The following is a 144,179-nucleotide window of genomic DNA, read 5'->3' on the forward strand; positions in this document are numbered from 1 at the left end:
TTCCCTTCATACAAATGACTTAGATTGCCTATAATATGGACCAAGTGTGAAAACACGGCAGGAGAAGAAACGAGAAAGAGAAGAGAAGGAGAGACGGGCAGGCATGCACCAGTCTACTAGACTGCTACTCGGGAACAATTTAGGTTCAACCGATCTCCCTTTTTCTCTCTTTCCTCTTCTTTTAAAGAAAACTTATCCGATCCTTTCACAATGATAGAGGTGAAATATAAATCATACTTCCATTAAACCTGCTTAGAATGTAGCGGTAAACTGGACACTAATCCTGATCATCCGATTCATGTGAGTCAAGACAAGAGAACAGGTTCTGATCTTAAGATTACCTTAAGCCCTTTGACCTTACTAATAGCCGATTAAACAACTAAAGGTGAGGGTTTTTTTTTTCCTTTAAACTTACTTTGAATTAAGTTGATGTGATTTATTCCACCTTTTATATGCCTTGTTATTATGCTATTATGATTCTTTTCTTGAAATTGATTTATTTACCACCAATGATTATTTATCTTTTAGGAATGTTGGTTAAGGTCTGAGTTAATTATGCGTATCTTTATTTATATAGGGCAATGGATACAAGCCTTGCCCTTACCTTTACCAATTTGTTGAGTTAGCCCTTACTACTCTTTTCTTTATTGAGTTGGCCATTGCCACTCTCCTTTTTGTTGAGTTACCTATTGCCACTCTCCTCTTCTTGAGTGAGCCATTGCTACCCTCCTCCTTATTTTGTTAGCCTTGTGCTATCTACTTTTAAGGTTTGGGCATGTGCCTTGGATTTTCAAAACCCCCATGATTCAGATTTCGTTATCTTTATTACAAGTGATGTGTTAAAAGGTATTATAACTAGTGAATCAAATATTTATCATGAACGTAATGCGCGACGGGTAGCGGCACTCTTGGTCGGCACGTAATTTTGGGGGTTGGTTGGCATGATGCACAATCGATGTAAGTAAATCGCCATGTGTGTTACATCACTTCTCGGGATCAGATGTCGCAAATAGTCACTCTATGAACACATCGTGTTATGTAAATTCTCCAATCGTTGTTGTGTCACCTTGAGATGTTTACATAAATCCATGTTAACGTTGGATATGGCGATGAATATCCGTAGTGTGAGAATGCGGGTCGAGTCAGATATTATGAATTATTTTTCACATTGTAAGAGTGATCACTACGTATGATGAGCCACACATACTTTGCTAGGCATACATCTCATGTAGGTTGTTTACGCATGCTGATACCCCTCGTAGTAATGGAGTATGTGACGTATCAGAACCACTACATTACTTTTCTTTTATGAATCTCTTGAATTATTATTAATCTTAAATGATAACCATCACTATGAGTATGACATTGACCCTCTCCAACCGTATAGATGATGTAGGTGATGTACAGATTGAAGACCTGAAGGACCATCTCTCTATGAAATATTATATTAAAAAAATAAGAAGAGTTTTATGAATTAATTTTATACTTCCACTGCGAACTTGAAAAATGTAATAAGCTCCCAATGAGAGCACATTTGATTATTTACTAAATTCTTTTACTCTAATGAAATAATCAATACAGTCAATTTTATTCTCGTGAATGTTATCTTCATGAATGTATCTGGATGTGATCTAAATGGAAAAAAAATGAGGTGCGATTTTTAAAGCATTCAATATATACATTATTAACACCCGATTTTTCTTGGGCACGAGTATAAATCTAGTCATGAAAATTCAGGATATTACAGTTAGAGCAAAAGAAAAGGAAGCAGTCATGGTGGATTACAGAGATTTTGAATGATAAAGAAGACTTTGAAAGGAGAAGCGCGAAGAGTAAGAATCATAGAAAGGAAAAATGAATTCAAAATCATGTATATATCGATCAAGGATGTGCGCATTAATGAGATGATAATCATGAATCCTCGTACGACACGATTTTATGCCATGTCACAATGATGGTCATAAAAAAAGGAACAAAACCATTGTTCGGTTTTTGGCTTGGTCCGGTGGAATCAATGAAGAATTGACACGTGGAAAGACGGCCGATTGCATGTATTGTGTTGGACAAAGCACCACCATTGCTTTCACCTTTTGCCGAAAGGCAAAGTAACATGAGGGGCAATGTTGTATCTTATTTATGATCGTTCCTGAAATGGGCAATTAGAAAAGAACACATGTCATCGCACGATAAATTTATAACGTGCAAAAAATCTTTAAAAATATTTGGAGTGCTTTGTATGTAAGTACAAATGGCATTGATCTGACGATACATGTCATCTGATGACAGGGCATGGTCGAGAAGTTCAAAAGATGAAAAGTGGTGAAGCCAAAAGAGATGTTGAAGGGGCACCTATCAAGAGGAGAAGGAAGGATCTAGATAACCGATGTGGCAACAATTCATCTACCATAACCTTTGAGTAAAGGAAGAAACTCCTGAGAGATAGAAAGAAGTTCAACAAAGGAAGTCGTCTTATACCAAACCAATCAAATAAATTATCTTTCCTTATCATATCTTAACTCTATCCTAGGAGTAGCAGTAATCCTTTGTCATAATCCAGTAGCAATCGTCTTTAGCTGTAATCCAAGTCTGTGCTTTTGCGTTGGACTATTCCCAATATCAATATAATCACTTCTTCTTTCAAAAAGGCATCTTATTGTTACTCCCTGATTGACCATAAGTATTTCATTTTTGTTTGACTATTTCCATTTATAAAATTCATTTTGCATTAAAGGCAACATGCAACCCATTTTAAGAAAAGTACCCCATCCTCCCATAATCGCTTGATTATCCTATAATTATATTGCGAGTGGTAGAATCTCATATCTCGACTACGTGCATATCTACCTGTCTTAGCGCTTAGGTTCAAGTTGTTGGGTTTGAATTGAAAAGATTTTTGATACACCCACACATGCTACACGTGACAAAAAACAATCCAAGTGCTAACATCCACCACATCATGAAAGTTCAAATCAAGTGAGGCACTTCAATCTTCATCAGACATTGATAAGATACGTAGATATCCAAGTCCTGTGGCTATTTAGGTGCAAGTTGCGTCTGTCACAAGCATAGGGTAAGCAGTTTAACAATAGCATATCTTCCAAATTTGTCCACCAACCTTAAAATATATGATAAAAATAAGGAAGGTTCGTTTTAAGTTAGTACAGAGAGGAGCACGTACAACATTTCATGCACACATATTATAGACCATAAATGTATGCGACCCATGCTCTAGGTACAGATTGCCTTGGAAAACCTTTTGCAGGAACTTTCCATGACCACCTTGATGCTTTTGTAAGAAATTCACACCGTCCATGAGAGGTAAATAGAGTTGTACACGAGTCGAACCGAGTCGAGCTTGGCACAACTCGACTCGGCTCGACCACTAGTTGACCCCAGTTTGAACTCAGCTCGGCTAGGTCCTCGAGCTTGACTGGCCAGCTCGGCTTAGTTCGGTCAGTAGCTCCGGCCAGTTCCAGCCAAGATCGAGCATGTGTGGCATTTTCTCAAACACATGAAGTGCACCTTCAATTTCTCACGGTATGTAAAACAACAACAACAATTTACAGGTATTTCATTAAACACTTAGTAGGCAACATCAAAATCAAGATACAAGGGTATTTGTTTCATATCCATACCTTCCTCGCCACCAGCCGACACTTCGTTGAGTCATTTCATCAAACACTCGGTGAGCAACATCAATATCAAAATAACCGAGTCACCGAACTAGTTTGATCCGAGTTCGATTAGAGTTGGGGTTCGATCCGAGTCGAGTCAAGCTCGGGCAAGCTTGAACTCGGCTTGGAATTTTTTTCAAGCTCAAAAAAACAACTTGACTTGGCTCGAACTCAGTTTTGAACATGGTTGAATTGAGCTTTTACAAGTTGAGTCAAGCGAGCTAAATGAGCTAACTCGGTTCATGTACAGCTCTAGAGGTAATAGTGAGGATTGAACCCCTACAGTTGAAATTCAACATTCGTGGGCCACATAAATTTTGAAAATGAGCTAATGTTTTTGTGTTTACCTTTCATCCCGTGGGAATGGCCTTATGAACAGTATGGATGGCGTACAACATGACGGTGGACCTTAAGAAAGTTTCAATGGTATGCATTTACCTACCCACTTTTTCCTTGTTGTGTGGCCCAGTTAGAGTTTTCAATCTTCCTAATTTTTTGGCCTCACATATGCTACATGTCCTGCCACTAATTTTATTTTATTTTATTTTATTTATTTATTTATTTATTAATTTTATTGACTATCACGTTAGTATACACACACTCTACCATTAGCCACACCCCACTTAGGACCCTTGAGTACTCAAATTTTAAGTGACCTACGTGTATTAATGTGTGAATGTCCTGTGAGTGGGGCATGAGCCACCAACTATCCCACACTCTCTACATGTGCTCCCGTCCATTTAACATATATATATATATATATATATATATATATATATATATATATATATATATATATATATATATATATATATATATCGAGAGAGAGAGAGAGAGAGAGAGAGAGAGAGAGAGAGAGAGAGTGTTGAATAGCTTATCTAAGACACCATATGCTAGATAGACATTTGTACCTGTATACAAGCGACCAAGTCCATGATCAAGAGAGACGAAGATGGTGGGTCCAACAGCACACCCTGCCAGAAGGTGGTACCGTATCAAATGTGCCTCCATGAGCCCTGTTGAGCGCACTCATGTGACTTGTCATTTCAAACATCATACCGTGGTACATGCGTGCCACAACCAAGCTACTCAACAGTTTCGATCCACATTGGGCACGCCTTGGCACAAAATCACCTTTGTCTGCTCATCAGATTAGCCAATCTGCATTTAAAAAATAAAAATAAAAAATAAAAAATGGAAGGATCAGCTCTGTTATTATTATTATTATTATTATTATCATCTAAGACCTCTCTCAGCGGTGTGACCTGCCTGATGAGCGGCTTGGATTTTGCAGACATTTACCATGTCACATTATGTGGTGAGTGGTGAGTACCATAAAAAAGAGCAGTCGAGTGGCAACGAGACGTATAAGCTTCGAGTGCCCAACTTGGCACCGAAGTGGTTTGACGTGGAAGGAACCATACCACGTTCCAGATATCTCTACTTAGTGGATGTGAGAGAGAGAGAGAGAGAGAGAGAGAGAGAGAGAGAGAGAGAGAGTCAGAGTCACAGCCATGTGTGCAAGGCATGTAGACTTCATCTTGGATTGAGATGTTAGCATGGATACAGACCAACAGCCCCTCATCCCTTCCCAACAGGATAATATCATTATGACACTTTGAGATATTTTTGAGATCGTAGCCTTACACACATTCGCCAACTGTCACATACATGGCCCACAGCCATACCTACAAGCCAAAGGTCCCCAATACACCCTTCTATTAAAACCCAATCATGCCCATACTACCTGAAAAAAAAAAAATCCAAAAAAAAAAAAGGGAGAGAGAGAGAGAGAGGGAGAGAGTTGTAGTTTTTCTTATTAGTGACCATGCATGACAAGGATACTTAATTTCTCTAGCTAGTGTTAGACATGGAAGTAGAAGATGATGTCTTCTTTGCAGACCTTAGCAAGCGAATTTCACTTCTAATAATGGACGATGAAGATGACAAGGAGTTGACGGCCTCACATTATCCCTCAATGACTCTTCAGGTACACCATCTTTCTTTTGTTTTCTTTTCTTTTCTTTTCTTCTTTTCCTTTGCTTACGAGCATTGATTAATTTGTGGCTGTGTCTTCAGGCATTTTCTCACGTGTGCCATAGTCCCATCGCTACACCTTCCATGCTTGCATGTGAACAAACCTGTCGGAGAGAAAGCAAGGGCACTGGAGTTTTCATTCCTAGATCAACATTTCCAAGAAGAAAGATCAGATCAGGGAGATCTGCACCGTTCAACACCACCTGTCAACAGCCTCAGAAATCAAGAGAAGTGTCCCATGCAACTAACAATCCTGATATCTCTCGTAACTATTGTAACTCTAGGGTGTTAAGGAGACATGATTAGGCGTTAATCAGTAATTAGTTTCTCTAATTAAAAGGTCTCTCTGGGGACAAGGTTTTCTTTCTATGATACTCCATTGGGTGATTGGTGGTGTTGGTTAAGAAGTTTGGAATTTTATAATTATTAATTATGCTGTGATGGATGAAGAATTTAGCGGTGAAAATGGAGGAAGTGGATTGTGTCCTGCGTCTGCCTCGACGGGCCCACTGTGATGTTTGGGTTTTATCCACACTGTTCATCTATTTTTTAAGATTATTTTAGTGAATGAACTCAAAAAATAAGGTAGATCCAACGCTCAAGTGGACCACATCATGGAAAGCAACAGTGATAATAACGCCACCGTTGAAACCTTTTTAGGGCCCACCGTGATGTTTATTGGCAATCCAACCTATTCATAAGGTCACAAAAACCTGCATGAAGGGAAAACAAAAATTTCAGTTTGATCTAAAACTTTTGTGGCTCTCAAGAAGTTTTTAACGGTAGGCGTTCGATCCCCACTATATGGTCCACTTGAGACTTGAATCTGCCTTATTTTGGGCTCATACTTTAAAATAATCTGAAAAAAAATAAAAATAAAAATGAATAGTGCGGATAAAAGTCATATATCACGATGAGACCCAGAGCCCTTGCCTGGTCCTATTTCGTCCATCCAGGGTAGCACGCAACCAGCTTCCGACAATAGTCAGGGTCGTCTGCGGGTCAACTAGCCAATACGGCTGGTTAAATAGGTGGTGAGTTGGGCTCAGATTAGGAAACGTGATTTGGTTATATAAATGGGTCAAACTTGATTTGAACCTTACCCACTGGGCTCACCCATATAGTTATTAATAAATGGGGTTTTGACCATACTATCCTTGAAGTTTGGACAAATTATCTATAAAGGTACCAAGAGTAGCCTTCTAACAACATCTGGATATGCCCCTGTTATTGGTTCAGAAGTAGTAGTACGATCACAGTCCTGGAGTAACTGAGAAGTTACCTTCTTTTTAAAATCCCAAGAAAGTGACATATTGGCTGTTACTCCTACCACCAGCCAACCGCGGCTGCTTGGTGGTTTGTGGGCCCCACCACAATGTGTGTGTTTCATCCATGCCGCCCATCCTTCTTGCTATGTCATTTTAGGGCTAGGGCTCAAATATCAGTTCGATCCAATGCTCTTGTGGCCCACATAATAAAAAATAATGGTGACTGTTGAAACTTTTTAGGCTCACTATGATATTTGATAGAAGTGTACACTGCCCATGTCAGGACTTTTTGGGTCCACAGCGAGCTAGCTAACAAGGTGGATGGATCGGATCATCCCATTTTGGGCCTTAAGCTATGGTACCAATGGTTTGGTAGAAGAGGAACTGAACACATGGATACCACAATCCATGCAACATGACAATCACGACCCATATAACATTGTGGGTCGTGGTTGATATAGGTCGCGGTTATCATGTTATATGGGTCGTAATTGTCATATTATATGGGTCGTGGCTATCATGTTATATGTGTCCAGGTTCTCATGTGATGTGTACAATTTGGAGTTGTAACGTAATAAGAGTCGATGTTGTGATGTTATAAGGATCATGGGTCACATTGTGATTTGTAGGGCCCACCATAACATTTATTTTCCATCCAATCTGTTTATAAGGTCAGAAATACCTGTATGAAGAGGAAAAATAAATTTCGTGTTGATCCGAAACTTCTGTGACCCCCAAAAGGGTTTCAATGGTAGACGTTAGATCCCCCACTGCTTTTTGCAGTGTGGTCCACTTTATCTTTAGATCTGTCTTATTTTTAGTCTCAAGCCTTAAGACGAGATCGCCAAATGGATGGACGATTTGGATATAACATATCCCTCATGATGGGACCCACAGAACTTGTTGACGTCAGTACAACAGCTATATAGCTTGTGTCTCGAATGGACGCGAAAGCGAATTGGTGGTGTACCACACGGTAGCTATATAACTGCTGTAGGTACATGTCGTGTGAGGAAACGGATTGGCTACTCCCCCTGACACTAGCTAATGGCTGGTGGTCGGTGCTATGTGGGCCCCACCATGATGTATTTTTCATCCATGCCATCCATCTATTTTTACAGATCATTTTACGGTATGAGTCCAAAAATGAGGTATATCCAAATCTCAAGTGGACCACATTACAGAAAACAGTGTTGAATGAGGGTCGACCATTAAAAATGTTCACACCCCAAGTATAGGGTTGTGATGTAGTAATAATCTCGATAAGACTGAGGTCGAATCCACAGGGACTGAACCTTATACGTAATTTGAAAGTAACCAGAACTAGAACTAGAAGAAGATGAAATCTAAATCAAGTGAATATGAGGGAATAATAGTGAAATATTACTCTAAAACTTGTAGAATTCAAAAGTGGGAAACTAGGGATTCAGAGGATCTACTTGTAAAGATCAAGAGATCTACTCTTGATTCATGAACTCAACTAGACTTCGAGTCCCATCATCATCAGTTGGAAGATATATCATTAAAACTCAAAATCTGAACTTCCTTTGATCTAGTTTTCAAGAGATGAGAGGTATGAGAATTAGAGTTGATTCCATCACAAAACCATGCCCATGAGACAAAGTAAACCACAGAATTAAACCAATCCACAACCAATCTAAAAGATGTATGAATATTAGGAAGGATTCCATCATCCAACTATGTCCAAAGGGTAATGGTGAACCACAGGGCTTCCTGACTTCATAATCAAAATAATAAAAAGGAAATACTCAAAGCCATCGCAGATCTATTGTAATTTCGGTCACAACAAACTATTAAAAACTAGAGTCATTCCTTATAATCAAACTAGAATCAACATCGGTTCAATCTAAATATGAATCAAAGTCGTAGAGTCATTCCCATCACGCCACAAGCTTCACGTCTTAGACCTAGCTAAGAGATTTAGCCTGACATGATTAAGCTAGATCTCTCAAAATTCATAAGAAAACAGTTTAAAAAAATAGAAAAAACTTCTGAACTCTCTCTCTCTCTCTTCCCAGACGTCCCAAGATTGGATTATTTCCTTCTCTCTCCCTTTCTTCTCCTTTTATAGCTAGCAAGGAGTGGCTAGGTCGGTCAGAGTCGGCCAAACCGATCTAGTTTATGCAGCAACAACAGTGAAAAAAAACCTGCGGAAGTTCTTTACGCATATAGGCTGCGCACGCATCTCACCTCAGAGTTTCCTAGTTCATCTTCCTTCCTTTCCTTTATAATTTAAAAAAAAAAAAAAAAAAGACAACGTCCCCTAGGACATTTTTGGATGATCTAAAAGATGGATGGTCTGGATCAACCATCCGATCAACGATGCTGGAAACCCTGTGATCTTGCATTTCGAATAAATTCAAGGCCTCTTTAGCATGAAATACTGGCTTTTCTCGAATCCTGGGTGTGTAAATTCTTCGATCTCGGTCCCCTGGGGTCCGTCCCTTGCCTTGGTGATTTTAGAGCGTTAAATCCATGCTTTTAGTACCCATTTTTAATCCGGGCTCCTAAATTCACCTTGTAACACAAACACGATTAAAATAGGTCGTTAAATAGTATCATGTTCGTAAACTCAGGTAATAACTGGGATCTAATATGCAATATTTGACCCTCAACAAAAAACATTCTGAGGGCCGTAAAAGCTTTGGATCAAGCTGATCTTTACTTCTTCTCTTCGTCTAAGCCTATATGACCTAGTCAACAGATTGGATGTCCACTAAACAGTATAGTGGGCCTTAGGAGGATTTTAATGGTGGTTATCCAATCACTATTGTTTTCATGTGGTGTGGTTCACCTGAGATTTATATCCCTCTCATTTTTTATATCAAGCCATAAAATGATACGTAAAAATGGATGAATGGAATGGATGAAACACATACATCATGGTGGGGTCCATGGAGCACCGACCACCAGCCACAGAGCTAGTGGCAGGGGGAGTAGTCAATCCATTTCCGCCATGCGAAGACGAGAACTGACGCTTCTCGAGCTCTGAGTTGTACGAATAGTTACATGGGCCCCACAGTGATGTATTTATTATATCTACACCGTTCATCTATTTTTAGTGATCATTTTAGAGCATTATCTAAAAAATGAATCATATCTAAAGATCATATGGACCACACCACAAATAGCAGCGGAGATAATGATTTTCCGTAGGGCCCACCATAACGTTTATTTTCCATCCAATCTATTCATAAGGTCACAAAGACCTAAATTAAGAGGGAAAACAAATTTCATATTGATCCAAAACTTCTGTGACCCCAAAAAGGGTTTCAATGGTAGATGTTCAATTCCCCACTACTTTTTACAGTGTGGTCCACTTGATAGTTAAATCTGTCTTATTTTTCGTCTCAAGCCTTAAGACGAGCTAGACAAATGGATGGACGGTTTGAATATAACACATACCTCATGATCAGACCCATAGAACTTGCTGACGTAAATACAGCAGCTATATAGTTGGTGTGAGGTACACTACCCAATCCGCTTCCGATGGACGCGAATGGACATAGATTAGATACAGATTGAGTAGCGAGTCGGCTACTGAAGTGACGTCACCAAGTTCTGTGGGCCCCACTATGATGAATGCATTGTATCTACATCGTCCATCCATTTTGAGATATCATTTTAGGTAATGAGCCAAAGAATGAGGCAAATAATGAGGCAGATAAAAAACTGTGGTGGTCTTCACCATAGAAAACAATGGGGAGAGTGATTCCCACAGTTGAAACTATCCTAAGGCCTACCATAATGTTTATTTGAAATCCAACCTATTCAAAAGTTAAAAAAGACATGAAATAAGGGAAAACACAAATATCAGCTTGATCTAAAACTTTTGTGGCCTTTAGAAGTTTTTAATGGTGGGCGTCACTGTCCCCACTGTTTTACATGCTGGGGGTCCACTGGAGCTTTGGATTTAACTCATTCTTTGAATGTTGCCTTAAAATGATCTCTCCAAATGGATGGAAGGTGTGGATATAAAACATACATCATGGTGGGGCCCACAAAACTTGGTGATGTCTCGCTACTCAACCTATCAGTAGCTAATCCGCGCCCGACGTGGATTGCGTCCTACCCCCACCCATCTCTAACTCCAAACGGGTAGTTCTGTGGGCTAGCCCACCGTGATGCATCTATTTATCTAAGCCGTACATCCTTTTTTCTTAGAACATTTTAAGGCACGAGTATAAAAATGAGGTAGATCCAACGCTCAAGTGGACCACACCAAATAATCAGCTCATGGCTAGTAGTTGTTATGTTATATGGGTCGTGGTTGTCATGTTATATGGGTCGTAGTTATCATGGGTCGTGGTTGTCATGTTATATGGTTCGTGGCTGTCATAGTCATGGTTGTCATGTTAAATGGGTCATGGTTGTAACGTGGTAAGGGTCGTAGTTATCATGGGTCATGGTTGTCATGTTATATGGGTTGTGGTTGTCATGGGTCATAGTTATCATGCTATATGGGTCGTGGTTCTCATGTGATATAGGTCGCAGTTGTTAGATGTTCACTTCCTTTACTAGCAAATGAAAGGATAGCCATTAGTACCATAGTCTAAGGCCCATAATGGAGTGATCTGATCCATCCACCTTGTCAACCAACTCGCCATGGGCCCAAAAAGTCCTTACTTGGGCAATGTCTACTTCTAACAAACATCACAGTGAGCCTGAAAAGTTTTAAGAGTGGGTGCCACTGTCACCATTATTTTCTATTATGTGGCCCTCACGAGCTCTAGAGGATAGTCATTTGGGTACTAGCCCTAAAATGAAATGACAAAAAGGATGGGCGACATAAATTATTCACATACATCAATATAGGCCCCACTAGTTGAACCTTGCCAAGGCCTATAAAATGAAGATTATAACCCATACCGCATTATAACCACGACCCTTACCGCATTACAACCATGACCCGGGGTACGGGTCGTGGTTGTAATGCGGTAAGAGTCGTAGTTGTCATGGGTCGTAGTTCTCATGTTATATGGGTCGTGGTTCTCATATAACATGGGAACCACGACCCATATAATATGATAACTACAACCCATGACAACTACGACCCATGATAATCACGACCCATATAACATGACAACCACGACCCGGGTATGTGTCGTGGATGCCATGTTATATGGGTTGCGGTTTTCATGAGGTAAGGGTCGTGGTTGTCATGCTATACGGGTTGTAGTCTTCATTTTATAGGCCTTGGCAAGGACCAACTAGTGGGGCCTACATCGATGTATGTGAATAATACATGCTGCCCATCCTTTTTGTCGTGTCATTTTAGGGCTATGACCCAAATATCAGCCTGATCCAAAGCTCGTATGCGCTCAAATATCAATAGTGGGTGTCATTGTCACCATTATTTTCTATTATGTGGCCCACACGAGCTCCAAATCAGGCTGATATTTGGAACCTAGACCTAAAATAACACGGCAAAAAGGATGGGCGGCATAGATTATTCACATACATCAATGTAGGCCCCACTAGTTGGTCCTTACCAAGGCCTATAAAATGAAGACTATGACCCATATAGCATGACAACCACGACCCTTTCCTCATGAAAACCATGACCCATACCTGGGTCATGGTTGTAATGTGGTAAGGGTCGTGTTATGATGTAGTAAGGGTCGTAGCTATCACGGGTCGTGGTTCTCATGTTATATGGGTCGTGGTTCTCATGGGTCGTAGTTGTCATGGGTCATAGTTATCATGTTATATGGGTCGCGGTTGTTATATGTTCACTTCCTTTACTACTAAATGAAAGGATAGCCATTGGTACAATAACCTAATGCCAACAATGGGGAGATCTGTTCCCTCCACCTTGTCGGCCAGCTCACTGTGGGCCCAAAAAGTCCTGACTTGGGCAGTGTCCACTTCTAACAAACATCACAGTGAGCTTGGAAAGTTTCAACAGTGGGTTCCATTATCACCATTATTTTCTATTATGTGACCCACACGAGCTCTGGATTAGGCTGATATTTAGGCCCTAGCCCTAAAATGACACGATAAAAAGGATAAGCGGCATGGATTATACACATACATCAATGGGGGCCCTACGAGTTTGGTCCTTGCCCACGTGCAAAAAAGAGTTCCATACACATCAATTTCTTGGCATTAAATACGATGTAATTTCTTATTCCCTAGAAAACCGTACAACTACTGAAATAAAGACAAGGGCATTTTGGTCTAAGTAATTTTCGGAAGCTTGTCAGAAGGCCACTCTTGGGATATATGGAACGTCGTAGCTTTCTAGGTAATATTTGTCCAAACTTCGAGGTCAGTATGGTCAAAATCCCTTAATAAATCCGACCCAACCCAACACTTTAAACAAATTAATAAATAATAAGTGGATAGATGGACATCATGGGACGCGGATTTCCTGGAAAGTCTTTTCGAGGAAGTTCCTGCACTGGGATACTACGTGGGCCCACCATGATTTTTGTGAGAAATTCACCCTATGCATCCGTTTGCTGAGCTCATTTTAGGACATGCCACCGAAAATGTGGTGGATCCAAAACTCAAGTGGGTCATATGAGAGGGAAAATTGGACAAAGATCTTTCTACAGTTGAAACCCTCATGAGCCCTACCATGATGTTTATATGCCATCCAAACTGTTTATAAGGTCATTACTGGGATAAAGTGAAAACACAAAAAACTCAGCCTAATATGAAACTTTTGTGACCATAAAAATGTTTCAACGGTGGTCACTAAATCCTGATTGTTTTGTCTTGTGTGACCCACTTGATTTTTGAATCCAACTCATTTTCGATCGCATCTCCTAAAATGAGCTGGTAGAACGGATGAACCGGGTGGATTTCTCACAAATATCATGATAGCCCTACATAGCATCTGAGCACAGGAACTTCTTTGGCAGGAAATCCGTGACATCCCATATAATGTATGTTTGTATGCGTCCACTAATTAGACCTGGCATATTCCATTTTTAAACCCAAGTGTGGTCATCCTGAGTTGAGTTGAGTTAGTTCAGTCTAGTTCCACTCAATTACGATTAAATGGGCCAAGTCTGGCTCGGGGCTTGATAAAATCAAGTGGTTTGGGCCGAGCACAGAGTAATGGATGTGTGTTGGTTTTGGGTTGGAATTCTTGGCTTGTTTAGGAAATGGGTCGGGGTCGGGCTAACATCAACCTAACCCATTGCCACCCCTGATGAAGATTAGTTTCAATTTAAGGTTTAAAGACTCGGCCACTCACACTAACTCACCTAGTCCTGACTCGAGTTGTGACTCATCCAAATGGAGGGTGGAGCCGAATCACCCTTCATTTTTTGTTATAGCTCATGACACCCAACTGGATCCGGCCGACTAATCTCGGACAAGTCGCATCTGACTCCAAGAACAGGAATCATCTTGGACAAGTCACATCCGATTCCAAGGACAGGAATGGATAGTCCAATCGACTTAGACAATGACCATCCAATAAAACGGGCCAGTCCCTTTAAGGGCTTGCTTATGAGAACAATGTGCTCCAGCTGGACGGGTTCTCCAGCCAGGGCTCCAATTTCACACACTTATACTATGTGGCCTGTACCTGCTTCTAGATCAGCTAGGCTAGGCTGGATGTAGTTATGTGGCTAGTATAACATCGCTACTAGTGGGCAATCTGTTGGCCGTGATGGGATTTCCTCACAGGCTCAACCGGTCGTGAGCCTCACTCAACCGGTCGAGGGTGGTGCTCAACCGATCGTGAGCCTCACTCAACCGGTCGAGGGTGGTGCTCAACCGGTCGAGCCTTAGCTCGACTCAAAGTCCAACAACTTTGGGTTTATTTTTCTCGTGGTGCTCGACCAGTCGAGGGAGGTGCTCGACCGGTCAAGGACATTGCTCAACTAGTCGAGGTTACGCATATTTGAGTCTGATCTTATGCGGGATACAGAATTTTGAGGCGGCTTTCGCAAGGATGCGAAAGAGAGTTGCCTAAACTATAAATAGGGGTGCCTAGGGCTTTTCTAGGCAATGCAAGAGGGTTTCTTAAATCTTTGTAAGGGGTTGCTAAAGGGTTTAGGGCTATCTAATGTGAGAGAGAGAGAGAGGAAGCTTGTGGAAGGGAATCAACGTCTCAATGCTTCTACGTCCTCGTTATCTGTGAGATCTCTCTGTTTTCTTTTTCATTCTCTTATTGTTTATCCACTCCTGCGTGAGTGAAGAAGGTTTGATTCAAGCGATGTGTGCTTGTGATCGGTTGTAACGTTCTACTTCATAGTGGATTGTTGCTCTGGACTAGGTCCCGTGGCTTTTACCTCTTTAAGGGTTTTCAACGTAAAATCTCTTGTGTCGTGTGGTTTATACTTTGATAGTTTTCATTGCTTTATTATCCCTTGGGAGGCTAGATCCTAAGGTTTTGTGCAAGGCCCCCAACAAAGTGGTATCAGAGCTACGTTCATTGAACAGAGTGGGATTGGTTCTGAATTATGGAAAGTGGCTCATCAAGGATGATTAGTCTTAATGGTTCTAACTGGACCATATGGAAGGCTAAGACGAAGGACTTGCTTTATTGCAAGGACATGTATTCTCCAATTTCTGGATATCAGCAAAATCCAATGATATGTCTGATGATGATTGGAAGAAGTTGGACCGGAAGGCGGTGGGGTTTATTAGACAATGGTTGGATGATTCCATGTTCCACCATGTGTCTATGGAGACCTCAACCTCTAGCCTATGGCTGAAACTGCAAAGGCTTTATGAGAGGAAGACAGCCAGCAATAAAATTTTCCTAATACGACTTCTTATGAATCTCAAGTTTAAAGACGGTAGTTCTGTGGCTGAGCACATGAATGAGGTCAGCAATATAGTGAACCATCTCTCTGCTATGAAGATGGTCCTGGATGATGAATTACAAGCTCTGCTATTGCTTAGCTCATTGCCTGATAGTTGGGAGACATTAGTGGTGTCTCTAAGTAACTCCGCGCCAAACAGAAAGATATCCATGGAATAGGTAACTAGCTGTCTCTTCAATTAGGAGACAAGGAGGAAGTCTCAGGGATCTACTCAGCAAGAGAATGGGGGAGAGGAAAGAACAGAAAGAGCGGGAAGGCCCGAGATAAATCAAGAGGCAAGTCGAGTACTAGGAAGGATGTTGAATGCTGAAATTGTAGCAAGAAGGGTCACTATAAGCATGAATGTCGTATGAATAAGAACGATAAGAAAGGAAAAAGAAAGGAGAAGGAAGATGAATCAGATTCCACTGCGGTTGCTTCAGATGGCGACGTTGTAGTTATTCTTTTAACGGATCATGATGTTTGTCTCACGGCTATGAGTCAGGACACCAACTGGATGATGACTCGGGAGCCTCGTTTCATGCGACTCCACGTAGAGATTTCTTCACAAGCTATAAGTCAAGTGACTATGGGACAGTGAAGTTAGGAAATTCTGGCATATCGAAAATCGTAGGGGTTAGTGATATTTGTGTGAAGACCAATGTAGATTGCCCATTGGTTCTCAGGGATGTGAGGCATATCCCAGACCTTCACCTCAACTTGATGTCGATGGGAAGGTTGGATGATGATGGCTATGAAAGCCGATTTATTGGTGGGCGCTGGAAGCTCAACAAGGGTTCGTTGATCACAGCCAGAGGAAATAAGTGTTGCACCCTTTACAAGGCAAGTGTCAATGTGTCAAGGGTGGATTGAATGCAACGGAAGATTCTTCTATTTACATGTGGCACAGGCGTCTAGGCCATATGAGTGAGAAAGGGCTTTAGGTACTAGCGAGGAAGCGGATCCTTCCAGACGTGACAGGTATACCTCTCAAAACCTGTCTTGATTGTTTATCAGGAAAACAACATATAGTTTCATTTATTAAATCTACTTCTCATGTTAATAAAGTGCATGTATTAGATTTCCTTTATTTTTATGTTTGTGGTCGTATGAGGACAAAAACCTTGGATGGGGCATTGTATTTTGTCACTTTTATAGATGATGCATCTAGGAGGGTTTGGGTTTATGCTTTAAAATACAAGGATGAGGTCTTTGATGTGTTTAAATTGTTTCATGCTATGGTCGAGAGAGAGATAGGTAGATTATTGAAGTGCATTTGCACTAACAATGGTGGTGAATACATCGGTGACTTCCACGAGTATTGTAAGTCCCTGGGTATACGGCATGAACAGACGGTTCCCAAGAGCCCCCAGCATAATGGTGTAGCTGAGTGAATGAATCGCATTATTGTTAAGAGAATCAGATGCATGTTATCCCATGTGAAGTTACCTAAGACGTTCTAGAGAGAAGCAATGCACATGGCAGTGTATTTGATAAACAGGTCTCCATCAACCTCATTGAATGGAGAAGTACCTGAGAAGGTGTGGACTGGACAGGATCCATCGTACAGTCATCTCAGGGTGTTTGGATGTAGGGCATCCGTTCACGTTCCAAAGGATGAGAGGTCTAAGCTCAATATGAAGATCAGACAGTGTGTGTTCTTGGGGTACAATGATGAAAAGTTTGGTTATAGATTTGGGATCCAACTGAGAAGAAGCTCGTCAAGAACAGAGATGTGATTTTCTTTGAAGATCAGTTATAGAAGACATTGGTAAACTAAAGAAGAATCAGCCTAATTCAGGTAAGCTTAAGGACATGGATTCAGTTATTCCTCCCATGGTGCCTGATGACGGGGGAGTACAACAAGGTGCAGAGGACGAGTAAGTTCCTATAGAAGATGGATCGGGGGAGTAGGTGAGGAGGTCATCTAGGGATAGACAGTTGTCCAAGAGATACTCACCGCATGAGTATATTATGCTCACTGATGGGGGAGAGCCAAAAGATTATTCTGAGGCCCTAGCTGACGAGCATAAGGGGGAGTGGTTGAAAGCTATGCAAGAGGAGATGGAATCCTTGCATAAGAACCACATGTATGATATGGTGAAACTGTCTAAGGGCAAGAAAGCTCTGAGCAACAAGTGAGTATTCAGAAAAAAGATTGAGCAAAAGAATTCACAGACGAGGTTCAAGGCCAGACTTGTAGTGAAAGGGTTTGGTCAGAGGAAAGGTATAAACTTCGAGGAGATATTCTCACCAGTGGTGAAGATGACATCCATACAGGTGCTGCTTAGGTTGGTGGCTAGCATGGATTTGGAGATAGAGTAGTTAGATATTAAAACTGTCTTTCTCCATGGTGACCTGGAAGAAGAGATCTATATGCATCAACCAGAGGGATTCGAAGTCAAGGGCAATGAGCATATGGTGTGTAGGATGAGGAAGAGCTTGTATGAGCTGAAACAAGCTGTAAAGTAATGGTACAAGAAGTTTGACTCGTTCATGTTACAGCATGGGTATGACAGAACAGAGTCGGACTACTGTGTGTTTACGCGCAAGTTCTCAAATGGTGATTTCTTAGTTCTGCTGTTATACGTTGATGACATGCTCATCATGGGAAAAGATATCAAGAAGATTAATAGGCTGAAACAAGAGTTGGGAAAGTCGTTCACGATGAAAGACTTGGGCCCAGCTAAGCAGATCCTAGGAATGGAGATAACCCGTGACAGAAGTAGTAGGAAGCTTTGGCTGTTACAAGAGCAGTATATTGTTTAATATGAGTGCAGCAAAGTCGGTCAATACTCCACTGGATGGTCACTTCAGATTGAGCAACAAGCAGTGTCCCAAGATGAAGGCAGAGGTAGATGAGATGTAGAAGATACCCTATGCATCAGTAGTAGGAAGTTTGATGTATGTTATAGTGTGTACACGCCCAGACATAGCATATGCGGTTGGTATTGTCAGCTAGTATCTTGTCAATCCTGGCAAAGAGTATTGGGCAGCGGTGAAGTAGATACTGCGGTATCTAAGAGGCTCATCCAAGTTGAGCCTGTGCTATGGTGACGGTAAACCTGTGTTAGAGGGCTACACAGATGCAGATATAGCAGGTGACATAAACTCCAAGAAGTCTACATCGGGGTTCATATTTATGTTTGCAGAGGGAGTGGTCTCTTGGCAGAGCAAGTTATAGAAGGTCGTAGCATTGTCAACAACAGAGGCCGAGTACATTGCGGTCACAGAGGCATGTAAAGAGATACTTTGGATAAAAAGGTTCCTACAGGAACTTAGCGTGAAGCAAGAGCAGCACGTGGTCTATTGCGATAGTCAAAGTGCTATTCACTTAAGCAAGAATCTAAGTCAGCATTCCAAGTTGAAGCACATAGAGATTCGACATCACTGGATCAGGGATACTTTGAAATAGAAGGTGTTATAGCTTGAGAAGGTCTACATGGACGATAATGGGTCAAGACCAAAGCTTTGCTCAAGGGCAAGTTTGAGGTTTGTAGAAACCTGGCTGGTTTGAAGAAGGTGAATCCTTCCTGGGTAGGAAAGGGAGAGTTTTGATGAGATTTCCTCCCAAGCTCGACCAGTCATGAGCCTCACTCGACCGGTCGAGGGTGGTACTCAACCAGTCGAGCCCTGCCTCAACTCAAAGTCCAGCGACTTTGGGTTTATTTTTCCCATGGTGCTCGACCAGTCTAGGGAGGTGCTCGACTGGTCGAGTGGGCCGCTCGACCAGTTGAGGACACTACTCGACCAGTCGAGGTTATGCATATTTGAGTCCGATTTTGTGCGAGATAAGGAATTTTGAGGTGGCTTTCGTAAGGGTGTGAAAAGAGAGTTGCCTAAATTATAAATAGGGATGCCTAGGGCTTTTCTAGGCAATGCAAGAGTGTTTCCTAAAGCTTTACAAGAGTTGTTAAAGGGTTTAGGGCTATCAAAGGTGAGAGAGAGAGAGAGAGAAAAGAGAGAGAGGAAGCTTGTGGAAGGGAGTCAACGTCTCAGTACTTCTATGTCCTCGTTATCAGTGAGATCTATCTGTTTTCTTTTTTACTCTCTTATTGTTTATCCACTCCTGCGTGAGTGAAGAAGGTTTAATTCAAGCGGTGTGTGCTTGTGATCGGTTGTAATGTTCTACTTTATAATAGATTGTTGCTCTGTATTAGGTCCCGTGGTTTTTACCTCTTTAAGGGTTTTCCGCGTAAAATCTCGTGTTGTGTGGTTTATACTTTGATAGTTTTCATTGCTTTATTATCCCATAATTTTAGTGTTTTAGGTGGCTAGATCCTAAGGTTTTGTGCAAGGCCCCCAACAGACCACACCTTGATGTATGTGTTTTGTACATGCCATAATTTTGGGTAGAGCCTCTGGACTCTGTTCATGCCACGGTCATATTTCCTCATGAGAACCAATCACAGCAAGTTATGTGTAATCTGTATAGATTTGCTTGGTGTTTTAATTTTGAAGATATGTAGAGACACATGAAGAGGATTTCTTAGTAACACAGCTAGAGCATATTAAGTGATACCACATCATTGTTTAAGAGACCGATAAAAGAGTAATTGTGAAGGAGCGGTTACTAAAACACGTGGCAAGGAAGTTTTCAGAAAATCATGTAGTGATGAACGATTATAGCAATAGTCAGAACGTGGGAAGAATCCAGGGGCATGTTTAGCATAAGGGATTTGAGTGTATTAGATGGTATTATATAGTATGAAATTTGAAAAAAGCAATCATTATATGGTAGTGGATTGTCTACTAATACCATTGGTGTTTCAAATTCTACCCCATGTTTGGATTATAAGAAGGTTATGGGTGGTCAGCAATACGTCGGATGCACATCGTTTGGAAGGATGTTGACTACAGCGAGGAATTATCTTTCTTTCCAAGACTGCCAGCAAGTTGTGGGCCCTACTATGATGTATGCATTATAACAACACCGTCCATCCACTTTACGGGAGCATTTTAGGGCTTGTGCCAAAAAATGAGGTAAATCCAAATCTCAAGAGAACCACACCACAAAAAGCAGTGGAGATTGAACACCTACCATTGAAAACTTCTTGGTGGCCATAAAAGTTTTGGATTCAGCTGATATTTGTGATTTCCCTTCATCCAGGTCTGTGTGAACTTATGAACAGGTTGGATAGCAAATAAACATCATGGTGGGCCCTAGGAAGGCTTCAACAATGGGCATTATTGTCCCCACTTCTTTCTGTGGTGTGGTCCACTTGAGTTTTATATTTGCCTCATTTTTGTATCCATGCCTTAAAATAATCTTAAAAAATGGATGGATAGTGTGGATCTAGCACATATCATTGTCGGGCCCACAAAATCTAGTGACGTGAGTGAGGTCGGTGGTGTGCACCCACACTGGATTTAGGCGGATATGAAGAGAAACTGTTGAAATTCCTTTTAATACAAGTACATTTTCCAATGACAAAAATTAAAGTGGTGGAGAAAGAAAACACAACCTGACTTTAAAATGTGGTATTTGAAAAACAATACCACTTAATACCATCTAATCCCCCACGCTAAACAGGCCCTAGATGGCCATATTAAAACTATAAATAGAAGAAGAATGCAAGAGGAAGATTTTGCCTCATACCAACCTAATCAAAACCAAATATTATTCTTTCAATTACCAATCAATTACATTTCTTAGTGTAATCATTTACTTCTTGTCAAGTTATATTTCTTAGTGTAATCCTTTACTTTCAGCTTATTGTTTACATTCCGTAGTGCAATACGTAGCGTTAATCAAGTAGCCGAAAACCTTAGCTGTAATTTGAGTCTATGCTCACACGTTGGATTCGGTTCCTCACTCAGAAAGGTATTTTTGCGACTATTCTTTATGACCGAATGTAAGAATTCCTTCCTCATTTTCACTTATTTGTGCTGAAATGTCCTTTCGTGGGGAACGCAAAGGTGTAACCCATCATCAGAGGACGAACCCTACCATTTGAATATTGCCTTATCTTGTTTACATATTGAGCGAGTTGCTAAATAGGCATATGATCTCATCAGATCTCGGTCGTACACCACGTGTTTGCCTATCTTAGCACTTTGGGTCATAGTTGTTCGGTTTGAATTGAGCTGCAATTTCAATTTTGGTACGCCCACATTCCAACTACTAAAGATCGACAACCAATAGTTTTTGACATGCCCGGTGGGACCATATTTCTAATTTATCATGTAATATTGCCAATTATGAATACAAATACTCAAATTGTTGGGATCGATCCCTTTACGCCAACTGCACTACCTCCAGTCAAGGGCATGCTAGTTCAAGCATCCCCCAAAGCGTTGAATCTGGACAATAATCCAACGATCAATACCGAGGACCAGGAAGTAGCATTGACCTCTTGGACTATTCCTCCAAAGAAGATAATGATCGTACTTTGAGATGTACAACTGAGTATTCAGCATATACAAGAATATGGAAGAGCTCAAGTTGAGAAATTTTGTATTCAAATTGAAAATATTAACAAATTCATAGGCAGCCAAATTGAGGCATGCATCAATTAATGGCTATGATGGCCAAGCAAACGTCGTCTGCGATGCAATATAATACTAAAGGAAGTTCTATCGGCATGCAGCTCAGCTGTCATCTATGCAGTCCCTGCAAAGAAATCCACCACCGGTCCCAGTTCAAGAGATGTTAAATGTTCCACCTCCTATGGAACTTAGACGACTAGAACGAGAGGCTAGAAATTTCATACCTGAAAATCAGAATTAAGGGTTACCAGGAGGATTTGATCCTCGTAATTTTTAGGAATCCTTTATTCCAAGAATAATTGAACCGATTTAACCCCGACCCACCGCCGGCCTTCGAACCTCAACGAGTGGATCAAGACCAAATGATGCAAATTGTCCAAGAGATTGCAGGTCAAGTACTCGGCCGCAATATTATCCCATTGTATCACAAACTATATCTCAAATGGATAGATCGACAACATCCATTACCAAGAAACTATCGACCAGACTTTGCCTTGTTTTCAGGCGATCCCGACCAGTCGACTATCTAACATGTCGGTCGAGTTACTATGCAATGCAGAGAGTTAGCGAATGACAACTATCATAAGTTGCAATTGTTTGGTCATTCGCTAATGTCAGTGGCCTTCACATGGTATTCGAACCTATTTCCAAATTCAGTGCACACTTGGCAAGAGATTGAGAAGAAATTACATGCTCAGTACTTCTCTAAGAATATGGAAATAACTATGGTCAATCTCACCCGCTTTTGGCAATTGTTGGTAAAGACTTGTGAGAGTGATATTATTCGATTCAAGAGGGTGAAGAATCGATGTAAGATCATCATGATCAAAGTCGAATTTGTGGAACTAGCAGAAGATGTGCTCGAATATAAATTTCATTGAAAGTTCATAGGGATGGAGTTCATAGATCTATATGACTTGAGCAAAAAGGTATTTAGGTATGAGGAACTCCTGCAAGAGGGTTCTAGACAAAAGAACTCAGCATTGGGGACGTATTACCATGACCCAAATTAGGAAATTACAATTGCCAAGGTGATAGCTAAGAAACCACTCGTATGCTTGACATCAATCAAAGCAAAATCGACCGCACAAAAAGCTCAAAAGGTTACACTTTTGACATCACAAGAGTTAATGAAATATTTGAAATTTTGTTCGCTGGAAAGTCTATTAAGATTCCTATGAATCATAAGATACCTTTGGTTGATGAATTACAAAAGATTGAATATTTCAAGTGGCGCGGAACTCGGTCTAATTCGACTAATAAATGTATTGTATTCAGGAACATTGTCCAAGATAACATCGATCGTGGGCTGCTGAAGTTCTGGAAAAAAGGTGAGGAAGCTATGTTGATCGATACAGATCCATTCCCACGCAACATTGAAGTCAATATAGTCACAACAAATCTAAGAAAGCCTAATTGGCCATGGCCGAAAGTCGATCTTGGTTTGACCAACCAAGAAAACATGCCACAACGACCAGTGTGAGGGCGACGTTGGTCTTCCCATTAGAATGCCACTTGATTGAACACAATTTGGCAAGACAGGCAAGGTTCACAATTGTGCGACCGATGTGCCAGAAGGACTATTCTTGGATGGGGTGATCCTCTTAAATTAAGGCTGCATGGCCAATGCACAACTCCTATGCAACACGGGAGGGACAATCAGTATTAACCACAAACGAACGACCCCTAGCTTCCACCAACAAGTTCGGATACCTAGCCAGAGGATGGTCAAGCACCCAACAACACGAGGAGTATGAAAGCAGGTTATGCATTGAAAATTTTCGACAGCACCAGAGGCATTGACTCGAACTCAGAAATGTCGATGGCAGAGGCGACAAACGGCTATGAGAAGATAATTGGAAGAAGTTGCAGATTTATCTAAGCCTGATGTAGTCCAATCGCGGCCATTTTGGAAAATTCCCATATCCAAAGAACCAGTGGTTTTAAACACAGTAGAGGCAGTCTTGTCACTTGTGTTACGTGACGAGGATTCCAATGTTTTTGGACGGTCTGATCAATTGGGCAGTCTAAAAGAAGAAGATGGTTGAGCTAATTTATTAGATTATCTTAGTGACGAATGCTTCCCTGGGGATGAATAGTTCGTAAGTGAATTAGCAATGACGGCTAAGGCATTGTAAATCGTTTCACTAGCAAGCATCTCAGCCAGCCTTGCGGCCGACCAAAGCATTATGCCAAATGAAGGCCTTAATATGAATGTGGATTAAGAAACACTAGGGGGGAAATGTCTTATGTTTGGAACATTGCCACCCATCGTATTTCATTGCAACATGGTTTTCACAATGCCTTCCAACTTCCAAACTAGACCATCCTAGCCAAATGGAATGATAGGCGATGTGGAAGAATAGACCCCCATTGATAATACAACATGCTTCTTTTCCGTTTGAAGAAAATGTCAGCAATAAACTCGAGATGGATGAAGTATCCCATGTTAACACTGTCATAGTTAAGTCGGGGGCTACATCTGACAGAGTGGTCATAAACTGCCGTCAAGAAAGGCTGCCAATAGCCATTATATATATATATATATATATATATATATATATATATATATATATATATATATATAGGGAAAAGGTACTATGCGCTCGACCTCACGATAAGCTCCCGTGAGGTCAAGCTGTGTGGGCTCCACCGTGATGCATGTTGACCATCAACACCGTGCATTTGATGGGTCTCCTCTAAATTATGGGATATCCCAAAAATCAGCTGTATATGGAACTCAGGTGGACCATACCATCTAAAATCATGTGAAAACATCGTTAAAACATATAAAAGCACTTGGTGGGGCCCACCTGAGTTTTTAATGCTGCTGAAACTTGGTCTGAACCCTCATCTAAGTGGGACACACATAATGGATGGGCTGGATTTGCAAACCACATCTCAGTGAGCCCAAAAAACTGATTATGAATGTTTTAATGGTGCACGGCCCTCCGCACTTCTGTATGTGGTGTGGCCTGTGTGGCCCACACAAGTCACGGATTGACTTGATTTTTGAGACCTAGGCCCACGATGGAATGGTGCATCTGACTGATGGGGTAGATGTTCAAAACGCATCACGGTGGGGCTCACACAGCTCGACCTCATGGGACGGACTCGTGAGGTCGAGCGCATAGTACCTTTTCCCATATATATATATATATATATATATATCTTCTCATCTTGAAAGATATCTAGTCACCAGAATCTTGGTCGATAATGGGGCTGTCGTCAACCTTTTACCTCTAAGAATGATGTTAAAATTAAGAAAGACCACGACCGATTTGATCCCTTCAGAGGTAACTTTCAGCAATTTTACATTTCATGTTACGAATACTCATGGCATCTTACCGGTCGATCTGAATGTCGGGACCAAAACAATATTGGCGCCACTTTTCATAGTCAATACTTCGTCAACCTATAATGCTTCCTTGGGTAGAGACCGAATTTATTCGTTTGCATGTATCTTATAGTCCCTACATTAGTTCGTAATCTTCTTGAATTGTGATAAAGTTGAACTGGTCTTAGCCTATAATAAATCCTCTTAACCACTTCGAACACAAATGAAGCTCATTATTGGAAATCTATGTTACAGCCTATGATAGCATTCTCTACAATCGAGGCAAAATATATGGTTGTGACAGAGATGTAAAGGAGACATTATGGTTGAAAGGTCTTATAGGAGAACTTGGGTTAAAGTATGAGGCGATTTGGTTACATTGCAATGGTTAGAGTGTTATCCATCTAGTGATGAATCAGGTGTATCAACGAGAACCAAGCACATCGACATGAGGTTCCACATGATACGGGAACTGATTACTTCAGGAGAGATTCTATTTTAAAATATTCACACAGGCAAAAATGTCATAGACATATTGATGGAGCCAGTGACCACAGAGAAGTTCAAGCATTGCTTGGGCTTAATCAATCTCTCCAACCATTGATGAGATTAAGTACCCTTATATAGGGGTGCGAATGGAGCTGCGTTCCAGGTGAAAAATGTAGGGAGTGGTTTACACTCAAGGTGAAGGTTGCAAGGGAGATCTTTAAGGTGACTTGGCAGAATGCAAGTTAAGGTGGAGATTATTATGTAGGATGCCTTAGATTATGTCAATCTAAGAGTGCAGAGAAGGCCATTATCGGTTTGACCGGTATTCCACCAATTAAACCGAATTATTGGGTGAATAGCAATTTGCACGCTGTGAAGATTTGCACATTTTCAGTTCGACCAAAGAGTGTGAGTTGATTTGTTTCGGTCCGACCAAAAGTCACATTCGGTTTAAATGATGAGTTATGCAGATTAGCTCAAATCATGGTGTTTAAGTCTGTTTTCAATTAGGACTTGGTTAAATACAAGTATTTTCTCTCTAAGGGCAAGGGTTTTGCGAGGTGAGAAGGTTATAGACACTTGTAAAGGCTTGGAAAGGAATTTTTCTCAAGGGAAGATCGGGTTTCGTCTATAATCAAAGAAGGTAAGTGGTGTATACTCTAAGGCTTTTAATTATAGTTGACTTTTGTCATTTTATGCCATGGTTTTTGTCCCACAAGGATTTTTCATGTTAAATATCTTGTGTTTTGTATGATTGCACTTATTGTTTATTCAAATGTTTTATCTTTGTTGAACGTGCTTCCACAAAGTGTATAGATTAACAGTAGTATTATATTCGAATTTCTAATACCTTGGGTTGATTAGGATTTGTTGTGGCTCAGGATTACATCATAGTAGTGTGAGATAAGAGCTGGAACTCCAACAATATTTTTATAGGTTTGGTGAGGTAGTAGTCGTGCGTAAGACTTCGTAGCTTCCACAAATGATCTTCCGATTAGATAGCGACCTTATTGTGTTATGTTTTATTAGGATCCAGAGTATTTTCAGAATTACGCTACCACAGGTGAAGTTCTCTCTGTCTTCAAATGGCTTCCTAATCTCATAGTCCAGTTTTATAGCTTTTGAGGATGTTATGTAGCCCTCAAAATATTATTCTCTTAAAGGAAGAGTCGTGTTGTAAAATTTCAAGTTAATTAAGAGTTCAGCAATAGCACGTCTCTAGCAAGATTTTCCTCCACACGTGAGTCGAATGTACCTTACATCTACTGGTCACATGACATGAGGTAGATGATCACCTTCGGAGTTTTGATTGAGTGTACATTTTTTAAGTGTTTGGCCTTCCTAACATAATATATGTCCTCTGCAGATGGACATATGTGGTCTTACAGTCATTTCTCCTGCTGCAAGTAGGTTTCTTTTTTAGCTTTACATGAATGTGTCGAGACATGGTTGCATCTCACTGGTTGATTTGGGTCGTGCCACGATATAAACAGAATTAATGAGAGAGTAATATGTAAAATTTCTTCAAAAAATTAGAAAAGTAGTGATCATGGGCTCTCTCTCTCTCTCTCTCTCTCTCTCTCTCTCTCTCTCTCTCTCTCTCTGAGTTCCAATTAAAGCTAGACACAAGTCAAACTGAGTCGAGCTTGGCACAGCTCGGCTTGGTTCGGCTAACAACCTACCCCAGCTCGAGTTCGTCTTGGCTCAATTCTCGAACCTAACTGGCCAACTCCACTCAGTTCGGTCAGAAGCTCAGGCCAGTTCGAGCTCGAGCTTTCAAGCCGAGTTCGAGCAGCCATTGACAATCTAAAATCATAGGGATGGTAGGGTGGTCATTGACAGCGGCCGGGCTGGTAACCCTGCTATGTGTGACTGAGAGAGCGAGAGAGAGTCTCAGGCCCAAGGGGTGCTCGCCTACTCTAGGGATGGCCAGCCGGACAGTAAGGCTCGACTGCTCAAGACTCGGGACGGAGAGAGAGAACGGGGCTTGAATTGGAATAGGGCAAAAAAGAGGAAGGGAGCTCGGGTTATATATAATTATAAAAATTAAAAAATATATAATTAACTTATAAACCGAGCCTAGTCGAGCTAAACCAAATCAAGTTGATTTCGAGTCAAGCTCGAGTTAACTAGAGTTCAATTTGAAAAATTTTCGAACTCAAAAAAATAGGTTGAACTCCGTCCCAAACTTTGCTTTTGATTTGAGCCAAGTCAAGATGCCCGAGCCGAGTCTAGCGAGTTAACCGATCTCGGTTCGTGTCCTGCTCAAAGACCAATTTCTTCCGGATCTTTCTTATCCCTTCGTACCCACAGCGCCACTTCACCCACCAAAACCTACTTCAACACATGTTCCAGGTTCTATGGGCCCCACCAGTTGTGTATGCCAGATCCACTCCATCCATCAGGTTCCATTCTCGACTTTTAGTTCCTGGGAATAAAAGTTAGCCAGATCCACCATTCAGGTGCACTACACCAAGGGGAGCAATGGGAATAGGATGCCTACCATAGGTTTCTATGCGGAAGTCACCATTTTTTTTTATTTTTTTATTTTTTTTTTAAGTCTTTCATCGAACCCGTACATTAGGTGTTATTCACCAGGGTGATTGAAGATAATAAAATCAGCCGACCCAAAACTCAGGCAGGCAACACTGGGTTAACGTAAAGGTTTCAGGAGCAATTCTACTTTTTCTCATTGCCATAGTCCAATGGAGTTTTTTTATTTGTCAGGTTGATTTTTTTTTGTCTGTATGGTTCAAATAAGGTTTGGCACTTGATGTACTGAGTGATTTTATACATACGTTGCAACCATCCATTGCACATTTATTTCGGTTCAAACCGTATAAATTAGAGGTATACGGCAGGTTTGAGCGACCCAGCGGAATCCCTCCTACATAAAGAAGAAAAATAAATAAAAACTTAGGCAGAGCCAGTCCCTTCATGAATAGCTCCAATTTCACACACTTGTACTACAGTGGCATGTACCTACTTCTAAATCGGCTAAGCTAGGCTGAACGCAGATACGTGGCCAGTATAGACGTTGTTACATCCATTTTGTCAGATTATTTTAGGATAGAACTGTATACACCTCACCCAAAATAAAAATAAATTACTTTTTGGCTTTAACCAAGTTTCAATAAATCATCTTCAAGATTATTGAGCAATCATATGAATCACGGAATGCATTTCAAGCAATCTTGAGAATAATTAATAGACCGGATTGATAGATCAGGGACCTGATCAATCCAATCTTAACCAAATCACATTGACCTTTAGAGACCCAAAAATACACCGCAATGATAAAGTCACCTCCAACCATCTAAAAGGCCTTGAAAATTCGGATGGATGGGACAAAAATGGTCTTTGACATGACCTAGGAATGATTGACAGGTCAGATTAGCGGGCCCATAGCTAGATTAAATTAGACATCAGCTGATCGTCCAGGTTATTTGGAAACTTTGGTTTTGCAAGGCTCTGCTTAAATTACATTTGTTAGACTCCAAGGTACTAAAAATCTATGCAAATCAAGTCGAGGGTTCCGGCACTTCCTCAAAACAATCACCTGACCTGATCAAACGACGCCCAAGTTTGGTTAAAGACATACCTAAAGTATCAGTTGAGAAAAGTAGCACCTGCCACCGTTCAGAATGATTGCCTAAGCCAAAATGGGTTGTGCGCATAAAGCATAGCTATAGGTCCAGGTAGTGGTCGAAGGTATTTTTAAACTACACAACAATAAGCCAGCCGAGAGGTGGAGGGGGGGAACGGTAGAGGTAGAGAGATCAGTAGAGACAGAGAGGTAGAGAGATCAGTTGGACATGAGCCTGTGTGCATCCCCAAGGGATGTTGATTGTGTGAGCAAGGCAGTTGTACATGAAGGATTTGCCCAAGTCTCTAGGAAATCCGAAAAAGCACCTGTACATGCGGTTCCCCTACCCAACCCAAAAGAAAAGGAGGCAGGATATTCTAAGAATAATAAGCTATTAAAGTCAAATAGTATAGTCAAAATCAGGGACATCGGACCATCCCTTTCGTAAAAAAGGGTGTTTAATTTCTCATTTTTTTTCTCACACCTCAAGTTAACTTGTTCTCTACTCTGCACATCCCAAGAACACCTGCAATACTCACACACATGCTGCTATTTTATTTTTGCACTCCTCTCCTCTCTGTTTTTATTTTTCTGAGGAGTTGGGGATTCTTAGGATCCGACAACGAGGTCGTGGATATTTAGATGAACTAAGCTAGCTTGCTACAACAATGCATTTGACGAAAACGAAAACTAAACTAAAACTATGCTAAATGCTCCGAGCTTGCTTCATGATAGTGTTGGACAAAAGTGTATGGATTTTGAGATAATCTAATTAAGATTGGTGTCCATGAGAGACAAAAGATTGGGATATGCAGTATTGAGCTGAAAAGGTTGTGTCATCGTGTTGATGTGAGGCTCTGAGTTCTTCTTTCTATGCTGTTTTTAGAAGTTTGTTGAGGCAGTTGTGTAAGACTATAACTTTCACAAGTGGTCTTCCGATTAGGTACCTTATTGTGTTGTGTTTTACTAGGATCCAGAGTTCTTTAAACATTACGCTACCATAGGTGAAGTTCTTTCTATCTTCGAATGGCTTGCTACTCTCATGGTCCAGTTTCATAGCTTTTGGAATGTTCCATACGCGCTATAGGAGTTGTTCTCTTAAACAAAGAGTCATGCATTATAACTTTGGATTAATTAAGAGTTCAGCAACAGCAAGTCTCCCGTAAGATTTTACTCCAAGTTACAAGTTGAATGTACATTACATCGGCTAGTCACATGTCATGAGGTAGACGATCACCTTCAGAGTTTTGATCGCATGTTCGTTTTTAAGTGTTAGGCCTTTGTAGCAAAATATGTGTCCTCTGCATATAGGCATATGCAATCTCACGGTCATTTCTCCTACAGTGAGTAGGCTTCTTTCTTAGTTTTGTATGAGTGTGCCAGAGGTGGTAGCATCTCGTTGGTTGATTTGGTGGATCGTGTTGTGATATAAAGAATTTATTGTCATGATGTAACCAGAATTAATGAAATAGTAATCTGTAAAAAAATAATAATAATAATAAAATTTTAAAATTTTAAAAAGTTCAAAGATAGTGATCATTGGTGCTCTCTCTCTCTCTCTCTACACCCGTTCCAATAAAAGATGAATTTATTTCAGATCTTTCTTATCCTATGTACCCACAATGCCACGACACACCAAAATCCACTTCAACACCTGTTACAGGTTCTGCGGGGCCCACCAGTTGTATATGCCAGATCCATTCCATCCATTAGGCTCCATCCTTGACTCTAGGTCCTGGGGATAAAAGTCAGCCAGATCCACCAATCAGATGCACAACACCAAGGGGAGCAATGGGGATAGGATGCCAACCATAGGTTTCTTTGTGGAGTCACCATGTTTTTCTTTTTAATCTTTCATCAAATCTGTACACCAGGTGATAGTCACCAGGGTGAGTGAAGATTATAAAATCATCTTGATCCACAACTCAGGCAAGCCGCAGTGTGTTAATGTAGAGGTTTCGGGAGCAATATATATTACATTGTTATCATTGCTTTAGGCTGAGTTTTTGTGTACGGCTCAAATAAGGTTTGGCACTTTATGTACGGATTAATTTATAAAAGTTCTCTAGTTCATTAATTAGCGTGAAGTAAAAGTCTTAAAGTCAAGTGAGTCGGACAAAAGACCCAAGACTGAAGACTCAAATGGTTTGAAACTTAAGATTCAATATAAGGTAAGAAAGCCTCATGAAATTGCCAAACCCTATACCAAAACCCTTCTAACAGAGCCCATATTTGACCAAAAACATTTAGGAAAAATATTTGTTAAGTATGCTAAACAATTAAGAAGTTGGATGTCTGAGTTAAAAATTAGATTATGAAAACAAACATGTTCGATAGTATCGAAAAATGACCCAAATTGTCCAGCAACTTCAAGTCATAAAATTAAATTTTTTCGATGGCATCGAAGGTCTTATTTGAAAATCTTGTGTTGGGGATCGATGGCATCGAAGCTCACTTCAATGGCATCGAAGACCCTTTGATGACATTAAACCCGTCAGTTTTCTGCTCATTTTTTTATCGTTGGGAATTTGTTCTATATATCATATGGGTTGTTTCTTGACAATTGGGTGATTTATTGAAAAAGCTCTGAGAGACTTAATATAAAGAGTAAATACCTATCTTCTCAAGCCATCTTTCCTCATGCAGTTCATCATTCAATCCTTGTCTTAAAGACAATCATTGGCATATTCAAAGATTGGATTGAACAATGAACCTCGGCATTCATTGATGCTCTAACAATCTTCTTTATTGACAAATCTATATGCTATGAAGCATTGAATGCTTAGTAATGAGGAACATTACTAGTTCTTAAAGACTAATCATCACCTAGTTAGGATTCACCCAAATCCCTTACCTATCAACCTCAACATCAACTACGGAGCATCATCACTTGGTTGTGGTTCAAGGGAATTGAAGATCTTTTGTCATTCATAAAGATCTTCATCATATGCTTAATGGGGCTCACTCACTTATAGGTAAGTAGAGTCCATTTATGTCTAAAAACATTTCCTTATGTCGGATTGAGTTTCAGAGTTTGTATTCTAAAATTCGACAAGTCCTTGCGTAGGCATCTGACAGGAGAGTACGTGTTGTTGTTCTTGTATAGGACTTCTTAAGTTCTTGCATAGAACTTACTAAGACCTTGTGTAAGCCATCGACAGATGAAAAACAGTAACCTTGTATAGGTTGTAAAAGTTTATGGTAAACCTCATCTAAAACCATTTGAATCGTGAAATATGGCACACTTTAGGAGAGAGTGGGTCAACCAAGAGTTGAGTAAGCACATATCCGAACCACTATACATTGTTGTGTATTATAGGAATGTATTAATTCGTTATTTGTGTTGTTTGGTTGAACTCTATACTATATCTATTTTTGACATCAAACATGTTTATCAAAATGTATGAATAATGTATATCACTGTTTTTACCATGTTTGTACACTTCTTCACATTTAGATTTCTTTACTTATTGTTTAGAAATAAGTGCATGTAATTAGTTTAATTAAAATGTAAAAAGTAGAATGATTAGATATATTTTCAAGCTTCGCTTATCTCAGTAAAGTCACAATTTCAATTTGTATATATATTGCAAACCATCCATTTCACACTTTTATTTAAGCTCAAACTGTATAAATCAGGTCCGGACTTAGATAGGACATCCCCAAAAAATGACTCGTTTGGACCATCCTAACCTCTTATTAATGGAGATCTGTTTGTCATTCACACCCTGGACTTTTCTTTTTTCTTTTTATCCTTCCCTTTCAAAGCCAACAATCAGACGGTAAGGATCATCTTTCAGGACCATCACGATCTATCTAAGTTGATCCCATGATTTCAATGGTTTCGATTGATAAGATGTACAGAAAATGCATGACTGTGTATGAATGGCCATACTCCTCCACGGTATCAATATGTTAGTCTGAAAAGACTGAAGCAATCACATGCATCATGGACGCCACTTGCTTATTTCGTGTCTAAAAATCCCGGACGGCGTGACAAATACGGCCATGGCGTGGTTATCATGGGATATGGCCCGTTTACGTCCAAAACCAACCTCTATATGCGGCCATAGCGTGCTTCGCAAGGGATATGGCCCGTTGTCATTCACACCCTGGACTTATCTTTTTTCTTTTTATCCTTCCCTTTCAAAGCCAGCAATCAGACGGTAAGGATCATCTTTCAGGACCATCACGATCTATCTAAAGTTGATCCCATGATTTCAATGGTTTCAAAAAAAAAAAAAAAAGGGATATGGCCCGTTTACGTCCAAAACCAACTTCTAAATCACCAAAATACCACCTAAAAGCTCTTTTCACGTTTAGGAAAACATAGATGCTCTGTTAGAGTACCACTACCCATACTCATGCACACAGCTACTGCACAGGAGGTGTACACGTAGCTCAATCCAAACCATCCATTTACATGGAGGAACTTGCTGAAACCAGAATTATTGGACGTTCCTATCCTGCTACGAATAAACATTCAGTTGTCAATTTTGGACCGTTTGAACACTCATTTGAGGTAAATGCATGACACGTGTACGGTGAGTGTAAGCTTGCATGTGGGGTCACCGTTTCATCCACCGCAGCACAAGTAGGTATGGTACGTGGTTTATCATATGCAAACCATTGTGAGAAATATGGTAGATCTTCAAAATCTTACTATTACTTTCTCGGGGGTAATTGATCAAAAGATATTGTCGTGAGATTTTCAAACTCTAGGCAGTTTTTTATTTTATTTTATTATTTTTTTGGGAAAGTATCACAATTTTAATAAAAATAAAAATAAAAATTTTAAAAATAAAATAATTCATTTTAGGGTTTTTTTTTTTTTTTCCAAATTCCCATATTAAAAAATATGAAAATTGCAAATACCGTATGAGAAAATAGGGTTTGCAAATCATATTTGCTAATTTGCCATTATTACAAATATCCACGTTCATTTAGTCTTTATGACACTTTCATTAAGCAGCCGTTAGAAAATGATGAAACATGCCACAATTTTTCTACATAGGATTAAAGATACTTTAATTTTCCTCCATATGAAATATACCATAAAATCATTTTGAATGATTTTTATTATTATTATTATTATTGAAGTTGAAAAGAGAAAAAATTAGAGTAAGAATAATTTTTCATTTTTTTTCAAAATATGCACAAAAAGTTAATAATAGCTTGTCAAAAAATGAATAGAAAGTGGGTGTAAAAATCTTAAACTAACAATATGATTATATGCAAACGTATTATTTTCATATAGATATTTGCAAATACTCCATCATTAACTATTTATGAAAAGCCCTTTATTATATACTTACCCATTTAGAAAATTTTAGATTATTTATTAATTTACAATAAATAATTTATTATTTGTGAGATATTTTTAGTAATTATCTTCTCCATAGCAATCAGTCTTCTCTATTTTGAGCCTTGCTAAGTGCACATGCATGTGCAAAATGCTAATGTGCACGCCGCACATAAGCGAACACACCCACCCCCCCCCCCCCCCCCCCAAATAATAATAATTTTAATAAAATAAAATGGTCCACTTAACATGCAGGTCCAATGTCAAAGACAGGTGGATGGGTTATAAATTTTCAGCCAAGTTTTTCAAAGCTGTAGATTTGTTTTTCAAATTGTGGCCCACCTGATCAGTGTGGATATTTTCTATGATAACGTCATGAGAAAATTGTAATAATCTGAAAATCTCAAGAGAAACGCCCAAGCTAAGGAAAAAGATTAGTCACTGTGGAACCTGTTTGGATACTCTAAAGTCAAATAAATAATCTGGTTAAGTGGAAAACTCGATTCGTATTTTAATGAAAACACCCCCAAATTCTGTTTAATTTTTTAATCTCCAAACATAACCTTTTTTTAGCCAATTCCAAGTCTCCCTTTTACTCTCTTGATCACCATTGAAGCAAAAGAGATACCAACAAGATTTTTCTGGTATGTAAACACCCATCCCACCCATTGATTGTACATGTGGCCCGGCATCAACCAGCAGCCATATGTCCACTAAAATTTTTATTTTTATTTTATTTTTATTTTTTATTTTTTATTTTTAAACCATAACTATAGAACCATCTATCCGCAGGACATGTCGTAGGGTGATGGATGGAGTTATTAATCAAGCCCACCCACATACGGGCACGAGCATAGTGATGGCTTGTGTTTTAAAACAAAACCCATGAGATTCATCACTGTTCCTACAGTTAATCATGTTGCTAATCGGACTATTAACTATTTTTGTTTTCCACCATCGTCTTAATAGACACCAATCATATGTATATGATTGTCTGATATGTGTGATTTTTGAGACATAAACCAACTATGATAGGGCCTAGCATATGGGGGGACCTGATTTGCATGTTAACCTGCCACATTTACTAGAGAGAGAGAGAGAGAGAGAGAGAGAGAGAGAGAGAGACGTCCCTACTATTCCGGTGATCATCTCATCTCGCTTGCATATAAGGCAATGCTTGCAAGAGAAAAACATCTCTGCCTTCTAATCCCTCCCAACCCATTTTCATTCTAATCTTCTCAATTTCCTCCCTCTGGTTGTTGTTGCCCCCACACAACCCTGCTTTCTCTTTCCTCCCAACCCATTTCATTCCATCTTCTCGTTCTCTCTTTTTCATTGATGTTGCCCACAAGCAACTTCAACTTCCTTTTAATAAAAGCATTGTTGTCCTACTCTCTTTCTCCACCTTTATAAATACATCAAATCCCTCAGCACAGCTCCCATTGATAAACACATTTCCCTTCTCCTCTTTCATCCCATAGGAGCCATGGGGAAGTTTATGTTTCTTGCTCTTTCACTTGTTTTTCTCTTCACAATCACTGACAGCTTCCATCTCGATGACAAAGACGTCTCTTCAGAAGAAAGCTTGTGGGATTTGTATGAGAGCTGGAGTAGCCATCATAGCATTTCTCGGGACCATGACGAGCACCCCAAGCGCTTCAACGTCTTCAAAGAACATGCAAAGTTCATACATTCCTTCAACAAGAAGGACGCTCCATATAAGCTGAAGCTGAACAAGTTTGCAGACATGACTAATCAAGAGTTCAGAAGCACTTACGCAAGCTCTAGAGTCAACCACCATAGGATCCGTCGAGGGAGCCCTTGTGGGACTGGGAGTTTCATGTATGAGAAGGTGACTAGCCTCCCACCTTCTGTCGATTGGAGAGAGAAGGGTGCTGTAACGAAAGTCAAGAACCAAGGCCAGTGTGGTAAGAGATAAAATAACCATCTCTGTCTTACTGATAATGAGGAATGATATTGTAAACACAACGTACCAAAGCTTTTATATTAGTGTCCCACTAGATCTTGATCATGCAATTTTTACATGTAGGGGTACGTTGTTGGCCACCCAATGGGGTGGTCACACCACAAATGATAATCTGTTGGCACTCCCCACATATAGATCGTGTGATCAAGATTGATCATTTGAAACAAACCAATAGAGAACTGATCAGGTACAGCCAGAAGTATGCTGACTTGTCATCCAACCAGGTCTTTTCTGCCAACATCTCAGCTCGGTAGGACATTATCCATACCATGCAAACAGTAGGCTCCAACATGAAGATCATAGGGTGGTCATCATAAGGTGGGCCACACAATTAGAATCAACGGACAACTGAAAGTGCTACTCGACATAGAGATTAGGCCCACCTAATGTGCAGATGGGGCCTGATTTTTGTGCTAGGTGATCTTCAAAGTGGGGCCTACCATTTGCATGGCATGGACTTCCTACACAGTTGGCATTGGCAGAAAATACTAAGGCTGTCAATGGGTCGGGCCTGCTATTGGCTTTGGCCCAAATTTTGAACTGTTCGGACCAGTGCTATTCAAATTTTGATTTTGCCTGGCCCAATACCAACCCATCCATTGACAGCCCTAGATAAGACCACAGTTCAAAAACCCAAAAACTCTGTCCATCTGGGTCAGGCTGACTCAAAGACTCGATCGAGTTCATCTGATTCAATTTTAATATTTAGTTATTAAATTAAAATTATTTACACACACACACACACACAAAAAGTTGAATGAGCAATATAAGTATTAGAAAAGCAGGTAACTAAACAACAAGAAGGCACGTAGCCTGCTGGTTAGTGGGTTTGGCTTTGTTGGCAGGGATCTCAGGTTCGAGACTCCAAATCATCATTATTTTTCGACAGAAACCAACTAGTCTTTTCAAGTCAGTGCCAAGTGAGCTTCATTACTGAGTTATACAAAGACTCGGTTCGAAATCTTGCCAAGTTGAGTTGACCAGGCTGAGTTTCGAATCAATTCAGTGAGTTTACAACTATTGAAAAGACCAGTTTCGAAGACAAATTAGCTTACTTCCCGGCTGTAGCCAATCACATCTCCTAGGCATGATAGACCTCCAATCATATTCACACATTCATTCTCTTGAGTATTGTTGTTACAGGGAGTTGTTGGGCGTTTTCAACCGTCGTTGCAGTTGAGGGCATAAATCAAATTAAAACAAAGGAGCTAGTGTCATTATCAGAGCAAGAGCTAATTGACTGTGATAACACTGATAATCAAGGATGTAATGGAGGCTTAATGGACTATGCGTTTGAGTATATCAAGAAAAATGGAGGGATAACAACGGAACAAAACTATCCTTACGTGGCAGAAGATGGAACATGCAATTCAAATAAGGTGGGAACAGAATTATCGAGGAAGGTTCACGTCCACCTTCATTAAGGGTAAGTTACTGTTCAGCTGGGGTGCATACGACATTCAAACAGTTCAAAAAGGAGAGAAGATGACTTGTGCAAAATACAAGTCGGGCAACAAAAACAATGAAGAGCTGGCTGCACTGGTCCACATACACACATTGCCCACCTGCTGTGTGGGTCAGCCTAATTATTGCGCCAACTGATACTCATGTTGGCCCACCTTTTGGAAGGTTGAGATGTTGTACAGACACAACGAGTTGGCATGTGTTCCCCAAGTGGACAGTAAGTTACTGTCCATTGAGGTGTATGCAAATATTTAACATTTATTTATGCATTCATGTATGAACAGAGGGCACAAGTATAAAATTTACTTGAGTTTTGCAGGAGAATTCTCATGTTGTTGTTATTGATGGGCATGAGAATGTGCCCGCTAATGATGAAGATGCATTGTTGAAAGCTGTGGCAAATCAACCTGTATCGGTGGCCATAGAGGCTAGTGGTTTAGCTCTGCAGTTCTATTCGGAGGTGAGTTTTTGATATCTACAAGAAACATTGAACTATCCAGTTGTAGCATATACACCAATGGTTTTAAGACTTGGCAACTCTGACCAACTCGTTTGGTCCTGATTGAGTTGGAGTGACTTGGCAGAGTCAAGCTGAGTCACCCCTATTTTCAGTTCTGACTCGTGGTGCTGAACCAGATTGGACACAACCAAGTCCAAATCGACTCAGACAAGTTGTCAATCCATGTTTTAAACTGGATCACAGGTGCCTCACCAAGTAGCTCTGCACTTTTAGAGCTCGTGATAGCCAGCATTTAATCATGGACGAGCCATAAGGGATGAGTAAGATGCCGGATGATTCCTTGTAAGAACCACATAATGTGTCGGATCCAACCCATGTTGATTGATCAATCATGGATGTTGTGAGCCTAGTTCAAAAACTCAAAAACTCAATTCAGTGTTTAGTCAGGTCGGGTCAGCTTGAATACTCGACAGTCTATACTTTGACTCGACTCGATGTTTAATAATATATATATATATATATATATATATATATATATATATATATATATATATATATATATATATATATATATATATAATATATATATATATATATATATATATAGTAAAGTATTTACAATGGTGAAAAAATATGTAAATTGATATACTAAATAAAAAAAATCAAAACAAAGCACAACTGTTTGGCCTGGTGCGTTGATAGTAGGTCCTTCCTCTCGGAAAGGAGGTCACCGGTTCGATTCATGTTATTCTCATCATGTTTTTAACAAAAACAAAAGTGGACTGTGCAAGTGACTCAGTCGAATCAAGTTGAGTCGTATTGAGTCGACCAAGTTTTGAATCAAGCTCTCCAGAGAGTTTGCAAGAGACTCAGCTCAAAATCTTACCAAGTCAAGTTGACTCGGCCAAGTTCTGAGTCGTGTCACTGAGTATTAGAACTAGGATTGTGGGGTAGTATTCCAAAAGGCCAAAATTCTTATGGTAGTGCAAAGCCCTATAATTTTCGCCAAAATTGATGTCACGACTTGCAGGGTGTCTTCACAAGACATTGCGGCACGGACCTTGACCATGGAGTGGCAATTGTTGGCTACGGAACAACTGTGGATGGGACCAAGTACTGGATAGTGAAGAACTCATGGGGAGCTGAATGGGGAGAGGGAGGGTTCATAAGGATGGAACGTGGCATCTCAGCTAAAGAAGGGCTTTGTGGTATTGCTATGGAGGCCTCGTATCCAATCAAATCATCACCCAACCCTGCAAAGGAAGGAGCACCTCCTACTAAGGATGAACTCTAAAAGACAGATTGGATTTCCCATGAATGCTTTCCATCTCTATCTTCCCTGTTTCACACTTCATAATGCATGAATATGTTTGCAGAATTATACTATCATGTTTATTTGAATAGTATTTTTTTTAATCAATGTCTCTAGCTTAATGAGAGCCTACTTGTATGATTCTTCCAAATAAGTGCCGCTCCTGCTTTGTACTGTGCTTCTGACTCGTGGTTCCTACTTCCTAGCTGTTTATACTTTCTAACATTTTGAAACAGATGCCTCCTTGCTTCCTGCACCTGAATCTGTTGCTGCTTCCTTCACACTTCGTGCAACTATAAATGAGACTAGAATCTCCTTCACACATAAGGGAAAACAAAATAAGAAGCCAAACAATGAATTGTATGGATAGGAGAGTCTCTCAGTGGAATTTGTACACAGATAAACGGTAAGGAAATAGACATAACAAAGGAAAGAGGTAGGTATTCCATGAGACAAGCCGAAATCATAATCCAAGAGGCCTCTCCATTGTAATGGGACCCAATATCCATGATTTCATTATTCATCAAATAGACCTCACTGTGGATGGCTGATGGCGCAAAGATCTCATTGATTGCACGATCCAGTGGGACTCACCTGGCCCTGGCCCTAAAATAGACTGTTAAAATTAAAAGGTCAATTGTTCACTGTACGGGAAAAGCCCTCTTAACTGGATGGATAGATCCAACTGGTATGATTCCCTAGTTTGCCGGCCCCAATGTAGATTTATAGATGAATGATTCTCCTCACTGAAGTTAGTCCCCATGCACGATGGAAGGCCAACTTACCTAATTTAGCAAGCGGTTCCAAGGATACAAAATTAGACCTCATGAACTTATTGTTGTACAAGAAAAAAGTCCACTAACTGGATGGATAGGGTCATACAACTACAGCTAAATTATGGTTTTGTCAGCCCCAGTGTGGCTTAATTTATAAATTGTTTTAATCAGTAAAGGTAGGCCGCATATATGATGAAAGGCCAATTGACCTAGTTTATTTGGTAGTTTCAAAACCACAAGAGTAAACCTCACTTGAATTATAATTGTACAAGGATTTCACTAACTGGATGGATAGGATCATCTAACTCTTGAGGAAGAATCCACTAAATGGATGGATAGCATCATCCAACTCTTGTGAAAGAATCCACTAACTTGATGGATATGATCATCCAAATGGTGCAAATTCTTAGTACCCAGGCCACAATGTGGCTTAATAGATGAATGGTTCTAATCACTAAAGGTGGGCCCTGTGTACGATGGAAGGCCAACTGACCTAATTTATAACGTTTTTTGAAAGATTTGAAAAGTAGACCTCAAGTGATGGAATGTAATAAGGACGAGGCACAAGTTCCCCAATTTGTAGTTTGTGAGAAGTCTACCTTTTTTTAAGCCCACAATTGGTAATCAGAACCTTTCATTCAATGGGACAAACAGCAGATGGCTGACTATCCAAAAGTCCCACCAATTCAACAATCCATCATGGCTTCCAAAAAAACTGTTGAAATAAAAAGGCTAAGATAAAGGTGCAATGGTCCAAGGACTAGACTGTCCAGATAACCAATTGGAAACATCTTTGCACCGCAAGCCATCGATATTGCATAATGGGTATTGACATAGAAGAGAGGAAAAAAGTGCAAGGACCAAAGTACAGAGATCTGCCCTCAAGAGCGGACCACATACCCTCAGATGTGGACATGCCCTTGGAAGCCTCGGCTAAGACTATTCATAAGGCGTGGACAACCTACGTGCAACAAATGAGATTGATACTGCACTAAACATGAGAGCTGCTAGGATGCTGGTGCAGACGCACTCGGTTTTCTTGTTACTGGAGTGGATGTGCAAAGGGATTTCCGGCATTCAACATGGACGCGCAATGGTCTTCTGACATGTGTTTGTGCCTGCTTTGAATGTAGAACAACGGTAACCCTGGGACTGGTCGGCCAATTGGAGGCTGACACATGTCTTCCAGACCCCAAACTTTGCCTATAAATACCCCACAGGTGGTCTCATTTAGTACTAATGCATCCTTTGCTTCCAGAGTTGTCTTTTGAGATCTTTTAGGGTCATTTTGAGCTCCTACCCTTTTCCCTATTTGTCTCCTCAGCTACATGTTTGCACTCAGGTGAGACTTGGCTGATTTAACCCATCAAACCCTCCCGCGCATCCGCACTCGAGTGAAGGGATGACTTTAGTAATCTTCCTTAGTTTCGGGTCCACACCCGAGTGAAGATTGGCCAGTTTAACCTGCCAATCCCAAAGGATTGTTGAGTGTGACCACAACGATCAATCAGTGGACGCGCGTTGGGCAGTAAGTGTCACACTACACTTCAGGGCCTCACGCCACATGCCATATCACATACGTTACTTCTTCTAAGGCTCCTTATCAATCCATGGTGCAACCAATGACCATGATGAGTGAAGCAGCTCTTGAAAACTTGTCTCTTAAGTGATATTTACGCATGTAGCTTTCAACTCATGTTAGGGGAACCGATTACACACCCATGATGGTCCAATCCCATCCACACCCTATACAGTAACATGTTCATTTTCAAATATACAACTCTATACTCAATATGTTGAAGCTTGACACATCAGATTAACACTCTTATCATACTTCACGAGTGTATATTGTCAGCTGATGATCTCATGAGCACTTTGTACTAGAATAGAGATGGTTCATGGAATGCCTCAGGCACTATGAACAGGGGAAAAGCCACCTACGAGCATGTGTATCAAGCGCAGCATCCACATAGAATTACTTCATCCTATAATTATTTTCTTGTGATATATTCAAGACCACTATGCTCTCCTGAGTCTTGTCTTAGAATCAAGGGTTCTTTGGAATGTGATCAAGGACCTTGAAAAAACCCATGAGACACTGCAGAGCCCGACCTTACTCACACTTCCTTAGAGAAAGGGCAATGCTAGAAGAGGTGAGACACCGACTCCTCATCTTTCCAACACAAAGGGCAAGCATTGATCAAAACAAGGCCCCTTTTCCTCAAAGTATCGATCATCAGCACCCTATTCCAACCCACTAGACAGGTGAAAGCTGCCACCTTAGAGGGGGCACTGTACGACCATAGGAAGAAGGTATGCGTTTTGATGCTGCCTGAGATCAATGAGTGAAGGGATTTCACTGAGAACTTCTTGGACTACTTCACATGCCACCACATCAAATCAGTCCCCACTGAAAGGGAGACACCCGCCAACTAATTAAGAAGAGCCAACAATTATTCAACCTCCTCCTCATGGAGGTCCCTTCTACACAAAGGGGTCCAAATCACTTTATATATCAATATCAACGGCCACTAGAGCAAGCTGAGGATATTGGTCTTGCAAATTCCACTCCCCTAGCCAAAATCTTTCACCCTTGAATAATCACCCACCCCAAAACCCATCCCTCTAAGCGCCATACCTTTTAACCACAAGATAGATTTCCAAACCCTCAAGCTTAATAAGCACTCCTTTCAGGCATCTAAAGAGAGACAAAAAGTATACAGGAAGATTTGACAATGTTGCTTCAATAAGAATGATTATGCCCCCCAAAGACAAGTGCTTGCTCTTCCAAACTGATAACATCCTTTCAAATATTTCAACCACTGGATCCCATAAATGCTTTTTCACCTTACCTATATTATATACAAGAGAATACCCAAGTAGATGAGAATGACCCCTCCCTATATCCGAAGATAAATGAAAAAGTGCACCTCCTCCCTAGACAGCCCAACTCCCAATACTTCAGACTCATGAACATTCACCACTAACCCTGACACCACTTTAAAGCAAAAAATAGCTTTTAGAATTATCTACTTGGGAGGCATTTGGCTCACAAAATAAAATCGCTTCATCCATATGTTGCAAATGTGAGACTTGAAAATCCCCCCCTATCCACCTTAAAAACCCCCAAAAGAGACCTTTGCTAACCCCTTTAGATTACATTCTGCTTAAGGCTTCTGCCACCACCACAAAAAGGAAAGAGGAAAGACGATCCCCTCGCTTGAGGCTCCTTGGAAATTGAAGAAACCTTTCGAGGATCCATTAACAATAATGGAAAACTTGGCCAAGTTCACACACTCTTGAACCCAACTCCTCCATTTGACCCCACATCCCATCCGGTTTAGCATATAATCAAGAAATGCCCAGTCTGCGTGAGATATTAGATCTAGTATAGAATTATTACCCTCTACAGTGCTTGCCTCTTCATCATCTAGGGCTTTCCTTATCCTAGCCATGCTGCATCTCCACCTCTCCAAGTCTATACAAGAGAATTTCGTTTTGTGGTTTATTCATATGTCCTTCTTTTTCTTTTTCCTTTTTCTTTTTTTATGACAACAAGGTGTCCCCACTCCTTTTAAAGGCAAGACTATTCCCTACGGATGCACGCAATCACCCGCAAACCATGAGTGTCAGGTAAGTGCGTGGGAGGGGAATTGAAGCCGTGTCATTGGGGAGCACACCCACGACGCTAGCCATTCGCCCAAACCCATATCAGGTATGTGGTTTATTCCTATCTCACATCCATTGGTTACTCCTATCACAATCATATATTTCTTCAAAGAGTTCTTCATTCAGTGACTATGTGCTCCAAGACTCATGGTTATGCTCGCTCTACAATAAACCCTCTCACGAACATTAACCTTTCCTTCAAACACCAATGCTTCTCAGAGCCATCAAACTATATTTCAAAATTATAAATACCCCAATGGCACATGATGGAGGATAAAGAATATGGTTCCTTTTTATAATCAAATGTACTAAGTAGATCCCTCTACACCTTGCAAATGAATGTTGAGGGCTATCAATGGCTATGAGATATCTGAATGGGTGAGAGTGTGATGTCATTAGTGAATGCCGTGATAATGGGATAAATTAGGATATGGGTCACCATTAGCGAGAGATACGGAGCATTGTAATAGGGAACATGTTTAGAGACTGGCTTGGGATCTATCATCTTGGATGTAGAGAGATATAGCACATTTTTAGGAAAGAAACACTGCAAGAGTCTCGAAAAGCTTCTATTCCCTGAAGAAAATTGAAAGTGCCCATGACCTTCACATCAAGTTGAGAGGCGAGGAGAGAGAGAAAGGATGAAATCTAAGCATTAGTTGTCACCTGTGAGTATATTATTATAATGCCAACTTTAGTGCACTTGAAAATAATAATAATAATATAATGCCATCAACATATAAAAGTAAAAAAATCATACATGATTCGTAGAGTAGGTGAACATCAATGAATCAACCTAGTTAGACATAAACTCATCTACATGAGGAAGGAACTAAAGACATAAACCATATGTGATGCCTGATCTAAGCAATAGATGACCTTTGCAACTCTTAAACATGATTCAGCCAAGTGGCATGCTCAATTTCAGGTGGTTGTTGCATATGCATTTCTTCAATCAAGAAGCCATGAAGGAAGGCATTCTTCTACAGCTAATTGTGATGGGGAAATCTTGTGCACATGCATGCCCCCCTATGCACGTACACAAGGAGGAGGGCCCCACCATCGATCTGGATTGATGATAACGTCCAGGGAGGGGCTCCTAGTTAAGAGGGTTGCATTTTGGTTCGTTGGAGTAGACTTGATAGTCATGTGAATCCCAACATGGGTTCTCATGATCGTGGCCCACTATTCTAATTAATCCAGTACTTTGAGTTTTGCTTATTATTATTATTAGGAATATCATGAACGGTTTCGATTGCTTTGATTAGTCATTATTTTTTATTACTTCGTTGCCAAGTAATAGGTTGCGCACATGACACGAGTTTCGGGGTATAGGGTTTTATTATAGATAGGCACCGCTTATAGTCTTTTTCATTCAACGAAGATTAATAAAATTTCTGAGTTGTGGAGATTCAATTGGGTGTGAAACTCTCCCTTTCTCGAAGGGTTGACTACCGTGATGCAAAGCCACACTTATACCGATTCGCCTCCACCTTCTTCCATCCATATTTCTCTTCTCCTACAATTATTTACGTTTTAAATCCATCCTCTATTGCAGCCATTTTTCTCTTTACAGCATATTTCCAAAATCTGGCCCTGCAGGAGAGTTGAAATTTCGGCAGAGCACCACGCGCAAACAGTGCATCGGATCAAGCTAAGATTTGGGCGTTTTGGAGTCTATCCCTGTCCGACCAGGGTCAAGGTGGCCTTTTTCTTAATAGTGGGCCTCACACACGTGTGGCCGGGATCACACGCACGTGCATATGAGCCATTGTTGTTGTCCAAACGTGCAGCACTTCTCTGGTTCGTCTCTCTCCTCTTTCACCCAAAATCCCTAAACCTAATCCTAAATTACTCAAACCCCCAATTTTATGCCCTTTCTTCAACCTTAGGGTTCCCCAAATTGAAATTTTTGAATCCCTCGGATTGGGGAATTATTTTTGTGCATGTGTGGATGAATTTACCCTCCTTTGATTCTTGTTTAGTCTATAATTTTGATTGATCCGGCCCTAGCATGTATAGGCCTGGATCCGCATAAGATTCCCTTTGATTGAGTGTTTGAACTTTTGTGTGGGATGTGGAATTTTGTGTAATTATTTCTGAACTAGTGTGATCTAAAGCCTGAGAATCTTGCAAATCATACTTGAATTTCACATCCTGCATCAAATTGGCTTATAGGCCATTAGTGAGCAATGGTCGGAGCCTAGCTATCTAGTGTTTCCAAATCTTATTTTCAATGGAGAGAAGTTTCTAAAAGGCCATTTAATGTAGGATACATGTATGGATGTCATGTTTAACAGGAGATTAGTCAAAGGACAATTCAAAGCATACAGATCCTGGGACCTGTGGGTTATAGGCCAAGCCCACAAAACAATAATTTCAGCAGAACAGTTCACCAAACAGTAATTTCAGCAAGCAAAAATTCATGTCATTTCATTAGAAATCATCCCCACATGCACACAATCATATAAAGATTAAATCGCAGGATGTCAAGGTTGTTAGAACAACCCCTTAGCACAGAATATCAACAAAATATTCATGGGCAGATTCATACACACATAGAATTTACCATACTCATTCACCACATAAACTATGTTTAGAGGAGATGAAGATCACGTGGGATATGGGGTGGGATAAATATGTAGTCTGGGAATTGAGGGTTGTGGGAGGAAATTGGGAGAAGGTCTAGGGTAGGTTTTATGTGGGAGGAAGGGACATAGGGTGTCGAGGTTTTCGGCACAATTGATTGAAGGATTTAGGCTAGATAGGAACAAAGAGGTTTTTTTTAAAGGAATAGGAGCTGGAAAGACCATACCTTGCAGAAGATAAACATGTGAGCAAGTCGCACGCCCCTGTGTCCTTGGGTCTACTCTCCCGAACCTTCCTCACTACCAAATGAACCCGACTGAGCATGCCGAGTAGAAGAGGCAAGTCGATGAGTTGTTAAGAAAAGGGTTCATTCGAGAGAGTTTGAGTCCATGTATTGTGCCTACACTCCTCACACCCAAGAAGGATGGCGCGTGGTGCATGTGTGTGGACAACCGAGCATTTAACAAGATCACAGTCTTTCTTCCATGCGACTTGGAAGAACCCTCCATGAGACTTGAAGCAAGGTGGTGAGATTCCATCTTTTTGTGGGCGTGTGACTCGCTCACGTGTTTATCTTCTTCAAGGTATGGTCTTTCAATCTCCTTCTACTCCTTTAAAAAAAAAAAAAAAAAAAAAAAATCTCTTTGATCTTGTCTAGCCTAAATCCTTCAATCCATTGCGCCCAAAACCTCGACACCCTATGTCCCTTCCTCCCGCGTAAAACCTACCCTAGACCCTCTCCCAATTTCCTCCCACAACCCTCAATTCCCAGATTACAGATTTATCCCACCCCATATCCCACGTGATCTTCATCTCCTCTAAACATAGTTTATGTGGTTGAATGAGTATGGTAAATTCTATGTGTGTATGAATCTGCCCATGAGTATTTCGTTGATATTCTGTGCTAAGAGGTTGTTCTAACAACCTTGACATCCTGCGATTTAATCTTTATATGACTGTGTGCATGTGGAGATGATTTCTAATGAAATGACATGAATTTTTGCTGCTGAAATTACTGTTTAGTGAACTGCTCTGCTGAAATTATTGTTTAGTGGGCTTGGCCCATAACCCACAGGTCCTAGGATCTGTATGCTTTGAATTGTCCTTTGACTAATCTCCTGTTCAACATGACATCCATACATGTATCCTACATCACCATTTCTCTTTAAGAACAGTATGAATAGCCATTGAGTTCATAAATATGTTAAAGATTTCATCAAGCTTCAGGCACACCCCGTTGTTGATTGAAAAGTCCTTATCCACGATTTTTGCCTTCTACTATTCAATAGAACTACAGCCTGATGCTAGAGTTATAGACCTATTTGCAGTGCACCACAACTATATGAGAGTAGGGAACTAAATTGCATGTATGATCACACAATTTGGGTCTTTTGAAGCTTTAAAATAGATAGGTGGCTCTAGAAAAGCATCAACAGCAGCAAGGAGAACTTGATGCTCATCAGAGACAAAATGTGGTGCGATGAAGTTTGTGTTGTATGTATCTTTGATAGTGTAGTCATGGCACAAAGGTCAAGGCACTAAATAAATAGAAAATTGCAAAGATGAAATGGCCGATGAATTTCCCATAGTGGAATAAATCACGTCATGTTATTCCCTCGAATAAAATTAAAAGAGGGGGAGACTTTGGATGTGTAGACAATGGATTTGGAATATGAAAGGCACCAGAAGATGAAGATGAATCACAAGTCGAGTTAGCTCGGTCAGCTCGCTCAACTCGCCTCGGCTCGAAACTGGATTAGGACCGAGTTGAGCTGGTTTTTGGAGATAGAAAAAATTTCGAGCCGAGTTCGAGCTTGCCTGAGCTTGACTCGACTCGGGTCAAACACCGACTCCAATCAACTCAGATCGAATCAGCTCGGTGACTCGGTCATTTTGATCTTAATGCTGTTCGCCGAGTGTTTGATGAAATGCCTCAACGAAGTGTTGTTTCTTAGACTACCCTCATATCAGGGTATCCTCAAAATGTGTATTCGAGGGAAGATTGAAGAAACAAATCCCAAAAACAAAAAACTTTACATTGTAGGATTGTCCTCTTATCTTGATTTTGATACTACTTGCCGAGTGAAGATGCAATATAATGCAATGCAATATATTATGACCACCACCATCATCATGATTATTATTATTATTATTATTATTATTATTATTATATCCAATAATGTTCTTTAAACAGGCCTAGTACCCAAAGAATCCAACTTCTGATCTAGAGGATGATCCAACTTTCGATCTAGAGGATGTATCCAGGAGTAATGGCTATAATAATAATCAGCAAATGGAGCATAAATTGGGAGCCAGTGGTTGAGGGAATTGGAAAGGGGCCCTAGAAATGATAATGGACCATAAATAGTGTGGATAATCTACTTTTTTATTAGATAAAGTCAAAATAAACAGAAGTTTGTAATGCTTTCATATTTGACAACTACAGAAAAGGAAGTATCATCCTTTTTTTCCATCAAATGAAATCAAATCACCAAGACAAAAGGAAGTCAATGTCTTTGCAACAATATGTTTTGAGTAACAAACTAACTTGTGACACTCAGAAGCATGTGTAAAGCTGACAGGCAACAGATACACGCTTGGATAGTTTTACGGAATGTGCAGTGATAATGTCAAGGAGAGTCTGGCAGTAGACAGTGTTAGGAAGTGGTCACAGGAAGGCCGATCAATGATGTCACCTGTGTTGGAAACATGTCAGCAATGTTGAAAAGGAAGTTGACTCTGACAAGGTCGTGTGATGCAATGAGAAGATGCCTAATGGGAACCTTTGATGGTGCAGTGAGGAACAGGAGAAAAATAAAAGTGAGGATTAAAAAAAATGGCGAAGTATAAGATCTAAGAGCTAGCTTGAAATATCTACGTCCAATATTCAACTTCAAATTTTGAAATTTGGAATCTGATATTTAAAATTGAAACAGAAATTCAAGAAATTTGAAATATCAATTTCATAATTTGAAATTAACTTGAATATTTAATTTTAAATTTGAAATACAAATTTCAGGTTGAAATGTTAAAGTCAAATTGCAAAACTTGATTTTTTTTTTAATTTTTTTTTTCTTTCTTTCTTTTTTGGATTTCATGATTTGGAGATTTTGGAATGTGATGATTTGTAGATTTGGAGGATATTATGACTGAGATTCGAAGGAAAGATAGAGCTAAACAAACTCTAACATGAAAATAACTGATTATCCACTCCACGTGGATTATCCAAATGCATATTATCTCCAAAATAACAAGAAGCTAGTTCAACCAACTTGATTTTTTGTTTCTTTTTTTCACTTCTTTTTACATCAAAATCATATGACAGCTGGATGCAAGGAACTGGTGGTAAACATAAAAAACAATTAAAAAAACACAGTGACGAGGGAAATGATTTTGTAAAATCACATGCACTGAACTTTTTGGTGTAAGCAATTATTATGCCCTTGGATCTTGGTCAGCCAATCACTATATAGAGAGAACCCACTTCAAATCGACAGAGCCAGGTACTCATAATACTCCTAGATGCACATTGTTTCTCTTTGACTTCAACTAGCAAATCTACGAAGATCCCAATTGTGAAACCTACCACTTCCCAATATCAAGTAATGGAATCAATTCGTGGTCCAAACCTTGTGTGAGCAAACCAAATCATGCTAGTTTAGAAACAACACAGCATGATGAAATCCTCACATATTTAACTCAGTAAAATGACAACAGCTCATTCTCTGTCTTCCCATTTCCTTTTCTTTGAAAGGTCATGCAACCTCTATCAGGAGCAAAAGAGGAAGATAAGGAATCGACACCCTGAAGAAACTAAAAATAAAATAAAAGCAAACCAACAAGGATAAAATATAAACCTCTGGGACAAAAAGAAAATGGCTTGAACACCAATGCCCTGGCAACCACATCCAACTTGGCCTTCCAAAATAAAACTAAATAGCTTGAGCACCAATGCTCTGGCAACCACATCCAACTTGGCCTTCCAAAATACCTCATCCAAGCAACATACATGATTGTGAAAAAAAAAATGTTATTCCATTGACTCCCAATCAACCACAATCCCGAGAGAGGAGAGTCTCCATATAATGACAATATCTCGTTGCTTGTCCCACAATGACCACATCAAAGAAGAATTTCCTAGTTTAACCCCACATACAAAAGACCACATATGCTTTTCAATAAATTGAAGCAATATGTCAGTACTCCAAGTGGCAGACAGACAAGGAAACATAAGTTGACAGAATGAGCCAAGATCATCAATTATAATTGATTAATGTAATTCTCATCAGCAAAACTCTCATTTCAATGCTTACATTAATGAGTGGTGAATCTGCAGTTGACAAGTTTACTGCAGATATCAGCAATTGGTTGCAAAGATCAACAAGTGATACGTAATTTGAATGCTTAAAGGTTTCAAGTAAAAGAATTTTCAAATAGTCTAGACTCGATGCCATTCACATGGGCCCAAACCACATCAGTTGGATGATGACTCACTCCATGAAGATGCTTCTTATACAAGAATATGATGCACCATCAGATGAATCAGCAAGCGGGTTTGTTTTTCTGTATTCTTTGATAAAGCAAGGTGGAAAGTCGAACCCAAAATTTATGGTTGCAGAGTACCACTAAGCTAATGGACTGTTAACTGCTTGGAGCTTAGTAAATTAAGCTAACTTACAAATCAAGAAATATTTATACCAACTAATTTGTGAATTGCAATGGGTGGATTTGGGAGGTGATAATCACCTTAAAATTGACAAGTTATGAAAATCACTTTTTATTGCAGTTGACTTTCTGAAAAGAATAAATAAAAAGGAAGAAATCACCTGATGCATTTTTTATCAAATTTCATCCAGCTAGATTCTCTGATTTGTTGACAGTTGATCAATGAACAGCATCATGTTGCCAACTACATGACGATGGGAACTGTCTAATTTCTATGTTGAACAACCTTTAATTCAAATAATATACATATCTTCTAATGCACGAACCCAATCAGCACCATCATGGATGGCAATAAAATGCTTGCTGACAGAATCTTACTCAAAATGGTTTTAATGGGATTATATTGTGCTGCTAATGTCAGTGTGGCACTGCCTCATTGTTGCAAGGATTTGAAGTAAGACTTGTACCTTTGAGCCAGTCCAAACATACCAAGTGTGCCACCTGTATGAAGCATCACCACTTCAGCATCCCCTTTGGCTTCCCTTTGGCAGAGGAGAGCTGCATGCTCCCAAGCAGCCAAGGTGTAGACAGGATCCACAAGAACACCAGTTTGCTGTGCAATTTGTTGGCACACCTCGACTTCCCCTTTCAACACATTGCCAAACCTGCAAAACATAGAATATTCACTCAAGAGCAATAAAAGTTCATAAGAAGATCCCTGATTATACAGCAGAATCCATACATGAGTGATGAGTGAAGTTGGCTAATAAACTAAGTGCCTGTCTCGATGTTCCCCAAATTGTAACTTTTTCAACAGAACAAATCTGCTGTGCATTTGTGGCAGCTCGAGAATGGAAACTGCATTAGATGGTTTTCCATTTTCCTCTCTCTGTCCCAAATCTAAAAAGGTACAATATTCGTCTTGATCCATTCTTATCCAACAGGTGATTTACATCAAGCACATCCCATCCATTGCTAATAGCAGCCATTGCTAATAGCAGTAGCACCTAAATGTACCCTAAAGCAAATCTCTTTTTTTTTTTTAAGCTGATAATTTCATTAAAAGGCCGAAGCCAAAAATATACAAATGAATAGGAAAAAAAAAAAACTAAAAAAGCCATAACTACCAGCCCACCAGGAAAAGAAAAGCATTATTGATTGCCAAAACTAGGGCTGTACATGAGCCAACCTAACTCAAAAAGCTCGCTCGGCTTGAACGATGACTCGAAGCAAGCCAAGCTTCATATGACCCATCTCGTTTTGAAAACGAGCCGAGTTTGATCATAGTGGATCTTGACTCGAACTCGGCTCAACTTAACTCAAATATATATATATATATATATAATTTAAATTATTATTATTATTATTTTATTATATAAAGTTAAAACTTAAACCCTAACCTACCCGTCCGTACCTTTCTTACCTTTTTTCTTCCTTACCCAACCCACCGCACCTGAGCTCCTCTCTCTCTCCCTCTCTCTCTCTCTCTCTCTCTCTCTCAACACCAACAACAAGGTACCTCTATGGCTCTATCTAATATTTTATATATATTATTAATTGAATATTTGATTTGGGAGTTGGGTCGAGTGCGGGTTGGGTCAGTTGGGTCGGGTGGCTGGGTTGGGTCGGGTTGCTGGGTTGAGTCGGGTGCAAATTGGGTGTTGGGTTGGGTCGGCTTGAGAGCAGGCTCAACTCAACTCGAGATAAGCTCGCCTCGACTCGATCCACTAGCTCGACTTGAACGGTTTGGCAAACAAGTTAAGCTCCAATGGTAAGCTCGAGGCCGAGCTCAAGGTTGAGGAGATCATAGATGAGTCAAGCCAAGCTTGGCCCACTTCGACTCAACTCGGCTTGATGTACAGCCCTAGCCAAAACCCATTCTTTAACAAAAGATTTAGCCCTCCTAGAAAGGTATATTGCTCTCTTGCTCTTGTTCTTAACACTCGACCATTTCTTTCTAACCATATTGCCCACAGAACCACTAGACCACTTAGCCTCCAAATCGTCTTCTCAAGCTTCCCTGAACCCCCCTCTATGCCAAGAAAGAAGGAAAACATCTATAGAACCAGGAAGCACCCATAGAACTCCGGAACACTAAAAGAGATGATCCCACACCTCCCTAGCAAAGGAACAATGAAGAAACAAGTGATCCACAGATTTCGCATCTTGCAAACATAAAAAGAAAGCATTCGGGAGAACTATATTTCTCTTGCATAGATTATCGATTGCTAACACCTTGTTTCTCCCAACCAACCACCCAAAAACCGTGACCTTCAATGGAGCTCCATATTGCTATACATAAGTTGTGGGAGCTAGCAACGCATTTTCCTCCTCCCCACTTAGGGTCCGATACAGCGATTTGATTTAAAATTTGTCTGATTTATCCTTTAACCATCTTAAAGAATTCATACTCAATGCCACCAGAGAAGCCTTGCTCAAAACTTGCAAAAGCAAAGAAAATTCTTGAAATTCTTCATCATCCAAATTACTTCTACATAGGGGAGTCCAAATAACTTTGGCACCCCTCCAAGAAAAGCAAGAGCTAACCTTCAAATTTGCATCCGATACTCAGCCAGCTAATCTAAGAAAAGAATCCCCCAAACAAATATCACCTAACCATTTATCCCCCCAAAACCTGATGTTTTCCCCATTATCCAGCTCGAAACCAAACCTTTCCCAAACCTTTTGTTTTAAGGACGCCACTGACTTGTTAAACAGAAAACATCCGTAACTTTGACTGAGATCACTAATAAAGACAGTCAAATCCCTTGATCTTCTCCAACAACTTTAACAAACCTGATCTACAGTCTCTCTTTTGTATTTTAAATTTCAAATCAAATGTTTGTCAGGGTTGTTATTACGTTGTTATTTCCCTCTTTGTTTGTAAATTCAAATCTCTTGTAACCTATAATATCCTAAGTGTACATATATGCAATATACCTCTCGGATCTTGTCATGAAGCCAGAATTCCAAACAGTTCAATCTCTGTCATGGTATCAGAGCCCTTGACTCACGTCTCATCCATATATTTTCTCATATCCTATCCTCAAGGCTTCCTCTTCTTCAAACTCTCATGTTGTTGCTTTTGTTGCTCCTAACCTTAGTCAACTTGTTTCGGCTAAGCTTGATGGGGAGAATTATCTCATGTGGTTATCATAAATTGTTCCTGTACTCAAAAGTAATGATTTGATGGGCATCGTGGATGGTTCAGAACTGTGCCCAGATAAGTTCCTCTTAGATGATCAGGGAAGACAGACCTCTAATCTCAATTCAACTTTTCTTTTATGGCACAAAAAGGATCAATTTGTTCTTGGTTGGATTAATGCCACTCTTTCTCATAAGGTGGCACCCTCAGTTTATGGCATCACTTCTGCAAAGGCTGCTTGGACTACTTTATCCAACAAGTTTACCTCTCAGTCCAAATCTCAGATAGGCCATCTGAAGAGAAGACTTCAGTCCCTATCTCAAGGCTCTAGAAACTGCTCCACCTATCTAGATAATGCAAAGGAGATTATGGCAAAACTTGGTGCAGTCAGGAAACACATTGATGATGATGATCTGATTAATTATATTGTCTCTGGTTTGAATCCTTCTTTGCTTCCTTTTATCACATCTCTTTTTATTGCTTCCCGAGATGGAACTATCTCTTTTGAAGATTTTCAAGCTGAACTACTATCCAATGAACTCTTACTAGAGCACCAACTGAAAACCATTTCACCTGACACCAATAACTTTGTCTTCTTTGCCCGAAAACCTCATCGGCAAAATTCCCAGCAGAACAACTTTCCTCCACGCTTCAACGAAAATTCCCAGTACCAAAGCTTCACTCAAACATTTAACCGCAGGCCCAAATATCCTGGAAAATCAAACCAGCCCTCATTGCAAACACCTTACCACTCTCCAACTCCTCCTAAACAGTCCAACCAACAGCCTTATCAGTTTCCAAAACCCAATCAACAACATCAGCAGCCATTCAGCACCCCCAGATCACCCTGTCAGAACTGTGGCAAGTCTAATCATAGAGCTCTTGACTGCTTCCACCACGTGGACTATGCTTGCCAAGGCTGACATCCTCCAGCTCAACTGGTTGCAATGGTTGCACACTCTAATGCCCCACAAGAAGGTGAAGAGAGCTGGTTTGTTGACAGTGGAGCTAATCAGCACATCATGGCCAATCTTGAGCAGATGACACTCCATTAACCTTACACTAGTCAAGAGAATGTTGTTGTTGGTAATGGACAAGGTCTGAGTATCCATAACACTGGTTCTACCATTTTTCACACTCCTACTTCCAAACTTAAACTAGATCGTGTTCTTCATTGTCCTCAGGCTTGTGCAAATTTACTTTCCATCAATCAATTCTGTCTAGATAACCATTGCTTCTTTATACTCACTGGAACTCACTATTTTGTTAAGGACAATCACACGAGGCGGACATAGCTGGAAGGTAGGAGTAGTGGTGGACTCTATCCTCTCAAGTTGCAGAATTTAGATCTCAATAAGCCGCTTGCTATGGCAGCCATTGTAGGAGTTGAAGCACCTGTTTCAGTTTGGCATTCTAGATTAGGGCATGCTTCCAATTCAGTTGTATCGTTTTTGTTGAACAAACACTCTCTTCCTTTTGTTGGTTCTTTAAATAATTCTGATGTTTGTGAACCTTGCAAATTTGGCGAAAGTAAACAACTTCCTTTCTCTAATTCTAACTTCCTTTCTCTAATTCTATGCGAACTTCTAGCTCTCCTCTTGAGCTTATTCATTCTGATGTGTGGTCTTGTTCCACCAAATCTCTTGGTGGTTGTCGTTATTATGTTATATTTATTGATGATTTTTCTCGTTATTCTTAGCTTTATCATATTCATAACAAATCAGATGTGTATGTTTGCTTTGGTAAATTTAAACTCCTAATTGAGAATCAATTGTCCTGCAAAATTAAGCAACTTCAAACTGATGGAGGTGGGGAATACATGTCCAAACACTTTCAATTGTTCCTTCAAAACAATGGGATCCATCGTCGAGTCACCAGTCCACACACACCTCAACAGAATGGAGTGGCCGAGAGAAAGCATAGACACCTCACAGAAATGGGGTTATCTTTGTTGGCTCAATCTCACTTATCTACTACTTATTGGGTTAATGCTTTTCTTACAGCCATTTTTCTCATTAATCGACTACCTACAGCTATTCTTGAAAATCAAACTCCTTATTCTAAGCTGTTTGGTACAGATCCCGATTATTCAGCCTTGCGATCTCTTGGCTATGCATGTTATCCTCTCCTACGGCCTTACTCCTCTAACAAACTGATGTTTAGAACTAAGAGGTGTATTTTCCTAGGTTACGGCTCCAATCAAAAAGGGTACAAGTGTCTTGATCCTTCTTCTCACAGGATATATCTGTCTTGGCATGTTGTGTTTAATGAATCTAAGTTTGCTGCAGCTGAAGAAGTGCAGTCCATCTCTACCTCTAACAGCATGTCTTCCTCGGTAGGTACATCTCCTCCCATTCCTTTTATTTCAAATTTTGATTAATCTCATTCTCCTCCTATTTTTTCTCATCCTAATCCTTCTCCTACAGTCACTGAAACACCTTCCTCTACCAAATCAGATTCTCCTCCTACCAATATATCCAATTCTGACCCTCCATCTCAATCTATTCCTTTGTCTATTTCAGCTAACCCTGCACCTAGCATACCTTCCTCGCCTCCTATAAACACTCAACCTCCAAAATTGCATCCTGTGACCACTAGATCCCAAACAGGCACCCTCAAAACCCGTGAATTCCCTAATTTCACCTCCTTCCACTCCACTAAACACCCACCTATTGCTCTAACCAGTACTATGGCACCTCTTGAACCTAATTCTTACAAACAAGCATCTCTTGATTCGGCTTGGTGTCATGCCATGCAAGAGGAGTATGATGCTTTGATGGCCAATAAAACCTGGGTTCTCTGTCCTAGACTTGTTGACCATACTGTTATTGATAACAAGTGGGTTTACAAGGTGAAACAAACCTCAACAAGTGAGGTTGATCGATTTAAGACAAGGCTGGTAACTATTGGCTATCAACAAGAAAGTGGCATAGACTATACTGAGACTTTTAGTCCAATCATCAAGCCTGCAACTATTCGGATTGTTCTTACTCTTGCCATTCAATTTGACTGGACTATCACTCAGGTGGATGTTTCTAATGCTATCTTACATGGAGTGTTATAGGAGGAAGTATATATGGAGCAGCCTAGAGGTTTTGTTAACTCAGAATTTCCTAATTATGTCTGCAGACTTAAGAAATCACTTTATGGCCTGAAACCGGCTCCTTGGGCTTGGTTTATGAAGTTGTCCCAGTCACTCTTGGAGTTTGGTTTTACCTCATCCACTGTGGATTCCTCTTTGTTTGTTTATCACAACGATGATGTTCATTTGTTCTTTCTCATTTATGTTGATGACATCTTAGTGACCGGGACACATCAAGCCATGATTTCTTCCCTCATCAGTCAGCTCCAGCTTCAGTTTAAGATGAAGAACCTTGGTGACTTGCATTTCTTTCTTGGCATTCAAGCTCACAAGGACTCTTCTGGTTTACACTTGAGGCAGACTAAATATATTAATGATCTTCTCCATCGCACTAAAATGGCAGGAGCTAAACCTTTTCCCTCACCATGTTCATTAGGACTTCGGCTGTCCCTTACTAGTGGTGAGCCACTTACTGCTGATCAAGTGACAGAATATAGGCAAATGGTTGGGGCATTGCAATACTGCACCCTCACCCGTCCAAACATCTCATTCTCTGTCAACCAACTCTGCCAATTTATGCACTGTCCCACTTCCTCCCATTGGTCTGCAGCCAAAAGAGTATTAAGATATCTTAAGGGGACTATTCATCATGGCTTATGGTACACAAAAGGTCCTCTGTCTCTTCAGGCCTTTTGTGATTCTGACTAGGTAGGGAATCCTGATGATCGTCGATCGACTACAGGCTATGGTATTTTCCTTGGCTCATGCTTGGTGTCTTGGTCAACTAAGAAACAACCAATGGTGGCTCGGTCCAGTACCGAAGCTGAGTACCGAGCTCTTGCCTTTGCCACTGTTGAGTTGTATTGGATACGGATGCTCCGGCAGGTTCTTTGCATTCCACTTGCTGCTCCTCCTATTCTCTGGTGTGATAACATTGGTGCTTTAGCCTTGGCTTCCAATCCTGTTTTTCACGCCAGAACTAAGCACATTGAGGTGGATTTTCATTTCATTCAGGAGAAGGTTGCTAACAAGGACATTTCCCTTCAATTCCTTTCCACACAAGACCAACTTGCTGATGTGTTCACTAAGGGGTTAAGTTCAACTCGGTTTTGTCTTCTTAGAGACAAGTTGCAGGTGTGTCTCCCCCCCTCCAGCTTGCGGGGGGGATGTTAAACAAAAAACATCCATAACTTTGACTGAGATCACTTGTAAAGACAATCAAATCCCTTGATCTTCTCCAACAACCTTAACAAACCTGATCTACAGTCTCTCTTTTGTATTTTAAATTTCAAATCAAATGTTTGTTAGGGTTGTTATTATGTTGTTATTTCCCTCTTTGTTTGTAAATTCAAATCTTTTGTAACCTACAATATCCTAAGTATGTATATATATATATATATATATATATATATATATATATATATGCAATATACCTCTCGGATCTGGTCATGAAGCCAAAATTCCAAACAGTTCAATCTCTTTCATGACTTTCACAGATAAGAGGCTTGATACTACGAAGAATCTTTAGTCCACCATCCAGTGTCATCTAGCCCATATTTCTTTCCCATCAAAACCCTCCATCTAGCTTCCCCCTCGACTCCAAACCTCCAAACCCATTTCCCTAACAATGCTAGGTTCATCTCCTCTAGCTTCCTCAAACTTGATCCTCTTTGATCCTGCAGTTTACAAACCTCTTCCCATTTCGACAAATGGAAATTGTGATTCTCTTCTGATCCTTTCCACAGAAAATCCCTCAGCTTTTCCAAAACATTTAACACAAACTTCGAGCAGTTGAAGAGTGACATGAAATAAACTAGAAGGTTGGACATAGACACTTGAATCAAAGTCAACCTCCCACCTCTAGATAGGAAACTCGATTTCTATTTGGACATCTTCCTCTCGCATCGTTCAATGACTATATCCCACATATGTATAGCAGGCTTTCCAATGCATAACGGAAGCCCAAGATATGTAATTGGGAAAGATCCCTCCTTACAACCAAATATAGACACAAAGTTTTGAACTTCTACTTTAGAAAGCCCAACTCTAAGAATCTCCCTTTTGCTAATGTTAACCTTCAAACCAGACAAGGCCTCAAAATTGACTATAATCGACCGAAGATTTTGCACTTTTGAAGTCATCTACCTTACAAAACAAAAGCGTGTCATCTGCATCTTAAAGAAGCGATATCTAAAAATTTGATCTGTCCACCCCAAAACCTTCCACCAAACCTAATTCTTCCCCTCTCTAACATTTTTCTAAGAACCTCCATCACAGACACAGAGATAAGGGGATAATTGTAGACACCCCACCTAAAATGAGGATAAGCCACTATTTGAGCTTCAGCTTGACTACAATAAATTATCTCCTACTGACTTAGAAATCATTGAAAATCCAAACGAGTAGAACTGGGCATACTCGGCACGTCCCGGAGACAACCAATGGACTTGATCGGCAGCGCCAAATCCAGTAACAATTCGATCACGGTCATGCATCCCAACTCCAGAACCTCGAAAACTCTCTGTACGTAGCAACTAATGTACGAAAAATGATAAAATGAACTCTCTACCCAAGGATTGCTCTCTGTACCAAGTCTTCCCAAATAATGTTTTGTTGAGGCGTGAGAGATCGTATCTTCAAGATTTGAGGAAAGTACGGTTGTTCTCGTACACAAAGTAGTCATAGTATTATTGAGAGCAAATTTTGACCGATCAAGATGATTTATGGTTCATTGGAAAGGTGGTCAAATGATCTTCCTAACGAACTTAACTTTCCTCCTATCCAAGTTATGATGAGGAAGATCTAGCCTGTTTACCAAAACCACACATTACCGAACGGCCAAAGCCGTAAAAACTCTGGCCGCACTTTAGACTAATCAAACGGGATGTGATTGAAGTGATTTCAATACCATTGAAAAGCTTATTAGGCAACAATTCCAATGAGCCTAAGATCATCGAAAATAGACAATAGATCATATTGCAGACAACTGATTTCATATACTAAACCGTCGTACTTTTAGCAGGTCAAACAAAGTCCGATTAAAGTGATTCTAGTCTTGTTAGGAAGCTTATCTGATTATCTTTCCAACGAGACTAAGATTACCGAAAACAGACAAACAACGAACAAGATATTAGTACTTAAACAATTTGTAAAAAAATTAAAAAATTAAAAAAAAAAGACACTTTATATATATATATATATATATATATATATATATAGATATATATATATATTCCTCCCCGTTTTGTTAAAAAGGTCAAAGCTAAATTAAAAGATTAAAATTTCGGTATTTTAAATTACAACCGCTATACTTTTGGTGAATTAATCCAAGTAATTTGCCAAGTCGGTTTAAGTATTTGTACCGAAATGAAACTCCAAAAACATCTCAAACGTGAACAATACAATGGTAGAAAAGAATTAGGAAATTTCTGCTATCAATTTGGATATGATCCAATCATTTCTCCCTCCAAAAGAAAGCATCCCAAAGCTACTGCTTCTCCTCCAAATTTTATGAAAAGAAGACCCCGACATACTTTCCAAAAAACATTCTCCTAGCCAAAAGCTCGCTATAAGCAAGCTAAGAAAAGCGCTTCTTCTTCTACTACCAAATGTTATAAATGTGGCCTTCCAGGTCATTATGTCAATCGATGTTTCAAATCTAACCCTAAAAGACGCGTTAGAGAAATTGCTGTCGAGCAACAATCTTCCTCTAATCAACAGTCTCCCAAAGATAATCAAAAATGCAAATGTATCTTTTCTTCTAACGAAGACTCTAATCATTCTTCCTCCTCTTCCAAACCTAATGTCATGGTCATTTCTACCAAAGATCAATTAATTCTTGAACTCATAAATCAAGTTCAAGATCCCGAAGAAAAGTGCAAATATCTAACCAAAGCTCTTGAGCATGCTTTACATCAAGATCTTCCAACAGAAAATCTTAAAGAAAAAGAAAAACCTTTTTCTTCCCAAAAACCTGTTGCAATCACTTCTATGCAAGATGTCTATCAACGTCTTAACTCCAAGTCTGCAATTCAGGCTACCTTGCAAGATCCCTATAAGGAAGTAAATCTCCTTAAAAGAGAAGTTGCTACGCTCAAAAGGGACGTGAACTCTTGCAACTTGCTAACCCAGATATGGTTGGACAAATTGACAATCAAATAGCTGCATATCTTGCTCCTAATCTCGTCAATTCTCTTACTACATATCAGTTCCAAAAATGGTATACTCCAATCTTCGAGAAGGATTAATTCCTACTCATCTCTGTGAAAAAACCAATAGCACAATTTACACTGCTAATAGTCAAGAATCTCACATCGAATATAAATTGCCAAATGTTCATGTTTGTAAAAATGGAGAATGCATTCCGCTCTCTTTCATAATTGTCAAAAATCTGCAACATGATGCCATTCTTGGCACTCCTTTTATCCTCAAAATCCAACCCTTTACTACCCACAAGTAAAGGCATCCAAACCAAAATTAATTCTGTGAATTTATTCTTCGAATTTATTAAACCACCTCAAACTGGTTTAATCTCTGAAGTTATTAATTGTGTTTCTTATAAAGAAACTCAAATCAACTTCCTACGGAATGAAATTTCACACCTCCAAATCCAAAAACAGCTCCAACAACCAAACTTTCAAAAACATTTGGAGACATTCCAAAAAAACACTTGAAACTCTCTGTTTAGAAGTACCAAATGCCTTCTGGCACAGAAAAACTCATCTAGTATCCCTACCCTATGTAGACGACTTTAATGAAAGCCTAATCCCTACCAAAGCTCATCCTTCTCAAATGGACTCTCAACTTCTTCAACTATGTGATTAAGAAATCAAATCTCTTCTCCAAAAGAGACTCATACGCCCTTCAAAATCTCAATGGAGTTGTGCAACCTTCTATGTAGAAAATGCTGCCGAACTCGAATGAGGTGTCCCATGGCTTGTCATAAACTACAAGCCTCTCAATCATGTCTTAAAAACCATAAGATATCCAATTCCAAACAAAAAAGATTTACTAAATAGATTGCACAAAGCCAATTTATTTTCCAAATTTGACCTAAAATCTGGATTTTGGCAAATTCAGATTCACCCGAAAGATCGATACAAAACGGCTTTTACAGTTCCCTTCGGACATTTCGAATGGAATGTAATGCCTTTTGGTCTCAAAAATGCCCCTTCTGAATTTCAAAAAATTATGAATGATATCTTTAACCCTTATAAAGAATTCATTCTCACTTATATAGATGACATCCTCATCTATTCTCAAAATCTAAATCAACATTGGAAACACTTAGAAATCTTTAAAGGAGTCATTGAAAGAAATGGTCTTGTCCTTTCTTTATGAAAGATCAAGCTCTTTCAAACTGAAATACAATTTCTAGGTTTTAAAATTTGCCAAAATACAATGAAACCAATCCAAAGAGTCATAGATTTTGCAGACAAATTTCCTAACAAAATTACTGACCAAAAACAACTTCAAAGATTCCTTAGATGTTTAAACTACATTTTCGACTTTTACCAAGATTTAGCCAAAGACAAAGCTCTTTTACAAAATCTTTTAACCAAAAATCCAAAATCGCTTTGGTCTGACAACCACACCAAAGCCTTCCAAAATATTAAAGCCAAAGTAAGACACCTTCCTTGTCTTAGTCTTTCTAATCCTGATTTTTCAAAAATCATTCAAACTGATGCCTCTGACTATGGTTATGGAGGTATCCTTTTGCAAAAAATGCCAAAAAACCAAGGACAACTTGTTCGGTTTACTTCCGAAACTTGGAACCCCACTCAGCGAAATTATTCTATCATTAAAAAAGAAATTTTGAATATGGTTTCTTGTATCCAAAAATTCCAAAGTGATATCTTAAATCAAAAATTCCTTTTACGCGTTGATTGCCAAGCAGCCAAAGAAGTTTTAAAAAAGGATGTTAAAAATCTAGCTTCAAAACAAATTTTTGCTCGATGGCAAGCTATATTATCTATTTTTGATTTTGATATTGAATTTATTCCCGGAAAAAAGAATTCTTTACCTGATTTTCTCTCTCTCTAATTCTTACAGGGAAAGACCAAACATGCCTCCAAAAGCGCACCATACTCCAAAGGCCAAAAACAAAGGAAAAGAAAAAATGGAGATTGAAATCTCTAAAACATTCTTTCCTCTTCTCCAAACCCCCGAAAAGAAACAGCCAAATCCTCCAAACCAGCCAAAATTACAAATGAACCAGCTAACACCGCCAAATATGGAAGATTATCAGCCAAAAGGAAAACATAGGGTTCTAACCCTAGATTCTGAACTTGCCAAATTACCAGAGGATCTTCTTATTCCCAAAATCTTCCTCCCTCACAATCATTTCCATCCAAAACATCCAACACTCTCTAGAAAATTCTATGAAGCCATTCTAATCCAAACTCATAGTGCGATCTTTGAACACCGCACTAACAAAAACCAAACAGAATACTCTTTTCTCCAAAATGAAAATAGTCAACATCATTTGCCAAAATGAATGGGGAAAATCTCTTTCCCAATTTCAAAATGTCCAAAGCCCAAATGGTCAGTCTCATCCGTTTTCTTACTAGGACTACATGGTAGCATGGAAATATACTCTCCTTTTTCAAAATTCAAAAAATGGCCATTCATGGTTTTTAAATTTTTCTAGACCATATACCAAAGAAATTCCGCCTTGGTTTTATACTCAATGGTGGGCTTTATTTGGTGGTCAATCTTCAATTTTGCCAACAGAACTTCTCTCTCATTATGCCAAAATGGAAAAGGTGCAAAATCCTGAATTTCCAAGACATTTTGTCCTGCAATATTTTGCTACACATTGACTTCCATGGATTCTGAAATGGAAGTATAAGGTTCTACCCTCTAAATATCAAAATGCCAAAGTCCTTTTTCAATCCACTTTCATCAAATGGTGGAACAAATTTAATAGCAACATTGTTCTCGACGCAACAAAGAAGCAATCTGCTACCAAAAGAGAATTGCCAAAATCATTCAAAGAACTTATCTCGGCTTCCAAACTAGATGATATTGCCAAATTAAAGCAAGAACTAGTAGAGATCAAATCTGCTTTTATTGCTCTTCAAGATCAAGTCTCTAGTTGACATGGCTCCACCTATCTTGAATTTGAAGGATCTTCTACGGCCGTCCCTGAAACTAATCCGGATGAAGATGTATTCTTCAAAAGTTCAACACTACCAAAATATCTACGCCAAATTTATGCCAAATCCACGCCAAATGAAAGCCGCTATAGTCGAAGTCACGCCAAATGAAAGCCAAATGAAAGCCGCCAAAGTCGAAGCCATCAAGCACCGACAAGCCAAAGTCGAAGCCATCACGCTCCGACAACGCACTTTTAGAAACTGCCAAAAGAACTACTGTAGGGAATCTATTGTAGCACTTTTTCTGTAGCCAAACTAGGGAACTGTTCGCCCATGGTTTTAGTCGCCCATGGTTTTGTACCCATGGTTTTATGTATTTTTGGAAGAGGAGGAAGAATGATTAGAGTCTTCGTCAGAAGAAAAGATACATTTGCATTTTTTATTATCTTTGGGAGACTGTTGATCAGAGGAAGTCTGTTGCTCGACAGCAATTTCTCTAACGCGTCTTTTAGGATTAGATTTGAAACATCGATTGGCATAATGACCCAGAAGGCCACATTTATAACATTTGGCAGTGGAAGAAGAAGCCCTTTTCTGAGCTTTCTTATAGCGAGCTTTTGGCTTGGAAAATGTTTTTTGGAAAGTATGTCGGGGTCTTCTTTTCATAAAATTTGGAGAAGAGGCGGTAGCTTTGGGGTGCTTTCTTTTGGAGGGAGAAATGATCGGATCATATCCAAATTGATAGCAGAAATTTCCTAATTCTTTTCTACCATTGGATTGTTCACGTTTGAGATGTTTTTGGAGTTTCATTTCGGTACAAATACTTAAACCGACTTGGCAAATTACTTGGATTAATTCACCAAAAGTATAGTGGTTGTAATTTAAAATACCGAAATTTGAATCTTTTAATTTAGCTTTGACCTTTTCAGCAAAAAGGGGAGGAAGCCCTAAGATAAATTTTTGTTTCCAGATGACATCATTACAAGAAGTAATTTTGTAGAGTTTGGAAAGAAAAACATCTTTGTACCACCGAAAGTCAGTAAGAGTCCGACATCTAAGATTCATTAGTTGTTCTTTATTTTTCTCAGAGGTGTCATCAATTGGACCTACAAAATGCTGAATGATGTTTACTAGAAGGACAGTGACTTGGTCACCTATTTCTCGTCCTTGGTCGTCAAGGATGGGAGTCCCTCTAGCATCAAGTTTGATAGTAGTGAGTATTTCATCACGCTGATTTTGAGAAAGATAATCAGTCCACCATCCATATAGCTGACTGGTAAAGCCTTGTGTTATGGCCATGGCAATGTTGACAATAGAATGATGGTAGATTAAGCAAGAATTTTCGTAAATCAACATTTGGTTACAAAGTTGGAGTATTTGGCATTCAGTCATTCCATCAATATTCCATTCATAAAGATGATTTCCATCAAAATGAAGGCGAAAGAAAGTTTGTTGTTCTTCGATTTGAAGATCAACAGGAGTAGGTCGGCGATAATAATGTTTTGTTGGTTTGACTATGCTTTGGATTTGAGGCTGTTGAGTTTCAAAGAATTGATGTTTTGCCTTTTCTAAAATAGATTTGTCAGAGTCTGAATCAGACTCAACTGCATCTAGATTAGAAATTTCATCATCAAAAGTGAGCTGAAGACTTCGGAATTCATCTTCCAGATGAGATTCTTTGGGAAGAACATTGATAGAAGGATTTTTAGCCTTGTCGAGTTCTTTAGCTAATTCAGCTATTAAATCTAAACGAACAATATTTGGATTTGGAAAAGCTGGTTTAGCTTGTTCTTTTAGAAGAAGGCAGAAGTCTTTCTTTGATCTGAAGAAGTAGGTGTGGATGGAGAAAATGACATCTTTTGCAAAGTCAATTGTTCTCCGAGAGTATGAAGGAAAGTATTTGTATAGTTGTTTTGTTCAACTATAGGAGCAAGGTCTTTTGGGGTAACAGGTCTATCAGCACTCATTTTTTCTGCAAGTTTGATTGGAGAAGCGATAATACCCGAAACTTTGATGGGTTGAAAGGGAGGAAAAGTTTGGCTTATTTGAGTTCCTGCTGGAGCATCCCATTTTCGTGTGAGATTCTGAAGCATAAGAATTTGTTTTGGGATATTATTTGGCAAACTTTCACTAAAGGTTTTAAACAAAGTGAAAAAGGGAACAGTTATCTGATTTTGGTTCATGTGAAGATACCATTTTTCTTTGAGATCTTTTTTAATATCTTCAGGAATGTTTTTGAAGTACCATTTTGTTGATGGATGTTTTTGGAAATCCTTTTTTAGATATTCAATATCTATAGTGAAGGAGGATAGATTTTGGCAGGTAACGGAAATCATATTGACATGGGGGAGAAAATCACTTTCAGAAGGATTATAATCATCCTCTTGCCTTTGATAGCGAGGGCTAAGTCATCATTACTTTTCAACTTTTATATATAATATATTATATATTATTGTATGAAATATATATCTATATATATATATATATATATATATTATCTTACGGTTTAAACGATGGGCACCCACAACGCAACCCGATAAGTTGCAGCTATTGGCAGCGGATTGCAACTACCAATGCTTATATAAGGAACCCGTTGCCGAATGAGAGTAGGAAAGTGAGACAAAGAGGAACAAGGAAAGTTAGAGAGAGAGAAAATGAAAAAGAAACAAACAAGGAGTGAGAGAAAAAAAAAAACAAAGAGCAGAAAGAGAGATACAAAAATACGGAGAGGGTCTGAAGGTTGGATTTTGCCCAGAGGTGCTGCCCAATGTGCCTTAAAGATTTCCAATATGCCGACATGCTACCCAACATAGGAGACAAAACGGCCATTAAGGAAGTCATTGAAGCTAAGAGTTTGTCTATCTATATTTAATTCACTTTCTACTCCATACATTCTAAGTGCATTAACTATATCCACATTTCCTCATGTCTCATTCTGCATTATTCTCCCTCTTCCATTTTCTCTTACTTTATTTGCCTGCCCGGGATCTTAAATCCTGCAAAGTAAGGATAGTTGGCATTTTATTTTACTCACTGCATTTTTACTTTATTTGCCTACCCGGGGCCACTTGGCGTTGCGATGTAAGGCTAGATAGTTTTTTCCTTATTTTCGGCTGCCCGGCCCTTATGGGATATGCGAAGCACGGCCAAATATAAAAATGTCGAAACACTGTTTGATCTCCAAAAATTGTAAAATCTTATGAAGTAGAGACAGCACATTATGCGAGTGGAAAATGGTGCTTAATACCTTACTTTTCTATCACCGAGGCCCTTACTCAGAATCTACATTCACATACCAACCACGGGAGTCACTTTAGTTAGGGAATCGTGAGATTCCTTGACCCCTAAGCGATTCTATGGTTTCTAGCCGGCTGTAGATTTTAAGCTTCATTTGGCTAGTGGCGACTCCGAACCAAATGCATTTTTACACTCGAGTCAATAACATACTTTGGTTACACTAACAAATCAATACCGAAGCCAAGGAGGTGAGGGCATCGCTGCGTTCGCATAGGGGGAAGCGTTCACAATAACAAATCGCCTTGACGAATCACTCTAGAAGCGAAAAAGAAACAATTTGGCAAACCATTAACCGAAATTGAAAATTTAGCTAATCTGACACACGCTTGGATCCAAGCTCATCATTTCACCCCATATCAAACTTCCCAATATGTAATCAAGAAAGATCAAATCCACATGGTCATAAGCTTTTTCAATATCCAATTTACAAACTACTCGATCCCCATTTCTCTTACAAGAGAAAGGATCTGCCAACAATCTGTCTTCGATCCAGTTTTGAAATAGACCTGACCCGAACTCAACCCGACATAGTACCGAGTCCAGAATGCTTAACCCGACCAGAGTCCGGGTCTGGCCTGGACTAATCCGGACCGAGTTCGACCCAGTCACAAGTAACAAGTCGGGTCAGGTGTAATGGGCATCCACGGGCTAAAATCACAACTCAAAACCTAGGCGCACTTGCCAGAATTGCAATCTTTCCATCAGCTACATGGCATCTCAGATCTGAAACATTATATCTGAGTTTTTTTTATATATGTATGAGTTGAGTTTCGGATTAAGTCGAGTCAGTACCGAGTTGGATTTCAGGTTGAGTCAAGTTATTGGGTGACCCGAACTCAACTCGATTTGAGTTCGAATTGGACGAAGTCTACTCAATTCGGATCGAGTAGGGTCTGAACAAGTCAGACGAGTTGAGTCATCCCGTGCCCAGCTCTAGCCACAGAGTCCTCGATCTTTACCACCATTTATCTCTTCCTCCTGTAATCTAGAACTATATTTCGCACAATAGACCTCCCTCCATACTCTTCTCCTCCGACAGATGCCCTGACTCCTCTTTAATATCAAGCCTCTGTAATTCCCGTAGCCAAGAGAACGTTTCCTCCTCCCAAACTTGAAAGGTCTCTTTTCTCCATTCACAAATCTTGTTCTTGAAACCATAAACTGAAAAAGAAGTCCACCACTCCACTATCTTATGCACAAAGCCTTCCACCTCTAACCAGGCTAATTTGAATATGAAGGGACGAGGGCCCCAATTCTCCTCATCAACCTCGAGCAAAACTGGACAGAGATCGGAAAATGGTTTAGGCATACTACTCTGGTGAATTAGAGGAAACTTCTCCACCCACTCCGTTGAGATTAAGAATCTAACCTAGATTTGATCGACTCGGCTCGACCATTCATCCAAGTAAACATGGCACCCCCTAGCGGAAGATCAATCAACTCATTTCTCGAAATCTAATCAGAGAATCTTTTCATACTTATGGTCAAACGACCCCCATTAGACTTCTCATAGGTAAACCTAACCACATTAAAATCCTCCCCCCCCCCCCCCCCAGGCACCAAGGCAATGACCATCTACTTGTGCATCTACCCAGTTCGGCCCATAGGTCACCTCAAAACTCATATTTACATGGCCCATAAACCAAGGTGAACATCCAAAGAAAACTTGAAGCAATATCTTTTAAGACAACTGACACCGAATATTCACACACCCAGCTGTCCTCTTTCTGCCACACCATTAAATTCCAAACCACCAATATGCCTCCCACTTATCCCATCACATCCACCACCACCCAATCTTTCTGTTTGCCCCACCACACTGAGTTGATAAATCTCAAATCTTTTCCATCTTAAGTTTCCTGGAACGCTACCAATTGAATTTTGAATATCTTACACAAATCTCTAATTTGGACCCGCTTTTAGGCACAACCCGCCCCCCTGACATTCCATGTCATAATCTTCATGGAAAATTGACTGCTCCCGTATTGAGCCAACTTGTCCTACTCTCAGGTCCATTGTCGAGAAAACGATTTGTGACTATTGAGTAAGACATTATTGGCAGACTAGAGCAAACTTGTTTCAAAATGATCAGCCACCCACTTTCCTCAACAAATTCAAAATAAGCAATATAATCCTCTGATTTGTCCCTGAATCTGACCCCCACCAACCAAACCACCTCCATTGTCACCAATTTGACTCTTCTCATACCTTACGCCATGGATACCCTCTGATTCTGCAGCGGACGAAGTTCTAGTCCTCCCTAAAGCCCTAGCTAGCCCCTCGTCACTCTACCCGACATTACTGCCTCTTGGCATTCATGATTGATCGCTAAAGGGGACACCACAAGTGGGCTCCGAGTACTATGCTCCTCTGAAAACCTCCCTGCAGTAGGAGAGAGATCTCTTCCTCGATCGTCGACTACTGTTCACACCTAATGCGGCCCCATTTCATCGACAATTGCTATCTAACAATCAACATAAGAAAGGTCAGGAACCTCTGTTGTAGTCATTTGGAGAGTTTTAACCATCTTCATACTTCTGACCTCTAAAAACACGATCAATTAAGAACTTCCCTAAAATTGTTGATCTCAACTGCTTGAAATTGATTTGAAAAAGATTCTACGACCTCAATTCTCAGTTTCACTCGATCAAAAATATCGTTGTACTCCGCCAATTCAAGAAACAATGAAGAAATCAAAAGAGGAGAGGATTTGGGGAAGATTCACTTGGCTCGAAAGGTTTCTCAACCACATCTCCCTTTGCAGAAAGTCGATATGAGTTTTTTCTTTTTAAAGGCACGCATGTGCCAATGGTATACGACCCATCAACAAAACGGTTATTAAAGAAATTTTCTTTCAATATGTCTTGTGCATGTAGGACATGCGTCGAAACTCCATGGTCGTCTACTCCAGAGCTGTCTAACCTCATCATGCGTCTTAAAAGACAATAGCGACAACCCACGTGTTAAGCTAAGGAGAAAGTTCTAACTACACTTTATCCAAGCCAATCGTATCTCAACAACGACCCAAGTCCAGAATCGATAGCTCATGAGAGCACCGAAAAGGACTTCCATCTTTGACCTCAAACCCGGACTCCATGCCCAAAGCTCCCGTCTCTGCCATCCCAGAAGCCTCCTGTTCTTGAAGCACCAAAGTTACTATAGTGACATCACCCACCCGTAAGAGGATCTGAGATGGTGAGGTCATCCAAATGAGAAAAATATCCATATTTGATGCCTAAGGTGAGTGATATCATGATTCAGCAGGGCCCGCAGTATAGTGAAAAAACCTTAAATTTTATTTTTTTTTAAATAAAATTTTATAAATGAAACCTGCAAAAAGGAAGGAAAGAATACAGAAAGCCCCAAAGACGGAAAAACAAGCTAAGGACCACTATCCTTTACAAGATGAAGATTTCCGATCTGAAATCCATCCATTAACAGATTCCACAATAAACCCTACCGGGCGAGCAGAATCACGAAAACGCCGGCTGTTTCTTTCACCACAAACCACCCACTAGATAGCTAGAAGCATCAAAAGCCAACTAATTTGGTCACGCCTCCCCCCGATTCCCCCGTGCCATGCCCACGGGAGATCCCTAACTGAACCTGGCATGATCCAAAAGTCACCAAATTTTGTTAAGAGAAGCTCCCATACCTTAGCCGTGAACAAGCAATGGATAAAGAAATGATCTACAGTTTCGGCGTCCTTACTACACATGTAGCACATGTTAGGAATGTAAAGAGAGCGCTTCTTAAGATTGTCTATGGTCAGAACTCTATTCATCCCCACCAAACAAATGAATGTTGCTACTTCAGGAGGTGCTCCATAGAACCAAAAATGGAAAGCGTGATTCTCTTGAATCCCGGAATCTTCCTTACTCAAGAGCTTATAGGACTTCACCAAGAAAAGACCCGAACTATGACCCCTCCACATCATCGAGTCATCCCCCTTGGTTGGCCGAATATGTTGCAAGTGACTCAGGAAAGAGGTCAGCTCCTCAACCTCATTTTCTGCAAGCAAGGTGTTTTGTAACGAAAACGGTGGCCGTAACGGCCACCACCATTACCTTTACGATACGGGTCGTAACGGCTATTACGACCCCCGTAACGGCCGTTACGGTCTCTTTGTTATTGAAAAAAATTCCTGAATAATCTATATTTGCCCCCGTAATGTTGATTAAAAAGTATGGAAAACTTATATTTGCCCCATAACAGACAATTACGGGCCTGTTATGGCATTTATAGGGGATGTAACGTGATGTTAACGACAATTACATGCCATTTTTTTCCATAACGGCTATTACGGCCGTTACGACCCCGTAACATGTAACGGTTGCCACCGTTACCTTTCCGTAACGGCCTTTACGGCACACCATGACTGCAACAGATCTCTAATGTAGAGCGAGTCGCGGACACTTTCATGTCCAAGATGGACCAAAAAAGACCCGATCAGAGGCAGAAGTGATCCAGACCATCAGAACCTTAAAACAGGCATACCTTGCAAACCGGAATGAGTTATTCAACGTACCATATATGATTTTGGGGTAGGAGAAGCTACTTTAGCCACCCAACCCGGTACGCTGGGCTACCCACCCCGAATTTGCGATATTCGTTAGATCGACAGTCGAAAGTCATTTTAATTTCGTTTTTACTATTTATACTAAATTTTAGTTCGATCATAACCCTTGATCCTTTGAGCTTTAGGAGTCATGCCCAACATGAAAAGGGCTTAGAAAAATTAGGAGAATACCATGGTTAGGCCAAATTGGACACTTACTATTTTCGGCCGCAAAACCATGAAGTCTAGAAGAAATCATGGCCGTCTATAAATAGTAAGTTTACTGTTTATAGTAAGTAACATTTTTTAGGGAGTTTGAGTTGGAGTTTGATTCTGAAACTTCTTCCTAGGTTTGGTATCACTATTTAAAGGATTGCAAATTCATTTTTTTCACCAATCACTCTATTTTCAAATTTATTAGAATTTATTTCTATTTTCCTATTTTCCCTCGTGGATTTGAGGAATCTCTGTGAGGAGTCCAGAAAAGCTCCGTGGATTCAGAGTAATTATCCCCTTGAGGAAGATGGTGATCAACCTCATCACGTTCATCCATGCGTCAATTGGTATCAGAGCGAGGACTCCCCTCGAGCCAATGGCAAATAATGAAGGAATGGACCAAAATCATGTGGACGGTTATCCAAGGATTCGTTATCTTTTGGAAAGAATGGAAGCTTTCCACTGGGATAATCAGTTGACTATGTAAGGGATGCAAGCAACCCTCAACCGTCTTGCAGATACGCTAATTCCGCCCCAAGCCCAAGGCAATGCTCAGTTACCCGTGGTTGCTGTACGGCACAACCCAGATTTTTGTAGGGCAATACCAGTGGTGAATTGCAGGGCTACCCCAGATAAGTCGAGCTCTAGCGACGAGGACATCGATGACAACTTTGCCCAATGACCAGTCCATGGAGGCGATCGACTAGATCGTGCTGAAAAAGACTATCGAGGTAAGGTCGAACTTCCCAGTTTTAATGGCTTATTGCATATAGAAGATTTCCTCAATTGGTTAGCTGAAGTAGAACGGTATTTTAATTACATGGACATACCGAAACATAAAAATGTGAAATTAGTAGCGTGTTCAAATTAAAATCCAGTGCTTCTGCATGGTGGGAGCAATTGTAACACTCACATACACGAGAGAACAAGGCGCCTATCAGATCATGGCTACGGATGAGATGCCTTTTTCGATCACGATTCCTCCCGAGTGATTACAAGCAGGTATTGTTCCACCAATACCAAAATTGTCGACAGGGGAATCGAACCGTCACAGATTACACTGAAAAATTCCAGCACTTGGCAACGTAAAATGACCTATAAAAAACTGAATCGCAAAAAGTAGCACGATTTATAGGTGTTACGATCGACGATTCAGGACCGAGTTCAAATGCACTTGGTCGGGACCATGGATGAAGCGGTTCAGTTGGCAGGTAGGGCAAAAACGCAGCTTGCAAGAGTTCCTACTCGGCCTTATCCTTCAACTCGGCCCCCCATGACAGGTCCCATAGGATTCAATGCTGGCACAAGAAAAAGAACTAGTAGGAGGACGTCCTTAACCTCCTATAACCGCAAACCGTGACACGGGAAGCGGCCCATCTAGGCCTCAACGTATAGCACCCACAACAACGGACCTGAGTAAGATCCTAAATCCTTATGGTTGGCTAAGACCGAATACTTGTTACCGTTGTGGCCAACCAAGCCACTTATCAAGCACCTGACCTTAACGCCCCGCAGCCCACTTGACCATTAACGAATGAGGCACTGAAGATGATGCAGCAGAAGAGGGCCCTAGATTTGATGAAGATGAACAAGCCACTGAGGAAGGAACTAGTAACGAAAAATGGTTGGCCGAGGATCATGGTGAATCCTTAGACATGAGGCGATTATTGTACACCGCACGGAAGGAGTTGCATCCACAATGGCATAATATATTCCGTACGCGGTGTACTATTAACGGCAAGGTCTGTGATGTAATCATAGACAATGGCAATAGCGAGAACATCGTCTCAAAAGTGATGGTGGACAAGTTGCGGCTACTTACGACAAAGCATCATTCCCCTTACTCGATTGGCTGGATAAAAAAGATAAACGAGACCAAGGTAACCGAACAATGTACTGTCTTGTTTTCAATTGGTAAAAATTATAAGAATCAAGTATTTTGTGACATGGTCGACATAGAAGCATGTCATATGTTACTTGGTCGACCGTGGCAATCGGACCGTTATGCGACCCATCGAGGACAAGACAATGTTTACATCTTCGTTAAGGATGGTCGAAAAATGGCCCTTGCCACTATAACACCAGAGAACTACCCTGAAGCTTCGAATGTGGATGGGAGTTCCCTCCTGACCATTCAAGATTTCATCGAGGAATCCAAGAAAACTGGCGAGGTGTACGCCGTGGTGGTAAAGGGCGAGGAATCAGAGCCCTTAAACATTCCTCCAAGTTTAAAGCCGTTGCTAAATGAATTCAAAAAAATTTGGCCCGATGACCTTCCCGATGGATTGCCTCCCATGCGAGATATTCAGCACCATATCGACCTTGTCCCCGAGTCCAATTTAACCAATCGTCCTCACTATCGGATGAGTTCGAAGGAGTGCGATATTCTGCAAGGGCAAGTGGAGGAATTGATCCGCAAGGGTCTAATCCAAGAAAGCATGAGCCCATGTGCCACACCGGCTCTATTAACTCCAAAGAAAGATGGGAGTTGGCGCATGTGTGTCGACAGCCGGACGATCAACAATATTACCATAAAATACAAATTTCCCCTACCACGGATGGACGATATGTTGGACATGCTTGAGGGTGCGAAATTGATTTCTAAATTGGATTTAAGGATTGGATACCATCAGATTCGAATACGGCCGGGTGATGAGTGGAAGACAGCTTTTAAAACCAAGGAAAGATTGTATGAATGGTTGGTCATGCGCTTCAGTCTTTTGAACGTGCCTAGTACATTCATAAGGTTGATGAACTAAGTTCTAAAGTCATTCATTAGGCATTTCGTAGTACTCTACTACGATGACATTTTGATATACAGTCAAGACGAAGCAAGCCATATAGAACACCTCAAACAAGTGCTTCAAGTGCTCAACAAAAACAAGTTGTATCTCAAACTTAAAAAACGTAGGTTTCTTTTTACCGATAGCATGTTGTTTTTGGGCTTTGTCGTGACATCCACTGGCATCCGAGTGGATGATGAAAAGGTGAAAGCCATCAAGGAATGGCCGGTTCCGACAAACATCCACAAAGTACAGAGTTTTCATGGATTGGCGACATTTTATCGTTGGTTCTTGAAAAATTTTAGTACCATTGTGTCACCAATTACATATTGCATGAAAAAGGGGCAATTTCAATGGACTAGCACTGGCGAAGCTGACAGAAACTTTACTAAAATCAAGCACAGATTATCCACAACCACAGTTCTTGTACTTCCCAACTTCGACAAACTGTTTGAGGTCGAATGTGATGCTTCATATGTCGGAATTGGGGGAGTTTTATCTCAAGAAGGCAGGCCGGTAGCCTTCTACAATGAAAAGCTTAGTGATGCATGCAACAAGTGGTTGACCTACGAGCTCGAATTGTACGCAATAGTTCAAGCATTGCGACATTGGCGACATTACTTAATTCAAAGGGAGTTCATTCTTTACACAGACCATCAAGCTCTCAAATTCACTAATAGTCAGGCTAATGTGAATAGTGTGCATGTTAGCTAGGTTACGTTTTGTAAGAATTCACGTTTGTTCTGAAGCACAAGTTAGGGCAGCAAAACAAGGTGGTTGATGCACTTAGCCGTTGTGCTTCACTACTTGTTACAATGAGCAATGAGGTAGTCGGCTTCGACTGTCTTAAGGAGATGTATGCCAAGGACAAGGACAAGGACTTCAAAGATGCATGGATGAGGTGCCAAGAGGATCGTCCTAATGACCTACATATGCAAGATGATTTCATCTTCAAAGGGAATCGACTGTGCATCCCCCAAAGTTTTATGAGGGAGCAAATTATTCAAGATCTATAGGAGGTGACCTTGGTGGACACCTTGGGAGAGACAAGACGCGAGCTCTTGTGGAGGAGCGGAATTACTTGCCGCAATTGGTACGTGACATGGGTAAAACAGTGCAACGCTGCCATGTTTGTAAGACCTCCAAGGAGCAGTCTCAAAATATAGGCCTCTACACCCCGTTACATGTGCTTGACGACCCTTAAGAGGACTTATCTATGGACTTCGTGCTTGGTCTCCCACGATCACAGCACGGCATGGATTCAATGTTCGTGGTGGAAGATCATTTCTCAAAGATGGCGCACTTTATCCTATGCAAAAAGACCATCGATGCAATACATGTGGTGAATCTATTCTTTAGAGAGGTCGTGCGGCTACATTGGGTTCCCAAGACCATTACTTCTGATCGTGACACAAAGTTCATTAGCCACTTCTGGCGCACTTTGTGGCATCGGTTCGGTACACAACTTTAGTTCAGCAGTGTCTACCACCCACGAACCGATAGGCGTACTGAAGTTGTGAATCGCATGTTAGGAAACCTCCTTCAATGTATTTCGGATGACAAACCAAAGCAGTGGGATTTGGCCTTGTCTCAAGTAGAATTTGCATTCAATAACATGGTGAACCGCTCGACAGGGAAATCCCCATTCCAGATTGTTTATGATCGAATGCCTCGCCACACACTTTGACTTGGACCCTTTGCCCAAGCTCCAGGGGATGAGTATTGCAACAGAACATATGGCGGACCGAATCGTGGGCATTCGTGCGGATGTGCAAGCCAAGTTGCATGCCTCAAACGACAAGTACAAGGAGCAAGGCGACAAAAGGTGTTTGAGGTGGGCAACCATGTTATGATCCATCTACACGAGAAGAGATTTCCAACCGGGACCTACAACAAGTTGAAGAACAAGAAGATTGGACTGGTACCAATCCTCCGAAAGATCAATGACAACGCTTACGTTGTTGATCTTCCGGATGACATGGAGATCTCACATACTTTCAATGTCGCAGACCTCACTGAGTATCATGAACCGAAGCAGAACGAGTTCTTTTGAAGTGGAGGGGACTGATGTAGAGCGGGTCGCAGACACTTTCATGTCCAAGATGGACCAGAGAAGACCCGATCGAAGGCAGAAGTGATCCAAACTGTCAGAACCTTAAAACAGGCGTATCTCGCAAACCGAAATGAGTTATTCCATGTGCCATATGATTTTGGGGTAAGAGAAGCTACTTTAGCCACCCAACCCCACTACACTAGGTTGCCCACGCCAAATTTGCGAGATTCCATCAGATTGACAGTCGAAAGTCCATTTTAATTTCGTTTTTACTATTTATAGCAAGTTTTAGTTCGATCATAACTCTTGATCCTTTGAGCTTTAGGAGTCATGCCCAACATGAAAAGGACTTAGAAAAATTACGAGAATAACATGGTTAGGCCAAATTGGACACTAACTATTTTTGGCCGAAAACTATGAAGTCTAGTAGAAATCATAATCTTCTATAAATAGTAAGTTTACTATTTATAGTAAATCACGTTTTTTTAGGGAGTTTGAGTTGGAGTTTGATTCTAAAACTTCTTCCTAGGTTTGGTATCACTATTTAAAGGATTGTAAATTCATTTTTATCATCAATCAATCTATTTTCAAATTTATTAGAATTTATTTCTATTTTCCTATTTTCCCTCATGGATTGGAGGAATCTTTGTGAGGAGTCCATAGAAGCTCCGTGGATTCAAAGTAATTATCCCCTTGAGAAAGACGGTGATCGACCTCATCACGTCCATCCCTGCATCAATCTCCTACAAATTGGGGCCCAGACCACATTCACCCCATCTGAAGAAAAGCACTCTGCCACTTTGGGACTACTTGTGCGTTTCATATCAGACAGGTGGGATACAAGATATAACGTGGGATATATCTAGCAATATCATCGATATTTGAAACATTGCTTATAACTTCAAAAAAAAAAAAAAAAAAAAAAATTAAAGACAATAAGTACACATAATAAGTTTCATTTGTATAGGGTCCTAAGTATGCACTTTCTGACGAAAGTGATGCAATTACATCCAAAATGAGTTCATATCATTTATAAATCATACAAGACATGTACGAAAAAACAATCAATACATCCAAAACCTAAATAAATAAGAAGCAAAAATATACATGTACTAACGAAGTGCATGTATTAAAAAATCTCTCTAAATTTTTTTTGTTAACTTCCTACAAAAATACATTTATTTTAGAAAATAAATAAATTTGTGGATAATATTAAGGTCAACATGCACTCATCAATACACAAATATATTATGAATCATTTTTTGTTAGTTAGTGTAATTAATTTATATATATATATATATATATATATATATATATTATTTTTTCAAAATTTTAACTTAAAAAAAAAAAATCCATCAATCTATAGATCAGCCTACAAGCACTCACGTATGATTTTTCCACTCTAACTCCAAGTTAAATAGGTGAAATCAGGGAGATTTTTGGATTTCCCCCAAATTCCTCCATTTTTTTCCAAAATCGAAAATTCGAAGTAAAAAATCAATGGTTGAACATGCAAAACATGCAAAATCATGGATTGGTAACTTGGTTCCACTGATTATAAACTGTTTAAACAAGGAAAAACACTTTAAATTAAAGGAAAAAAAAAACATTGATTGGGTTCTGACCCATCCCCACTCTTTGATCTCAATTTCCCCACCCAAGTCTTCTTTTCTCACCAAACAACTCACAAGCCAATTTGGAAGCTTGTAATGTGGTGTGAAACTCACATCATTATTCCTTGCTGCTGATTGGATAAAACCAGCTATTAAATCATAGTAATCCTTTGGAATTACTACCGACTTAGATGGGTGGAGGTGCATTGACATGGTATAGTTTCGTGGGCCCCACCATGATGTAAGTGTTATATCCACACCATCCATCAATCTTGTAAGATCATTTTGTGGAAAGAGACAAAATGAGGCATATCCGAAGCAGATAAGTACCACACCACAGAAAGCAATGAGGATTGAATGCATGCCATTGAAAACTTCCTACGGTCCACAGAAGTGTTGGATGAAGCTGATATTTGTGTTTTCCCTTCATCCAGGTCTGTATGACCTCATGAACCGGTGGGATGGCAAATAAACATCCTAGTGGGCCATAAGAAGGTTTCAATGGTTGGCGTCATTGTCCCACTGCTTTCTGTGTGGCCTCATGAACTGGTTGGAAGGCAAACACACATCTTGGTAGGCCACAGGAAGGTTTCAACAGTGGGCGTCATTGTCCCACTGCTTTCTGTGGTGTGGTCCACCTGAGCTTTGGATCTTTCTCATTTTTTGGGTCATGCCCTAAAATGATATTGCAAAATGGACGAATAGTGTGTATATAATACATATTGGGCAAGTCATATCCACATGCATCTAATGACGGTGAGTTCTTTGCATATATATCCAAGGTCAAAATTAAAGCCATGAGAGTGGTATTGCACACGGCTTTATTCCGGACTATTGTGTTAGTGATAATCATTACCCATTTACAGTTTACTGTAGTAATTGCTAAAACAAACAAGCCTGAAGGAAAGGAATCTAATCTCAAAAAACAAAAACAGAAATTTTGATTTTTTTTCTTTTTCTTTTTCTTTTGTGGGGGGGGGTCGCAAAGGGGTGTTGTTCTCTCAACATCATCGATACATATCGCAGTTTTCCTCAAAAAAGGGCATTGTGCTTTTCCTCAAAAAAAAAAAAAAAAAAAAAAAAACCCTTGGTAATCCTCATTTCCACTCTATAAGAGGCAAATTTCACTTCTTGACCATTGACCATTTCATGTTTCTCTGGAAATCATTAACCCTAAAACAAACCAACTTTTCAGGATTCTTTTCCATGGATTTCCTTTCCTTTTCCAAATTTACTTTTTGAATTCCATCAATCCTTAAGGAATCCTGGCAACTTTGTACACAAGCTGTTTACTATAAATGAAGGTTCCAATAATGGGGAAGTATTGTTCTTTCCCAAAATCCTCATTTGTGAAAGAAAACAATGATTAGTATCCATGCTTGACGGGCATTGTAGAATTAGTGCATAGATGAAATAGCTTGCTAACTTTTCAAGGCTGTTGATATATAACTAAGGGAAAGTTCTAGAAAACACATAAACTATTAATATGAGTATCACGTACTTTCTTGGATGGACACGCTCTACCCAATTCACAATGCCACCATCTCCATTTAATTCATTGTCAAAAGAATCGAACCCATACAGCCTCTTGAAATCAGATATCAAACGTTCCTCCTGTTTTTTGTATCCTTCAAGGGTATCAGCCAACATCACTGCAGTAACTTCCCATGGCAACCTGATCAATTACAACCGAATAACAAGATTACCTGTTGTGCTTGTCAAATGCTTCTAAAAGTAATTTATTGCAAGAAAAAAGTAGTGCAACCATCAAACGCCTCTGCAAACTTCAAATGCATAAGACATCTGAACACACCCTAAACACAAGGCTCCAAGCCCTAAACCAACAGCTGTAGTTCCTGTACCAGCATCCACAACAAGTTTTATTGGTCGGTCCTTGCCAAATAAATGCTTTTGTGATAGGTATTTCACAAGCCGAATCACACCTGTAAGTGAAAAGTCAAAAATCAGAATTTTGTAGTAATGAAATGGTTGCCTCAGCAGGCAAATCCTGCCTAAAAATCACATGGCTGCTAGTTTTCAGGAGATAAGAGACCAGCCAGCTAAAAGATGAAGCTGCAAACAGTAGAGAGAGGGAGTGGACGAAGAAACTGTAGCATTAAAATAATAGTTTCTCCAAAACTTCAAAAGGAAACAGATAACCAAAGCCTTGTATGGACTTGCCACTACCTAAAGAAAACACTTGATTCTGGAAGATAGGATTTTAAGCAGCAGCATAAGACTTGCAGGAAAGATGGTGGGAGGAAATAGCAATGGATTTCTAATGATGTCAAAGCCTCGAGTCATATTGGTTCACGACAGTGAGTTGAGACTTGAGAGGCAAGCCAAGTGCAGATGGATAACAGGTAGCAAACATGAGACAATCAGAAGTCAAATTGTTTAAGGATAGAAAAGTGAGATGTCAACTCGACGTCAAAGATCACAACTAAAATGAGGATAAAATTGTGTGAAAGTACAAAAATACCCCCACGCTTAAGTTAGTCCATAACCAAAGCCCATATGCTTAAACTCTATGCTAACATGTCACATTAAGGCCTAAACAAAGGAATAATGAAATGGAACAACAGAAACCATAATCTCGTGGGAAGTGGGCTATATGTTCGATCATCACCATCCACCAAGGTCTGTCAATAGATAAAAAAGTGACATGTCAACTCAACTTCAAAGATCGCAACTAAAATGAGGATATTAATCTAAACAATGAGAAGTCAGCAATTCTAGAATGTTGTGTAGGTGCACTGTGAATGAGAAAAGCCCAGTTCACTCAAATACATGATGGATGTGCGAGAGTGTGCATTTCCGAGGAGATCATACTTGGGGCTTTGGAAGGGTATATGTACAGAATACCAATTAGATGCTGTGAATAGAATAAACATGAAATGAAGGAGCATACACAGGCTCACGCACATAGCGGAGTGAGCCTGTGCAACTCACTGCTTACCATATTATGGTACAAATGAGTTGTAAGGGATGTGGACTGTCCATTTGGTCCAACCCTATCTTTTAGGATCATTGAGTCAAAATCAAAGTAGATAATCTAAACCATCAGATCACTGACTTGCAAAGTGTATGGTCCAGAAAAAATTCAATAAAGAAGGCCAATCATCAAATTAGATAGTTCATGCACTTGATCGCAAGTTGGATTGCTTGTTATTTAAACAATCACTTTGATTGGATAATCCTAACCATCCAATCAGTGGCTTGGAAAACAGAACTATAACTGAAGGGTCATTTCTTGGATACTCACGATGTGGCATGGTGACCCATAAGAGTAGTTTGAACTGGATGGAAGGTCCAAGCCAACCTTTTGGACTGTCGATGTGCCAACACAACTTATTTTCACCATGGAGCAAACTAATTGTATAGGATCATCACCCCACACATGTATATGCATTAATACTTGAGCATTTGCACCTAAACATGACCTTAAATATACTAAGAAATGGACCCACCAAATAATCCTATTGCATCCGCTGCACCTTCGTTAATAATAATAACTCTTCTTGGGCAAGTTTCAGCTTCAGCCTGCGTGATACCACTTCCACAATCATTTTGGGGGAGAATTGCTTCCTCAGATTTCCAATCTGAAAATGATGTTTCAAGAGTATCACTCAACCGCATAACAAGACCACTATCGCCTGCCACTAAATCAGCATGTCTCATCAGCATTTCCTCCCTCTTCCCATATAATGATCGTTCAACGTATGTTACATTGCCATACATAGAAGAAATCAAATTGTAGCCAGTTGGGATTTCAGGCTGTTCTCCCCTTAGAAGTAAATGCGACCTCAGTCCTCTCTCTGCACAAGAAACAGCTGTGCAATATGCAAGTCAAACCTCAGTAGGAAAATTCTAGACTGAGGGAAATGAAAGCTGCTGCGACAGGAAACAACGGATTTACATTACTAAAAAAAAAGTACCAAACTGCAACATAAAAATTCCTACCAACAGCTGCTGCATGCGCACTCTGACAACCTCCACATGTAACCTATGAAATGTCCCAACAATATGTTATGTGGACTTGGGTGTTTGCAAAATGTTCTAAAGATTGCTCGGTGATGCCATGAAAATCCAAGATTCATAATAGAGGCTCCATGAAAAGAAAAAAAAAAAAAGCATTGCATTTTGAAGGCAACAATGAATATATATTTTTCTGAATAGAAAACCAGTTCTAATTCGTCATTTAAACTCAAAGTTAGTAGTATCTCACCACGTCAGTCAATGAATGATCTTTGACAAGAGGAAGTAAACCATCTAGCTTTCTTGCTTTATTACCATTTATCAGCGGGTGCAACAAATCATCCCTCACAACATAAAATGATAGGTCTTCTTTTCTCTTCTCCATCATATGATCACCCAAAGATGGTCTGGTATTGTTGGAAAAGGAAAATGTAAGATATGGTACTCTTGCATGCTGTCCTTGCATCTCAGAAAGTGATATTTTGTTGATCTTGCTCTCTGGACTAGCCAATGCCCATCTTCGATCAAGTAAATCTGACAGCAAGCTTTTATTGCATTGCTTCAATTTTGAAATGCACTGTATTGAAAGGAAGCATGTCACCTTAAATTACATTCATATTTTGAAAGCGAACTGCTAAAAAAAGAAGGGTATGTGTTTGGAAAATAGGGGGTCAAAGCAAGAAACACTGTAGAATATTGACATCGCATACAGTTAACAAATGACAGCAGATAATAACCAAGCAGTGAGAAAGGGGAAGAAAAATCAACGATCATATTGCATCACTAAAGTATCTCTTGCGATAACTATGCAAATGACACAAAATTCAAAGATATTTAAGAATGATAAAGATCTCAAACCATTGGTGGACTTCTTCCATTCGATGTTGACTGTTTTCAATAGGGTGGCAAGCCGGCAATTGAGCCAGGCTGGCAAGTCAAGCACATAATGGTTTGGGTTCAGCCTGAGCATCAAGGCCCGTCCAAGCCTGACATTTAGGCTTGATAACTAATTGGGAAAGATTTAGGCTCACATCTGCCTAAAGGCTCAATGAGTAGGGCAAGCCTGAGCCAAACTTATATAACATTGGTGGCTGAGCAGTGTTATCAAAATCATAAGATTCACAATATGAATCAAACGATACATATCACATCATATGGGTGTACGATTTGAATCGTACGCCCAAATCATAAATCCCAAATAATCTACGATAATTGTACAAATTGTATTGAATTGTACGATAATTGTGTGAATCGTACAATAATCGTTGATTACATAAATGGGCCAAAAAATCAATTTTTTCACATTTTTAAATCATTTTTTTCTTCTTTCTTTGTACCCTTTTGCTCATAAATCATGAAAAAGGCCTCCCCTATGAAATATATCCTCATTTTTTTTCTTTTGAGAGAGAGAGAGAGAGAGAGAGAGAGAAAGAGAGAGAGGCAAGAGGAGATTTAGGGATTTTGCTATTCAAAAACCCAAAACAAAGAAATCAAGATGCTATTCACAATGGATTCGAATGCTATTTTTTCAAACATGATTCTACACTTATGAAAGGTACAAAAGAACAACATTATTAAAGGTCTCTTGTATGTTTTTTAAGGTAAATTTTTCGAACGATAACAAAAGAAAACAAAGCAAAAAGACAAGAATCATTTAATATCATGATATGTATACCATATACATTTTCCCAATTGATAATATCATGATATGTATTACTTTTTTGGTACATGTTGATGGGAAATAGATGATTAATGAGTTTTAAATCTTTTTTTATTTACTTATATTTTTTTCATTTTTTATATGTTTTTTTTTTAAATAAGAATGTATTGAAAAGGCAACAAGAGCCACCAGAAAGGCTTTAAAAAATTACAACATCCCCCAGCAGGAAGCAAACCCCAACAAACAAATTCCGGCGCCCCATAGAGAAAGAGAATCAGGATCTTAGAGAAAACCAAGGCTGAGGAAACACTCTGATTTCTAAACACTCAATTATTTCTCTCAGCCCAAACCGCCCAAAGAACGGCCGTCAAAACAGAGCGCCATGTCCTTTTGCCCAGACTACCACCTTGATCCAAATGCCACACACACGGCAAATGATCAATCGAGGATGGCATCACCCAACAGACGTCTGTCGAGCGTAACACACTCCACCAGATATCGGAGGAGAACAGACAATGGATAAGTAGATGGTCTAGAAATTCTTCATCTTTAAGGCACAGAAGACACGCATTGGGAAGAATCATCCCTTGCTTACAAAGGCTATCAATCGTGAGAATTCTATTTTTGCTTGTAAGCCAACCAAACACCGCCACCCTTGGAGGAATAGAATAGGCCCAAATTTCTCCAGTATGATAGCAGGAAGAGGAGGACCTCCCCAAGGAGAGGAAATTGTAAAGAGATCGGACAGAGAATGTCCCTGAGATGGACAACTTCCAAACTATGGAACCTTCAGAGCTTGAACTAGGGTGGAAGTCCTGTAAAAGGAAGAGCAAGGAAATGAATTCCTAAAATTCATTGTTAGAAAAATTCCTTTTAAATGAGGGAATCTAGATTCCTCCCTACCCATTATGATAGAAGCAATCTTTAACTTGAATAAAAGGGTTCGAGCACAGAAAATAGAGAGGGGAAGGCACTAGCTAACGTAAAATTGCCACACCATTGATCGAACCAAAATTTGATTCTATTACCATCGCCCAAAGAAAAGGACACATTCTGTTGAATGCAAGGGGCTATCTTAACAATATTCCTCCAAAGGAAAGAAATTTTGTACAAGGAAGACTCCCTCATCCACCAACTAGAGTTAAGGGTACCATATTTAGCAGCAATCACCTATCTCCAGAGACTATCAGGTTCATATGCAAACCTTTAGATCCACTTGGCCAAGAGGGCTCTGTTCATGAGCTCCAAATTCTTAATGGCCGCACCAACTTCACTGTAAGGGGTGCAAACTTCCTTTCCAATTAAGCAACAGGAACTTGAAAGAATTAGCATTCCCTTGACACAAAAACTTCCTTCTCATTTTGTCAATTTTAGATAAAACAAATTTGGGGCAAGGAAATAAGGAGAGAAAGTAAATTGGCATGCTGGAGAGGGAAGCCTTTATCAAGTTAATTCTGCCTCCAAGAGACAGGACATTGCATCTCCAGGATGACAAGTTCCTCACCATATGCTCAAGAATGCAATCCCACAAAGATAGAGGAAGCTTACCAATACAGAAAGGGAGACCCAGATAAAGAAAAGGAAGAGATCCTACCTTACGCCCAAATAGAGCTCCCAAGGAACTACAAGCCTCAAGTTCCAAACTAATGCCGAAAAGTTCAGTTTTTGACATATTTACCTTGAGACCAGAAACTACTTGGAACTAGCAAATAGACATGCTAAGATGGGATATCATTGACTCATCTGCTTCACAAAACAATAAGGAGTCTTCAGCAAATTGCACATGATTGATGCGAAACGGGAGATTAAGAACAGAAAAACCTCTGTAAAGACCCATCTCCTGGCCCCTACAAAGCATGGCATTGAGGACTTCAGTAACTATGACAAAAAGAAAGGGAGAGAGAGGATCCCCCAAACGAAGCCCTCTAGTGGGCCTGAAATAACCAAAAGGGGCCCCATTAACGAGGATAAAGAACTTGGGAGAGGACACACAAATCCTAATCCAAGCGCTCCAAGAGAACCCAAACCCCATTCTCTAGAGCATGTAATGTAAAAATGGCCAGTCTACATGATCTTAAGATTTTTGTAGATAAAGTTTACACGGAACACCTGACCTTTTCTCCCTAGCACAAGAATCCATACATTCATTAGCTATAAGGACAGAATCCAGAATTTGCCTTCCCTTAACAAAAGAAAATTGGAAGGGGGACAAGAAGCTTAGGGATCACCTGACGAATACGCTAGGCCAAAACTTTGGATATGATTTTGTACGGGCTTCGTAGCAAGTTAATTGGGTGGAAATCTTTGATATTTTGCGCCCCTTCCAGTTGGGGAATCAAAGTTAGGAAGGTACGCCCCAATTCAAAAGAGAGTCTCTTTGCTCAAAGAGTTCCAACATGAACTAGAGTAAGTCTTCCTTAACCAAATCCCAAAAAGATTTGAAAAACGCAATGGGGAATCCAACAGGACCATGGGCTTTCTCAGAACCTAAGTCCCAAATAGCAGCTTTCATCTCATCAAGATTGACAGGGCTTTCCAACAACAAAGCTTCTTCTTCTGAGATCGATCGAAGAGGAAGATTGTTGATCCTCGGACGATCCTCCTCCGCAGTCAGCAACTAAGAGAAGAACTAAACGATAGAATCACAAATAACATCTTTATCAGAAGCAATAGAATTATCAATATGGATAGAAGAAATAGAGTTGACACGAGATCAAGCAAAGGCAAAGTTATGAAAAAAATTTAGTATTGCGATCTCCATCTTTAAGCCACAATGCCCTAGAACGTTGTCTCCATTTAATCTCTTCCTCCTTCAACCTGGCACAATAATCATTGGATAATTGGGATCTTAAAACTCTTTCCTCCTCAGATAGGAGGCAGGCCTCTTCTTTAACATCAAGCTCCTAGATGGATGCAAGGAGGACATTTCAAATTCCCTTAATCCAAAGACATCTTTGTGCCACGATTTCAAGTTGGACTTAAGCATTTGGAGTTTAAAGAGAATAAAACTAGGCCGACCCTCAATAACAAACGCATTCCACCACTCTACGACTAAGTCAGAAAAATCTTCAAATTAAAGCCAGGCCAATTCAAAACGAAAAGGTTTCGGCTCCCAATTTAATTCTTCAGTTTCCAACAAGATGGGGCAATGATCAGAAATAGGTTTAGGGAGCCCACGTTGGCGAGCGAAAGAGAATTGGGAAATCCAATCATGGGATAACAAGAATCTATCCAACAACGACATAGAGGGAGGATTTCTCAAATTAGAGCAAGTATACTTGACACCCCCCATAGGTAGATCAATGAGCCCATGATTAGAGATCAAATCTGAGAAGCCCTTCATTGCCGAGTTGATTCTCCCCCCATGAGATTGTTCATAAGAGAACCTAACAATATTGAAGTCACCAACAGTCATCCAAGGAAGATTCCATCTATGAGACACAAAAGACAATTCTAGCCAAAACGATGGGCGATAACGAGCTTTGGTTGGGTCGTAAAGTCCTAAATCCAATGGAAACTAAAATGAATTTCTCTGTAAAAAACATGAACAGAGTACAAACCCAACCATCCTCCACAACGCGCTTTGAGGTATCCAACATAAGTAGAATACCTCCAAACGACCCCACCGAATCAAAGGCTAGCCAATCCCTACCTTTGCAATGCCACATCGAGTTGACTATACCCTTATTCATAAGCTGAAATTTAGTTTCCTGCAAAACTATAATGTTAGCTTTAGATCAAACATACATCTCTCTAACTTAGGTTCGTTTATGGGGACAACCCGACCATCTAACATTCCAGGAGAGGACCTTCATTGGTGCACCTTAGCAACCCTTCTCCCCTTTCTCACTTTTCTGAGGATGGCTTCCTTCACACCTTCTGGGGCACCCCTAAGTTCACTAATTCCCTATTAAAACTAACAATGACCAAGAGCCTAGCACTAGAAACCCCATCCACCATAACCTGGAGACCTCGTTCAGCCACCGACTTGAAGAAGGCCATGTAATCTTCGTCGGATTCACCAAAAACTAATCCCAGAATCCTTCCAACACGGCTAACTGCCTCCCTAAGCCATCTTTTCTTTTTGGTAGCCTCAACTAACCTTCCCATCACTTCCCCCAATATGAAAAGGGGGGGCTCCTTCTGACATAAAGCAGAAAGATTTCCAGCAAGGAACAAGCTGCATGGGGCGATGTCCAAGGCTTCATCCAACGCCTCCCTAGTCAGAATCGAGAGGTCCCTGAACAACAAGGGATCAGCCTGAGGGACTAGGATTATCTTACAGGGGCGTGACCCCTGAGAATCGAGGGAAGAAGAGGAGAACGGACAGCTTTGAGGGGAAAAGGAAGAGACGCTCTTAGGGGAAGAGAGAGTAGTGAAGACTTCCAGCCCTAGAATGGTAGAACCTTGGAGAGCACCTTCGGCATAGGAGATATCCGCTTCGTCAGACTGGAGATGGAGTAAGCAAGTCATCGGAGAGGAGAGTTCCTGCCAGACAACATCGATGTAATCTACTTCAGAATATGAATTGTTCAATACCGGGAACAAGACTACTAAAATCGGGTCCTCCATTCGTTCACGATTTTCATTCACTTGGTGAGCCCTGTTGAGAATCCCTGCATCCTCATCGCACCCCATTTGACAGCTTTGGGATCCTAGGGCAGCAACTTGCGGGGCCCTTTCTTCATGAGAGGACTTGATTTAAATGACGATGTGCACCCAACACTCTTCCAGCCTCATATTCTGAAGGCATAGAAAGGACTTGCTGAAAAACCTGATCGGCTTGCCATGAATCGATCTCCTGGACCCTCATTGAGATTGGACAGTGGTGAGAAGCTCTCCCATCTGCGATTGACATGATGGTAGAGAGATTGGATTCAAAATCCATAGGGTCATCATGAATCTGATGAACATCCAGCAAAAGGCCACCATTGATTTGAAATCAGGGACACGTGTCATCATCCAATCTCATAGCACCTTGCACACTGCTCGAGGCATACGCAGAAAGTGCAACGAGAAAATGGTTGTATATCCACAGACGAGAGATGCCCACTATCAAAGCCCGATAACTCGCAGAACGATGGAAGAGAAGAGATCTCATTCCATCTCGCATGAAGCAAATGCCAAGGGGAGATTTGGACAAGATCATGGGCCAGCATAATCTCCATGTGTCGTGTAACAACGGCCGATGGAGGACGAAGCAAGTCACACGTGTACATCCTATCTTTCACTTGAGCGAGGTGCCCCAATCGATGGACCATGAGATACCTGAAAAGGTTGTCCTTGGAATTGTTCTCTGCAAATCATCCTGAATGGTGCTTCTTCAACAATGGCAGTTCGGGGCTCCAAACCTAAAACTAACATGACCCCAAAGGGCGGCTTAGCAAATAAGGTCTCTCTCTGAACCCTGATCTCCACTGATGAGTGCTTAGCAAGAACCCTCACCGAAGAACTCCCACTCTGATCATCAATTTGGCGCAACTAAGATCTTCCCAGCTTTCAGTGGCCTGATGAATCTACAAGAGCTCCCCTACATAGGAACCCAGAGAAAGAAAAAAAAAAAAAAAAAATTCTTTAAACCAAAATTCCAACGGGATGCCAAAAAACTAAAACCAAACATCTTTAAAGCCAAACGCCGACCAATTATCCCATCTACACATTTCCTCCGTTGGACAAACCTGGAAGGAGGCGCCAATAGAAAAAATTCTATCCATATCTGAAAGGGGACGAAAAGAGACCCAAATGTGTTTTGAAGACAACAGCCGAAGATAGAAATCCCCTTCAGAAAGGGAGCAATAATAGTGAAACGAGATGGAAAGGTCCTGGGGGGGAATAGCCCAGACGCATGGAAACCACCAAGGACCAACAGAGATTTTTTTTTCACTTCAATCATCAGATTATCCGGAGCAAACACAGAAGGGCACTAGCCTTCCTTAGAGGTTAAAACCAAAAAAGAAGGATTAGGCACCACAGGGGGATCCAAGGGAGGGCAAGGGGGAGTAGGAGGGTAGGGAAGATAAGGGGGAGACGAAGGTGGGACCTCCACAGCCAACGAGGGGGAAACAGACTAGGGGAGGGAGGAGCATTGGAAGGGCCCGTTCCCTTCAGCGCGTCACTGAAAAGCCTTTCCTTATAAACGGGGGAAGCCCACAAACCCGTCGCCAGAGGGGAAGGTGGAAAGGGTAGAGTGGCAAGATCAGGGATCTGGAAGGTAACTCTAGACCGAGCCTTAGAGGTTGGAATGGGGCTCACATCAGCCACTCTCATCGGGCCGAAGTGGGCCACATTTACCCTGATCTCCTTCCCATAAAACTGCTTCCCAACCATCCCTTCCACAGCTTTTTTGAGCCGGTCATCTGTAGAAAACTAGACGAAAGCAAATCCTCTAACAATAGAGGAACCACGTTCCTCAGGAATAACAACCTCTCGAGCTTCACCAAATCTTCCAAAAACACTTTTGAAATTGATTTCCATCCATTCCTCAGGGAAGTTATCGACAAAGAGGGTAGGTAGCTGCGGAGAGGGTTTCAATTTAGATGGAGACGACCCCCCGGATTGCTCTAAGATTTATACGAAACCTTGACCCATTCGTTAGATCTAACGCCATTCGCTCCCGAAGAGGAAGAGGCATAGGTCTTCGATTGACGGTCATGGACCGAAACACTTTATAAAATCACCATCTCCATCATAGTTGTAGTTACTTTTTGAAAGCCGAGAGCAGCATGAATATGGCAGAGAGGAGCTTCTAAAGTTCCTCGACCGAGATCTGGACGTTGAGGAAGGGCGACGGCCTAATGAAGACGGTCGAGCATTGATTCAATCCCTCCTGGAGGTGCTTCGATGTCAATTGCGATGATCTGACTTATTAGGACATTGCGATCGTTGGGTTTCTGGGGATCATCCTCGTCTTGAACGTCTTCCTCCCGAGCTCCATCAACTTTTGTCTTCTGAACGTGGAGGAGAGTCTGGTATCGGATGACCTTCTTCTACAACCTCCTTTCCTTTGATGGTATCTCTGGTGTTGGCTTCTAAACGAAGCTTCGAGGCGGGTGTGTCATGCAATTTCTCCTTCTTCTTCTCTCGTTCCCATTTTCTCATTTTTTTTTCATCATTTCTCAAAGCAAGAGCTAGGCTTCCTTCATACCAATGAATGGTCCTTAATGATTTGGGAGAGGTTGTATAAAAAAAATTTTAAAAAAAAAAAAAAAAAAAAAAGAAACTTACGATTTGCAATTCAATACGATTCAACCCCTTTACGATTTGCAATGCGATAACGATTTTGACAACATTGATACAAGCAATTACAAGAAAACAAACCGTCCCTCAATGCAATAATGTCATTATCCATCTTCTCTCTATATCCATCCATTACAAAAACTAGAACCAAACTCTAACGGGCTATTTTGATGACACGGAACTATTGGATATGGGTTTGCGGGGGCCTACTTGCAAGCAACCACCAATGGGTGGGTACCACGTAGCTTTCCCTCCAATATCCCTTTTAAAAATTTTCTCTCACAAATTTCAAATTGAATTTTAAATTCAACGAGGATTTGGATATGGAAAAGAGATTGGAAGTGATAGGTATAAGCCCTACCTCATCCAAACTCCTCCCATATACTCTTTAATCCCACTCTTCATAAAGGGGAGGTATTCCCTCATCAAATTCATCCCAATCGAGAGTTTTTCTCTCAGAGAAAGGGTGTAATGTGGGATTAGGGCATCCTAAGTGATTATAATCGGGGCTTGAAGGTTTCTAGGGTTTGGAGAGGAGAAACAAGGGTTTTTGACATTGTAAGTTCTTGTATTCTCTTGTAATTCGTGTATCATCATGATTCGATGTCGCTTTGTGCCGTGGTTTTTACATGCAAGGGTTTTTTCACGTAAAAATTTGTATGTTCTTTGCGTTTTTGTTTGCTTGCTTGCGTTTATCTTTCGATTATTTTATCCAAATTCAGGGTTTGCTTCCAAGGCTTTCCCAACAACTAATCCATGACTTGGGCGCACCCACCAGGATGAAGTATCACCAAAAACTCAGGGAATTCAAAAACTAAGGTGGGTCACAACAAGTGAATATATAGGTAATTGTACATTGGTCCCTGTGGCAGATGTTTATTTGTCCCACCTGAGTTCTGGACTGGGATAAGTCTTGGGATGGGCAGTGAACATAAGGAGGGGCACCAGATGCACACTTTGGATTCCACTTACACATTGCAGGTGGGCCCCAAATAGCTCAAACATATGGTAATTACCACACTTCGAAATATATGCAGCCATTCCCCTATTACTAAATTTAAAACCTTCTGATCATGTCATCACTTTAGATGGGTCACACACACACAAATAATAATAATAATAATAATAATTTTTTTTAAAAAAAAAAAAAAACACCAAATTGGTGTCCATCATGGCCCATGGTCGAACATCTAGCACGCGGTTGAAATGAAAACAGTCAATGACACAAACTTGACAAACAACCATCCATTAATCAAAAATGAGAATGGTCCAACCAACCACAGTGGGCCCTGCGAAATGGACGAATTAGCTTGAATGGCATGTATACAAAGTGTACAATTGCTGAGTACATGAATACGAGAAATAACTCCCAATAATGAAATACCCATCTGGGCGACTGTTGTTATTCATTCTCCTTCGACATTGTTATATTCTTTTTTTTTTAATTAAATAAAGAGAAAAGATGAAATGTGGAGGATAAGTTGTGACGGATACCTGAATGGTGGTCGAAAATGTCCTCAGATGAAGCTCATTTCTCATAACTACCATGGCCGGACTTTCTGGTAGTTGTCGGATTTTCATGTCCCGTTTTCCAGGGCAACTGCTTTTTTATTTCCCCTTCCTTTCCTCGCGGCAACGGCCCGTCAGGGCGGAGGATATTATTTTGCCCTTTTTTTTTTGAAAAAAAAAAAAAGAATAAGGACCAGATACCCCCTCCTCTGTTCTTTTAGGACAGCGCCCGTTACAAAACACCCTTGGGATCGTTTGAATGTTGTAATATCCTTCAGTTCTTCTGCTATAAATATTTTACAGGTTTTAAGGAGTCGTTATTATCGGCCGCGGATTAGGTGTTGTAACAGTTTAGTGGGTGTGATCCGTACTGTAGGGCCCACCTTGATCATATGTTGTATATCCACTCTGTCCATCCGTTTTTAAAGCTCAGTTTATGACACGGTCCCAAAAGTTAAGCATATTCAAATCTCAAGTGGACAGTGATGATTGAATGCTCACCACTAAAAACTTCCCAAGGCCCACTGTAAGCAGATCCGTGATATTTATTTCATCCAACCCGTTGATAATGTCAACCAGAACTGGGTGACGGGAAAATACAAAGATTAGCTTGATCCAAAAATTTTGTAGCCTACAAAAAGCTTTGAATGGCCGTTCACCACTTTTTCCCAGTGGTGTGGTCCATCAGAGATTTGGATCAGCTTAAGTTTTGGGATAACATCCTTAAATGAAAAAAATGGATGGACGGCGTGGATATGAAACCATTCATCGAAGGTGGCCCCATATGGTAAGGGTAACACCCACTACGCTGTTTTCCGGGCAATAGCTAATCCTCTCCTGTCAGGATATTGGTATTTTAATGTGTTTCAAATTACAGGTAACCGGATTAGAGGCTTTCGGCTAGATCTCTCTCCTTTATACTAATAGGTATTTGTTAACACAATGACTGAAAAGCCAAACAAGATATATTATAAACGCTTTAGTTCCGAAACTCTTTTTACCCCGTGTTTACCACTCAAAACATTAAGTCATCCAAACTACCCTTATTTGTGACTAGACTTTCTACCGTAGTGCAATGACTTTTTGTTGTTGATGTCTTAAATCAGTAAACTACAAGGTTTGTCAATGACATTGACCGACCGCTTGATGCCATTGAACAGCAGTTGATGTCATCGGCGGATACTCGATACCATCGGAAAAATTTGAAAAATTCATGTTTTGTTACTGGAACATTTTGGCGTTTTACTCGATATCATCGAAGGTGTTCGATGCCATCGATAGATCGTTGATGCCATCGAAGTCCCATCAAAGGTGTCATTCGAGCGTGAGTGCATAATTACGTAAGTGCAAGATTTGTTTCATATTTCAATTGTGATACTACATGGTCCGATATATATATATATATATATATATATATATATATATATATATATATATATATATATATATATATATATATATCGGGTGTAATTGGAATTTGTAAGTAATGAGTTCTAGGCTTTCCAATTTGTTCCTAAGGATTTCAAGGGCATAGTTTGGGCTTGTGAGGTAGATTCAAGGCTTATTCGAATTAGTAACTATCTATCTCTTGTAATTTTTACTTTCATAATGCATTACTCGTCACTCTGTGCTGTGATTTTTTCCTGCAAGGGTTCTTCCACGTAAAATTTGAATTGTTTGTGTTTGGACTTGGTTGTGCGATTAGTAGTACTTTGCTTGTTTCATCTTTGTGTGCTTCTGTAGTTCCCCAACAAGTGCCATCAGAGCTAACGTTAGGAAGTAGATCAAGTCTGAAAGCAACGTATCAATAGCATATAACTCGAAGTTCGATATTGAAAAATATTCTAATAAAAACAATTTTGAATTATGGAAAGTTAAGACGATTGGTGTCCTAATTCAAAAAGAATTGGACAATGTCCTCCTTGAAAGCGATTGGAATTTATGGCTAAAGATGAATGGAACAAGATTGATAACAAAGTGAAAATATTTATCCAACTGTGCTTAACAGATGAAGTCCTTTATTGTAAGGCTCGTATCCTAGTCCATACCGTTCCGTAGACTCCCGCGACCCTTCCCGTCGAATTCCGGCAATCCGCGACCTATAATCGACGTTTGCGCATGACCCTAAGTCGTATCCTGTAGATCTGAGTCAGCTGAATCCGAGACTTGTACCATCGCGATCATACCGTCGCCGCGGTTCCAACGCCTCGTCTTGCACACCGATTCGATACCCTAGCCAGGAGATGTGGGCCCGCATTTATCTCGAAGAAAAGTCGCACATTTACGAACCCAAGAGAATCTCTACAACCCATCCCATCAATCAATCAATCAAAGTACTCAACCCATGCTTTCTTTTTCCCCAAGTCAAGCAACCTACCGTACGTCAACTCTCAAGTCAAGTACATTTATCAACTCACATCCATCACTCACAACCATCACCTCACTCTTACAACCACTATTTCTATCTCTCTTTCTCTACACATTTTCCAAGCAACAAGGAAGAAAAAAAGTGAACGTCCGAGCACTCCCAAGGAGAGAAAAAGAGTGTGTTGTGTATGGCCCACTTCCTACCCCAAGATCCATCATCCTAGCCCTTCATTTCTCATCATCTTCCATCAAAGAGAGGCACAAGGAGTTCGGCGTTCCATCGAACCAAGAAGATCGAACGATGGGTGTTTTATAGGCCTAGATTTCATGTTTTGATGATGGGTCAAGTGGGGCCTACCGATTGATGGTATGGATCTCGCTTTGGACTCTAGATGTGGCCGATGGCCTACCATGATTCACATGATCATTCCATGATGGGGTCATTCTCCATGGACCCCATCATGATGTTTACTTTTCTAAGTTTGAAAGAGGTCATCTAGACCTTCCATTTTGGTGGAGAAGGAATCTCCACCATTGGTTTTTTATTTGGTGGGCCCACATGTATTGGGACCCACTTGATATATGATTGAATGCATGGAAGAGAGGGCTCATAATGGCGGAGCCCTCCATCGCACGTCTCTCTCTCTCTCTCTCTCTCTCTCTCTCTCTCTTGCCCTCTTTTTGTGTTTAATCGTGGCCCACCTTGTGATATGTTTCACATCTATGCCATCCACCTAGTGGGCCCACCTAGCAGTCCATTTAAGTGGGCCTAATTGGAGGAAATACACAAATGTCCGCTTTATCCAAGGCTGGTGGGTCCCACACGTGTGAACCCACCCCAAAGTGAAGCATGTAGTGCATGTGGGGCCCTACCTCACCGGAGGAAACCCAATCTGTATAACATCCAACCTCCCTGGACGCTGGAGGTTGGAAATGAAAACAAAAATATTAGCTTAGTTCAAAAGCTTTGGGTGGGCCACTCATGCAGGCCCCACCTTGATGTATGAATATAATCCACGCCATCCATCCTATTTCTCAGCCCATTTTAGACGTTGAGCCGAAAAATGAAGCCAATCTGATTATCTGGCGGGCCATATCATGGAAAACATGATCCTTACCTTTAGAATCCATTAGGGCCCACCTTGATGTTTCTACACGCCAAAACATGTTGAATATTGGACTCGTTTGGACTATCTTGAGCCACAAAATCCAATGGGTGGAGTGGATCAACCTGATGCGGGCCCCACCTAGGAATAACCACATAATATATATATATATAGCAGCAGGCGCTGCTGTGCCGCTGGAGAGGCAGGGACATGGATACCAACCATAGGCCCCACCGTGATGTGTGTGGAACGTCAACACCGTGCATTTGGTGGGCCCCCTTTTAGTTGTGGGGCACCCCAAAACTCAGCCGTACATGGGACATCTGGTGGTCCACATGGCAGGAAACAATGGTGGATTGAATGTCTGCCATTGAAACTCTTTGGATTTCCAGGAGCTTCGGATAAATATAAAATTTATTTATTTATTTATTTTATTAGGTTTGTGTGACCGTATCAACTGTTGGATGGAGAATAAACGTTATGGTGGGCCCCACGTGGGACCCACCTATGAAGGATTTGGACTAGTTGGTGTACCACACACCAGCCCTATTGCTGCTTGGACACAACAGGTTATGTGGAGCCCACCTTGGTGACATGTGCACCCAATTGTGGGGTCCTCTTTGATGTATGTGTTGTATCCAAACCATCCAACCATTTTAAAAGATAATTTTAAGGCTTGTGATAAAAGAAAAATGAGACAGATCTAGGATCAAGTGGACCACATTACAGGAAATAGTGGGTTTGAACGTCCACCATTAAACCCTTGGGCTTCAAAGTTTTAACCAATACGATATTTGTTTTTCTTCTAAATCCAAGTCTTTGTGACCTTATGAATAGGCTGGATGGGAAATGAACCCTATGATGGGGTCCACTGGGATTTAACCGTGGAAATCATTATCACCACGGTTAGATATGGTATGGTCTAGTTGATCTTTTGATATGATTCATTATATATATATATATATATATATATATATTGATTTCTAAAAATAGATAAGTTGTGTTTGGCCTATTTGAATTAGCTCATTCAACTCGGCCCATTCGACTTGGCCCATTCAACTTGGCCCATTCGACTTGACCCATTCGATTCGGCCCATTTGATAAGGCCCGATGTGATATATGAGGCCCATTGACGCGGCCCACCTTGATATATATGAGGCCCATGTGATAGGGCCTATTTGATGTATATGAGGCCCATGGGTTGAGGCTCAATGGGATGTATATCAGGTCCATTGCAATATGTGATTCCACCATGGTTTATGTAATGATGTATATGGCGGGCCATGCCTTGGGAGCAATGATGGTTTGACGTCCACATTGTAAGTATTATGTTGGTTAAATGTTTGCATTGTAACTCTCCCTAGGGCCCATTCATAGGCCCATACTTGTTATGTGTAGGCCGTCTAGGCCCATCTTTGTTTTGAGAATAGTTTATCACCTTATAACATGTTTAGTATAACTTCATGATTCATGCCCATACACATCATATGTATGCTTGATATGAGTGACTGATCATAACATATGTCATTGGGCAGATTATTCATGGGACTCATTGATAGGAGTTACCCACATGAGCGCGTGGTACGTGCAAGATTGCTACATGACTGGATGGTGTGACTCATACATCTCGCATATGTGTGACATGATCATTGTACGCCCTAGCGACATCAGGGCCATGGTCTCCATAGGCACATCGTGGATGGCCGGATTGGATACCAGAAATATTATCTCTAGCACTGTGGGCACATAGGATGTCCTTGGGTGAAAATCCCAGAACCTTTTTGGTACCAGGAGATACTCCAACGTCTAGACCGAGTGGATACACGAGCGCATGAGTGCCGAATACCAGTAGGCTGCGTCTCCTACTATGTCGTGGTCGATTGGAAGGGGGTGTGGCCTTATCCGCCCGAGTGAGGGGGTTGTAAGGTAGGCTGAGTTTGACCAGCTTACAAATGAGTCCACTATTAACGAGCCAGGTAGGTATTGGCAGACTACTAGTCAGGCAGATAGTGTGGTCTCTTCCACTAGCTGGGCTGCGTGGCTAGGGAGGTGGCAGTCAGCGTGGAGTGTACTAGACCCTGGTGATATCCCAGATGGGAACTGTACTGATATATATACTTGATGAGGACTGACATGCTTACATTGCATCTCGCATATGACATTTGGCTACGTAGGCCTCACATCGCATGGCCTTGGTAAGGCTGATAACATTCATGTCTTGCATCGCATAGCCTTGGTACGGTTGAAAGTATTCATGGACTTACCAGCATTTTTCTGCATTACTCTGATACTGCATACTTGGCACTTGCCTTGCGCACACATTTACACCACCCTCTAAGCTTTTGTAAGTTTATGCACGACCGTTGCGTGCAGGTGACGTTAGATCGTAGCGGCGCTGAGGTAGGAGCGCACATCAGATTATTTTGGAGCCTTTTGATCACTTTGTATTTCCCTTTCCGCATTGTACTTAAAGTTTTTCATATAGTGGATATGTGGTGATGTTGTTTTGTGACTTGATTATGCTCCATTACAAAAAAAAAATCATACTGAAAATCCTCCTTGTAGGATCCTAGGATCGGAATCTGGCATATGAGTGTCGGGAGCCGAGAATGGGGCATTACGGAGGCTATCGCCGATCAAAAATTTTGTGAGCCCATTTTTCGAGTTTGGGGCGTGACATTTATAATGTCATGAGAGAGAAAATTGCAGCAAGTATATGGAAGAAATTAAAGAATATTAATATGAAGAAATCTCTTGAGAATCGTTTATACTCGAAGCTTCAATTGTTTAATTTGAATATGGCAGAGGGGGTTGATGTTGAGGCCCACATTAGTAACTTCAATAGATTTATTTACAAATTATTGAATATGGAGGGAATGATGAAAGATAAGGATTATACCTGCATTCTGTTGAATTCTCTCCTGGGTTTCGTATGAGTCGTCAAAGGACTCGTTGTGTACCAATAGAACTACTATTAGCGTTAAGATTATTATCTCAACCCTTTAGTCGAAGGCAGTGAGAAAGAAAATTTGTGACATGGGTGCTTTTACGGATACATTGGTTACGAGATGGAGAATTCTGAGCGAGACAGTGAATCTTCATAATTTAGGTCCAAATCCAAGGGCAAGGGGCAAAGGCAAGTTGAACTGTTAGAATTGTGGCATATCTGGGCACATGAAGAAGGATTGTTAAAATCCTAAATCGACAAACAAGAATTCAGAAAATTCTTTTAGGGAGGCCAACACTGCGGAATCCAGTGAGGAAGTGAACGGTAGTGATGTGCTAAACACATCACAATCTGGGTATTTTAGATACGGGGGCTTCATACCAAGTGACCACCCATCGGAGTTAGTTTGCCAATTACAACGAGTGCAATGGTGGCCAGATATTTATGGGCAATGATAATGCCTATAAACTAGTAGGTGTTAGATCAACGTGCATTAAGATGTTTGATGACATGGAGCGTATCTTAACCGAGGTGAGACACATTCTTGATTTGAGGAAGAATCTAATATCTCTGAAAGCACTCAAGGCACTAGGGTGCATATTCACCAGGTTTAATCGTGTCCTTAAGGAGGCGTTTGGCGCATGATATTAGATGGAATTAGGTGGGATGGAATTACATTTGGTCCTGTGCCAATTCCACCCAATGTTTGGTGAGAATGGGAAAGCTCGGAATTAGATTAGATGGAATTGCATTTGATCCAAGGCATCATAGCTTTTCGCTTATCGTTTGGTGTTTTAAATTTTTTGAAAAGTCTTATTGATGTTAGCAAGTTGTGTAGGTCCCACCATGATGTGTGGGCTATATCCACATCATCCACCCATTGTTTGAGATCGTTTTAGAGCATGGGCCAAAAAATCAAGTAGATCCAAAGCTCAAGTGGACCCCACCACATAAAGCAGTGGGGATTGAACGCCTACCATTGAAAACTTCTTTGGGGCCACGTAAGTTCTGGGTTAAGTTAATATTTGTATTTTCCCTTCATCCAAGTCTTTTTTACTTTATGAATAGATTGCATGGCAAATAAACATCATGGTAGACCCTAAGAAGATTTCAACGGTGGGCATCATTATTCTCATTGATTTCTGTGTTGTGGTCCATGTAAGTTCTGGATCTGTCTCATTTTTAGGCCCACGCCATAAAATGAGGTTGCAAAGCAAATGAACGGTGTAGATATAACACATATATGTTGTTCTCAATGGTTCCAAATGATGATGGGTGTATTTATTCAATGGACAACAAACTAAAGAATGAATGCCACCGTGACACAAACAAAACTTGGAGTTAGGCTTGTCCCATGGTATCACATGGTAATATGGGACAATCGGTAATATGGGACAATCCCTGTCATATGTAATAATTACATTTTTTGAATTCCATCCCACCTAATCCTTTCCAATACCATGCGTCAAACACCCCCTAAAGCTTCAAAGGGGGCACTCATAGTCATAAAGGGCCAAAGGAATGGAAACCTTTACATGTTGATCAATAGTACTTCATTGGGTAGAGCTGCAGTGTCTGTAGCGAATTTCACGTCTATACGTATGTGGCATGCACGCTTGGGCCGCACGAGCGAGGCATGAAGGTACTTTTTTACCGTTGTTTACTTTCAATTTTTAAAAATATTGATTTTAGTACATGCGAGCATTAAATATACGGTAAACAATCACAGTTATCTTTTAAGTCTGATAAACATGTTTATAAGAGTATTCTTGATTATGTGCATTCTGGTGTATGGGGACCAGCACCTGTGGTTTCTGGTGAAGGGTCGTCATAATTTCTCACCTTCATTGATGACCGTTCCATGAAAGTATGCGTTTATTTTATGAAAAATGTTGAGGGTCAAATATTACATATTATCCCCCATTTATATCTTGGTTTTATAAACATGATAATGCTTAATGTTTTATTTTACTCATATTTGTATTGCAATGTGAATTTAAGAGCTTGGATTGAAAAAGATACTAAAAGCATGAATTTGATACTCAAGAATCACTATGGCAAGGGATGGATCTTAAGAGACAAAGATTGAAGAATTCGCATGCCAAAGATCTAAGAAAACCAAGTGAGAAATGAAGAGAATCAAAGATTTGAAGTGAAGAAAAAGAATCTTGAAATCGTCCTGAAAAAGCATATTCTGAAACTTTGGGTCATTTGGTGAAATTGCGCAGAGTGAAGTTTATTTTAGCAAACTACGTAAATTTAAGGTAGTTTCTAGAGTTTTACAACTAAGTGCGAAAGTTGGAGTTCCACAACTATAAATAAGACTCCTTAGGATATTCCTAGACATCTTTTAGGGTTTAAAGAGTGCAAAAAAAGGGTGGAGAAGCCGTCACCGAGAGTTTTTCTTCTTCTTCCTTAATTGTTTTCATATTTTTCTTACGAGACTTTGGTCCAATCATGTCTATGGTTGACTAAACCTCTTAGCTGGGGCTAAGAGGTGAAGCTTGTAGCATAATCAGATGTTTTTATTGCTTTGATTCATGTTTATGTTAAACTCTATGGATTCTAATTTGATATTTAAGGAGTACTTTCAGTTTTTAATAGTTTATTGTGACTCAAATTATAGTAGATCTACAATAGATTTGAGTATCTTCTTTTCCTGATTTGAGATTGTGAAATTAGTAAGTCCTGTTGTTCACCATCATCCCTTGGGCATGCTAGGGTGATGGAATCCTTCTTAATCTTCACAATTCTCCTGATTTGAGATTATGGGATTGGTAAATCTTGTTATTTGTCATTGCCTCCTCGGCATAGTTTGGTGATGGAATCCCTGCCAATTATCATAGTTCTCATTCATTGAGAATTAGGTCAATGGAAGTTCAGATTTGGTTTTATTGATATATTTTCCAATTGGATAGGATAAGACTCCAATTCTAATTGTGTTACTTGAATAAAGCAAGAGGGCTCCCTGATCACTACAAGTGGATCTTTGGCACCCTTGTTCCCACGTTTAAATTCTTAGTTTTAACTACTCTATTCATAATTACTCTCTCAAATACTTCAGAATTAGTTTCACATCTTCTTCTAGTTCTACTTCTAGTTAATTTCAGAAATGTACAATTTTTAGTCCCTTTGAATTCAACCTTGGTCTTACCGAGATTATTACTACATTGCGACCCTACACTTGAGATTATGAACAAAAAATAAATCTAATGTTTTCATCAACTTCAAGCAGTAGAAGTCGATGGTGAAAAAATAGTCAGAGCGAAATGTGAAAGTGTTGAGGATAGACAACGGTGGAGAATTCACTTATGGGGAATTTAATAGGTATTGCAAAAATTAAAGACTCGTGAGACATAACACAGTGCACCACACACTAGGGCAGAATGGTGTGGCTAAGTAGATGAATCAAACTCTCCTAGAGAGGACCCAATGCATGATTAGAAATGTTGGGTTGGGCAAGGAATTGTAGACTACGGCCATTAACACGGCTTGTTACTTGGTGAATCGGTCCCCTTCTATAGCCATTAAATACAAAATTTTAGAGGAAGTGTGGAGTGGTCAGTAGGTAGACTACTCAGGACAACGTGTATTTGGTTACGATGATTACTCTCATGTACCATCAGTTGAGACAGATGAGCGGGACCAAATGACTAAAAAATACATCTTTGTCAACTATAATGGTGGTGTAAAGGGGTACAGGCTGTATGACCGGGTCACATGGAAAATCATCATTAGTTGTGACATTAAATTCGACGAAGGATTCTTGTTTTGTAAAGATGAGCATAAGGAAGCAGAAAAAGTTAATTATGGATGTTTAGACAGACAGAGATGAGGCACATGTTGATACTGAAATGCAGACAGAGGTACGGGAGTACGTGGAGCAGCCACTGTGAGAAGGAATCTGCCAAGGGATCGTAGGTTACCGATTAGATATAAGGATGACTAAAATGTCCTTTTTTCCCTCATTACGGATGAAGGGGATCCTTCTATTCTTTAGGAGGCTCTTAATGAGACAAATGCTAAAATAGAAAGCAGTGATGGATGATGAAATGAATTCCTTGTACAAGAATGAGAAGTGAGAGTTGGTGGAGCTTCTCGTCGGCCGTAAAGTGATCGAGTGAAAGTGGATTTTCAAGAAGAAACAAGATAGGTACAAGGCAAGGTGAGTAGCAAAGAGATATGCTCAAAGAGAATGTGTCGACTTCACTGAGATATTTGCACTGGTTGTAATGCAAATATCTATCAAATTCGTGTTGGCACTGGTTGTCCAATACGATCTCAAGATGGAACAAATGGATGTAAAGACTGCCTTTCTGCATGAGAATTGGAAGAGCAGATTTACATGAAATAACCAAAGGTTACAAAATACAAGGGGTAGAGAGTAAGGTTTGTAGGTTAAAAATGTCATGGTACAGCTTGAAACAGTCGCTTAGGCAGTGATATAAAAATTTTGATTCTTTCATAGTGATTCTGAGGTTTATCAAAAGTGAGTATGATCACTGTGTCTATTACAAGACACTTTGTGATGAGAAATTCATTATCCTGGTTTTATACATCGATGCATGCTTATCGCCAGTCATAACATGTCTAAGATCAACTTATTAAAGACTCAGTTATCAGGAACATTTGATATGAAAGATCTAAGGGTTGTAAAGAGGGTTCTCGATATTGACATACACAGAGACAGGAAGAGGAGTAGGTTATAGTTATCTTAGGCTGAATACCTTGAGAATGTATTGATGAAATAAAGGATAGACAAGGCAAAGTTGATTAGCATTCTCCATGTGACTCATTTTAAGCTTTCTTCGGAACAATATCCTAAAACAGATGAATAAAATTAGGTAATATCTTGTGTGCCTTATTCGAGCACAGTTGGTATCTTGATGTATGTCATAGTCTATACTAGACCGAATATTTCACATGCAGTTGGTATTGTTAGTAGATATATGTCTAATCTCGGGAAGCAATACTGGGAGGCAATGAAATGGATACTTTGATACATTCGAGGTACGTAGGATTACGTCTTATCGTTGGAGAAATAAGGGGCCTAATTAGTAGGCAACGTGGATTCTAACTTCACGAGCTAGATGATATGTGGTGGTTGTGTTAGCGGAAGAAATCCCTTCTTGATCACACACATAACAATATCAAAATAAAAAAGAAAACGTAAAAAAGATGCAAATAACAACATGGATATTTACATGGTTCCCTTTCGATACATCCATAGATTCACACCGATCCTTTATGCTCAAAGGTAAAAAACGAAGAAGTAGCTCTTTACAATGACAGCTCTCTCTCACAATAGAATATCTATTACCCCAAATGAAACTAGGGTATATAAAGAACATTGTGTGAAATTATGAAATTGCCTCTAGGATGAATAATACATCTCTGATGATCAGGCTGCATCGATTCTAACAATCTCCCACTTAAAGATTGATCACATGAAATCTCCCATTAAATATGTTGCACCTGCATAAAGATCAAACATCCATAGAGAACTTAGTGTGAATCTCTCTTTGGTCTTCAAGCTTGAAGACCCATAAAAACTTAATATGACTTCGATTTCTCTATAATAACCACCTTTATCAACATATCAATATGGTTCTGACTTGTGTGAATGTAACACCTGGTCCATTCGGTACTATTTTCCATGCATATGTGCATGATGATCGATGCCCTTAGCTAGACCTGGATTGGTCGTTCATAGTACACACCCAACTGACCGGAACCCCAAGACCTCAAAACCTATCTCATATTGACCGCCCCATCGCTGCAATCGTGGAGGTACCACCTGTGCGTCGGTATGATACTCCATTAGTGTAATGCCCTGAAAATCGGGGGTCGAGTAAAAGTCCAACTCCTGAGTTCCAACTCATCACTTATGCAACATATTTAATGATGATTAAATGTTGTTTGTATTAGTGCATAAAACATGAATAAGATTAAGCCAAATCAGCAAAACATAATCCAAGGACAGTTGTAATACGCAAGCGGAAGACTAAAAAAATATGTATAACTTGATAAACTAGTTTAGGTCCCCAAAGTACGTATGCATTGCCAGGTCAATCATTATATGTATTGTTTCAGAATATAACATATCAAAAATGTAACAGTCCACTACAAGTATAACCCTGAAGCCCTGTTGATCAGAACGGTCTACGAGAACCCACCTGAATATTGCATATATGAGAATGCCTCCTCATCATCCTCAAAGTGTGGCTCTGCCTCGCAGGCTACGCCATCAACTGAACCTACAACAGGGTCTGGTTGGTGTTTAAGACACCATCCCGTAATGCGGGAGTCAGTGATCAACTCAGTGGAACAATAAAGCAAAGGTTAACATATTATCAATTCAGTCAAGCAGTAATGATAAAGCAATACAATCGAACATCCCTAAGTACTCTGATTAATGCAGGAATGGTATGAATAAATGATGCATGCCCTCGCCTCCACTCCCTCAGCGATCTTCATCTAACGGTCGCGCATGTCAGTCACTTCCTCGTGCTCTCTATACATCGCCAAACGGCACATGCAATGTGGTGCATGAATATGATTACCAAGTTCTTATTAGTCCTTTTCATACAGCAGGATTGGGAAGCTAAGGTACCTCTCTTATATCAATTCCCAAACAATGATCCATTCTAGGGTCGTCCGTCCTAGCAATTCTTATACGATATTGCGGTTCTAGGTCGCTGCAAAGGGCTCGTCACCATATCAGTGCAGGCCTAGTGTACTCTTGTTGCTACGTAAGAGCTCGCCGCCTCTACGTAGTCTTAGCGTACGCTCGAGATCACTACAAAGCGCTCGTCACCTTATTAGTGTCGGCCGACAGCTCCAATACAGTGTCCCATACCACCATATTTAGCTCACGAGGCTGTGTTGGTCACTGGACACTACGGGGAGGATCGTCACCCCAGCGTAGGCCGAGAGCTCGACTACGGTGTCCCATACCACCTTGCCCAGCTCATGAGTCTTAGCGGATCGAGGTACCAAGGTTAAAGGAGTTTTCACTAGTGAGTTTGGTACCTTAGATTCAAGTAGTGGCGTCCATACATGGTGAACATACATCGGGTTAATCGGGTTACTTGACGAGCTCGACTGGTACGAGCGCATATCGAATTGATTGACATGAAGTGCAGGAGCACTCTGTGTGGCCTAACCACTGTCAACAACTGAAGTATGGCTCGAACACATTGAACACGTCCTGTGGGGCGAAAACAACCTCATCCACCAAATTAGGGCTTGTTGTCGATTGCCTGGACTATATCGTAGTCCCAAACACATTCAATTATAACAAGTATTCGTATAAAATAGTCAAAGCAGTAATAAACATATAATTCCAATCCTACAACCATTTGAGCATGTTATGAAGTACAACATACACAGGAATTCACACATGCGCATTTGATAAGTAAAATAGACAATATAATATAAATTAGATGGAGGAAATCATACACATAGTCAAGGTAGTTGAGAATCTTATCTCAACACCCAAATAAACTACCTGATGCCAGGTACTTGCTCATTCAGACATCTTTACGAACACTTAGACTACACCTTTTTAACATACATAACGTATGTTGATTATAATGTGTATTAGGGCAAAACCTTTCGCCAAGGGTTGCCGCCTACACAACAACCATATACCCACAACAATTTGTCATGGTGAGCACGAATGTAAATCCTCCACTCATTCAGACATTTTCACAAACACCTAGGCTACACTTTATAACATACGCGACATATGTTGGGATAACATGTATTTAGGCAAATCTTTTCATCAAGGAGTTGTTACACATACATCTTGCATATATATACGACAATTAATCATAGAAAACACAATTCTAAATTCTATACATATACGATCATTTCTACAAACGCACGGATTATAATATACCCAACATAGTTCATATATATATGTAAAGCGAAACAGACATTGCATTTGGCATGTGAAATAGCACACATATCAATAATAAACCATTAACCGACATTGAAAGCCTTGAAAACCATAACCTATACGTTTATAGTCCGCACCTTACACCGGTAAACGCATAACGGATTCGTTTTAGACACTCAGTCTTGTTAACAACGGATTGGCAACCTATAGTATAAATTATGTTAGCTATTTCATAACTTACACTATCTGAAACCCTAAAACAGATTAGGGTTAGGTTTTCTTACCTAAGAACGGAATTGGAATCGCTTGTATAGAGATACATGAATGGTGGTTGAGTGCGTGGAATAGCGGGATTGGATCCCAGGAAGAATCTCTAACTCTCACTCTCACTTTCTCTCTTTTCTCTTCTCTTTTCTCTCCTCTCTCCCGTAGGGTTTCTTAAATTCGTATGGGGTGAGAGAGAGAGGGTTTAAGGTCCTTATATAGGCCCAGGATTGATGGAAATGGCCCTAGGGCCAAGGTATACCTAGGTTATATCCAAATACGGACTGTTCCGGTCCAACGGAGCACTTCTGGTAGCCCTTTTTCCACATGCGGTCGGACTTAAGCTCCCTGACCATGGATCTAGGTCAGGCTGAGTTTTCTTTCCGATCGGATTTACAAATCAGCTGTGGTAGACCAGTTTCAGTTTAACGGTCACCGGCACTTGATCAGGGCCATAAGTACACCGACATGTGTGGGACATTTCTCCTGATTCGAGGGTGTATTTGGGTCAAATTCTGATGGTCTGAATCCTTACATTTGGCCCTCAAGCGACACGATTTAGATTACTTAAATTCAGAATTTACTTTTAAATATATTCACGTTTCTCACACAGTTTGCTCCAAGCTCAAGTTGTGCATTTCTAGACACAATTTGGACTTGATTTCCTAGGGAGCTGTCAAGTCCAGTAATGCGGTCATATCTATATAGTTTCGGGGTAATCGGATTTTCAACGTGGGGTCCAGGTCCGATACAGAGTTTCGGTATGCTCCCGAGAGCAACCGAATTTAGGGATGGATTCTAGATTTCAGGATAACGTAGCGTCAATGATACTGCACGGTTTGGGTCTTGCAGATCATATATAAAGTGATTAGTGCTAATTTCATAAGCACTCTTGTTTACCGCTTGCTAACATTAACCTAATTTCTAAAGATTTTGGTCCTGGGTGATTTCTGTCTGAGGTGGTACTCAGGTCCTTGTACGGATTTTTCCGAGATGTTACAATCTACCCCCTTTAAAGAAAAATTTCATCCTTAAAATTAGTATCATTTCATAGTCCTCGAGAATCTGAGGGTAGTTCTTTCGAACCTCGGCTTCTGTTTCCCAAGTAGCCTCCTCCTTTGTGTGGTGCGCATACAGCACTTTCACAAGTGGGATAACTTTGCTGCGCAACACCTGCTCCTTCCTGTCTAGGATATGCATCGCTCGCAGTATATATGTAGCGTCCTCGCTCAACCGTACCTGCTCCCATCTGATAATGTGGGAAGGATCGGGAACGTACTTCTTCAGCATGGATACATGAAATACGTTGTGAACGCCTACGAGTGGAGTGGACAAAGCAAGGCGGTATGCTACCGCCCCCACTCGATCAAGTATCTGGAATAGGCCAATGATTCGAGGCGTAAGCTTCCCTTTCTTACCAAACCGAAGGACTCCCTTCATAGGAAAAACTCTGAGGAATACATGATCTCCGACCTTGAACTCTAGCGATCGCTGCCTTGTATCGGCGTAGCTCTTCTGTTTGCTTTGCACTGTCAAAAGTCGGCGCCTGATGATGTCGACTTTCTTTGAAGTCGCCTGATCTAACTCCGGGCCAATCAAGCTCTTCTTACCAACCTCTGCCCAGCAATGTGGCGCTCTACACGGGCGCCCATACAGTGCCTTATAGGGAGCCATGCTAATGCTCGCCTGGAAGCTGTTGTTATAGGCGAACTTTGCATAAGGAAGACAGTCATCCCAACTGTCCTTGAAATCCAGCACACAGGCTCGCAACATATCTTCCAGAATTTGATTCACCGTCTGCCCGTCAGTCTGTGGGTGGAACGCAGTACTGAACTTCAACTTCACACTCATTGCTTCCTGGATACTAGTCCAGAAGATAGATGTGAATCGTGTCTCAGTCCGACACGATCTCCAAGGGAACTCCATACAGACGTACAATCTCCTTGATGTACAACCTAGGCAACTCGTCTGTAGAGTTCGAAACTCTGATAGGGAGGAAATTAACAGATTTCGTTAATCGGTCCATGATCACCCATATGGAATCATAACCCTTCCTCTTCTTCGGTAATCCAGAGATAAAGTCCATAGAGATGAAATCTCACTTCCATTATGCTATGGGCATGGGCTGAAGTAGTCCAGGAGGTCGGTGATGCTCTGCCTTGACCTGCTGGCACGTGAGACAACGGGATACGTAATCTGCTATGTGTGCCTTCACATTGTCCCACCAGTACGACCTCTTCATGTCACGATACATCTTCGTACTACCTGGATGCATAGCCCTCCTAGAATCGTGAGCGGCCTCAAGAACTTCTTTCCTTAAGTCAAGGAGGTTCGGGACGCATAGGCGGCCACGGTAACGTAAACCCCAATCCATACCAACTCTCTATTTGGCGTCATCGTCGCTGCTAGCCTGTTCTCTCATCTTCGCCAATAGCTCATCGTTTGCCTGAGCCACGATAATCCTGCCATCAATAAGGAGCCGTACCCGAATATGTGCGATCTCCTCATACAGCTCCTCCACTGTGAGTTTCTGCTCAAAGTCTCGCACAAACTCTACCATGTCCCACTCTACCACCATTAGCGGAGCCACAAATGCTATGGTCTTCTTATGGCTCAATGCGTCAGCCACAAGGTTGGCCTTATCGGGATGGTAAGAAACCTTGAACTTGAAGTCCTTCAAGGTTTCCATCCATTGCTGCTGCCTCATATTCAAGTCCCGCTGAGTGAATATGTATCTAAGACTCTTGTGGTCGCAAAAGAGCTCGAACTCCTCTCCGTAGAGGTAATGCCTCCAGATCTTCAAGGCAAAGATGACGGCAGCTAACTCCAAGTCATGTGTAGGGTAGTTTTCCTCATGTTTCCTCAACTGTTGTGACAGGTAGGCAATAACCCTGTCCTTCTGCATCAAAACACCGCCCAAATCGACTCGAGATGCGTCCGTGTATATCGTATACTTAACCCCTTGCTCTGGCAATACTAGCACAGGGGCGGACGTCAACCTGTCTTTCAACTCTTGAAAAGCTGCCTCTGCCGTTTCATTCTAGGTGAACTTAAGACCTTTCTGAGTCAACTGAGACAAAGGTCTAGCTATCTTAGAGAAGTTCCGAATGAATCGTCGATAATAACTTGCCAGCCCAAGAAAACTCCTTACCTTAGTAACCGAACCGGACTGCTCCTAGTCCTGAACTGTGGCTACCTTGGCAAGGTCCACAGCTATCCCTTCCCTGGACACCACGTGTCCCAGGAACTTGACTTCCTCTTTCCAGAAGTCGCACTCCTTGTACTGGGCAAACAACTGGTTCTTCCTCAGAGTATCCAAGACTGCTCGCAAGCGTTCCTCATGCTCTTCTCGACTCTTAGAGTATATCAGGATATCATCAATAAACACGATGATAAATCGGAACAGAAATGGTCAAAATACCCTATTCATCAGGTCCATGAACACGGCCGGTGCGTTCGTAAGGTCGAATGACATTATGAGAAACTCATAGTGTCCAAAACTGGTCCTGAAGGCCGTCTTCTGCACGTCCTCATCCTTGACGCGCAACTGGTGATACCCTAACTGTAGATCGATCTTCGAAAAAAATTGCACCCCTTTCAACTGATTGAACAGATCATCTATCCTGGGCAAGGGATACTTGTTCTTCACTGTCACTTTGTTCAACCTGCGATAATCAATACACAATCACAGTGAACTGTCCTTCTTCTTCACAAATAACACGGGCACTCCCCATGGAGACACGCTGGGTCGTATAAAGCCTGCATCTAACAGATCATCGATCTGTTTCCTCAACTCCTCCATCTCACATGGAGCCATGCGATAGGTCGGAAGAGATACAGGTGTCGTACCAGGCACTAGATCGATTGTAAAATCGATTTCACGCTGAGGGGGTAGTCCAGGTATCTTCCTGAACACGTCTGAGAACTCTTGGACCACAGGAGTGTCCTCTAGCGCTGGACCATGAGCGTCCTCCAGCATGGTAGCATAACAATCAATGCGATAGGGCTAACTGACCTGTACTGGGAATGTAAAAGTCATGCCCTCTGGTCCATAGGCTGTCACCACTCTAGTATCGCAGTCGATCTCTGCCTTCACCTCTGTGAGCCAATCCATCCTGAGAATGACATCATAATGATGTAATGGGGTGACAATCAAGTCGAGGAGCGCTGTCCCGCTCCTGCATCCATCGAACATCCCTTACAGATCTTGGTAACATCCAAGAAAGTCCCTGTAGCGGTAAGGATTCTCACCCCAACCATCAGACTAGTTTCCAACCCCAACCACTTAACTGCTGCGCATGATATGATAGAAACAGTGGACCCGATGTCCACTAATAAAAAGACTGGAGTACTTTGGATATGTGTTGTAACATCAAAAGCCATAGGTGGCGTAGGTGCTGCCTCTGATGCTTTAGTTGTAAGTGAGTGTACTCGAGCCTGCTGAAAATGGTTGGGCTGAGGTACCATAGGTCGCTGAGGTGGCCTAGATCGAGGCACGGGTGGCCGGAATGATGGATGAGCTGGTGCCGAATGTAGAGGAGGTGGTGTTATAGTCTGGGGAAGCTAGCGGTTAATCCTCTGGGGCGGTGAGAAGGCGCTATCCCTCATCCTGGTGAAGCAAGTCACCTCCGTGTGGCCTGGCCTCTTGCAGTAGGCACACCACACATCAGGTCGCCTCACAGGGGCAGGTGGAGCCATTAGCCTCGGCGGTGAATCTACCTGTGGCCTCTTCCCGAGGAATGATCTGCTCGGAATCTCTGGTCTCGGCCTATGAACCATCGGCGCTCGCATACAGGACTGTCTGTCCCCGTCTTGCTCAGCTCTCATGGACATGCTCACTAGCTCAACATATCTAGGTATGCTAGCGCAGCACATCTTCGAGCGAATATCTGGTCACAGACCCTTAGAAAAACGCCGCATACGCATCAGCTCATATGCTAGAATCAATGGGGCGTACCTGCCCAACACCGTAAACCTGTTCTCATACTCAGCCACTGTCATCCCTCCTTGTCGGAGGTGAAGGAACTCACTCTCCTTCTCGTGGCGATAGGTGACGGGATAGTATTTCTCGTGGAAGCGTGCCTCAAAATCTGTCCACGTCCACATGTGTCCAATCGTAATAGTACGGAGGACACTATCCCACCATAAGCTGGCCTCCTTTTTGAACATGAAGGTGACCAACTCCACCTGCTCGGGCTCCGTGCAGTGCAGCAGCTTTAGCATCTTAGAGATGTGGTCAAGCTAATACTCGGCCTCCTCAGGTCTGTGAGTGCCCGCAAAGGTAGGGGGCCGTAAGCGCTGGAATCGCTCAAGGTGGCCGCTGGCACCTGCATTCCCAGCAGGGGGCGTAAATGGAGCAGGCAGAGCCACACCCATGCTGTGGGCAAAAATCCCCGCCATGGTGGTCAAAAACTGCTACTACTGCTGTGCCTGCTGCTGCTGCTACTGTGCCTGCTGTTGTACCTGCTGTTGTTGCATCAACAATATCATCTGCTCCAACCTATCAGTAGGGGGAGCCGACTGAGATACAGGTGGCGTCGAGGAGGACGCACGGTTCTGCTCTGGAACCGGTGGCACAACAGGTGTAGGCCCGTTGGTGGGGCTAGTGGCTGGCTGAGAGTCCGGGATGGTGTTAGAGGGAGACGGGCCTGAACTGGGGTTCGTATGGCTATCGCTCAGGAGAGGTGCCCCGTCAGATGAATCGCCAAGAGTGAGTCGTGCCGTACTCCGTGCGGCCTTAGGTAGCATTCCCTATATACAACATAGGGTGTCACCCAGGTCAGATTCAGTATGCCCACAAACTCAACCACACAGAATTTACACATAGCTTAAAGAAACTTCATGCATTTCATTTACCAAAATTGTCATAATTACATGAGATACGTCATAACATGAATCATGACAGGAAATGCATATGAGCTATTACAAGTAAAGCTACAAACGTTAAAACAAGCCAACTAACGCAACATACTTTCCACCTACACTACTATTAAGCTTGCCAATATTAAAACATACACATTCTAAGACAGCAACAAAATAAACTACAGAGCGACGACATGGATGACTAGATATCCGAGTTTAGCGACGAAGGAGGGGCGCCCTAATCCTGCAGGCAACACAGGATAGCTTTCAAGGTGTGGGTTACCTTCTTAAACTTGTGCTTCACGAGGGCCCGGATATCGATGATCTCCTGTCGCAGGGCAACCGGACCCTCCTCAAGTCGAGCTAGACGGGCTTCCCTAGTAGCCTGATCAGTGTCATGCCCCGATGCCGTAGGAGGGGAGCTCTCCTCCATGTCCTGAGCCTCCTCTTCTTCTTCTTGTTCCTCCTCTATCTCTTTACCACTTCCTCCCTCGCTTTCTTCCTCTAGATCAATACTTTCCTCCCCCTCCCTATCGGACTCCTCCCTATACTCGTCGAGTTAGGCTTGACGTTGTCGAGGGCCGATCCCCATGTTGTTAAGTGTAGCATCGTTTATGTACCGGATCGGCACAATAACATCCATGTTGAGTCTATAGCTAACCTCTTGAGCAATCTTACATACCAACCGGTCGAACGGGAGTGAGACATCATTCCTGACAGAGCGTACGGTCTGAACTATCTGAAGTAGGGTGAATGTGGGCAGACACAACTTGTCCCCATGTCCAACCTTGTACAAGAAGTCTACCATCAAATGAGTGCACTCAGTGCGGTTGCCCAACCGTGGATACACATTATATGTGAAAATGTGGTGAAGCAAATGGAAGTCATCTGTCAATCTCGTCGATGGGAGGCAATTTCCTCGCGTCCAGGGAGCCAGTCGGCCACAGAGGTACCACGTCTGGTGATCTCTTTCTCGCGCACTTTTAAAAAAATTCTCATTGCCGTGTACCTCATCACGTGGAATCCCCATAATCCGGGCTACCAGATCCACATTGACTGTGTGCTCCCGCCTCCCTACATGAACAGTGAACTGGAGAGGCTCTAGTGATGGGTCTCGAATATGAGCGTAGAAAGCACGAACCGTATTCTCACATGTAGGAGACTTACCTTCAAACATGGGACCCCACTCGATGTCCACCAGGTGGTCCATAATCGGGTGTAGCCCAAACAACCTCTCATCTACGTGATCTTCAAGTACAACCCTACGGCCACCAAACTGACCAAATTCGAAGCCTATCAATAGCGCTTTCTCGACCAGGGTTTGGGGATCGAGGTCCCGCTTCGACCTGTACTCATGGATGGCGCTTGTGCTTGCCTCTATGCTCGCTCTCCTCTTTGGATGGGTTGGGCGACTAGGCCCGACTTCATTCGTAGAAGCCCGCTTCCTTCCCATGAGAGAAAGGAATGTGAAAATGGAGAAGATGGCCGTAACAAGCTCGAATAGAGCCATTGGAGTGGAATGATAGGTGGAAAAAGGATGGGTTGTTGAACTTGAAGGTATGTGAGACACAAATGAGGGATTTATGCACTCAAATCGAAGGAAACGAGAGAGATAGGAGAGGGTTTTGATGGGAAACGGCGGAGGGGTGTATGTGTTAAAGGAAAATAATGAAATGGGTGGATGGAGGGAAGATTTGAGAGAGAAACAATGTCTTTTGAAGGAAAGGGAGAGCTTAGAAGGGTGTAGGGAAGGAAAAGAGGGAAAAAGAAATAGGGGTCCCCACGTGATTTGGTGGGCTTCACACGAGTTTAGGGGTCGGCCCGACGCCGGCCCACAGCGGCCCGACATGCTTAGCCGAACCCGACCGCGGTCCACCGCGGTAGGTGTGGTGTCGCCATGGTGGGGTGGTGGCCACCCCCCTCCCGGGGTGCCAATGGTGTACAGGGTCCACTGTGGGTCCCCTCGACTTGCGCCAATTTGGCCCCACACGTGTTTTGAGTCACTTCGGGTCATTTCGAGTAATTTCCTGATGTAACTTCATATTTTCTCGATTGTTGAAGGCTGTGATTGGGTAAATCATGGTCTAAACCTGTCGATTGACGGTCTAGAAGTGGTCCGGGGTCGACTCAAGCAATCACGGATGTGTACAGACCCGATCTCAACGATCGTTTTTGGTAAATTTTGCCAATTGGTGAAACTGGACAACCTAAGCTTGTTTCTACATTTTTCTCACACCCACCTAGGTCTAAATGCGTTAGCGTACGTCGTGTGACTATAACCCAGGTCTGGTTTAATCCAAATCATGCTTTGATACCAACTTGTAACGCCCTGAAAATCGGGGGTCGAGTAAAAGTCCAACTCCCGAGTTTCAACGCATCACTTATGCAACATATTTAATGATGATTAAATGTTGTCTATATTAGTACATAAAACATGAATAAGATTATGCCAAATCAGCAAAACATAATCCAAGGACAGTTGTAATATATAAGCGGAAGATTAAAACACATATGTATAACTTGATAAACTAGTTTAGGTCTCCAAAGTATGTATGCATTGCTAGGTCAATCATTACATGTATTGTTTCAAAATACAAAATATTAAAAGTGTAACAGTCCACTACAAGTATAACCCTGAAGCCCCGTCGATCAGAATGGTCTATGAGAACCCGCCTGAATACTGCATATATGAGAATGCCTCCTCATCATCATCAAAGTTTGGCTCCACCTCGCAGGCTACGCCATCATCTGAACCTACAACAGGGTCTGGTTGGTGTTTAAGACACCGTCCTGTAACGTGGGAGTGAGTGATCAACTCAGTAGAATAGTAAAGCAAAGGTTAACATGTTATCAATTCAGTTAAGCATTAATGATAAAATAATACAATCGAACATCCCTAAGTACTATGATTAATGCAAGAATGGTATGAATAAATGATGCATGCCCTCGCCTCCACTCCCTCAGCGATCTTCATCTAACGGTCACGCATGTCGGTCACTTCCTCGTGCTCTCTACACATCGTCAAACGACACATGCAATGTGGTGCATGAATATAATTACCAAGTTCTTATTAGTCCTTTTCATACAGCAGGATTGGGAAGCTAAGGTACCTCCCTTATATCAATTCCCAAACAATGATCCCTTCTAGGGTCATCAGTCCTAGCAATTCTCATACGATATTGCAGTTCTAGGTCGCTGCAAAGGGCTCGTCACCTTATCAGTGTAGGCCTAGTGTACTCTTGTTGCTACGTAAGGGCTCGCCACCTCTACGTAGTCTTAGCGTACGCTCGAGGTCACTACAAAGGGCTCGTCACCTTATCAGTGTAGGCTGACAGCTCGAATATAGTGTCCCATACCATTGTATTCGGCTCATAAGGCTGTGTTGCTCATTGGACACTACGGGGAGGCTCGTCACCCCAGCGTGGGCCAAGAGCTCAACCACGGTGTCCTATACCACCATGCCCGGCTCATGAGTCTTAGCGGATCGAGGTACCAAGGTTAAAGGGATTTTCACTGGTGAGTTTGGTACCTTAAATTCAAGCAGTAGTGTCCATACATGATGAATATACGAGCTCGACTAGTATGAGCGTACATCGAATTGATCGACATGAAGTGCACGAGCACTCCGTGTGGCCTAACCACTGTTGACAATTGAAGTACGACTTGGACTCATCGAACACGTCCTGTGGGGCGAAAATAACCTCAGCCACCAAATCAGGGCCTGTTGCCAATTGCTTGGACTATATCACAGTCCTAAACACATTCAATTATAACAAGTATTCGTATGAAATAGTCAAAGTAGTAATAAACATATAATTCCAATCCTACAACCATTTGAGCATGTTATGAAGTACAACATACACAGGAATTCACACATATGCATTTGATAAGTAAAACAGATAATATAATATAAATTGCATGGAGGAAATCATACACATAGTCAAGGTAGTTGAGAATCTTATCTCAACACCCAAATAAAGTACCTGATGCCAGGTACTTGCTCATTCAGACATCTTTACGAACACTTAGACTACACCTTTTTAACATACACAACGTATGTTGATTATAATGTGTATTAGGACAAAACCTTTCGCCAAGGGGTTGTCGCCTACACAACAACTATATACCCACAACAATTTGTCATGGCGAGCACGAATGCAAATCCTCCACTCATTCAAACATTTTCACAAACACCTAGGCTACACTTTATAACATACGCGACGTATGTTGGGATAACATGTATTTGGGCAAATCCTTTCATCAAGGAGTTGTTACACATACATCTTGCATATATACATGGCAATTAATCATGGCAAATACAATTTCAAATTCCATACATATATGATCATTTTTACAAATGCACTGATTACAATATACCCAACATAGTTCATACGTATAGTAAAGCGAAACAAACATCGCATTTAGCATGTGAAATCACACATACATCAATAATAAACCATTAACTGACATCGAAAGCCTTGAAAACCATAACCTATACATTTATAGTCCACACCTTACGCCGGTAAATGCGTAACGAATTCGTTTTAGACACTCAGTCTTGTCAACGGCAGATTGGCAACCTATAGCATAAATTAGGTTAGTTATTTCATAACTTACACTATCTGAAACCCTAAAATAGATTAGGGTTAGGTTTTCTTACCTAAGAATGGAATCGGAATCGCCTGTATAGTGATACATGAATGGTGGTTGAGGGCGTGGAATAGTGGGATCGGATCCCGGGAAGAATCTCTAACTCTCACTCTCACTTTCTCTCTTTTCCCTTCTCTTTTCTCTCCTCTCTCCCCTAGGGTTTCTCAAATTCGTATGGGGTGAGAGAGAAAGAGGGTTTAAGGTCCTTATATAGGCCCAGGATTGATGGAAATGGCCCTAGGGCCAAGGTATACTTAGGTTATATCCAAAAACGGACTGTTCCGATCCAACGGAGCACTTCTGGAGGCCCTTTTTCCACGTGCAATCGAACTTAAGCTCCCTGACCATGGATCTAGGTCAGGCTGAGTTTTCGTTCCGATCGGATTTACAGATCAGCCGTGGCGGACCAGTTTCAGTTTAACGGTCACCGGCACTCGATCAGGGCCACAAGTACACCGACATGTGTGGGATATTTCTCCTGATCCAAGGGTGTATTTGGGTCAAATTCTAATAGTCTGAATCCTTATATTTGGACCGCAAGCGACACGACTCAGATTACTTAAATTCAGAATTTACTTCTAAATATATTCACGTTTCTCTCACACTTTGCTCCAGGCTCAAGTTGTGCATTTCTAGACATAATTAGGACTTGATTTTTGAGGGGGTTGTCAAGTCCATTAATGCGATCATATCCGTATAGTATCGGGGTAATCGGACTTTCGACGTGTGGTCCAGGTCCGATACGACGTTTCGGTGTGCTCCCGATAGCAACCGAGTTTAGGGATGGATTCTAGATTTCAAGGTAACGTAGCGTCAATGATATTGCATGGTTTGGGTCTTACAGATCATATTTAAAGTTATTAGTGCTAATTTCATAAGCACTCTAGTTTAGCTCTTGCTAACATTAACCTAATTTCTAAAGGTTTTGGTCCTGGGTGATTTCTGTCTGAGGTGGTACTCGGGTCCTTGTACAGATTTTTTCGAGACATTACAGTTAGTGAGTTACACCGTGAAGAATAATAAGTGTATCATGTGCGCATAACACCATGTATTTCATTCCACACATGTGCACAACACATGTCATGCACACATGTACATGCCACACATGGGTGAGAGAATCTTTACCCATGTGTGTGATGTCACATACCCATACCTCTTCTCTCTCATGTACATGAAAAGTCAACTCTCTTCCATGCCACACCTCATGTATGACATCATCACACCATGCCATCCCATGCTCTTTTAATCCACCATTAACTACTAATCATGCATTAATTTTCATAATTCTAGGCTAAGCTAATATTAATCACATTAGCCTAACTTAACCAAAATTTTATCCATTTCTTTATAAATACCCCTCTATCCCTTAGCATTTCACCATTTTCTATGGAGAGAGAGAGAGAGAGAGAGAGAGAGAGAGAGAGAGAGAAGAGTGATCTTGGTGGGCCATCGACTCCATCAATCCCATCCCTTCCATCTATCTCAACCATCCATCTAATTCATGAAAGTGAGTACACCCACCCTACTCATTCTTATTTTGTTTTTGTTGTGTTTTTGTATGGTGGAGATGATGTTGATCATAATGATGTGATTAATGGTGTGGATGATGAAGATAGTATGATTGATGGTGATGATAATTGCAATCAATGTTAGGAATGGTGTGGATGATGTAAAGAAAATTGTAATAATGATGATGATGTTATTGATGGTGTGGATGGATAGGAGAAAACATATAAAAAAATAAAATAAACATAATTTATTATAGAGTTCATGTGGGACCCATTAATAGTGGACCCCACAAAAATGTTTGTATGACATTCAAATCATCTAAGTGTGGCCCATTAGGCTGGCCACACACTCTCACACACACACACCCCCATGCACACATGTGCAAAAAAAAAAATATATATATATATATATATATAAAAGGAAATAAATAAATAAATGAATTTATATATATATATATATATATATATATATATATATATATATATATATATATATATATATGAGGGAGTGAGACGCTACTGCCAGCGTCCAGCGAACGCTGTAGCAAGCAGCGTCCCAGCTGCATTGAAAAAGAGGCAGGGGGCTGTGGGCTCACAACAGGCCCCACCCATGATGTATGTATTTAATCCACACCGTTCATCCGATTCCCAAGTTCATTTTAGGCATTTAGCCAAAAAAATGAAGCCAATCCAAATCTTAGGTAGGCCACACCATCAAATGATTGTTTTAAAAGTAATAATTTGTTAAGGCCTGCTGTGATGTTCTATACTTTAAAAAATACTGAATATTGGACTCGTTAGATCTGTCTTGGGTTATAAAATCCAACTGATGGAGTGGATCGTCAGGATATGAGCCCCACATATGGAAAACCTTAAGAAAGCAAAAATAACAAAAAAAATATATACATATAGAAGGGCGTCAGCCCATTGCTGACGTCAAGCACGTCCAGCCTCCAGAGGACGCATGCATTGAAACTGGCAGGGAAGTGGGCCCCACTACAGGCCCCACCTTGATGTGTGTCGAGCATCAACATTGTGCATTTGATGGGTCCCCTATTGAAAATGGGTCACACCAAAAATCAACCGTACAAAGAACTTAGGTGGCCCACACCATCTAAAATAATGTGCAAACATGGCTAAAACATATAAAAGCAACTGGGCCCCACCTGAAATTTGGATGTATCTGAAACTTGGATTGACCCCTCCATCAAGTGGGACACACACAATGAATGGACTGGATCTCTCAATTGACACACCTTGATTAGAAATATACAAATAATAATAATAATAATATTAAAATAAAATAATGGGTGTGAAGGCGATGGCGTCCTCCCTGTACGTCCACAATTGGGGTAAAATTTTTTGGGTTGATCATGGCCACACCATGATGTATGTGTTAGATCAACACCATTCATTCATCTTACTAGCCCCATTTATTGCATGGTCTCAGAAATCAGGCCGATTAGAAGTTCATGTAGGTCATGCCACTTGGACAGTGGAAATTACACTTAAAATACTTAGATTTTTCTAGGGCCACCATGGTGATGAAAAGTATATTTGGGCCATTCATCCACTCCTTCAGACCATTTTAAGTCATGAGTAAAAGAATGAGGCAGATCCACACTTTAGGTGGACCACATTATAAGAAATAGTGTGCATAAAAAATCCCTACTGTTAAATCCTTTGAGTTGTACGCTGATGTGTGACTGCCACCAAAGTTGGGTCAGCCATTAGACCGTGGAGCGAACTCGTTACATGTATTTTACATCCAAGTCGTCCATCATTGAGACCATCCATGTGTTATGAGCCCCACCTGACGTACGTACCTCTATCCATGTCATTCATGTAGTGGGTGGTATCAGCTATGATGCTACTTGTTGTACAAATTGTTCATGGGGTGAACCCCACCATGTCAATGGGACCCACAATTATACAAAATATAATAATAAAAATAGTAATAGTAATAATAATAATAATAATAAAGAAAGGGAATTGCATGCTTACCAGTTAAAGCTTCCCTGGACATAATGTGATGCATGTGAAGCCCACCTAGGTGCATGTGTTGTATACCCACACTGCCTATATATTTTCCAGTCACTTGGGAAGTGAGCCCACCTCCTGTCCGTGGACACAAGATGAAGTAGAACTCAATTTTAGGTGTGCCACGCTACAAGTAGAAATAGTAGTAATAAGCATTGAAAATTCTTAGGCTTTAGTGTGCCCCTATATGCTGGGATGCTTCCTTGACCATGGACTCCATCCTGTAGTATGATGTAGATCCATGTCATTCATTAATTTATCCTTATCATTTTAGGGTATGGTCCCATAGACTAGTCAGATCCAAATCTCATGCCACAGGAGCAATATTGATCACTTGTCCACCGTTAAATATTTCCTAAAGCTGCAATAATGTTTGTGAGAAATCTATCCATGTATTCTTTTTAACCAATCATAGGACACCTAATGTACATGTTTTACCAGTCGTTCATCTATTTTGATTAGATCATTTTAGAGTGTGGGGCTGCCTATATATTTACTGCAATTCAAGTCATTTTCATGGTACCCATTGTAATGGTTATTCCTCATTTAGACCGTCAGTTGGTAGGAATCATGTGGATCACTATACTATAGAAATTTGGAATCTTGGGTGGCCCAACTAGTAGTGTGGAATGGTGGAAGTTGTGTGGACCACCACATGTGAGTGCTTGATTTTTTATAGCCTACCTAACTGTATGAAAATTGGCGCAATCGTGTGACTACTTTTCTAAGTAGATTTATGATTGCTGTGGCCCTTAACCATGCGACACTGAATATGAGCCATTATCTATGTGACGTGTGAAGTGGTTGTAGTATAAGACTTATCATAATTGGTGTAGCCATGTATTCGTAGCCCATGGGCAAGGCCCATTGGGATATATTTCCGGCTCATATGATGAGGCTCATTGTGATGTATTTTCGGCCCATGTGATGTGGCCCATAGTGACGTGTATTAGGCCCAGTTATGTGGTTTACCTGTGAAATAGATTTAAGGCCACTTGCAATGTATTCGAGGCCCATGGGCGAGGACCAATGTGATGTATTTGAGACCCATGGGCGTGGCTTATTAAGATATATTTTAGGCCCACGAGTTGTGGCTCATTGTGATGTATTTGAGGCCCATGTGTAGGGCTCACCTATTGTGTATTTGAAGCCCATGGGTTGTGAAGCCTGATGTGGTGTATTCACGACCCATATGCCGAGGCCCATAGCAATGTGTAAGGCCCATATGATATGGCCCAATGTGATGTATATACGGGCCATGAGTGAGGCCTAATGCGATGAATGTGTGGCCCTTGTGTGAGACCCAAAGCGATGTATATGAGGACCGATGTGATGTGTGATTTTGCCATGATGTATGTATTGATGTTTATGTGGGTCACTCCTTAGGAGCAATGTTGGTTAAATGTCCACATTGAAGGGTAATGATGGTTGAATGTCCACATTATGACCTTCCCTTAGGCCTTGTTAGGCCCATTCTCACCAATTCCGATTGTCGATGCCGATTATGATTACATGATAACATAACATCATGATATATGCCCATACACATCATCTGCATGTTTGTTATGAGATGTGGTTGATCATTGCATATGTCATTGAGCATGTTGCTATAAGACTCCCTGATAGGCGGAGGTTATCTCACAAGAGTGCACGGTATGCGCAGGATTGATGTATAACTTTATTGTATGACTCATGCATTTTGCATTGTGTGCCCTAGTGACATCAGGGCCATAACCTCCACAGGCATATCGTGGATGGCCAGATGGGACACCGAAAATGTTTGGTTCTAGCATACGGGTGCCATAAATGTCCCTCGGTGAAAATTCCTAAACCTCCAAGGCCAGGAGACGCCCCAACGTCGAGACCGAGTGGATAAATGAGCGCCCGAGTGCCGAATACTAGGAGGCCGCGTCTCCCACTGTGTCGTGGTCGGTTGGGAGGGGGTGTGGCCCTACCCACCCGAGGGTAGGAGGCATTACTAAGCTGAGTTTGACTAGCTCATGAGTGGGTCCGCTATCGACGCGCCGGATAGGTATTAACATACTATTGGCCAGGTGGATAGTGAGGTTTCTTATGCTCACTTGGACTGTGCTACTGGGAGAGAGACAGTGCCATTTGGAGTGTACTAAACCCCGGTGATGATCTCAGAGAGGAACTGTACTAATATATGGACTTATTAATCAGGAGTTGCATACTCATTCATTCATTCATTCACTATCCACTCGGGCTGATGGTGCGCAACTATTTGTTATGCACCTTTGCCATGGCCAGGATTTCGGTTGGGGCGTGCAACTAACTTGAGATCAGGAGTTTACCACATTGAGTTTGACCATCCAAATTAGGTATAGGACTAGTTTGGATAGAAGTCCCTTATGATGGACCCCGTAGCCTACGATACTACGTACTATCATCCCTACTTCACACTCTAGCATGGTCATTCCATTCACACTGCATATTACATTATATCCATGGCATATGGCATTTTGGGTTACTATTGTAAGTGTCATAGTTTATAGCCCTGTGTGTTGTTAAATGTGTGGTACCAAAGCCACTACTATGAAGCTTGCATATATGAAGAACAATGCTCTACTCAAGATCAATTTCGATTAACAATCACTGTTCACAAGTCAAGACTCGAGAAAGTGAGATTATTATCAAGATCTCAAGATACATTCAAGTTCTACCTCAAGATCTCAAGAAGCTTTCAAGTTTGAGCTCCATCAAGACTTCAAGCTTCACTACTTTCAAAGGTCACTTATCTCCTATGTTCAATGTCCTTACTTCACTCCTGAGGTATGACTGACCTTAGGTTGACCTTTAGAGTAGGTCATTTTGGATACATAATTCATATGTTTTCTATAAGTAAGTTTGGTTTGTTCTAAGACTAGTCTTGGACTTTGTTCGACTAGTCCTAGCACTGCTTTGACCTGTCTAAGAAATTCCTGGATCAGTCGTAAGTTTGTTATAAAAATTAGAAATTTTCTGTTAGGCTTCGACTAGTCTTGGGGACTGTTCGACCAGTCGTAGGAATAGTGTCGACCGCATCTTCGATCTGTCGTAAAGCTACGACTCAATGTATAGTGCTAAAAATCGAGCTGCTTCGACCAGTCATGTGAATCTACGACCAGTCGTAGGAGACTCACGACCAGTCGTAAAACTGCTAAATCTTATCGCGCCTGAATTTTTCAAATATCTGTTGGTTCTACGATCAGTTGTAGAGGTCCTTAGACCAGCCGAAGGTGTGATTTGCTCACCTATAAATAGAGCACGAATCTCAGAATAAAACATGAACTTTAAGCTAAATTAATTCGGTCTTCTAAGAGATAAGTCGATGCTCCATATAAGCTAAGTGTGCATATTTAATATTCTCTTTCTTTAGCTTTGTTAATTGATTTTGTTTCTTGCATTCCAATCTAATCTGAAAAAGAGGAATTGTTGTTTTCCTTTTTCTGGAATCAAAATCAATTAGAGCTAGCCCTTTTGTTTTAATTTAAAATCTATTAGAACTTAGAACCATTATAAAGTGAGTATTGGACATTGAACTTTAACATTCAAATCTCTACTCCGACTTGGTTCTTCTGGGCTGCTTCAACGAAGGAGAAAATCAGGTATTTTACAATTTTTGTAATTTACATTGTTTGGTTTTGTTTGGGGTTAAGCCAGAAAAATCTCAAAGTTGTTGGTTATCTGAGGAGAGCCAGAAAACTCAGAAGTGAGGGTTTTTGAATTGTGTAAGCCCTTTGAAAAAGACATAATTGTAAAGGTTTTGGGTGAACCTGTAAAAACCTATTTGATAGTGAATGCTAATATCCCCTGTGTAAGGATATTAGGAGTGGAGTAGCATTCTGTGTGGTTGTTGTTTAACAGTTTGTGAACACACAGGCGAACCACTATAATTCTTTGTGTTGTGGATGCGTGATTTATATTTCCTATCTTTTATCATTCAGAATTGTGGAATGTATGTGTGGATATGAATGTTGTAAATTGTACATTTCAAGCACAGTGGGGAATGTTGTAATAATTTATATTTACATTACAACATTATATTTTTGATATCTCTTTATTACGTTGTGCTTTTGTTTCTCTATTTGTTCTAGAAATAAGGTTGTCCTACCATAAACTTTGGTTTTTGGTGTAAGGTTGTCCTTAGAGCAATTTGTGTTTCTATTTCTCTATTTTAGGTTACTTTCCATTCCTATTCTGTGATTGCTATCTATTCTTTATTTCATATTCCGTTGTATTTATTTTTAATTTGGCATAGTCCTATTCACCCCCCCTCTAGGACATATAGCTTGGCCATTTCAACTGTGCTTTTGCATTTAGATACGGCTGACAGCAATTCGTGAACTCATCAGGAATTGTATATTACATCCTCGGCATATGATATTTGACTCTTCATGACTCTTCATTTGCATAGCTGATCTGTATTGTGTACTTTGATATTGTATGATTACGGCATGACAATATGATGATGATGATGTGATTACAGATGTGTGTAATACGGTTATGGCCGTGATATAGGAGAAATGAAATAGGAGAAATGAAAACATGACTTGGTGATGCTGATAGCATTAACTCAGAGTATTACTATGATGTATATGCATTGCATTGACATTGATATCATACCTTACGTGCTACATGCCTTTCACATATATGATTTCCTCGTGGCATATTTATCTTGCTTGCATGTAGGACACACTGCACACACGTGTGTACTCACTAGGCTTTTTGCCTAAGCTTCCTATTTTCCCTTTTTTTCAGGGCTGGAGTAGCTTAGGAGACTTTGCTTTCTCGATGCATTGCATCTATTTTTCGATTTGGCAATGTTGACATTGTGTACCTTTTGGAAAGCATTGTACTCGCAACCATCAGGATCTCTATTGGAGAGTATTACTTGGTAATTTGATCATGGATCTTTATGTTCAGGTATTATTATATATATAAGAACAAAAAAAAAACATTCATCCAAAATCTTCCTCGTGGTGAGCCGAACTCGGGACTTGGTGTACAGAAGTCAAGTGCCGGATTCGGGGCATCACGGAAGCTATCCGTCCCCGAGTTTGGGGTGCGACAGTGAATCTTCTGTAAAGTAAATTGTCTATCCTCCAAAAGCAATCATATGAAATGACATTTAATATTTATATATTTGGTTTTTAAATGAAATGAGGAGTTTTTTGCTAGATGAATTGCACTTGGACTATCACTTTATAACTTATAATTTTTTTGGTTCTTACCTAACTCCCCCATGAAACCCAATAACCACACCATTTACTTGTAAGCCTTTATTACAACAACATATTTTGCTTTTGTCGTTAAGATTGTAACAATCTTCTGTAATTTTAAGACCTAGCTAACTGTTACACTACCCAAAATGAATACATACATGTTGAGAGTAAAATATTGTATATTTTTCCCTTGTTATGCATTGGTTTTATGGAGATGAATGTGCTTAATTGATCTAATTACACGTGTTTTCTCTTATAAGGTGATTTTGATAGTTAAGGAGAAAATGATGCTTAAAGCATGGATTTAATGCTCAAAGAATTATCAAGTGGAGGATTAAATCTATGAAGGTTAAGATTGAAGAATTTAAGATTCCAAGATTCAAGGAAACCAAGTGAAGAAGGAAGAAAACCGAAGAGACAAGGTACAGAAAATCAGAAGCACAGAAATCGACACTTTGATGCCATTGAAGTAAATGTTAATGCTATTGAAGATACTTCGATCCCAATGTAAAAATCAAGAAAATTTTGATTTTGTTGCTAGACATATTAGTGCATTCTTCGATTCCATTGAAGCCAATTCGATGCCATCGAATGAGTTCGATGACATCGAGAAAATATGCAGATTCAAAATTTTATTACTGGATAATTTCTCAATTTCACCTACACTCTTTAATGAAAATTCGATGCCATTGAAGGTCCCATTGAAGCTGTGATAGCTGTGTAAAATCAAGTTAGTTTTAAAGTCGATGCGAATCAAGCTTATATAAATGGATATTTTAGGAGTTTCTATAAATGAATTAGGGTAGAAGGAGTAGAACAAGGAGTTGTGGTGCTTCAAGGAGTCCTCCCTCCTCTAAAATCCTTTAGTTCTAGTTAGTTTTTATGTTTGAGTTTTAGTTCAATCATGTCTATGGTTGGCTAATCTCTTAATTAGAGCTAAGAGGTGAAGCTTGTAGTTTTTCTTAATGTTTATTTTACTTTGATTCAAATTATTTGGTTTTCATATTAAATAATTCATTCATATTTAGTTTAAATGAAGAAGTATTTTCATTTTACTTTGATCCATTGTTGACTCCAGGCACACTGGATGCTTAGGAAATCTATTGATATTCTCTTACATGTTTTACAATTGTTCGGTATGTAAAATCCATTGATCTATCATTGACTCCTGAGATCAATACGTTGATGCTTTATGAGGGAACCAATTCAATGAAGTTCAAATTTGTTTTAAAGCAAATGAATGATGATTTAGCTGCTCTATTATCTGACTGGATAGGATAGGACTTCGATTCCAATTGTTAGTTCAATTGAATCAAATAACATTAAGGAAGCTATAAGTGGATCCTTGGCACTCTAGTATTTTACCTTTGATAGTCTCTTCACAATTACTCTTTAAATCCAAATTTTGTAGTTAGTTTAGATTCTAGTTCTAGTTCTAAAGTATTTTACAAATCGCACAATAGCAAGTCCCTGTGAGTACGACCTTAGTCTCACCAAGTTATTACAACATCGCAGCCTTGCACTGGGGTTGTTAACAAGTTTTTGGCGTCGTTGCCAGAGACTTCAGTTGCGCTTTTCTGAAATACATTAGTATTAGAATTAGGTCTTTCTTTTTTGTGTTTTTAAGATTAGGTTTTTCGAAATGGTTAGATACTAACCTTGTTTTCCGGTTTTGTAGACACTAACATAGAATCATCAATCCAGTAATATCCTTCATACTCTTCTTGTTGTAATATTTCAGATTTATTATTTTTCTGTAATTTTCTTTTTCTAGTAGGTTTTAGTTTAGACTTAGGGATTGAGAGTGTTTTGTGCCCAAGTGGGTACGTGACAACACTCTGTCTCTTAAGTGAAGAAGGATTAGTTGAAGGTTTTCCTATCCATTAACGGATTAGACACGCCTTAAGACCCTCAGAGTTAACAGAAAATATGGCTGCAAATCAACTGCACCATTCTGCTAAAGAACAACAAGATGAGAATGATGTACATAACGTTCCTCCGCCTAGAACATTGCGTGATTGCTTACTACTAGTGAGGGCGAGTACACCTTCCTGCATGGTGTTCCCATGTAATACAGGAAATGTAGATTTCAAGCCAAGAGTGATCCAACTACTCCTGAAGTTCATGGACTTAACTTTGAAATTCCATATCTACACCTCAAAGAAATTGTTTCCTTTCTCTTTGAAAGAGAAGACCAAGTCCTGGCTTCACTCATTGAGACCAAGATCAATCGGGACATGGCCTGAGATGACCCAAGAATTCCTTAAAAAGTTCTTTCCGGTTCACAAGACCAATACCCTAAGGAGGGTAATCATGAATTTCTTTTAAAAAGAGGAAGATACCTTCTTCTAATGTTGGGAGAGATTTAAGGATCTTTTGAATTCATGTCTGCTTCATGGATACGAAACTTGATGAGTAATAAGCTTTTTCTACAATAGACTAACTTCGCCCATGTGCCAATTCGCAGAGATGATGTGCAATGGGGAATTTACAAATAAGGATCCCGATGATGCGTGTGATTATTTTGATGTACTTGCTGAAAATGCGCAATCATGGGATACCTCATCAAAACCAAGCAATGCTGGGTCAACTCAATCTAGAGAGAAGGGAAGAATGTATGTCTTGAGAGAGGAAGACGATGTGAAGCTAGGGTGGCCAATCTCACAAGAAAATCTGAGGCCATGGAACTTAAGAGAGTAGAAATGGTCAAACCCGACGAGACCGCTGAAATTGTTTGTGGTATTTGTGCTATTAACATGCACTTGACATAGGATTGTCTCACAATTCTTGCGTTCTAAGATTTGTTACACGAGCAATCTAATGCCATGAACAATAATGAAAGGCCATTCAGTGCCCCCATCTCAAACGCGTATAATCCTAGCTGGAGGAACCATCCAAACTTCAGTTGGAGGAATGGATAAACAGCTAATACAGAGAGAAATCCTTAAGGAGTCTTTCTATCAAATTTCAATCCATTAAATCAGAAAAGATCCCAAGAGGATATGGTTCAGAAATTCATACAAAATCAAGAGCAATTCAACTAAAATATATTACAAGCATTCAAGGATATTAAAACATCATTGGGAGTGTTTGCATCATCTACCCAAAGAATTGAGTCACAACTAACTATTAGGGAGAAAGGGACTCTTCTAACCCAACCTCTACCTAACCCAAAACAACAATGTGAATTAAGTGACCCAAGCTCTTTGAACCATCATGTGGAGCAAGCGAAGTCTATCACCACTCTTAGAAGTGGAAAGATAATTGATAAAAACATCCCAAAGAGGGCTAAGAAGCCTAAAGACTCGGAAGAATCTGAGAGGAATGATGGACCTAGCCATGTTATTCATGAGAAAGAATCGGAAAAAGAGTATAAGCTGGTTGCTTCATTCTCACAAAGGTTGATTTCACCAAAACCTATCTAATACCCAGGATATCTTGGTGGTGCTTAAGTAGGTGAAAATCAATATTTCCTTATTAGATGCCATAAATTAAATCACATCATATGCCAAGTTTCTAAAAGATCTCTGTATGGCTAAGAGACGGTAAAACATTCAAAAGAAAAAAAATTGATAGAAAAAGTGAGTATTATCCTCAAGCAAGATGTGCCTCAGAAATACAAAGATCCTGGTAGCCCAACCACTCTTGTGTGATTGAGAATCACTGGATTAAGCATGCACTAATTGACTTGGGAGCAAGTGTAAATCTGATTCCATTCCGAGTCTAGGAACAGCTCGGCCTTAGTGAATTAAAATCCACTAGGACCACGCTTCAACTTGCAGATCGTTCAGTTCATATACCAAGAGGAATGATAGAGGATGTGCTAGTCCAAGTCGATAAATTCTACTCTCCAGTAGATTTTATTGTTTTGGACACTCAACCCTTCATTGTGCGAGCACTCAAATTCCCATCATCCTTGGCCGACCATTCCTAGCAACATTAAATTCCATCATTAATTGTAGGAATGAGATTATAAAATTAACTTTTAGAAACATGACATTAGAGCTGAAGATTTTCAATATGTGCAAACAACCCGAGGATGCTGATGATACCCATGAAATAAACATGTTTAATTCATTCGTAGAAGATAGGTCACTTTTGAACCTATACTCTGACACTCTAGAGACATGCTTGGCCCACTCCCCTGATTTAGATGATGTCATGATTAGGGAGATGGATGTCTTGCTTGATATTATACTGGTACTTGAAACTAACCAGTGGAGGTCGAAATTTGAAAAATTGCCCCAAACTGAGATAAAGCCTTTACTGTCTAGTGTCAAGGAACCGAAGCTTGATATGCATATTTGGGTCAAGATGAAACATATCCGGTGGTGATTTCTTCCCACCTGGATGAGAACAAGAGAGTATTCTCATTTCTACTCTCAAGAAACATAAAGGAGCCCTTGGATGGACAATCGTGGACCTCAAGGGAATCAATTATTTGATTTGTACTCATCGCATTCACATTGATGATAATGTGAAAATTTCTAGACAACTACAATATCGGTTAAATCCAAACATGAAAGAAGTGGTTAAACCCGAAGTGTTAAAGTTGTTGGATGTGGGTATCATTTACCTTATATCCGATAGCCAATGGGTGAGTCCAACTCAAGTGTTACCTCGAGAAGTCCGGGATCACCATCGTAACCAATGTGAAAAATGAACTCATGCCAACTACAGTCACTACTAGTTGAAGAACATGTATTAACTATATAAAATTGAATACCATCACAACGAAAGATCACTTCCCATTACCCTTTGTTGATTAAATTTTAGAAAGGTTACTCGGTCATTCCTATTACTATTTTCTTGATGGATATTCGGGCTGCAACCAAATAGAGATAGCCCTTGAAGACTAAGAGAAGATCACATTTACATGTCTTTTTGGCTCTTTCGCATATCGAAGGATGTCATTCGGACTATATAATGCTCCCGCCACCTTTCAGCGATGCATGTTGAGTATTTTCGTTGACATGGTGGGGCAATTCTTAAAGGTTTTCATGGACAATTTTTCTATTTTTGGTACATCTTTTAGCGAACACCTTAAAAATCTCAAACTTGTGCTAAAAAGATCTAAAGAAAAGAATCTTGTGCTGAATTGGAAAAATTGTCATTTTATGGTTCAAAAGGGAATAATCCTTGGACATATCATATCCTTCAATGGAATTGTGGTAGACAAAGTCAAAATCAATTTAATCTCTAACCTACCTCCACCCACGAGTATACGCGAGGTGCGATCCTTCTTAGGACGTGCCAGATTTTATATAAAGTTCATAAAGGACTTTAGTCTTATCTCTTGTCCTTTATGCAATCTTTTTCAAAAGGATACTTCCTTTGAGGAAGAATGCTAAAAAAGTTTCACCATGCTTAAGGGCATGTTGACTAGTGCTCCCATTATGCAACCACCCGATTAGAGTATTCCTTTTAAGATTATGTGCGATGCGAGCGATTATGCTATTGGGGTGGTGTTAGTCCAGAGAAAATAGATGAGGCCTTACATTATCTACTATGTGAGTAGAACTCCAAACTCGGCCCATGTGAATTATTCCACTACGGAGAAGGAACTCCTAGTTCTAGTATTTGCTTTGGACAAGTTTAGGTGCTACTTGATAGGATCTAAGATCATCATTTTCACTGACCATGTAATGTTGAAGTACCTTCTATCTAAGAAGGATATTAAGCCCCATTTGTTAAGATGAATCCTTATACCCTAAGAATTTGATATAGAAATACGCGATAAGAAAGGAGTAGAAAATGTAGTGGTTGACCATATCTCTCAGCTTGTTTTATCAGATTCCATGTAGACAACTTATATTAATGACATGTTCCCTGATGAACAACTTTTTAAAGTTTTTCAATTACCTTGGTATGCTGACATTACCAATTATCTTGCCACGGGTATAATTCTTACCTATTAGACCGCGTAAGATAAAAAAAATTTCACCGAGGTGCGCAAGTTTATATGGGTAATCCATATTTGTTTAAATATTAGCCAGATCAAATCATTAAGAGATGTGTCCATGATAATGAAGATCATAGTGTTATCCCCTTTTGTCATTCTCACGCTTGCGGTGGCCACTTCTCGACTAAGAAGACCACAATGAAAATTCTGTAGTGTGGCTTTTACTAACTCACTACGTTCACGGATGCACACGATTTTTGTAAAGCATGTGAGTATTATTTGAAATTGGGAGGATTATCCCATATAAATATGATGCCGCTGAACCCCATTCTTATCATAGAAGAATTTGATTGATGTGACATCAATTTAATGGGACCATTCCCCCAATCCTTTGGAAATATCTACATCTTACTTGTTGCAAATTATGTCTCTAAATGGGTCAAGGCAATTCCATGCTGGAAACCATCACACGGTCATTAAGCTCTTAAAAGAAAACATCTTATCCCGGTTCGGAACTCCTCAAGTCATTATAAGTGATGAATGATCTCACTTTTGCAGTAGACCATTCGAAGCTTTAATGAAGAAATATGACATTTCTCACAAAGTAAGTACCCCTACAACCCTCGAATAAGGCGCCAAGATGAAATTTCAAATAGAAAAATCAAACACATTCTTGAGAAAATGGTTAACTTGGATCATAAAGACTGGTCATTTCGATTGACCGATGCATTATGGGCTTACCATACCGCATTCAACATCCCTATTGGAATGTCTCCCTTTAGACATATCTATGGGAAGACTTACCACTTGCCTATGGAATTGGAGCATAAAGCATATTTAGCGATAAAGAATTTCAATTTCAATCTTAACAATGCCGGCTCGCTGCAAATTACAGTTGAATGAACTTGAAGAAATTTAGAATGATGCATATGAGAATTTTAGGATATACAAAGACATAATGAAAGTGTTATATGATAGGAACATTCTTTGGAAATCTTTTGAACCAAACTAGAAAGTTCTCTTATATAATTCTAAGCTTCATCCTTTTCCAGGTAAGTTGAAATCACGTTGGACTGGCCCCTTCAAAGTCAAAACGGTCTATCCTCATGGGGCTGTCAAGATAGAGAACCCTATGAATGGTAACATCTTCAAAGTAAACGGTCATTGTCTCAAACCATTCATTAAGAAATTTAATTTAGAGGTCCATCCCTCTAATTGAGCATGTGTATTAGGATTGACCTTCTAGTCTGATGGAGGTCCATTCTCATTTATTGCTTTCTTAAGATTAAGATTGCTTTAGTTTAGTTTAGTTTTTATTTAGTGTTAATCCATTTAGAATGATGAAGACTTCATACCATCTCATTGATCTTCCTTAGGTACTATCCTTCTTACTCACTCTTCTTTTATTTTTGTTGTCTCACGTGGATTTTATTACGTATCTTTTATATTGAGGACAATGTAGATTTTAGGTTGGGGGTGAGATTAAGTGAACTAATCAATATTTTATGACTTAAGTAAAATTCAAAATTCTTGAAAATTTTCAAAACTCTTTTTGAAGATTGATATTCTGTGTATTTGAATACATTTGAGTATTATGATAGGATATAGAATATTCTTTCAAAATCTGGAGTCCAGTTAATCAGTAGATTTTTGAATAAGTTCTTATCTTAATGAATCGATTAATAAAAAGTTTAAACATCAATTAAGTCTAGATCACAATTCACATCTAACTCATGTTCTGTGAAGTTACTTGAACTCCTAAATTTAGCATGATGATTACTTAAAAGTGTTAGAAACCAAGTTCGGAGATCATTATCTACCTTAAGTATAAAAAGAAGAAGAAAAGAACCAACTAAAAAATAGTGAGATCGAAAATGGCTACCTATTACATGTGTTTAATAAGAATCATTGAAAAATAATAAAAATAATGAAAATAGTGTGAACGCCATCGATATAAAATTGAAAAACTGAAAAAAATAAGTGAAAATGATATATGTTTAGAATCAATAACTTGCGTTGATCTGCACACTTTGAAGTAATTATTATGATTAATGTTATGGAAAGAAGGTTAACTTTTACAGCTTATAAGTTGGAAACCACTTAAGCACACTAGAACTTGATATTTGGATGCTTTTTATCGATTTAATTGTTAAAGGAGAACTTAGTTCATTTGTTTTCTAGCGATATTAGGTTCTAGATTATAAACGTTTTATTCTTATGTCTTTGATTTTTACTCATATGCTTAGCATTGCACAAATTGTTGTTTTTAGAGAAAGGTTTGAAAATTGGATTTTTAAAAGATTGGTTTTCACATGTTTTGCTCAAGACTAAAAAAATGCTGGTTGGGGTGTGTGTTGAGAGTGAAATACTGTATATTCCCCCCTTGTTATGCATTGGTTTTATGAACTTGGATGTGATTAATTGATCTAATTACACATGTTTTCTCTCAGGGGGTGATTTTGAGAGTTGGGAGAAGAATGCTTAAAGCGTGGATTTCATGCTCAAATAATCACCAAGTGGAGGATTGGATCTATGGAGGTTAAGATTAAAGAATTCAAGAGTCGAAGATTCGAGGAAACCAAGTGAAGAAGGAATAAAATCGAGGAGACAAAGTACAGAAAATTGGAAGTGCAAAAATCGACACTTCAATGCCATCAATGACAGCTTAGATGCCATGGAAGTAAGTTTCTATGCCATTGAAGACACTTCAATCCCATTGCAAAAATCAAGAAAAATATGATTTTTTTGCTGGACATATTGGTGCATTCTTCGATTCTATCAAAAAGATGTTCGATGTCATTAAAGCTAATTCGATCTCATTGAAGGAGATTCGATGACATTACATAGATTCAAAAATTCATTGTTGGACAGTTTCCCAATTTCACTCGGACTCTTCGATGGGAGTTCAATGCCATCGAAGGGCCCATCGAAGCTGCAATAGCTGCGTAAAATCGAGTTGATTTTGAAGTCAGTGCAAATCAAGCCTATATAAAGGGATATTTTAGGAGTTTTCATAGATGAATTAGGGTAGAAGGAGTAGATCAAGGAGTTGTGGAGCTTCAAGGAGTTCTCCTTCCTCTTCAATCCTTCGGTTATAGTTAGTTTTTATATGTATATTTTTTTGAGTTTTAGTTCAATCATGTTTATGTTTAGCTAATCTCTTAGTTAGATTTAAGAAGTGAAACTTATATTTTTTCTTAATGTTTATTTTACTTTGATTCAAGTTATTTGGTTTATATATTGGACAATTCAATGATTTTTGGTTTGAATGAAGAAATATTTTCAGTTTACTTTGATCTATTGTCGACTCCGAGCACTTTGGATGCTTAGGAAGACTATTGATATTCTCTTACATGTTTTGTAATTGTTTGGTCTATAAAACCTATTGATTTATCATTGACTCCGGGCATTATAGATGCTTTAAATTCCCTGCGATCAATATGTCGATGCATTATGAGGGAACCAATTCAATGAACATTTAAATATGTTTCGAAGCGTATGAATGATGATTTAACTGCTCCATTATCCGGCTGGATAGGATAGGATTTCGATTCCAGTTGTACGATCCAAATGAATCAAGTAAATTAACATTATGAAAGCTATAAGTGGATCCTTGGCACTCTAGCATTCTATTCCTGATAGTTTCTTCTACAATTACTCTTTTAATCCAGATTTTAGTAGTTAGTTTAGATTCTAGTTCCAGTTCTAATGTTTTCTAGAAATTGTACAATAGCAAGTCCCTGTGGGTATAACCTCGGTCTCACCGAGTTATTAAGCCCTGCACTTAAGTTTGTCATAACACCGAACCCGAGAGAAAAAGGAGAAAACGTTTTGAACTAGAAGACAAAAGGTTTTGAGCGGGCAGATTTTAAACGCCACCGCTTGACCCAAATTCATTTGCATTGAATGTTATGCTCGGTCGCATTGAAGGTGGAGTTCGGTCACATTGAACATGGAATTTGTTAGTGTTGTGCACACTTTTGTTTGTTTGTAAGTGTAGTGCACACTTTTATTTTGTTAAATTTCGTTGAGACAAAACAACTTCAAGTAATGGAAAGTTCACCTTCAAGTTCAACTTCAAGTGATGGAAAGTTTACCTTCAAGTTCAATCTTAAGTGCTGGAAAGTTTTCCTTCAAACTATGAAGTGTGTATAGTACAAGAACAAGTTCAAGACATGGATAATGGAAGCTAAAGAATACTCAAGTTCTATTGCTAGTAGAAGATCAAGCTCCTACTTCAAGTAGAAGAATCGTTCTATACAGTTCAATGTCCAGCATCATAAGGTATAAATGACCCTAGAAAGACCTTAGGGTTAGGTTCTTTCGAATGCCAAACTTATACGGGGTTTTATACTTTTATTAGGCTTTAGTTCAACTAGTCTAAGCCTTAGTTTGACTAGTCCAAGCTTTCGTGCGACCAGTCCAAGATTCAAACTAAAAAAATGGATATTTCTGGTGATTTCTTGACTAGTCGAGCAGGGTGCTCGACCAGTCGAAGGGGGCTCGACTCGAAGTCCAGCAACCGATTTTTTGCTCCTTCGACTAGTCGAAGGCAATATTCGACCAATCGAAGAGGGCCCTCGACCAGTCGAGTAGGGCCTTCAACTAATCGAAGAATGGTTTTATTCGATCGCATCGAAAATTTAAAATTTTGTTGGATCTTAGATGAGTTGAAGGAGACCTTAGATGAGTCGAAGCAACCGAATTTCAGCCTATAAATAGAGGCCTTCTCTCATTCCAAATCATTGAATTAAAGCTATGAAAAGCTTCCATTGAGAAGGAGAGAAGTCCCCACTATCATCAAGCTATTGTGCGGTATTTGAACTTTATGTTTATAGCTTTTGTTTTAATTCTTTGATCTCTAAGTTTATGAATCTTATTTTTTATTTTTTTTTTACAAAAAAGAGTAATCACTCTTCTTTTTGAGATCTAAAGGATTCAAACAAGTAGCCTAAGGTTTGATCTAATTTAAAATCAATTAGAACCTATAACCCTTGAGTGTATTACTGGACATTGAATGTTTTATATTAAACGAAGCGGTTCTACGGGCTACATCAAGTAAGTCTTCTATAAGGAAGATAAGTATCTTACTGTACTTTTTATTTTTGGTTTCTTGAGATATATAAAAAATCTTTGTATTGGTTTTGACTGAGATAACTAGAAAATCTCAGCATGGGGTTTTGTTTGTGATAGCCCATTTGAAAACACAACTGTATAGGTTTTAAGGTGAACCTGTGAAAATCTTGATTATTAGTGAACGCCAATATCACGTGGGTTATGATTATTGGGAGTGGAGTAGGTGTGGTTGTTTGAGAACAGTTGGTGTACACACCGAACCACTATAACTTCTGGTGTTTATGGTGAATGGTTTAAATTCCTGTATATGTGGTGAATAATTGTAATTTGGTTGTGTGGTGAATGCTTGTAATAGATAGCTCTCTATATTATCTCTTGCTTAGTTTGTGATTTTGATCCTTACTACGTTCATGAAATCAGGTTGTCCTACCTAAAACATTTGTGTTTTGGTGTAAGGTTGTCCTATGAACAAAGTTTGAATCAATTTCTTAATACTACTGCTATTGAGATCAGTGATTTATTCTGATTCATTCATTGTATCTATTATTTGAATCCCCCCCCCCCCCCGGGACAATTAGCTCTTCTCTTTCAGAATTCACTAGCACCGAAGACAAAAAAAAAAAAAACGTTTAAATACACTAGCCTAGGTGACCCAATCATTTGAACATATAATTATTGTATGGGTTCCAAAACAAAAGATGAACTAGAGGCTTTAATCCCTAAATTTTACTATTAGGCACACTAAATGAGGCTATAAACTCCTCATATATACCAATAATACTCTTAAAGCTGATGATGTAACTATAACGTGCATACCCCAATGGATTTTTGGAGGTCTTCAAATCGGTTTGTGTCAAAGGGCTTCATCAATATATCAGCCAATTGCTCTTAGTAGGCACATAATCCAATAAAATGATGTGCTCATCAACGATCTCTCTAATGAAATGGTAGCGGATATCAATATGTTTTTTTTTCTAGATTATTGGATATGATTCTTAGATATGTTGATGACACTTGTATTGTTGTATTTTCACAGAATAGTTGTAACGCCCTAGTTTTCAAAGCCCGAGTATAAGACTCGTTTTTCAAAAACCCAAGTGTTAGCCTTTAAAATTCATTCTAAATTTAAACCTTCTTATCATTAATCAGAGTCAATAGCAAATGTTGGCGGAATAAACCATGCATTGTGGAAAAACATTTTAATCACCATAAATATCTAAATTTAGCGCCCATACAGGACTTATACAACCCAAATAACAAAAGTTTATTAAACAAAAACATAGATATATCATCTAATGGTGGAGCTCAATATGGGTCGCAAGGACCCCATCTAGCTCCTCAACCACCCGATCTGCTCTAGTGACCTAGTGAACAACATCGACTTGCCCTATATGTAACACCCTGAAAATTGGGGGTCGAGCATAGACTCAACTCCCGAGTTCAAACGCATCACTTATGCAACATAGATAATGATGATTAAATGTCATCTATATTAGTGCCTTAAACATGAATGAGATTATACCAAAACAACATATCATACTCCAGAGGCAATTAAAGTATGCTAGCGGAAGACTGTGATACGTATATAAGCTATTCAAAAATAATAGCAAGCCCTCAGAGTATGAATGTCACTAGGTTAAATAATTATAAGTTCAGTTCCAAAATGTACAATATAAGAAAGTGTAATGTTCTCTATCCCAAAACCCTGTAGCCCCGTCAGCGCAACTCCAGATCTACATAGACCCGCCAGAGAGTTGCATATACGAGAACTCCTCGTCATCATAATAGTCCGGCTCTGCCTCATAAGCATCGCCATCACCTGCAGCTAAGATAGAGTCTGGTTGGTGTTTAAAACACCGTCCCAGAATGTGAGAGTGAGTGATCAAATCAGTGGAGCTATAAGGCAAAAGTTAACATGTTATCAATTTAATCACGCAGTAATGATAACGCAATATAAACAAGCATCCCTAAGTACTCTGGTTAATGCAATCATGATATGTATTAATAATGCATGCCCTTGCCTGCACTCCCTCCGCAAACTTCATATAACGGTCGCGGCATGCACCCCTTCCTTTGTGCTCAACACCAACGTCAAAGGCACATGCAGTGCGATGTTATGAGCGTGATTACCGAGTTCTTATTAGTCCTTTTTCATACAGCAGGGTTGGGAAGCTAAGGCACCTCCCTTTATATCATATACCTAAATATTGATCCATCTAGGGTCGTCAATCCTAGCAGTCACATACGATAGGCAGTTTTCAGGTCGCTACAAAGGACTCGTCACCTCAATGCAGGCCTAGCTTATACTCCAGTTGCTACGGAAAGGCTCGTCGCCTCAGCGTAGTCTCAGAGTATGCTCGAGGTCACTACGAATGGCTTGTCACCTAGTCATAGGCCGACAGCTCGAATACAGTGTCTCATACTACCGTATTCGGCTCACGAGTCTAGATTACTCACTAGACACTACGAGAAGGTTCGTCGCCCCAGCGTAGGCCGACAGTACGGCCACGGTATCCCATACCACCATGCCTGGCTCATGAGTTTTAGCAGATCGAGGTACCAAAGTTAAACGGGTTTTGCACTGGTAAGTTGGTACCTTAGATTCAAACAGTAGTGTCCATACATGGTGAACATACATCGGGTAATCAGGTTACTTGACAAGCTCGACTAGTACGAGCATACGTCGAGCCGATCGACATGGACTGTGTAAGCACTCCCTGTGGCCTAACCACTATCAACTAGCAGCGTACGACTCAGATTCATCAGGCGAGTCTGTTGTGGCTAAGTAGTACGGCCACCTATCGTAAACCATTACCGATTGCTTGGACTACGTCGTAGCTCCAATCACATTCCAAATAATAGCATTCACATTAAGCCAAACAGCATGTGGGCAACTGAATTCAAATACAAATCTCATATGAGCATTTCAACAAACACATAGGGTACATGTTAGCATACATAGGCATTTCAGCCATAAAGCACGTAGTAGCGATGTAGGTTACATAAAGGAAACTATAGCCGTAGTTAAGGGAATTGAGAATCCTATCTCAACACCCTTATTACATACATTTAAACAAACATTTCCTTATTCAGGCATTTTATCAAACACTTAGCCTACACATATTACACACATGTAATAGACTAGTTACAACATGCATCCTGGCAAGCCCCTTTTACAAAAGAGTTGCCACATACACAACAAGCATATGTCCATAGCTAATAATCATGACAAGCACAAATTCAAATTCCATATTCATTCAGACATATCAACAAACACGTAGAATACACTATATTCAACATAGTTCATATATATGTGTAAAGTGCGGGAAACATCGTATCTAAGCATGTGATAGCATTTAAGTCATTCATAAATCATTAGCTGACATTGAAAGCCTTGAAAATCATAACCTAAATATTTATAGTCTGCACCTTTTGCTGGTAAACTTGTAACGAACTCAGTTCTTTCTCTAATTTGTCGTCTGCAGCACAACGACAACCTAAAGTATGAAATAGGTTAGCTAATTCATCATTCACTCTATTTGAAACCCTAAAACAGATTAGGGTTAGGTTTTCTTACCCAAAAATGGCGTCAAAATCGCTGGTATAGCAATACAGATGTGGTGGTTAAGCACGTGGAGTGAGGGGATTGAGTCCCAGAAACAAACTCCAGCTTTCTCTCTCACTTTCTCTCTCTTTCCTTCTCTTTTCTCTCTCTTCTCTCTCTTAGGGTTAGGAATTCGTATGGAATGAGAGAGGGGTGGGTTTAGGCCTTTATATAGGCCCAGAACTGATGGGAATGGCCCTAGGGCCATGGTATACTTAGGTTATAGCCAAAAGTGGACTGTTCCGATCCAATAGAGCTGTTCTGGGGGCCCCTTTTCTACATGCGGTCGGACTTAAGCTTCCGGACATTGGATCTAGGTCAGGCTAAGACTTCAGTTCGATCGGGTTTACAGATCGACTGCGGAGGACCAGTTTCAGTTCAACGGTCACCGGTACTTAATCAGGGCTACGAGTGCACTGACATGTGTTAGAAATTTTTCCTGATCCGAGGGTATAATTGGGTCATATTCCGACGGTCTGAATCCTTAGATTTAGCCTGCAATTGAAATGACTCAATTCACTTAAGTTTCAGTTTGTTTCTTAAAGATATTCGCGTTTCTCACACACTTCGCTCCGGGCTCAAGTTGTGCACTACTAGATACTATTATGACTTAATTTCCAAGGTGGTTGTCAAGTCCAGTAATGCAGTCATAACCGTATAGTTTTGGGGTAATCGGACTTTTGACGTGCGGTCCAGGTCCGATACGGAGTTTCAAGGTGCTCTCGAGAGCGACTGGGTTTTAAAGCGATTAGTGCTAATTTCACAAGTAATCTGGTTTAACACAGCTAATTCTCATCTAATTTCTAAAGGATTTGGTCCTTAGTGATTTTTGCCTGAGGTGGTACTCGGGTCTTTGTACGGATTTTCCAAGACGTTACAATCTACCCCCCTTAAAGAAAAATTTCATCCTCGAAATTAGTACATGTTCGTACTCCTTGAGAATCTAAGGGTAGTTCTTTTGAACCTTGGCTTCTGTCTCCCAAGTAGCCTCTTCTTCAATGTGGTGTGTCCATAAAACCTTCATAAGTGGAATCACTTTACTATGCAACACCTGCTCCTTCCTATCTAGAATACACGTCGGTCGCAGTACATAAATAGCATCCTCACTCAACTGCACCTGCTCCCACTTGATAATGTGAGAAGGATCAGGAATGCATTTCTTCAGCATAGATACATGAAATACGTTGTGTACGCCTGTGAGTGGTGTCGGCAAAGTAAGATGGTATGTTACTACACCCACTTGATCTAGTATCTAGAATGGGCCAATGAATCTCGGCATGAGCTTCCACTTCTTAACAAACCTAAGTACTCTCTTCATGGGGAAAACTTTCAGAAACACATGGTCCCCGACCTCGAACTCTAATGGTCGCCGCCTCGTATTGGCGTAGTTCTTCTGTCTACTCTGTGCTGTCTGAAGTCGATGCCTGATAATGTCAATCTTCTCTAAGGTCACCTGAACTAACTCTGGGCCAATCAAGCTCTTCTCGCCAACCTCTGCCCAATAATGCGGCGCTTGATAGGGACGCCTATATAAGGCCTCATAGGGAGCCATACCAATGCTCGCCTGAAAACTGTTGTTATACGCGAACTCTGCATAAGGAAGAT

General features: G+C 40.3%; 3 protein-coding genes across 8 annotated transcripts; 2 read left to right on the top strand and 1 right to left on the bottom strand.

Moving 5' to 3' along the window:
• Positions 1-5,412: 5,412 nt before the first annotated feature.
• Positions 5,413-6,078, top strand: LOC131231513 (uncharacterized). The gene is made up of 2 exons (XM_058227738.1): positions 5,413-5,664; positions 5,754-6,078. The coding sequence occupies exons 1-2, from the start codon at positions 5,545-5,547 to the stop codon at positions 6,015-6,017; spliced, it is 384 nt and encodes a 127-aa protein (XP_058083721.1). The 5' UTR covers positions 5,413-5,544; the 3' UTR covers positions 6,018-6,078.
• A 30,379-nt stretch (positions 6,079-36,457) lies between these two features.
• LOC131230205 (vignain-like) lies at positions 36,458-40,370 on the top strand. Its single transcript, XM_058226021.1, has 4 exons — positions 36,458-36,899; positions 38,102-38,337; positions 38,742-38,882; positions 39,913-40,370. The coding sequence occupies exons 1-4, from the start codon at positions 36,458-36,460 to the stop codon at positions 40,174-40,176; spliced, it is 1,083 nt and encodes a 360-aa protein (XP_058082004.1). The 3' UTR covers positions 40,177-40,370.
• On the bottom strand, positions 40,370-94,407 carry LOC131230204 (D-cysteine desulfhydrase 2, mitochondrial). 6 transcript variants are annotated; one of them, XR_009163902.1, is made up of 8 exons: positions 94,106-94,407; positions 83,966-84,292; positions 83,701-83,743; positions 83,208-83,570; positions 81,551-81,680; positions 81,239-81,412; positions 52,055-52,558; positions 40,370-40,509 (listed from the first exon to the last, which is right to left on the bottom strand). XR_009163902.1 is itself a non-coding variant. In XM_058226018.1 (8 exons), the coding sequence occupies exons 1-8, from the start codon at positions 94,190-94,192 to the stop codon at positions 40,500-40,502; spliced, it is 1,332 nt and encodes a 443-aa protein (XP_058082001.1). In that variant the 5' UTR covers positions 94,193-94,407; the 3' UTR covers positions 40,370-40,499. The 6 variants fall into 6 exon arrangements, 5 of the variants coding, with proteins under 5 accessions (XP_058082001.1, XP_058081998.1, XP_058082000.1 ...); XM_058226018.1 differs by having other exon boundaries at positions 52,361-52,558; XM_058226015.1 differs by lacking the exon at positions 40,370-40,509 and having other exon boundaries at positions 51,982-52,558.
• Positions 94,408-144,179: the final 49,772 nt, after the last annotated feature.

This window comes from Magnolia sinica, chromosome 17 (genome assembly GCF_029962835.1).
Source record: "Magnolia sinica isolate HGM2019 chromosome 17, MsV1, whole genome shotgun sequence".
Lineage (NCBI taxonomy): Eukaryota > Viridiplantae > Streptophyta > Magnoliopsida > Magnoliales > Magnoliaceae > Magnolia > Magnolia sinica.

Excerpts from the sequence above, each read along its gene's own strand:
- LOC131231513 (XM_058227738.1), top strand. The coding sequence starts at position 5,545 with ATGGAAGTAGAAGATGATGTCTTCTTTGCAGACCTTAGCAAGCGAATT. Across the intron at positions 5,665-5,753 it reads ATCCCTCAATGACTCTTCAG|GCATTTTCTCACGTGTGCCA; the intron begins GTACACCATCTT and ends CTGTGTCTTCAG.
- LOC131230204 (XM_058226015.1), bottom strand. The coding sequence starts at position 94,192 with ATGAAAATCCGACAACTACCAGAAAGTCCGGCCATGGTAGTTATGAGA. Across the intron at positions 83,744-83,965 it reads ATCATTCATTGACTGACGTG|GTTACATGTGGAGGTTGTCA; the intron begins GTGAGATACTAC and ends GACATTTCATAG. Across the intron at positions 81,681-83,207 it reads GGATGCAATAGGATTATTTG|GTGTGATTCGGCTTGTGAAA; the intron begins GTGGGTCCATTT and ends TTTCACTTACAG.
- LOC131230205 (XM_058226021.1), top strand. The coding sequence starts at position 36,458 with ATGGGGAAGTTTATGTTTCTTGCTCTTTCACTTGTTTTTCTCTTCACA. Across the intron at positions 36,900-38,101 it reads CAAGAACCAAGGCCAGTGTG|GGAGTTGTTGGGCGTTTTCA; the intron begins GTAAGAGATAAA and ends TTGTTGTTACAG. Across the intron at positions 38,883-39,912 it reads CTCTGCAGTTCTATTCGGAG|GGTGTCTTCACAAGACATTG; the intron begins GTGAGTTTTTGA and ends CACGACTTGCAG.